We start from the raw sequence: 130,638 nt of genomic DNA, 5'->3' as shown, positions 1-130,638 counted from the left end.
CATTCAAACTGTTCCAGAAAAGGAAGTGTTTCTCCCAGAAAATTATTACAATTACATGTTTTGTTATAAACATGTTTATTTCCTGTGTATATGTAAACGCAAAAAAATAAAAAAACAGAAAAAAAATGGATATAATTTCACACAAAACTAAAAATAGTGCCAGACAAAATTGTTGGTACCTTTCCAAAATTGTGGGTAAACTACTTTGTTTCAGGCATGTGATGCTCGTTCAAGCTCACTTGTGGCAAGTAACAGGTGTTTGGAAATATGAAAATCACACATGGAATCAGATAAAAAAAGGGAGAAGTTAACTCATGTGCATTGTGTGTCTGTGTGTGCTCCACTAACCAAGGAGAATAGAAAGAGGAAAAGAGAACTGTCTGAGGACTTGAGAACCAAAATTGTTCAACAATATCAACAATCTCAAGGTTACAAGTCCATCTCCTTGATGTTCCTTTATCCACAGTGTGCAAAATAATCAAGAAGGTTACAACCCATGGCACTGTAGCTAATCTCTCTGGACGTGGACGGCAGAGAAAAATTGATGAAAGGTTGCAATGCAGGATAGTCTGGATGGTGGATAGTAATCCCCAATCAAATTCCAAAGAAATTCAAGCTGTTATGCAGGCTCAAGCCCATCAGTATCAGAGCGAACTATCCATCCACATATGAATTAAATAAAACACTCATGGCAGGAGACCCCGGAGGACCCCACTGCTGACACAGATACATAAAAAAGGTAGATTGCAGTTGTCCAAAATGTACATGAGTAAACCAAAATCCTTTTGGGAAAGCACCTTGTGGACAGATGAGACCAAGATAGAGCTTTTTATTAAAACACATCAATTTAATGTTAATGAACACGAAATGAGGCCTACAAAGAAAAGAACATACTACCTACAGTCAAATATGATAGAGGTTCAAAGATGTTTTGTAGTTGTTTTGCTGCCTCTGACACTGGGTGGCATGACTGTGTGCAAGGCATCTTGAAATCTGAAGATTACCGAAGGATAATGTAATGCCCAGTGTCAGAAAGCTAGGTTTGCGTCCTAGGTCATGGGTCTTCCAGCAGGATAATGAATCCAAACATACTTTGAGAAGCTCCCAGAAATGAATAGAAACACAGCGCTGGAGAGTTCTGAAGTTCCCAGCAATGAGTCCGGATCTAAATCCCATTGAACACGTGTGGAGAGATCTTAAAATTGCTGTTGGGAGAAGGCGCCTTCAAATATGAAAGAACTGGAGCAGGTGTAAGAAGCTTGTGGTTATAAGAAGTGATGGATTGCAGCTATTTATTCCAAAGGGTATGCAACCAAGTATTAAGTTGACGGTGCCAACAATTTTGTCCGGCCCATTTTTGTGGTTTTGTGTTAAATTATGTCCAATTTGCCTTTTTTCCTCTGTTCCAATGCATACAAAGGAAATAAACGTGTATAGCAATCCATGTGTAGTTGCAATAATTTTGAGAGAAATATTTTATTTTCTAGAACAATTTCAACTATTTTCGACTATGACTGTATTCCATAGTAGATGACATCAATGTCCAAAAATATTTATTCAGGCAGATATATGTAAACCAGCATTACCTAAATAACAATAGGAAAGGAAATAAGAGAATTATAATGAAGTTGTATAAAATAAAACAATAATTAAAACTAGAAGTAAAAACAAAACGGTACAGAAGAAGACACCAAGTGCACTGTAATCACTGATTGACTTTTCAAACAATTTTAACCTTGCAGACCTGTGTCTTCATAAAAATACTAGGCTAGTCCTCTGATATCTGCAACTCCCCTGTGCAAGGCTGCCACTAGGAATTTTGGGGCCCCATACTGGCAAAATGTTTGGGGCCCCCTTGAGACTCCCCCAGGCTCCACCCCTCAAACTGTCCACAGTCCCACCGCTCTCTCTTTTAAAAACTCCACTTCTCACCAATCACACATTAACAGTTGCCATCACCAGATCACACACAGCTTTTGTTTTGGCCAAAAGATTTTTTAAGCCGCCATCACAACCCTGTAGACACTTTTGGCCGAGCTCTACTCTACGCTAACCTATCAAATATTTGTGAAAATATGCAATACAATTAAGGTATATTTTTATTTATTTTTCAGTTTTTAAAATGACCAATAATATCACTTACAAGAGACAAATACCACCTCACCATGACCAGACACAATATTACCACCACATAGTGACCTATAATACCACATACAAGGAACAAATACCGCCACACCATGATCAGACCACATATTACTACTACAGTGACCGAATAATATCACATACAAGGAACAAACACAACCGCACCATGACCAGACCACATATTACCACCACAAAGTGACCAAATAATAGCACATACAAGGGACAAATACCGCAACACCATGTCCAGACCACATATTACCACCACATAGTGACTGAATACTACAATACTGATCAGTAATAAAAAAAAAACCCACAATACTATAACCATAAGTGCCATTATACACAGGGGATCTGTACTTAGTATGCAGTGTCTGTGTACAGCTAATACAGTGATCAATGACATTATACACAGGAGCTCTGTATATAATGTACAGATATTACAGTGATCACTGGTGTCATTATTATTATTATTATTATTATTTATTTATATAGCACCATTGATTCCATGGTGCTGTACATGAGAAGGTGTTACATACAAATTACAGATATTACTTACAGTAAACAAACTAACAATGACAGACTGATACAGAGGGGAGAGAAGACCCTGCCCTTTCGGGCTTACATGCTACAGGATGGTGGGGAAGGAGACAGTAGGTTGGTGGGTTGCAGCAGTTTTGGTGTTGGTTGAGGTGAGATCACTGGTAGTGGTGAGAGAGAAGGAGGTAGCGGGGTCATTGCAGGCTGTAGGCTTTCTTGAAGAGGTGGGTTTTCAGATTCCGTCTGAAGGATCCAAATATGGTTGATAGTTGGACTTGTTGAGGCAAAGAATTCCAGAGAATAGGGGCTATTCGGGAGAAGTCTTGGAGGCGGTTGGGTGAGGAGCGAATAAGTGTGGAGGAGAGAAGGAGGTCTTGGAAGGACCGGAGATTACGTGAGGGAAGGTATCGGGAGATTAGTTCAGAGACATATGGGGGAGACAGGTTATAGATGGCCTTGTTGGTCAGCATTAGTATATTGAACTGGATATGCTGAGGGAATGGGAGCCAGTGAAGGGATTTGCAGAGGGGAGAAGCGGAGGAGTAGCGAGGAAAGAGATGAATTAGTCGGGCGGCAGAGTTAAGGATGGACTGGAGAGGTGCGAGGGTGTTAGCAGGGAGACCACAGAAAAGGATGTTGCAGTAGTTGAGGCGGGAGATGATGAGGGCATGCACAAGCATTTTAGTAGACTGAGGGTTGAGGAAAGGACGGATTCTGGAAATATTTTTGAGCTGGAGGCGACAGGAGGTAGAAAGAGCTTGGATGTGCGGTTTGAAGGACAGGGCAGAGTCAAAGGTTACTCCGAGGCAGCGGACTTCCGGTACTGGGGAAAGTGTGATGTCATTAATTTTTATAGCTAGGTCAGGTAAGGAAGATCTGAGAGATCGAGGAAAGATGATGAGTTCAGATTTGTCCACATTGAGCTTGAGGAAGCGAGAGGAGGATATGGCTGATAGACACTCTGGGATTCTGGACAGCAGAGAGGTGACGTCTGGGCCAGAGAGGTAGATCTGGGTGTCATCAGCATAAAGGTGGTAGTGGAATCCGTGGGACTTTATGAGTTGCCCCTGACCAAGTGTATAGATTTAGAAGAGTAGGGGTCCTAAAACAGAGCCTTGGGGGACTCCAACAGAGAGAGGATGGGATGAGGAGGTGGTGTGGGAGTGGGAGACGCTGAATGTGCGATTGGAAAAGTATGAGGAGATCCAGGATAGGGAAAGGCCTTTGATGCCAAAGGAGGAGAGGATCTGTAGTAGGAGGCAGTGGTCAACTGTGTCGAATGCAGAGGACAGGTCTAGAAGCAGGAGTATAGAGTATTGTCCATTTGATTTGGCTGTAAGTAGGTCGTTAGTAATTTTGGTCAGGGTTGTCTCAGTGGAGTGATGGGGGCGGAAACCAGATTGTAGATTCTCAAAGAGCAAGTTAGATGATAGGTGGGAGGAAAGTTCAGCATGGACGTGCTGTTCCAGAAGTTTGGAAGCGAATGGGAGCAATGATATTGGGCGATAGCTGGACATAGTGTTGGGTCGAGGGTTGGCTTTTTAAGGATAGGCGTGATTGTGGCATGTTTGAAAGCAGAAGGGAAGGTACCGGACGTTAGTGATAGGTTGAAGAGGTGGGTTAGGGATGGGATAAGTGTGGTGGTGAGGTTGGAGAGGAGGTGGGATGGGATGGGGTCGAGTGCACAGGTTGTGAGGTGCGATTTGGAGAAGAAACGACTAAGCTCCCCTTCAGTGATGTTGGAGAGTGAGGTTATGGGGTTTGGGCATTGGTCTGGTATACAAAGGGGTTGTGGTGGTTGAGTGATGAAGACTTGCCTTGTTTCGTCAATCTTGTTTTTGAAGTGTGTGGCAAAGTCCTCGGCAGAGATGAGGGAGGTTGGAGGAGGTAGTGGTGGGCGGAGGAGGGAGTTAAAAATTTTGAATAGCTGTTTGGGGTTGTAAGATAGGGAAGATACGAGGGTTGTGAAGTAGGCCTGTTATGCAGAGGTGAGGGCAGATTTGAAATCGAGTGTTGCCTGTTTGAATGTGGTGAAGTCATCTTGCGAATTTGTTTTCTTCCAGCGCCGCTCTGCAATCCTGGACACTTGCCGGAGCTTTTTAGTGGTGTTGTTGTGCCAGGGTTGTCTGTTGATACGTTGCATTCTGCCATGAACGAGAGGGGCAACCGCGTCAATAGCTGATGCGAGAGTGGCATTGTAGAAAGCAGTGGTGTCATGTCCGCCATGTTTGTCATGTCTGCCATGTCTGTTTTGTCTCAAGAACTCCTGGAGCGATGTGCATGTGCATATCTTGTCTGCTGTCCTGCATGTTCACTAGAGCAGTGTGCACACTCACCTCATTTCTGAGCTGCAGGATGCCTGCGTTTCTGCTCTGCCTTCTGTGATCATCTCGTCATGTCTAGGATTCCTGATCATGTGTTCCTGCCTGGATCCTGCACTGTCTGGTTCTGCAATCATCTCGTCATGTCTGAAACGTTGATCATGTGACCTTTCCTAGGATCCTGCACTGTCTGGTTCAGCAATCATCTCGCCATGTCTAGAACTCTGATCATGTGACCTGTCTAGGTTTCAGCACTGGATCTGCAGTCGTCTCGACATGTCTGGAACTCTGATCATGTGACTGTGCTCTGTTATCCTGTGGATCTGAACCCGGAAGTGGTCCCCTGGTCCTGACCTGGAGGAGGAGGTGCTATGCCCTATATCAGGCCGCCCCTTCCTATGCTCTGGGCCTGAGTATTGTGTTGTGTCTCTGCATGGCTGCTTGGTCTGTGGCGCGCTTCCTCTATTCTGTGCCCTTGCATTCTGCTCTGTTGTGCATCTCTGCACACGCTCGGTGCTCGTACTCCGTCTCTTGTCTTGTGCCATGTCTTGTGTTGTCCTTTGTGCCATGTTCTGTCCCTGCTCTGCTTTGCCTTGTAGTCCTTGTCTGCTTCTGTTCCGTGTCTCTGTCCCTGGCGTGCCTCTCTGCACGCGCAGGACTCTGCCTCTGTCTGTCCCTGGCTTGCCTCTCTGCACGCGCAGGACTCTGCCTCGCCTGTCCCTGGCGTGCCTCTCTGCACGTGCAGGACTCTGCCTTGCCTGTCCCTGGCGTGCCTCTCTGCACGTGCAGGACTCTGCCTCGCCTGTCCCTGGCGTGCCTCTCTGCACATGCAGGACTCTGCCTCGCCTGTCCCTCGCGTGCCTCTCTGCACATGCAGGACTCTGCCTCGCCTGTCCCTCGCGTGCCTCTCTGCACGCGCAGGACTCTGCCTCGTCTGCCCCTGGCGTGCCTCTCTGCACGCGCAGGACTCTGCCTCGCCTGTCCCTGGCGTGCCTCTCTGCACGCGCAGGACTCTGCCTCGCATGTCCCTGGCGTGCCTCTCTGCACGCGCAGGACTCTGCCTCGCCTGTCCCTGGCGTGCCTCTCTGCACGCGCAGGACTCTGCCTCACCTGTGTACCTTGTCTAGTCCCAAGGTCCTTCCTTGGCCCGGCTCTGGGCTTCAGCCTACGCTCCGCTGCTAGACTGTCCCTGTCCCCGGCATGCTCTTTGCATGCGCAGGTCTCTGCCTTGTTCTTTGTATTGTCCCTGACGTTTCGTGCGCCCTTGCACTTTTCGCACTAGGCTTTGCCGTACTGTCTGTACCTGTCTCTGTCCTGTGTCTTTGCCTAGCCCTGCCTTGTGGCTCCGTGCCTCCTTGCACGTGCCTGGTCGTCTGTGCCTGCCTGGTGTGCCTCAGCCGTGCCGCCTCTAGCCGTGCTCGCCTGTGTGCCTCAGCCGTGCCCCGTCCAGTGCTATAGTGGTCTGGCTGCGTGGCCCTGTGGCGGTGCCGCCTCTAGTCGTGCCCGCCTGCAACTGCCATCGTCAGTACCACCTGCCGGCGCTCCCAGACGTGGTCTCCGTGCTCCCTTGCACTCACGCTGGTTCTCGCACTGTGCCTTTTCGTGCTACTCTTGCACAACTCTTTGTTAACTTTGCTCTGCTCTGATTCCTGTCTTGCCTGGTCCTTGAACCCTGTTCCTGGCGTGCCTCTCTGCACGCGCAGGACTCTGCCTCGCCTGACCCTGGCGTGCCCTTTGCACGCTCAGGACTCTGTCTCGTACCTTGTGCCTTGGCGTGTGTCTACACTCGCACCCTGTCTCGTCTGTGAACCCTGGCGTGTCCCCTACACGCGCACCTAGCCTTGAACCCTGGCGTGGCCCCTACACACGCACCTTGCCTTGCACCTAGCTTTGAACCCTGGCGTGTCCCCTACACACGCACCTAGCCTTGGACCTCGGCGTGTTCCCTATCACGCACCATGCCCGGATATCTGTCGTGCCTCCTTGCCTGGAACCTGGTTTGCCTGCCGGATGCCCGGAACCTGCCGATCGCTGCCAGAGATCATGAGCTGGATGACTGCGGCCTGACGTCCGGAGCTGATGTCCGCAGCCTGATGCCTTGATGATGTCGATCGTTGCCAGCAGTCCGGAGTCCGATGCCATCGTGCCGTTACCTGTACCTAAGCGTGCCACCTGGCACGTACCATGCTATGGACCTTGGCGTGCCCACGCGCGCACCTTGCACGTTTTGCTTGTTTGCACTGTATGTGATCCTGAGTTATCCTAATGAAGTTACCTTGCACCTACGTCTTGTTTTGCTTCCTGCTCGTCCTTGTCGTCAGACACTCGTCTAGTGTCCCGTGAGCCGGCCGTCTGGTCCCAGCAGTCGTGGTGGCTCACCCCCTTGGTCTTGCCCCTGACACTCCCTGTATAGGGGGTGGATTCTCACAAGGTAAGCTCGCCCTCGGTGGGTGGGTGCCATGACCCAGAGGGTCCACTCAAAAAATGGGCTCAGCAGGAGCTGAGTCCGTCACAAGTGGCACTGTCTGTGTCATGGAGTGAGGATATGGATGCCAGTGGTAGAATAGAGTCAGAGAGCGCGTGGGTGTCTAGGTGCTCAAGGTTTCTACGGGGGTGCTCATGTTGCTGGACCTGGGTGCCTGGTGAGGAGGACAGGGATGAGAAACTGAGTAGATGGTGGTCAGATAGCGGGAGAGGGGAGGTGGTGAAGTTAGAAATAGGGCAGAGACTGTTGAAGACCAGATCTAATGTGTGTCCGTCTGTGTGGGTGGCTGAGGAGGACCACTGAGTAAGTCCAAAGGATGAAGTAAGGGACAGGAGTTTGGAGGCTGCTGACGAAGGCTATCAGTGGGGATGTTGAAGTCACCCATGATGATAGTGGGGGTGTCAGTTGAAAGAAAATGAAGAAGCCAGGTAGAGAATTGGTCAATGAAGGCAGTGGTTGGGCCTGGAGGTCGGTATATGACAGCCACTTGGAGGTTGGAGGGAGAGTAGATGCGGACAGAGTGGACTTCAAAAGAGGGGAGGATTAGGGAGGGAAGAGGTGGGATTGGGTTGAAGGTGCAGTTGGAAGAAAGGAGAAGACCCACTCCTCCACCGTGTCTGTTGCCAGGGCGAGGAGTGTGTGTGAAGTGGAGGCTGCCGTAACACAGCGCAGCAGGGGAGGCGGTGTCAGAGGATGTCAGCCATGTTTCTGTGAGGCCGAGGAAGGCAAGATTGCAAGAGAGAAAGAAGTCATGAATCACATGGAGCTTATTGCAGATGGAGCGGGCACAGGACCTCTGTATATAGTATACAGTTTATAGTGTCAGTGTATAGGTAACACACTAACTCACCAGTGACGTCTCTAGGTGAAGTCCTTCATCCTTGCTTTTCATCTTTCATCCAGCACAGATCGCCATCACTTCTTCCAGGCAGGGCTCGTCTCTGCAGAAAATAACAAGTTATCTAGAGCTCCGCTTGCAGAACACTACTACTATTACTTATTTTTTTCACAACTTCTACATTACATCACATGAGGAAAAAAAGGCAACATAGTATCACTCTACACAGTAACAGGACCGCCCCCCCCAATTAAAACAGTATACTAAAAAAAAATACATCACTGCAGTAAGAATATCCCTTATTTAGCCTTTATAGTAATAATATTCCCCATCCTGACCCCCGTGTGTCTCATTCCTGGCTTCAGCCATATGTTCTCCCATCCTGCCCTCATGAGTATCCATTGTGCCTCATATGATCTCCACATCTGTCTAAATCATATCCATCCTGCCCCATGATCCTGCCCCATCTGTCTCCAATCCTGCCCCATCTGTCTCCAATCATGCCCCCTATGTCTGCAATCCTGCCCCCATGTCTTTCATCCTGCCCCCTGTGTCTCCAATCATGCCCCCATGTCTTTCATTCTACCCCCTGTGTCTCAAATCATGCCCCCAGTGTCTACAATCCTGCCCCCAGTGTCTACAATCCTACCCCCAGTGTCTACAATCCTACCCCGTGTCTTCAATCATGCCCCCTGTGTCTCCAATCATGCCCCCTGTGTCTCCATTCTCTCCCTAGTGCCTCCAATCCTGCCCACAGTGTCTTTCATCCTGCCACCTATGTCTCCAATCCTGCCCTCGTGTCTCCAATCCTGCCCCGTGTCTCCAATCCTGTCCCCGTGTCTCCAATCCTGCCCGCTTACCTTGCAGCGGCTCCAGCCTGAACGCACGCACTCGCTGGCGACTGACAATGACGTCAGACATCGGCAACGTGCGCGCTGATGTCAGCTACCAGCCTCCGATTGGCTGGCAGCTTTAACTATTGCCATGCGGGTCCGCACGGCAATAGAGTAACTGAACCTGCGCTCTGAACGCAGGCTCAGTTACTTGACCGGCAGAATCCTGCCGCTGGGGACGGGGCAGTGGGGCCCGATGGGTAGAGGTGACGGGGCCTGATGTGGGCCCCCTCTGCTGATCGGGCCCCATACGCCAGTCAGGGCAGTAATGCCCTGATGGCGGCAATGCCCCTTTGTGAGGTTAAAAGAAAACGCGTGGGAAAATGGCCTAGTGTTTTTTGGTTTTTTTTCCACATCATGATTTTCATCAAAAATTAAAATAAAAAAATCTTCCCATTTTCACACTGGCCACTTCCTTCAGGAAGCACACATTTACATTTATAGCAATAGATGACTCCGACCCTATCTTTTGTATTGAAGCATCCACTGAGCATGTACAAGGGTCATTGAGAAGAAGCAGCTGTGAAATCGCCTATTGTGATTGGTGGATCCTGTGTTACCTGTCATTGTCATTCTGCCTCTGCTGTAAATGTTTTCGGAAAGGAAAATGGGTAATTTTCTGATGATACTTTCCTTTTAAAAGCAAACAAGTGAGGGTACACTGTCTGTAGCCATGTCAGTAATTATTAATGAAGCTCGATTGACTTCAGGCCATAAATGAACTGCAAAGTTGGGATTCTGGGGGATACTGTTGAAAGAGAGGCATGTGGATTATATTAATTACATCATGCAATGAACTAAAAATAATGTACTTGGCACTGTTAAGCAACATCCGCGTCCTACTTCCTGCTCCATTTTGCTGCTACTCTCAGCAATCAACTAATAGCTCATCAAATTTGCTAACCACCAAACCTTATGCCGCTATCGGTGGGAAAATTATTAGTGCCAGACAGAGGAGGAAGTATGAATCACCATCATTGCTTTACCTACTAGTTTCCAATTGGTTTATTTCTTCCTTCATCAAGCAGTTTTATAATCTACAATACTGATACACTGCTCAGAAAATTTAGGCAACTCTTGCACATCACAGTATAAATTACTATGGCAACGTTTTAGGAAGGTGTGGAAAAAATGCTGCAAAGTAAGCTGCATTCAAAAGTAGAAGTGTCAACAGTTTACGATCATCGATTAACAAAATGCAAAGTGAGTGAAAAAAAGAAAATTCTAAGTCACATCAATATTTGGTGTGAACACCAGATGACAGTCGCCGATGGTGCGACCAGACTCTGGGAAGAAGAAGGCCCGCAGACACCTTTTTCAACAGGAAGTGCATCCTCATGAGTGTCCTAAAAGGCCGGCAGCTAACGTCGGCGTGCCAGTCACAGGCAGAGCCTACCTTCATTTGCCACTTTGCCCTACTACGCCAGCTATGAAGGGCGAAAAATCTGCTGCACATCGTGAAAACGGTGACAGGTGACAGGAATTGTTTATTTTTTAGTGTGGTAGAGGATGGGTGACATTATTAAACAAAGGGGCTAGGATGGGGGAATTATTAATGTAAGGCACCAGAATGTAGAACATTATTAAAGGGTGGGGGATGTTATTAAAAGTAGAGACCAGGTTGAGGAACAGATGGGGGACATTATTACAGGATTGTGAGGCAAGACGGGAGACATTAATAAACGGATAGGAGCCAAGACGGGAGACGTTATTACAAGATGGGGCACATTATTAAATAAAGAAGCAAGGAAGGGGACATTATTAAAGAAAGGGGCCAGAATAGGGGACATTTTAAAGAAAGGGACCAGGATGGGGGCCATTATTAAAGGAAAGGGATCAAGACAGGGTGTTTATCACAGAATGAGGTCTAGTATAAGGGACATTATTAAAGACGGGGCATGAAGGACACAATAACATGATAGGAAACATCATTAAAAGGAACAGAATGAAGAACAAACATTATTAGTTTATGGTAACAAGTGGGGGAGATTATTGCTGTATGGGAGCCAGATTAGGGGACACTATTAATCCACAATGGAGATGTTAATATTTCCTATTGTGGCCTTGTGGCCAGGACAGGAGACATTATTACAGGATGGGGGCCAGAGCAGGGAACATTATTAAAGGGGCAAGAATGAAGGACACTATATGAAGATGGAAAACATTATTAAAGGATTGCAGCCAGGAAGGGGGACATTACAGGATGAGGGCTAGAATGAGGAAAAAACATTATTAGTTTATGGTAGAAAGTGGGGACATTATTATTGTATGGGGATCTACCTTATTACCTTATTTTGCGGACTATAAGATGCTCTTTGTCCCCCAAAATGGGTTTGCGTCTTATAGTCCAAATGTAGCTTGGTGGGCTCCAGGACAATGGCTGCCTGAGGAGGTGCATGAACAGATTTAGATCTCGACTCAATAGTGAGGGGCAAACATGGTATACGTTACTACTGTATTATTGGCACAGGCAGATACTTATCCATCGTGCAGTTCTATCAAGAAGGCATCTGATGGACTCCAAATATATATTTAGCAGCAGGACAACGACCCCAAACAAACAGCCAATGCAATCGAGAACATCAGCATTGTAGTCATAGTATGCTCTTCTAAATTGGACAAGATCTTTATCATGGAACAAAGAAATCCAAATATCGCCTGCAAGGAAATTCTACTGCTAAAGCCTGGAACCTTTGCTCAGCCTTATTCATGGGCAGATCCAAATCTCTAAGGCCTGTTTCACACTTCCGTTTTTTCAAATCCGTCAAAATCCGTTGGTTTCCGTTAAAAAACGGATACGCCATTTTTTTTGCAGGATCCGTTTTTGTCCCATAGCGGTTACCGCGGATCCGTCAAAAAAACGGATCCGGGTTTTAAAAACGGATCCGTTTGCATCCGTTTCCGTCAAAAAAACGGAAACGGATCCGTTTGGCGGACACAAAAACGGAAGTGTGAAACAGGCCTTACAAGATCGTTCAGTTCATTTTCTGTTATAAGGTGTAGTTCAGTTGAGGTTACTGACAGAAAGTCTGGGTCATGAGAGGAAAATGCTTCATGACACCAAGCGCCCTCTTCTTCACTTGACTAGACTGAAAATGTTTCTGTTGCTTTTGGAATCTGCAGCTCTTCTATATGGTCAGCACGGTGGCTCAGTGGTTAGCATTGCAGCGCTGGGGTCCTGGGTTCGTATCCCACCAAAGACAACATCTGCAAGGAGTTTGTATGTTCTCCCCGTGTTTGCATGGGTTTCCTCCGGGTACTCCGGTTTCCTCCCACATTCCAAAGACATACTGATAGGGAATTTAGATTGTGAGCCCCATCGGGGACAGTGATGAAAATGTGTGCAAACTGCAAAGCGCTGTGGAATATGTTAGCGCTATTTAAAAATAAAGATTATTATTATGTGGTACACAACATATTGCAAATGGAATGTTTGGTTACTGTAAAGTCCACTTCTTCCTTGAAACTCCATTCCTAATGGAGCCCAACTCTTGTCCTGATCTCCTGTTCTGCAGCCAAAATACAGGTTGTAGGTTTCCCTTATCATGGTAGTCAAGTTTCACCTATGTGACGCAAAAGTGACTTCTCCGCATGTGTAGCACAAACTATCCGCTTTGTTAATGCAAGAACGAGGTATATCTATAAAAAGCATATAGAAACATGTCTATATGCTAAGAAACTGAGCTAAGAAATCCTAAAACTGTATACCTTACACGGAGAGCATTTATATAAGTAGGTGATGTAACTGTAATTAGCTGTGACGCTAGTCATAAACCAAGGTCAGGCTGTGAGTCAGTGAAGTCAGGTAATACAGATGGTTAGCACTCGGCCAGAGGGTTCGAGTTCGCGGTGCCAGTGAGAAGGAACGGATAGTCCCAGAATCGCATAAACAATGTATAGTCACTGCACACGCTGATTGTACTTAATGTGAAGTAAATTTATTGCTTGACAGTGAGGAAGCGACATCAAACGACGTTTCGGCCACATCGGCCTTTATCACAAAGTCGCCTTTTCAATTGAATGTAGGGTCTGTTTTCACCAAATCGATAGTGTCACTGCTAGGCATAAATGAGTTGATAGCATATTCAAAGTTGCCGCTAAATCCTGTTCCTTGAAGAGGTGGTGGACTGGTAAATATGCCACTGTATTATTGGTGGCTCAGTGGAGTGTGAAGTCTGCACAATGGTGCCAGAGCAGTGAGTCACTCACTGCTCTGGCACCATTGTGCAAACTTCACACTCCACTGAGCCACCAATAATACAGTGGCATATTTACCAGTCCACCACCTCTTCAAGGAACAGGATTTAGCGGCAACTTTGAATATGCTATCAACTCATTTATGCCTAGCAGTGACACTATCGATTTGGTGAAAACAGACCCTACATTCAATTGAAAAGGCGACTTTGTGATAAAGGCCGATGTGGCCGAAACGTCGTTTGATGTCGCTTCCTCACTGTCAAGCAATAAATTTACTTCACATTAAGTACAATCAGCGTGTGCAGTGACTATACATTGTTTAGTCAGTGAAGTCAGACGTTCCGGGGTCAATACCAAAAGAGCACGTAGTAAACCAAGGGAAATTACGAAGTCGTAAATCAGGTCACATACAAGGGTCAGAATACCAGAGAAATAGCGGATAAGCAAAGGGGCAATAACAAGCGGGTAGTCAGAACATGGTTTAAAGGTCAACAGCAGAAGATCAAGAATATCAGATCCAAAGGGGAAATCACAAATAGGTAGTCTGAACACGGTCCAAAGGTTAGCAGCAGCAGATCAGAACTTACAGCACAGGAAAAAGGAGAACACACACACCAGGGAGCACAAGCTTAGAACAAGCTTTTGACTGGCAGTGATCTGGGCCAGACAGCTCACCTAAATAGCAGGGCAATGACCAAGAACAGGGAGCACCAGTGGAAATCTCTGCACGTTGTAGTCTCAGGTCAGCAGAGCTGTCAATCAAAGCCTCAACAGCTCAGCACGCCCCAGCACAGGATAGGATGACAGAGCTGTCCATCACTGAGTGCCAGACACGCTGAGCAGAGGAATTGTGACATTGGATTAAGTCATTGGAGCCAAGTCTTTTGGTTGGTCACCCTAAGATGATAGAATATTGAAGACTCAGTAGACTAAATAGATGATGTAATAGACTAGCTACTAACAATACAATAATGAGGAGGATGAAATAATAAAGATGAAATTTTCCTAAAAACCTGCATGAAAGGTGTCATAAGTAATTACAACCTCCTTTGGATCTTGAAAATTAGAGCCAATCAGCAAATTTTAGCATTATATAAGTTTTCAGCGAAAATTAGCTACGTTCAACATATCTATGAACCAATTTGGCTGTAGAACAGTGTTAATAAAGAGTTGCAGTAGTCCAGATGAGAATGAATAAGATCAACAGTAAGAGTGTTTGCACAGTCAATGGTAAGACAAGGTCGAATTCTAGAGATATTTTTGAGATGTAGGTGACATGAGCGAACAAGTGATCGGATACGGGGAGTTAAGGAAACATCAACATTGGGTTTGGGAAGGTTAATAGAGGAAGGAAACGCGATGAGTTCAGTTTTTGAGAGACTCAGTTTTATATAGAGGGTGGACATGATGTTAGAGACAGCACAAAGACAACCACTGGTATTTTGTAGTAATCCAAGAGTGATGTCAAGATCCTATGTGTATTGGATGTCATCAGCAAATAGATGGTACTGAAAACCGAATTTACTGATGATTTGTCCAATAGGGACAGTATATAGAGAGAAGAGGAGGGGACCTAGAATTGAACCCTGAGCAATGAAGAAGGGTGAAATCTGTGGTCAAACCCATGACTAAATTTAGCTGCGGATTTGAAGTCTACAGCCAAACATAACCTTAAAATAATATATGACAGCATGATGAAACATTATTACACTGGTTATATAAATCCAAAAGCTATGTCAAAGCACAAAGAAAAGTGGGTTGCACCAATATCTAAAAAGAAATTAGTTAGAAATTTAAGTGAATTTGAAAGTTACAACATCATTCTCTCACTATTTCACCATTTCAGAAATCCAGCTTAATCAAGGAAGGCGGTGCAATTGTTTGGACACTTTACAGTAATCAGTGTGATTCTATGAGGCTGCAGTGACTTGTAGCCCACACTTATGTACTTGTCACAATGTCATTTTCACATCCCTTGTAAATAAGCAACCAATTCACAAAAGGTGATAGAGTAATAAATTCCTAAGTTATGGTACATTACAGAAAATATCCCAGTGACCAGTACAATAAGATGATAAAGGGATTTCAAGTGGCCCCAGCACGTCACAGAGGACATTCCAGCAGTTGGTATACGAAACCACTTTGTGTGCTACTGCTTAGAGAATACTAATGACCTTGGAGTTATACAGAGGGCATCCTAAAGACCAGATCAGCATTGCATGGACCATTATACTTCACAAAGAAAAAATGTAAAGCTCCAGATGTGATGTAAGTACTAAGGCATTACACAGAAGACATCCTAGTAATTAGTCTTCATTAGTTTGTGAGCAGTGGAAGTCATAATGTTAATTTATGAGCATCTGGTAGCCTTTACGTATTCATAATGCTAATTGGCATCAGCCTGATTATATTAAACTTTTTGTGACTCCAATGAAGTTTTAGTTCTATTATTGATTTTTGGACCTTTTGAGAGCATTACATTTATGTGGGAAAGCATATACTATTTATCTGACCACTGTAATCTCTATCAATCCTATGTGGGGCAGTATGTGCTATTTATTCTGTAATCTTTTTATCAGGACCCTGTGTACATGAGCAGATAATTCATTGTCTTGATCTATTTGTTCTATAATTTATTTGGATGCAGCACCGTATTTACCTGGATAATCTAGGCATCATTCTCTGTATTTACAGCAGCTATACTGTTACTATATTTTACTACAGTAAATACTAAAACAACTGCTTGCTTTTAGACACCATATAAAACTTTATTTCATGGTTTTGGTGAACCTATGGCCATTGTGAGGTAGCGCTGTTATTCAGTTAGGGGATCCTCGCTAGGCAACGAACAAAACACATCCGGCACCAGGTTTTCCACAAAACCAAAACAGTCAATGCGGTTTATTCAGCAGCATAAACCGATAGAAGCAACATAAAGTTCTTATAACAGCATAGCGTCCATGACAGAGTTCAGCTCTGTAATCCCTGTGGTCACACAGGTTAAACATACACAGGCTTTCTAGCCTCAGTTATCTCACCCACTTCAGGGTCACTCATGGTTCCTTTAGCACACTGCAGACGTCCATTCCCTCCAGGGAACTCCCAGGCATGTGCAGCCATTAACACAGCGTTCACTTGCTGTCAGAAGGCAGCCCCATCTCACTCAGATGAGACCTTCCACAGTGGACCAACCAGGTCCCAGCATTCACCCCCTATGACCTACCCTGGCCACGCCCGCCGGGTCACATGACTCTGACGTCATCACAGGTCCTTCAAGCATTTACACATTCTTTCCAACAGTGCTTTAGACACACCCCCTGGGTTGGTTTGTAGGTAACCAGGTCCGCCCATCTCTCTAGTTACCTGGAGACTTCTCCCTTACACATTGAAACAACACCTCAGCAATATCCTTGCTGAACAACACATAAGTCTCCATCCCAAAGCCACCCACTTTGGGATACTTTCCGGCCATTCCATATTCTGCCATTCATCCTTTCTCCTGGGACATGCACACAGCGCTCCCTAGCGGACTCAGTGGTTACTACACCATATCGTTTATGTCCTTTTCTGTTGCCCCCGGGAAGATTTTTGGGAACCGAAGTTCTTGGGCCAGTCGTGGGCCCTTTAATTTATACTGAGACTCTGAGCACACGTACACAGCGTTCAGTAGAGAACCCGGTAGCACGTGCACTGAAGACGCTGACATACCTTGGAGTAAGGTCATTCTGCGCTACAGTCCCACCAACAACAACGGCAACAACAGCCCTTCTTGTGATGTCTATATGTCCCCAGCCCCTTCTGTGCTGCATATACAGTCATATGTAAAAGTTTGGGCACCCCTACTAATGTTAACCTTTTTTCTTTATAACAATTTTGTTTTTTGCAACAGCTATTTCAGTTTCATATATCTAATAACTGATGGACTCAGTTATATTTCTGGATTCAAATGAGGTTTATTGTACTAACAGAAAATGTGCAATCTGCATTTAAACAAAATTTGACCGGTGCAAAAGTATGGGCACCTCAACATAAAAGTGACATTAATATTTCGTAGATCCTCCTTTTGCAACAATAACAGCCTCTAGTCGCTTCCTGTAGCTACTAGTGAATTCCTGGATCCTGGATGAAGGTATTTGTGACCATTCCTGTTTACAAAACAATTCCAGTTCAGTTAAGTTTGATGGTCGCCGAGCATGGACAGCCCGCTTCAAATCATCCCACAGATGTTCAATGATATTCAGGTCTGGGGACTGGGATGGCCATTCCAGAACATTGAAATTGTTCCTCTGCATGAATGCCTGAGTAGATTTGGAGCGGTGTTTTGGATCATTGTCTTGCTGAAATATCCATCCCCGGCGTAACTTCAACTTCGTCACTGATTCTTGCACATTATTGTCAAGAATCTGCTGATACTGAGTTGAATCCATGCGACCCTCAACTTTAACAAGATTCCCGGTGCCGGCATTGGCCACACAGCCCCAAAGCATGATGGAACCTCCACCAAATTTTACTGTGGGTAGCAAGTGATTTTCTTGGAATGCTGTGCTTTTTAGCCTCCATGCATAACGCCTTTTTGTATGACCAAACAACTCAATCTTTGTTTCATCAGTCCACAGGTCCTTCTTCCAAAATGTAACTGGCTTGTCCAAATGTGCTTTTGCATACCTCAGGCGACTCTGTTTGTGGCGTGCTTGCGGAAACGGCTTCTTTTGCATCACACTCCCATACAGCTTCTCCTTGTGCAATGTGCGCTGTATTGTTGACCTATGTACAGTGACACCATCTGCAGCAAGATGATGCTGCAGGTCTTTGGAGGTGGTCTGTGGATTGTCCTTGACTGTTCTCACCATTCTTCTTCTCTGCCTTTCTGATATTTTTCTTGGCCTGTCACTTCTGGGCTTAACAAGAACTGTACCTGTGTTCTTCCATTTCCTTACTATGTTCCTCACAGTGGAAACTGTCAGGTTAAATCTCTGAGACAACTTTTTGGATCCTTCCCCTGAAAAGCTATGTTGAATAATCTTTGTTTTCAGATCTTTTGAGAGTTGTTTTGAGGAGCCCATGATGCCACTCTTCATAGGAGAATCAAATAGGAGAACTACTTGCAAGTGGCCACCTTAAATAACTTTTCTCATGATTTGATACACCTGGCTGTGAAGTTCAAAGCTCAATGAGGTTACAAAACCAATTTAGTGCTTCAGGAAGTCAGTAAAAAGTAGTTAGGAGTGTTCAAATCAAGAAAATGATAAGGGTGCCCCTACTTTTGCACCGGTCAAATTTTGTTTAAATGCAGATTGCACATTTTCTGTTAGTACAATAAACCTCATTTGAATCCAGAAATATAACTGAGTCCATCAGTTATTAGATATATGAAACTGAAATAGCTGTTGCAAAAACCAAAATTGTTATAAAGAAAAAAGGTTAACATTAATAGGGGTGCCCAAACTTTAACATATGACTGTATGACCCCTCTGGGATGTATATGCCCTCAGCATCTCCTGTGACGTTTAAGCCACCAGTCCCTCCTCTGATGCGTCTATGTCCCCCAACCTCTCCTGTGATGCGTATATGCCCCAACTTCTCCTGTGATGCGTATATGCCCCCGGCCTCTCCTGTGATGCGTATATGCCCCCAGCGTCTTCTGTGATGCGTATATGGCCCTAGCTTCTCCTCTGATGCGTATATGTCCCCCAGCATCTCCTGTGATTCGTATATGTCCCTCAGCTTTCCTGGAATGTGTATATGTCCCCCAGCCTCTCCTGTGATGTGTATATGTCCCCAGCCTCTCCTGTGATGCGCATATACCCCCAGCCTCTCCTGTGATCCGTATATGCCCCCAGCCTCTCCTGTGATGTGTATATGTCCCCAGCCTCTCCTGTGATGCGCATATACCCCCAGCCTCTCCTGTGATGCGTATATGTCCCCCAGCCTCTCCTGTGATGTGTATATGTCCCCCAGTCCCTCCTGTGATGAGTATATGTCCCCCAGCCTCTCCTGTGATGTGTATATGTCCCCAGTCTCTCCTGTGATGCGTATATGTCCCCCAGTCTTTCCTGTGATGCGTATATGTCCCCAGCCTCTCCTGTGATGTGTATATGTCCCCCAGCCTCTCCTGTGATGTGTATATGTCCCCCAGCCTCTCCTGTGATGCGTATGTCCCCAGCCTCTCCTGTGATGTGTATATGTCCCCCAGTATCTCCTGTGATGAGTATATGTTCCCCAGCCTCTCCTGTGATGTGTATATGTCCCCAGCCTCTCCTGTGATGTGTATATGTCCCCCAGCCTCTCCTTGATGCGTATGTCCCCAGCCTCTCCTGTGATGTGTATATGTCCCCCAGTATCTCCTGTGATGAGTATATGTTCCCCAGCCTCTCCTGTGATGTGTATATGTCCCCAGCATCTCCTGTGATGTGTATATGTCCCCCAGTCTCTCCTGTGAAGTGTATATGTCCCCCAGCCTCTCCTGTGATGTGTATATATCCCCAGCCTCTCCTGTGATGTGTATATATCCCCAGCCTCTCCTGTGATGTGTATATGTCCCCAGCCTCTCCTGTGATGAGTATATGTTCCCAGTCTCTCTTGTGATGCGTATATATCCCCCAGCCTCTCCTGTGATGTGTATATGTCCCCCAACCTCTCCTGTGATGCGTATATGTCCCCCAGCATCTCCTGTGGCGTATGTGTCTACCAGCCTCTCCTGTGATGCATATATGACCCCAGCATCTCCTGTGGCGTATGTCCCCCAGCCTCTCCTGTGGCATATATGCCCCCAGCCTTTCCTGTGATGCGTATATGCCCCCCAGCATCTCCTGTGGCATATATGCCCCCCAGCCACTCCTGTGATCCTGTTTCAAAGTGCTCCTCGGGGCTCCGCCGTGTACTCCTGTGTCCGCGGGAAAAGTAAGCTCCCAGCCAGGACAGCGTGGCAGACTCTCAAAATCGGGACTGTCCCGCTGGTTCCGGGAAGGTTGGGAGGTATGAATGCTCTCCACCATACACCTTGTACATGCACGGCTCCGCACACATACACACACGGCTCCACTCCATACACCTTGCACACGCACGGCTCAACTCAGTACACACATGGTTCCACTCCGTAAACCTCGTACACACACGGCTCTGCTCTGCTCCGTACACACACAGCTCAGCTCTGTAACACTTCGTGCACACATGGTTCTGCTTAGTACACCCCGTACACACACGGCTCCTCTCCGCACCCCCTATACACACACGGCACCGCTCCGTATACCTTTTACACACACGGATCCGCTCCGCACACCCCATACACACACGGTTCCGCCCCAGCACAACCCGTACACACACGGCTCCGCTCCGCACACCCCATACACGCGGCTCCGCTCCATACACCTTTTACACACATGGCTCCACTCCGCACACCCCATACACACAAGGCTCTGCTCTGTACACCTCGTACACAAACGGCTCCACTCACCCCATTCACACAGGGCTCCGCTCCGCACACCCCATACACACGCGGCTCCGCTCTGTACACCTCGTACACACATCTCTGCTCCGTACATCTTGTACACACATGGCTCCGCTCCGTACACCTTGTACACATACAGCTCTGCTCTGTACACCTCGTACACACACGGCTCTGCTCCGTACACCTTGTACAAAAAAGGCTCCGCTCCGAACACTTCGGACACATGCAGCTCCGCTCTGTATACCTCGTACACTCACAGCTCTGCTCCGTACACCTTGTAACACACGGCTCCGCTCTGTACACCTGGTACACACATCTCTGCTCCGTACATCTTGTACACACACGGCTCCGCTCTGTACACCTCGTACACACACGGCTCCGCTCTGTGGGAGCTCCGGCAGTGTGCACTCCCGGGAGCTCCGGCAGTGTGTACGGAGCAGTGTGTACTCCCGGGAGCTCCGGCAGTGTGTACCGAGCAGTGTATACCCCTGGGAGATCCAGCAGTGTGTACGGAGAAGTGTGTACGGAGCAGTGTTCACTCCCTGGGAGATCCAGCAGTGTGTACGGAGCAATGTGCACTCCCGGGAGCTCCGGCAGTGTGTACGGAGCAGTGTGTACTCCCGGGAGCCCCGGCAGTGTGTACGGAGCAGTGTGCACTCTCGGGAGCTCCAGCAGTGTGTACGGAGCAGTGTGCACTCTCGAGAGCTCCAGCTGTGTGTACAGAGCAGTGTGCACTCTCGGGAGCTCCGGCAGTGTGTACGGAGCAGTGTGTACCCCCGGGAGCTCCGGCAGTGTGTACGGAGCAGTGTGCACTCTCGGGAGCTCCAGCAGTGTGTACGGAGCAGTGTGCACTCTCAAGAGCTCCAGCAGTGTGTACAGAGCAGTGTGCACTCTCGGGAGCTCTGGCAGTGTGTACGGAGCAGTGTGCACTCTCGGGAGCTCCGGCAGTGTGTACGGAGCAGTGTGTACTCCCGGGAGCTCCGGCAGTGTGTACGGAGCAGTGTGCACTCTCGGGAGCTCCAGCAGTGTGTACGGAGCAGTGTGCGCTCTCGGGAGCTCCAGCAGTGTGTACGGAGCAGTGTGCACTCTCGGGAGCTTCAGCAGTGTGTACAGAGCAGTGTGCACTCTCGGGAGCTTCGGCAGTGTGTACGGAGCAGTGTGTACTCCTGGGAGCTCCGGCAGTGTGTACGGAGCAGTGTGCACTCTCGAGAGCTCCAGCAGTGTGTACAGAGCAGTGTGCACTCTCGGGAGCTCCGGCAGTGTGTACGGAGCAGTGTGCACTCTCGGGAGCTTCGGCAGTGTGTACGGAGCAGTGTGTACTCCTGGGAGCTCCGGCAGTGTGTACGGAGAAGTGTGCACTCTCGAGACCTCCAGCAGTGTGTACAGAGCAGTGTGCACTCTCGGGAGCTCCGGCAGTGTGTACGGAGCAGTGTGCACTCTCGGGAGCTTCGGCAGTGTGTACGGAGCAGTGTGTACTCCTGGGAGCTCCGGCAGTGTGTACGGAGCAGTGTGCACTCTCGAGAGCTCCAGCAGTGTGTACAGAGCAGTGTGCACTCTCGGGAGCTCCGGCAGTGTGTACGGAGCAGTGTGCACTCTCGGGAGCTTCAGCAGTGTGTACGGAGCAGTGTGCACTCTCGAGAGCTCCAGCAGTGTGTACGGAGCAGTGTGCACTCTCGGGAGCTTCGGCAGTGTGTACGGAGCAGTGTGTACTCCCGGGAGCTCCGGCAGTGTGTACGGAGCAGTGTGCACTCTCGAGAGCTCCAGCAGTGTGTACAGAGCAGTGTGCACTCTCGGGAGCTCCGGCAGTGTGTACGGAGCAGTGTGCACTCTCGGGAGCTTCGGCAGTGTGTACGGAGCAGTGTGTACTCCTGGGAGCTCCGGCAGTGTGTACGGAGAAGTGTGCACTCTCGAGACCTCCAGCAGTGTGTACAGAGCAGTGTGCACTCTCGGGAGCTCCGGCAGTGTGTACGGAGCAGTGTGCACTCTCGGGAGCTTCGGCAGTGTGTACGGAGCAGTGTGTACTCCTGGGAGCTCCGGCAGTGTGTACGGAGCAGTGTGCACTCTCGAGAGCTCCAGCAGTGTGTACAGAGCAGTGTGCACTCTCGGGAGCTCCGGCAGTGTGTACGGAGCAGTGTGCACTCTCGGGAGCTTCAGCAGTGTGTACGGAGCAGTGTGCACTCTCGAGAGCTCCAGCAGTGTGTACGGAGCAGTGTGCACTCTCGGGAGCTTCGGCAGTGTGTACGGAGCAGTGTGTACTCCCGGGAGCTCCGGCAGTGTGTACGGAGCAGTGTGCACTCTCGAGAGCTCCAGCAGTGTGTACAGAGCAGTGTGCACTCTCGGGAGCTCCGGCAGTGTGTACGGAGCAGTGTGCACTCTCGGGAGCTCCAGCAGTGTGTACGGAGCAGTGTGAATTCCCGGGAGCTCGGCATTGTGTATACTCGGCAGTGTGCACTCCCGTGAGCTCCGGCATTGTGTAGGAGCAATGAGTGTGCACTCTCGGGAGCTCCGGCAGTGTGTACGGAGCAGTGTGCACTCTCGGGAGCTTCAGCAGTGTGTACGGAGCAGTGTGCACTCTCGAGAGCTCCAGCAGTGTGTACAGAGCAGTGTGCACTCTCGGGAGCTCCGGCAGTGTGTACGGAGCAGTGTGCACTCTCGGGAGCTTCAGCAATGTGTACAGAGCAGTGTGCACTCTCGGGAGCTCCGGCAGTGTGTACGGAGCAGTGTGCACTCTCGGGAGCTTCAGCAGTGTGTACGGAGCAGTGTGCACTCTTGAGAGCTCCAGCAGTGTGTACAGAGCAGTGTGCACTCTCGGGAGCTCCAGCAGTGTGTACAGAGCAGTGTGCACTCTCGGGAGCTCCGGCAGTGTGTACGGAGCAGTGTGCACTCTCGGGAGCTCCAGCAGTGTGTACGGAGCAGTGTGCATTCCCGGGAGCTCCGGCAGTGTGTACTGAGCAGTGTGCACTCTCGGGAGCTCCAGCAGTGTGTACAGAGCAGTGTGCACTCTCGGGAGCTTCAGCAGTGTGTACGGAGCAGTGTGTACTCCCGGGAGCTCCGGCAGTGTGTACGGAGCAGTGTGCACTCTCGAGAGCTCCAGCAGTGTGTACAGAGCAGTGTGCACTCTCGGGAGCTCCGGCAGTGTGTACGGAGCAGTGTGCACTCTCGGGAGCTCCAGCAGTGTGTACGGAGCAGTGTGCATTCCCGGGAGCTCGGCATTGTGTATACTCGGCAGTGTGCACTCCCGTGAGCTCCGGCATTGTGTAGGAGCAATGAGTGTGCACTCCCGGGAGCTCCGTTAGTGTGTACGGAGCAGTGTATACCCCTGGGAGATCAAGCAATGTGTACGGAGCAGTGTGTACTCCCGGGAGCTGCGGCATTGTGTAGGAGCAATGAGTGTGCACTCCCGTGAGCTCCGGCAGTGTGTACGGAGCAGTGTATAACCCCGGCAATGTGTATGGAGGAGTGAGTGTGAACTCCCGGGAGCTCCGTTAGTGTGTACGGAGCAGTGTATTCCCCTGGGAGCTCCGGCAATGTGTACGGAGGAGTGTATACCCTCAGGAGACCCAGCAGTGTGTACGGAGCAGTGTATACCCCGGGAGCTCTGGCAGTGTGTAGGAGCAATGAGTGTACACTCCCAGGAGCTCCGTTAGTGTGTATAGAGCAGTGTGCACTCTCTGGAGCTCCGGCAGTGTGTACGGAGCAGTGTGCACTCTCGGGAGCTTCAGCAGTGTGTACGGAGCAGTGTGCACTCTCGGGAGCTCCAGCAGTGTGTACAGAGCAGCGTGCACTCTCGGGAGCTCCGGCAGTGTGTACGGAGCAGTGTGCACTCTCGGGAGCTTCAGCAGTGTGTACGGAGCAGTGTGCACTCTTGAGAGCTCCAGCAGTGTGTACAGAGCAGTGTGCACTCTCGGGAGCTCCAGCAGTGTGTACAGAGCAGTGTGCACTCTCGGGAGCTCCGGCAGTGTGTACGGAGCAGTGTGCACTCTCGGGAGCTCCAGCAGTGTGTACGGAGCAGTGTGCATGCCCGGGAGCTCCGGCAGTGTGTACTGAGCAGTGTGCACTCTCGGGAGCTCCAGCAGTGTGTACAGAGCAGTGTGCACTCTCGGGAGCTCCGGCAGTGTGTACGGAGCAGTGTGCACTCTCGGGAGCTCCAGCAGTGTGTACGGAGCAGTGTGCATTCCCGGGAGCTCGGCATTGTGTATACTCGGCATTGTGCACTCCCGTGAGCTCCGGCATTGTGTAGGAGCAATGAGTGTGAACTCCCGGGAGCTCCGTTAGTGTGTACGAAGCAGTGTATACCCCTGGGAGATCAAGCAGTGTGTACGGAGCAGTGTGTACTCCCGGGTGCTCCGGCATTGTGTAGGAGCAATGAGTGTGCACTCCCGTGAGCTCCGGCAGTGTGTACGGAGCAGTGTATAACCCCGGCAATGTGTATGGAGGAGTGAGTGTGAACTCCCGGGAGCTCCGTTAGTGTGTACGGAGCAGTGTATACCCCTGGAGCTACGGCAGTGTGTACGGTACGGAGCAGTGTGTACCCCCGGGAGCTCCGGCATTGTGTAGGAGCAATGAGTGTGCACTCCCAGGAGCTCCGTTAGTGTGTACAGAGCAGTGTATACCTCCGGGACTCCGGCATTGTGTACAGAGCAGTGTGCACTCCCGGGAGCTCCGTTAGTGTGTACGGAGTAATGTATACCCTCAGGAGACCCAGCATTGTGTACAGAGCAGTATGTACTCCCGGGAGCTCCGTTAGTGTGTACGGAGCAGTGTATACCCCCGGGAGCTCCGGCAGTGTGTACGGAGCAGTGTATACTCCCGGGAGCTTCGGCAGTGTGTACGGAGCAGTGTATACTCCCGGGAGCTCAGCATTGTGTACAGAGCAGTGTACACCCCCGGGAGCTCCGGCAGTGTGTACGGAGCAGTGTATACTCCCGGGAGCTCGGCATTGTGTACAGAGCAGTGTGCACCCCCGGGAGCTTCGGCACTGTGTTGGAGCAATGAGTGTGCACTCCCAGGAGCTCCGTTAGTGTGTACAGAGCAGTGTATACCTCCGGGGATCCGGAATTGTGTACAGAGCAGTGTGCACTCCCGGGAGATCCAGCAGTGTGTACTGAGCAGTGTGCATTCCCGGGAGCTCGGCATTGTGTATACTCGGCACTGTGCACTCCCGTGAGCTCCGGCATTGTGAAGGAGCAATGAGTGTGCACTCCCGGGAGCTCCGTTAGTGTGTACGAAGCAGTGTATACCCCTGGGAGATCAAGCAGTGTGTACGGAGCAGTGTGTACTCCCGGGAGCTCCGGCATTGTGTAGGAGCAATGAGTGTGCACTCCCGTGAGCTCCGGCAGTGTGTACGGAGCAGTGTATAACTCCGGCAATGTGTATGGAGGAGTGAGTGTGAACTCCCGGGAGCTCCGGCAGTGTGTACGGAGCAGTGTATACTCCCGGGAGCTTCGGCAGTGTGTACGGAGCAGTGTATACTCCCGGGAGCTCGGCATTGTGTACAGAGCAGTGTACACCCCCAGGAGCTCCGGCAGTGTGTACGGAGCAGTGTATACTCCCGGGAGCTCCGGCAGTGTGTACGCAGCAGTGTATACTCCCGGGAGCTCGGCATTGTGTACAGAGCAGTGTGCACCCCCGGGAGCTTCGGCACTGTGTTGGAGCAATGAGTGTGCACTCCCAGGAGCTCCGTTAGTGTGTACAGAGCAGTGTATACCTCCGGGACTCCGGCATTGTGTACAGAGCAGTGTGCACTCCCGGGAGCTCCAGCAGTGTGTACGGAGCAGTGTGCATTCCCGGGAGCTCGGCATTGTGTATACTCGGCACTGTGCACTCCCGTGAGCTCCGGCATTGTGTAGGAGCAATGAGTGTGCACTCCCGGGAGCTCCGTTAGTGTGTACGAAGCAGTGTATACCCCTGGGAGATCAAGCAGTGTGTACGGAGCAGTGTGTACTCCCGGGAGCTCCGGCATTGTGTAGGAGCAATGAGTGTGCACTCCCGTGAGCTCCGGCAGTGTGTACGGAGCAGTGTATAACCCCGGCAATGTGTATGGAGGAGTGAGTGTGAACTCCCGGGAGCTCCGTTAGTGTGTACGGAGCAGTGTATACCCCTGGAGCTACAGCAGTGTGTACGGTACGGAGCAGTGTGTACGGTACTGAGCAGTGTGTACCCCCGGGAGCTCCGGCATTGTGTAGGAGCAATGAGTGTGCACTCCCAGGAACTCCGTTAGTGTGTACAGAGCAGTGTATACCTCCGGGACTCCGGAATTGTGTACAGAGCAGTGTGCACTCCCGGGAGCTCCGTTAGTGTGTACGGAGGAGTGTGCACTCCCGGGAGCTCCGTTAGTGTGTACGGAGCAGTGTATACTCCCGGGAGCTCCGGCAGTGTGTACGGAGCAGTGTATACTCCCGGGAGCTCGGCATTGTGTACAGAGCAGTGTGCACTCCCGGGAGCTCCGGCATTGTGTACAGAGCAGTGTGTACTCTCGGGAGCTCCGGCAGTGTGTACGGAGCAGTGTGTACTCTCGGGAGCTCCAGCATTGTGTACAGAGCAGTGTATACCCCTGGAGCTCCGGCAGTGTGTACGGAGCAGTGTATACCCTCAGGAGACCCAGCAGTGTGTACGGAGCAGTGTATACTCCCGGGAGCTCCGGCAGTGTGTACGGAGCAGTGTATACTCCTGGGAGCTCGGCATTGTGTACAGAGCAGTGTGCACCCCCGGGAGCTCCGGCATTGTGTACAGAGCAGTGTATACTCCCGGGAGCTCCGGCACTGTGTAGGAGCAGTGTGCACTCCCGGGAGCTCCAGCACTGTGTAGGAGCAGTGTGCACTCCCGGGAGCTCCGGCACTGTGTAGGAGCAGTGTGCACCCCCGGGAGCTCCGGCACTGTGTAGGAGCAGTGTGCACCCCCGGGAGCTCCGGCACTGTGTAGGAGCAGTGTGCACTCCCGGGAGCTCCGGCACTGTGTAGGAGCAGTGTGCACCCCCGGGAGCTCCGGCACTGTGTAGGAGCAGTGTGCACCCCCGGGAGCTCCGGCACTGTGTAGGAGCAGTGTGCACTCCCGGGAGCTCCGGCACTGTGTAGGAGCAGTGTGCACTCCCGGGAGCTCCGGCATTGTGTACAGAGCAGTGTACACTCCCGGGAGCTCCGGCACTGTGTAGGAGCAGTGTGCACCCCCGGGAGCTCCGGCACTGTGTAGGAGCAGTGTGCACCCCCGGGAGCTCCGGCACTGTGTAGGAGCAGTGTGCACCCCCGGGAGCTCCGGCACTGTGTAGGAGCAGTGTGCACCCCGGGGAGCTCCGGCACTGTGTAGGAGCAGTGTGCACCCCCGGGAGCTCCGGCACTGTGTACAGAGCAGTGTGCACCCCCGGGAGCTCCGGCACTGTGTACAGAGCAGTGTATACTCCCGGGAGCTCCGGCACTGTGTAGGAGCAGTGTGCACCCCAGGGAGCTCCGGCACTGTGTAGGAGCAGTGTGCACCCCGGGGAGCTCCGGCACTGTGTAGGAGCAGTGTGCACCCGCGGGAGCTCCGGCACTGTGTAGGAGCAGTGTGCACCCCCGGGAGCTCCGGCACTGTGTAGGAGCAGTGTGCACCCCCGGGAGCTCCGGCACTGTGTACCCCCGGGAGCTCCGGCACTGTGTAGGAGCAGTGTGCACTCCCGGGAGCTCCGGCACTGTGTAGGAGCAGTGTGCACTCCCGGGAGCTCCGGCACTGTGTAGGAGCAGTGTGCACCCCCGGGAGCTCCGGCACTGTGTAGGAGCAGTGTGCACCCCCGGGAGCTCCGGCACTGTGTAGGAGCAGTGTGCACCCCCGGGAGCTCCGGCACTGTGTAGGAGCAGTGTGCACCCCCGGGAGCTCCGGCACTGTGTAGGAGCAGTGTGCACTCCTGGGAGCTCCGGCACTGTGTAGGAGCAGTGTGCACTCCCGGGAGCTCCGGCACTGTGTAGGAGCAGTGTGCACCCCCGGGAGCTCCGGCACTGTGTAGGAGCAGTGTGCACCCCGGGGAGCTCCGGCACTGTGTAGGAGCAGTGTGCACCCCCGGGAGCTCCGGCACTGTGTAGGAGCAGTGTGCACCCCCGGGAGCTCCGGCACTGTGTAGGAGCAGTGTGCACTCCCGGGAGCTCCGGCACTGTGTAGGAGCAGTGTGCACCCCCGGGAGCTCCGGCACTGTGTACCCCCGGGAGCTCCGGCACTGTGTAGGAGCAGTGTGCACTCCCGGGAGCTCCGGCACTGTGTAGGAGCAGTGTGCACTCCCGGGAGCTCCGGCACTGTGTAGGAGCAGTGTGCACCCCCGGGAGCTCCGGCACTGTGTAGGAGCAGTGTGCACCCCCGGGAGCTCCGGCACTGTGTAGGAGCAGTGTGCACTCCCGGGAGCTCCGGCACTGTGTAGGAGCAGTGTGCACTCCCGGGAGCTCCGGCACTGTGTAAGAGCAGTGTGCACTCCCGGGAGCTCCGGCACTGTGTAGGAGCAGTGTGCACCCCCGGGAGTTCCGGCACTGTGTACCCCCGGGAGCTCCGGCACTGTGTAGGAGCAGTGTGCACTCCCGGGAGCTCCGGCACTGTGTAGGAGCAGTGTGCACTCCCGGGAGCTCCGGCACTGTGTAGGAGCAGTGTGCACCCCCGGGAGCTCCGGCACTGTGTAGGAGCAGTGTGTACCCCCGGGAGCTCCGGCACTGTGTAGGAGCAGTGTGCACTCCCGGGAGCTCCGGCACTGTGTAGGAGCAGTGTGCACTCCCGGGAGCTCCGGCACTGTGTAGGAGCAGTGTGCACCCCCGGGAGCTCCAGCACTGTGTAGGAGCAGTGTGCACTCCCGGGAGCTCCGGCACTGTGTAGGAGCAGTGTGCACTCCCGGGAGCTCCGGCACTGTGTAGGAGCAGTGTGCACTCCCGGAAGCTCCGGCACTGTGTAGGAGCAGTGTGCACCCCCGGGAGCTCCGGCACTGTGTAGGAGCAGTGTGCACCCCCGGGAGCTCCGGCACTGTGTAGGAGCAGTGTGCACCCCCGGGAGCTCCGGCACTGTGTAGGAGCAGTGTGCACTCCCGGGAGCTCCGGCACTGTGTAGGAGCAGTGTGCACTCCCGGGAGCTCCGGCACTGTGTAGGAGCAGTGTGCACCCCCGGGAGCTCCGGCACTGTGTAGGAGCAGTGTGCACCCCCGGGAGCTCCGGCACTGTGTAGGAGCAGTGTGCACTCCCGGGAGCTCCGGCATTGTGTACAGAGCAGTGTGCAGCCACAGCGCACTCCCGGGGCACACTACCGCCGGTCTTCCTCTCCCTGTCTCCCTCCCTGACAGGGAGCGTGCACTCCGGCTGACACCGGGGGGAGGAGCCGCGCCGGGCCCCGCCCACACATACACAGGCACTGACACAATAGAGAGGCCGAGGATACTACGAGAGGAGTACGGAGACGGGCTCCGGAGCCGAGACGCCCTGAACACATCATATCACCGGAGGGTTGAGCCCAGTGACCGGAGCACGACAGCCACCTTGGCTGCAGGAGTCCGGGTAAGGGAGCACTGTGGAGCCCGGACACTAGCATGGGTGACCCGGAGCCAGGCATACAGTGACATTTGGTGGCACAGACACCTGGCGAGGACCGAGCAGCCGGGTCCTATGGCACAGAGCTAACCTGGATGAACGCCCCTAGGTGCCCCATACACTGGTCACTCCATACTGATTTTGCTGGACACAGACTGGTGATGCCAGAAGCCTCATGCTGAGTTTCTTTGGCAAAGTGTCCCCCAGGGGCCCAGGTCAGGATGTTGGAGCCAGCGGGGTTTGTCGAGGCATGGCGTGCACAGTTTCCGGACGCGGAACCGCCACGCATGGAGCTGCGCACAGTGCGGGACATGGAGCAGGAGCTGGAGCGATGCCGCGTGTCCGTACGTAGACTGGAGCGGGAGCTAAGCCGGGAGAGGTTCCGTATGATCTACCTGCAGACCCTCCTGGCCAAAGAAAGACGAGGGTATGATAGACAGCGCTGGGGATTCGAAGAAAGGGATCCACCTGGTGGTGGCGAGGAGAGACCTTTGGGTTCGGGGCGAGAAGAGAGGGCACTAGGTCCTGCACGGGAGCAGAAGAGCCCAGAAGAAAGAATTAGAGGACCAGGTCGCAGGGAGCCACCTGTCGGAGCCCCTGATCTGTCTCCAGGGGACGTGCCTAGGGGCCCCCGCAGGCTATCAAGTTTGACAGAAAGGGATGCCCCAGAACCTCGTTCAGAAAGACTTCGCAGGGCAGCGTCGCATCCAGAAGGGAATCCAAGGCCCCTACAGCCTATAGAACCTCGCCGTGGACGCTCGTCAGACAGCAGTTGTGGCTGGGATGGCGACTATGAGGATACCGAGTTGAATCCACGCTTCATTAGGGATAATGCACTACCTGGTCCTGGAGGTCATTGGGGGGGACCATGGCCTAGGCGCTCAGTTTCACCACAAAGCTTTGAGGATCTAGGGGGCGGATATACACCTGACTGCAGCTCCAATGAGAACTTGACATCCAGCGAAGAGGAGCTGTCTTCTGGACCCTCAGGAAGGGTTTCACCACGTGGTCCCTGGGGTCGGTCTCCTCCGTCTCCTGGCAGTGCCAGTCCTCCCACACCTCAGGCACCCGCTCGCCACTGTCAGCTGAGGGTATCTGAAGCCGCAATTGTTGGGGTGAGGCGTAGTGGACAGATCTGGCCAAGTTGTATTGACCCACCGGGAAGAGATGGAGGATACCAGGCAGATGGCGGTGAGAATATTCTATTTTATCCCTTTTTCCTTCCAGTGTTGCCGAAACGTTTCACCATCTTTCCACATTTTCATTCTGTGCCTTTTTTTTTTTTTTTTTTAACATCCATCCATCCACAATAGTAATTCAGTGTTAACTTTAATCTGTGAACTAAATAAGAGACCTGACAGAGGTGATAAAGCTTACCTTTAGCCACATTAAAGCTGGCAGTGCCATTGAGCCTGTACACGAGTGAAGTTTTTGTAAAAGGTGCCCCTACAGCGTTAATAGACCCACCCTATAATCCTTGGTTCGGGCTCGGGCTACATTCACACTTCCATGTGCTGTCCAGTTTTTTCTCTCGGACAGAACACTGACCCATACATACATCAATTCTACAAACTGATCTGCGTCTCTGGTCTGTGAACATATCCTGTTCTCGGATCAGTCTCCGCCATTAAAGTCGATGCGCAGCCGTATAATACGGAGGAAAAAAAGAGAGGACATGCTTTGTACTTCAGTTTTCCATCCGTGGTTCATCTGTTGTTCACGGTTCCATTGTTAAGAGATTAAGGATAAATAAAAGCTCAGGCGATCGACTTATTTCAGCGAGAGAAAATAAAAACGGATGTGAAAAAAAAAGTGATACCAAACTGAAGAGAAACAGTCAGGTTTACAAGATTGTAAAAACAGAAATGTGTGAATGCGGCCTTAGTGGGGAGAGGGTAGTAGAAGACATCAGATATCTCTGCAGCTGATGCGATGGGTCAGAATTATTATACTGAACTCAATAGGCTGATCCTCAAACCCCCGACATCATCCATCAGGGGAGAGGCTGGAAGCCCCCTGAACACAGTAGATAGTCAGGTGCCCTTAGAGTTACTGTCCAGTCCGTGGGATATGTCAGCGCTGTGTAAGTAACAGAAAAATAGACGTATTAGCATATTAACGACTCCTGAGTATTTCTGCACAATCCCTTCTGCCTTCCACCCCAATCTTTACCTTTCTCTTATAATTGTCTCCTCCCAACCTTTACTCACTGATAGGGAATGTAGATTGTGAGCCCCAATGGGGACAGCGATGATGTCAGTAAAGCGCTGGGGAATTAATGGCGCTATATAAATGAGTAAAAATAAATATTTACCCTTTCACAGCTGTGATCTCTGACCTGCGGCTCTTCAGCTGTTGGAAAACTACAACTCCCAGCATTCCTGGACGGCTGGAAGACCAGAGACTAACCTGAACCTTCACAACAGCTGGAGAGCCGCACTCTGCTGACCACTGACATCACTTCCTACATTGTTACATCTATACAGAGCTCATAAATTGGAAGGAAATTCTGAATAATATATAGGGACGCTTTCATGGCATTCTGGGAAGTGTATTTAGTGAATAATTAAGCTTTAAAAGTTTGATTATAAGCCCCTGAAGATTCAGTGTAATCTAAGGCTCTGTGCACACTGCATTCAAAGCATCAATTGCCCATTTAATTCAACTGTAAAAAATAAATACCTTATGTTCTTATGCAGTTGTCCAATGTTTAGGGAAGCTCAGCCTTCTGCACTTTTCTAAATATTTTTGCACTCTTCTGTACAGTAGAAAAAAGGGCTATACCCCTGCATAGCACCTCGATGGAGGCCAAAAGGATATTTTAGTGTTTTAGTGAGCCTTCCAATTGCTTTGTATTATAAAGTGTAGAGCATCTCCAGAGTGGAAAGACATCTGAAGAACGGTCAGGTCACTTCTTTTAACCGTCTTTGGAATCGTGAAACAGATAAAAGATGCTCGGAAGGCTGAACATACACACAGCAAGTCGTTTTTACATAGAAATGCTTATGTTCATTCTTTTAAGCATTTTCCGGGTGCACATACCTTAAGGCTTTTAAACATCAGGGTTTCATGGATTGAGTATGGACCGTGATGAACAGATCGGCCTCAGGTCTTCTGACCTGAATCATACATGCCTATGTGGGTCAGGGAATCCACGGTCGACTCGTTGCCCTCCACTATCGGAGCCAGCGGTCAATATTTTATGCAACTCAGGCCATAATATTTTTTGGTCCACTCGTTATATCTACCAGTGGTTCAACAACGATTCTGTATTTATAACATCCCCATATATGAAAAAATGGGAATCGGTTTTGAATTTTTCTGTTACTCCAGATGTTTGGGCACTGACCATGTCTCTAACCTATTCTGCTACCATGTCTATGGCTCTCCATGAGTCCTACTTTAAAATCATATCGAGATGGTATTACTCACCATCTCGTCTAGCTTTTATCAACCCTTCCACCTCCCCTCTCTGTTGGAAGAATTGCGGGCATCATGGTAGCCTTTCCCATTTATTTTGGTTTTGTCCACGTCTTCGGCATTTTTGGGACGACATCTCCTCTCTTATTTCTCATATTTTAAATCAATCAGATTTTTCACTGACTCCTCAGTTCGCCCTGCTCTCGTTGGATGCAAGTCGTTTGAATCCTTCTGTTAGGAAATTGGTTATTCATTTACTTTTGGTTTCTAAAAATGAAATTGCATTTTATTGGAAATCCACTCGAGTGGCCTCTTCACTCGATATTATTGTAAAGCTGACTTTACACAAGTCATATGAGCAAAAATTGGCGTTGCTGAATGGCTGTCTTCCTTGCTTTATAAAGAAATGGTCTCGCTGGCTGGAAATGTTTCCATGAGTTCCTGATTCTACTTTAAAAAAGTTTAAAAATGGCAAAAAGAATGAACACAGTGTACAAACAATTTGCTGTGCAGATGTTCAGTCTTTCTAGTTTCAGGTTTTGAAACCTGTGGGACAGAGAAAAGCATATACCTGACTGCCGAAAGACAACCAGAGGTGCCAAAGAAGACTCATCAGGAAAAACGCTGCTGATGTCTCCTTGTAGAGTATTCCGATTGAAACATTCAGCGGGTACGCCGGTGTCTAGAAGACACCATATGCACATACCCTTAGGCTACACTAACACACCCATTGGACACATCCATGTTTTGTTTTTTTTTTTGTTTTTTTAAAGTTGTCCGATTATGTGACGTGGAGAAGTGAGCAGCTCTTATTCTCCTTCCAATGGAAAGACCTCAGCCCCCGGATGTTGAGCCCCTGGCGGCAGCTGCTACATTGAGCTCCTTTAAATGTTAACATCTGGCCGCCACTGTTGGAGCTGCTTGTCGGACAATCCCCGATTGAAATTGATGACATCTTGAGGTGAAGATGGGTAATCAATATCATATGACAGGAGAACCCCTTTAAGTTATAGTGACCTAAAACCTCATCAAAGCCTCAGTGTGTGAATATCTTTGTGGCTTTACCTCATCCAGTAAGAGTCAGATATCTGCTAATCATATTAGTTAACTAGAGCAGCAAATTGTGATGATTGTGAGAGTCTCCGAGTATGTGTCCTACATTCGGTCCTCTATGTCTAAGTAGGGGGAAGAAGATGTAAGGCTTATACTGGCTAAATGTTACCAGGTTTAGCCGACGACCATTTAATGAGATTATTTGTAAACGTTAATTCTCTAAGACTCGTGATGAACTAATGAGTCAGGAGTCATCCATGAGAATACAGCTCTGATGTTCGGAAAGCATTTGTTTCATCATCTGAAGCATGAATACTACAGCAACACTGCTGACATCACTCTGTTCCCCAAAGCATTGCTTGTTCCATTTTACTAAATGCAGAGTTTCCACGTAGGAGATTTAGCTCATCCCTTCCACTGTCTTATCATACTAAATGGATCTAAGTAGATATTGATAGTTTCCATTTTATGGCTCTTTTTCTTCCTGGCTGAAGGAGTAGAAAGGATGTTAAGGGTGTAAAGGATCTGTTTTCATTCCTCGCACCCAGGGTGCATGTCATGTGTAGCATTCTTGCATGTCTTATAGGTGCACCATGTCTAGTCTACAGCTCCAGCTAACTGTCCTACTTGATAAAGCGGCAGAGGCTAGTGTAAGATTGTTCATGCTTGGGGTCCGTGTGCACGGAATGACCGGCGGCACAATTTTTTAAGTTTCTTTTAATAGCCTGTTTAAAATGGCAGACTATAATAAACAATGCAAACTGAGTAGACCGCTCCGTGGACAAAGGCTGCCATGGCATTCGGCAATGCGAGCCCTGTTTACTGGACAGTGAACCGCCGTGAATGGTGATATTTTTCAAAAACATTATTTCACCTGATGAACAAACACTTTGCTTTTTCAGTGGGTGATTAGCAGCTTTAGTTGTCAATGTAATCGTGAAAGAAATGTTTTTAAGAATGCTCGATGACTATTTTCTTAGGCCGGGATCACACATGCGAGAAGCTCGGACGAGTCTCGCATCTTAATACCCGGCACTGCCGCGAGCACTCGGAAGCGGAGCGTGTGGCTGCATATATTTTTATGGCCAACGCTGGGATAGTGAACAGGACAATAGTCAAGCAGTTTGGTGAGAAGGCAACAACTGTTGGCACAATTATTATTACAAAATGGAAGAAACACAAGATTGTCAACCTTCCTCGTTCTGGAGCCTCCATGCAAGATCTTGCCTTGTGGGGTAAGGATTATTCTGAGAAAGGTCAGGAATCAGCCTAGAACTTCACAGGACGATCTGGTCAATGACGTGAAGAGAGCTGGGACCACAGTCTCAAACATTACCCTTTGTAACACGCTAAGCCGTCATGGATTAAAATCCTGCAGGGCACGCAAGGTCCCCCTGCTCATGCTGGTACATGTCCAGGCCCATATAAAGTTCAACAAATGACTATCTGAATGATCTGGAGGAGGCATGGATGAAGGAGGAGTATAACCCAAAGAACACTATCCCAACCATGAAGTATAGTGGGGTAATTATAATACTTTAGGGGTGATTTTCTGCAAAGGGGACAGGATGACTGCATCGTATTGAAGGGAGGATGGATGGGGACACATATCGCAAGAGTTTGGACAACATTCTTTCTTCAGTAAGAGCATTGAAGATGGGTTATTTGCTTTGTCTTCCAGCATGACAATGACCCAAAGCACACAAACAGGGCAACTAAAGAGTGGTTCCGTAATAAGCATTTCAAGGTCCTAGAGTGGCCTATCCAGTCTCCAGACCTGAACCCAATAGAAAGTCTTTGTAGGCAGCTGAAATTCAGTGTTGCCCAGTGACAGCCCCGAAACCTGAAAGATCTGAAGAAGATCTGTATGGAGGAATGGGCCAAAATCCCTGCTGCTGTGTGTGCAAACTCAGTCAAGAACTACAGGAAAAGTCTGACCTCTGTAATGGCAAACAAAGGTTTTTGAACCAAATATTAAGTTCTGTTTTTCTATTGTATCAAATACTTCTTCTTTCATGCAAATTAATTATGTAAAAATCATACAATGTGATTTTCTGTCTTTTTACTTTTAGATTCTGTCTCTCACAATTGAAGTGTGCCTACAATAAAAATTACAGACCTCTCCATTCTTTGTAGGTGGGAAAACTTGCAAATTTGGCAGTGTATCAAATACTTATTTTCCCCACTGTACACACAGCAGCATATATTGCCCATAGACTTCAATGCTACAAAAACATACACCGTGATAAGCATGTTAGACTGATGGATTAGCATAGGAATTGTTCCCCAAAATAAGCCACCCTTGGGGCTTTTGTGTGTGTGTGTGTGTGTGTGTGTGTGTGTGTGTGTTTACACAATTATTTGTCCCAAGGTGTAAATAAATGGTGCATATCCATTTGTCAGGACAATTTTATTTTATTCCTTATTTCCTAGGCCCCGGGTAATGATCCACCACCAAATTAACATTAATTTATGCATATTATCTAGTTGCAAATTTCCTCTAATCTTCAAGCCATGGGAGAACTAGTTTGTTTTGTAATAATTCTTTGGATAAGCCACCATATATACATCTGAATACAGTTGTCCTTTTTGCAGTCCAGGCATGTACGTCTTGCAGAATGCATTGTGTAAATGTGAACCTAGTGTAAGAATCTTAGTGTTTTAGACACAATTTGAGCAATATGGTCAACCTATTTCCGCTGTTTAAGGAAAAACCTTATATGAATATTTTTTTTCCTTGGCGGGAAGGTAGTTAAACCGTGATTTTTCGGCAAATGGTCTGTTTACTATTTGGCTTTTACGTTTAGTCACTATGGGTCTGTTATGAACCAATGGGCACTCTGTATGCGACTGTATGATACCTCCATAAGGCATTTTTCACGATCCATTTTTGGATCTGTGTCAGTTTGGGCTGTTCAGATATAAACTTTTTTCCTTTCTGGCCATCGGGGGTTAATGTCAGGTTTTTTCCCCCCGGTGGCTGCTGGTGTTACTACATGTTTAGTTAGTCTGCTGGTATTGACCACTCCCACCTTCCTATATAAGGTCACCTTAAAGGTTATTAGGGAACTAGGGGGTCTGCAATACCAAGACAGGTTATTACACTTGGGGTTATTTAGTTTGGAGAATCGAAGGCTTAGGGGTGATCTTATTACAATGTATAAATATATGCGGGGACAATACAAAGACCTTTCTAATGATCTTTTTACTCTTAGACCTGTGACGGGGACAAGGGGGCATCCTCTACGTCTGGAGGAAAGAAGGTTTAAGCATACTCACAGACGCGGATTCTTTACTGTAAGAGCAGTGAGACTATGGAACTCTCTGCCATATGATGTTGTAATGAGTGATTCACTACTAAAATTTAAGAAGGGACTGGATGCCTTTCTTGAAAAGTATAATATTACAGGGTATATACACTAGTCTCCTTAATATTGCGTTGATCCAGGGAGCTAGTCTGATTGCCGTATGTGGAGTCGGGAAGGAATTTTTTTCCCCAATGTGAAGCTTACTGTTGCCACATGGGGTTTTTTTGCCTTCCTCTGGATCAACATGTTAGGATAGGATATGGGTTGAACTAGATGGACTTAAAGTCTCCCTTCAACCTTAATAACTATGTTACTATGTTACCTGGTGCATAAGCTGACTGGACAGATCCTTTTTGGATACCAACCGTGGTGAAGGCTGGAGCTACCTGGTGCAGTGGTGGTTCTGCTGAAGAGAGGAGCTTTCTGGAGCAGTGGTGATTCTGCTGAAAGTTGAGTTCAGGAGCCTTACTCTACTGCACGGTGCATTGGCAGCAGAGAAAGCTACGTGTTGTTTTGTTTAACCCTGTCTGTCGTATCTCCCCTTGGTGTTTTATTAGTGCAGCGGTGGGACCAGTGTCCGCACTTACCAATTCCCAAGTGAGGGACAAGGTATGCAGCTCGGCGACAGGTTGAAAGAACCTGTATAGGGAACGTTAGGGTAGTCCAGAACTCTGCCACAGCAGAGTGCAGGAGGTGTCCCTTACCCCATACCCTATAGCAGGGTCCACCGTTTTAATAGTTTCCCCTTGTTTGTCTTGTTGTTTGACTGACCGGTCGTCGGGTCGCGCCCCGTAGGGCCAGTCACATATCGTGACAGCATTGTGTTGTAACCTAGGGGTTATATTTAAAAAGACACTTTTTGGAATATGGCAAATACAATGGAGCAAAATCTCTCTATGTATAAAACTGTAAGCACAGAGGGATAATATGGGCCGATACCAGACATTGATCGAAAAATGTGCGAGCCCATAAACTATCAGACAAATTTTTTAGGTCTTGAAATTTATTTATTTAGCTGGTCGCACTTTCCACCACAAGGACACCAGTGAGATTGGAGCACGGTAAAGTTTGTAGTTCAACACTCTTCATAGTAAAAACAGATAAAATCCATCTTTACCGCATCAACGATCTTTAAAGCAGAATCCTCCCTCTATGTCACACTTCAAGTATTGGTGTAATCATTGAATGATGTTATCGTCAGTCCTGCTGAGACCAGTAGTTCCATAAGTGATCACCGCCATCAATACTCTAACAGGTTTCCCTTATGCCCATGATGGCATTGTTGGCGATGATCGCTGGTGGAACTACTATTCTCAGCAGGAAAGATGGCAACATCATGTGATGAATACATCGATGCTGCAATTGTGAGGAAAAGAGAGGAGTCCAAATGATGTGGATCATTGATGCAGTAAATTTGTATTTTGTGTTTTTTAGCATCTTCCTTTTAAGCATGGTCAATATTAAGGAATGGGGTGTCTGTGGTACACCCTCATCTGTTTAAGAAGCCTAGTCACCCAAATATGGAGTGCTCATGCTGAAAATCTGGGGTGCACAACCTTTTTTTGGTCCAAGGGCCACATTGTCATCTTGAATCGCTTACACTGAAACTTACAGGGGTATTCTCATCGGTAACAACTTCTGAATATCAAATTTTCATAAATGCCTGATGGATAGAAGTAGTCCATAAAGAAGAACCTTCATCTACGAGAATAGCTGGGTCCTCCTTACCTGTTTGCACTAAGGAAAGTGGGAAAGCTGTCTGTGACTGGGGAACCAGAGGTATATGAGTTTTAAAGGCGGCCACATTTTTCTGGAGGACCAAAGGAGGATCAAGGGACCCCATTCTTCTAAAACTGATGGGAGACACAAAGATGACTGTCTGCCAGCTGCTTTTCTTTGATAAGAAAGTTGCCTTCAGACAACCACACACAGGCAAGCGTTTGTGGCCAGATGATCATGTTTCCCGTGCACCTCTGTAGTAGATGATAGGCCAAGACATTAATCTGTCTAAGCTACTGCATTGTAGCATATAAGCCACAGTCCTAATGTGAACAGCGCCTTATCCAGTGCTGCTTTGATTTCCATTTAGAAAAGCAAATCCAGATGTGATTGAACTGTCAGTGGAGCAGAGCTACAGTACGTAACCTTTGGACAATTTTGGAGCTGTATTAAGAAAAAAGCAGGCGTGTTTCTCTACTAATCCTCCCATTTAACTAGATGATTTTGCAGCATTTTGTTGACAACCTCTTTTTAAAGTTGTCCATGCCCCATACAAGAGAACAAGGGAGTCTTCTCTCCAGACCGAATTCCCTCCTACCCCAGATTAGCTGAATGCTGCTCCCGTAATATTTGTGCCAGATTTCTATTCTATGAAAATGAATGCCGGTCCGTGACTGTTCTTGGTGTATACCAGGCTCCCTATGATAGTGGCCAACCTGACTTTTTATTTTTTCTGCACGGCTTATCAAAAAATCAGACAAACAATATTTTTTTACAGACACATTGGGAAACTGTAATGAATCATTCTTATGTGATGTCTACAGCCCATAATTCTGATAAGAATCACCTGAGGAAATCTTGAAAACATGATCTGTTGATGGGCCTGGAGGACTGGAGTTGAGGAACAACCCTGCTTTATAGAGTCTCCTTTTCCAGCATGATTCTTCCACCATGTTTCAATTTGAGATTGGTGTTCTTGGAATGATGAGCTGTGTTTTGGCACCAGACATAGTGTTTACTTTGGTAGCCAAAAAGTTCAGTTTTGGTCATCTCTCTCTTCTTTTCATACATTTGGGGAGTCTTTTGGAAAACTCAAAACAAGTCTTACAATTTTTGTGTGTAAGTCAAGGCTTTTTTCCATAAAGCCACCTCTATGAAGTGTATGGCGTATTGTGTTTGGCTTCATGGTGATGTTTGGTTAGTGGTACCTCTAGCTTAATTGTGTTGCAGCCTCTGTGGCTTTCCAGAAAAGGTGTGTGTGTATAGTGACAGGCCATGTGACACTTAGATTGCACACAGACTTCCTTTTCAATTAGCATGTGATTTATAAAGGTAATTGCTTGCAACAGAAATATTTTGGGGCTTCATAGCAAAATGGGTGAATACATATGCACATGCCAGTTTAGTTATTTGATATAAATGTAATTTATGCCAATATTTTTCTCACTTCACTAACTTAGACTAATTTGTGATGATGCATCGCACACAAATCGGATTACAAAAATATTTAAACAAGGGTTTTAATGTAGCAAAATAGGTAAAAAGCCAAGGGAGGTGAATACTTTAGCAAGCCACTATAGATGTTGTAAAAGGGGCATATTGGGGAAGGTGAAGCAGAATGCACTTTGGACTGACGTGTGTCATTATTTGCTTTCTGCAAATGACAGGAGAACCCATGCTTTGTGCTGAGTGCTGACACGGCGGCTGGTTTGGAGGACCATATAACTCTCGTTATCTCATATTCCTCCTGTGTACTGGCGTGACGGCTACATTGATTGTCCAGTCTGCTACTATCCATTCATTGCCTCTCCTGCGTGTGCATATTGAATTTTTATGGGCAGGATACATGGAGAAGGAAAAGATGGACAGATGTTAATCAGCAGCATCTTGTAGAGACCATCTGTCTCCGCACAGTGGGCCGGTTCTCTGTCCTAAGAACAATAGCCTTGTTGCATGGAGCACCTGCTAATCCTAAAGCACTCTGATCCCACCAGGGCAATCAGGGGGCACTCTTTTATTTCCCACGTGTTCTCTTGTCTCATTCATCTTGAAATACTGACATTGCTTCACTTTCGGGATCTCCCGGCGCTCTTGGGTCTGATTATCTAGGGCTTCTCTAAAAGGCTCACGCTTTTAATAACTCTGGGAAAAGGCAGTGGACACAGTTGGGGGGATACATGGCATGGAAGAGAGAAGAGGAGGAGGTCATGTGACATTCATGGAAAAAGGAGTCAGATAAAGCGAGGCCATGTGACATGGTGCTGCTCAGTGGCCAGATAGTTACAGCCTAATCCCATTGTGTCCACTCAACCTTATCAGGCTCTGAGCACCTCCAGCTCGGCTAATGGCCGGCCTTTGTATTTGTCTTTTATACCACATCTCCCTTCTCGCCTCCTTTTTGGGAAAATGGCCTCTGCCCCCCACAGTAGGGTTATTGCCTGAGTAAGCCCCACCATAAATATTTGACATGTTCTTCTAGCCATGCTGACGTTCTGCGGCTGTAGGAGGGATCCTTATTATGTAAGAGGTGATGGCACCAATGCACCGTCCGCGATGGCAGTGATCAGGATGGGAAACTGCGGCTGTATGTGAGCAGGGGAGAAATAAGCTGGCGAGCACTCCTCCGAAAATCCCCACCAAAATCTCTTTTATTTTAATAACATATTTCCTGTTCTTTATATAGTGCCAGCACATCCCGCAGCCGGTGAACATGAGTCATTACGTTTTGCTCCTCTGTCAGGTTGTTAAAGGGGTTTTCCTACCAGAATCATCTCGGACATACTGATAGGAAAGGCAGTACCGTTCTTGGTTGATGGATGTTCAAGCACCGGGTCGGAACCATACCGATTTAGGAGATCTGGTGACTTTGCAAGTGCAGTAAGGTGCACGCAAAGTGCAGACTTTAATAATCATATGAAAACAGGTCTGCACGGTGGCTCAGTGGTTAGCACTGCTGCTTTACTGCACTGGGGTCTTGGGTTAAAATCCAACCAAGGACAACATCTACCTTACAAGGAATTTGAATGTTCTCCCCATGTTTGTGGGTTTCCTCCCACATTCCAAAGACATACTGATAGGGAATTTAGGTTGTGAGCCCCAATGGGGACAGAGATGACAATGTCTGTAAAGTGCTGTGGAATTAATGGCACTATATAAGTGAGTAAAATAAATAAAAATAAAATGGCGCCGACTTGTGGAAAGTGCACATCCTCTGTGTTCATTGGCATCACAGCCGCTCAGTGTGTCCCTATCCCCTTTAATTATGGGAGATGGAAGCACGGGAGTGATTTCTGAAGACATGGGATCCGTATTGCTTGGATCAGTGCTGACCGCTCAGGTCCCAACCCAGACACACAACTTGTCTCTACTTTTCTCATGTGTTGCCACCATACGTGGTGCCATACTTTTTATGCCCACTGTAGCAGTCCTACAGTTCTGGGACTTATTTGTATCTTATGTTAATAAACGCTTTGTATCAGGTATACAGATGTCTTGTATGTGTTTTTAGCAGCTTATGCTATATTGGGTCACTGATATTTCCGTTGTTGTGTAACCCAATTATTGGGGCGTTACAGCAGCATGTATTGCCGCTCCTGAATGGGGCTACCCTTTTGGCTTACAGTAGCCTGTGAGCGGCATCTAGGTGACAGGTGCACTGTATCCAAAACGGGATTGTCAGGCCATGTGTGCGTTCCACCTGCTCTTGCTGCCTGTGCTCCCCATTGCCATTGGTGACTAATACAATGTGGTCCCTAGGGTGCGCACAGCACATTGCAGAGAGATGGCAGAACCGTACAGCTGCTCTGAAGCGGAGGGTACCGGGGACATTCATGGGGTAAGCTGAAGACTCCTGTAATTAATTACATTGACACAAAACTGGATTTGTCATGCACGTGGAGGAGAACCAAAATATATTTATACCTTGGCATTTGTGGCATGGAGCGCTGTAGTTGGGTGTTGCCTGGCATAGCAGCAGTATTAGTCAGGGTCGCGTTATGTGACTGTCTCACACTGCAATACGTGCAGCCATTACAGAATAGAAACGTTTCTTTCTTTCTTCCTTTTCTTGTTATTTTCTTGTTTCATGATTTTGGTTCCATAGACGTACATGGGTTTTCACTATATTGAAACTTTAGTTTTGCCTGATTAACCTTTTGTGCATATTGTGTAGCATTAGTCTCCTATATCTGAAACTATTAACCTTTAAAGGTTCCTGGAATTAGGTTTGCTGTGTTTTCCCCCTAGTGACTCCTATGCCAGTGATGTGTCACTTACTGGGCCTCTTGCTGTAAGTTTGGTAAAACTGTTGAACTGCTGCAGTTCTGCTAGTCTTCTCAACAATGAAATTTTGATATGTGGTCCTTGATATTTGAGGTCTCTATATGAATACCACTGTTTGACGTCTTTCTGCCTATGCACAGTGTAGATAAAAAGCTGTCAATGATGTTGGTTTAGGTTATACACAGCCCTTCATTCAGAGTACTGGTAGATCTGCAACCAATAAAAGTGTGGATTTATCAAAACTATAGCAAGAAGCCAGGTAAGTAATCCACTGCTCATATTGGGGTCTCTGCCCCTACATCATGCTGCTCTCAGACTAGAAAACGTATACCTGGTCACACATTTCTTCTAAAACAAGTCATTTGTCTTTTTTTAACTTGGCTATCTGTATATGTTTCCAAGATATCATCCTGAACAGTTTATTCCATAATTGTTGGTAAATAAGAGTATTTCTGAGAAGTATAATTGGAAAACAGATGCCGTTTGAGGAAATGGGTATAATATCTGCAGATATGTGACGCTGTCGAATCACAGCAAATTACAATAGAGAATGGCATGTGTTATGGCACCACACCAGCGTTTGATGGTTTTCAAAGTGGAGTGGTGCTTCCAATGTAAGGTCAATGACCGTAGTCTTATTCTTATCTGTCGCCGTCTTCACCTTTTCTCAGCACCACTCAAGTACTGTGGCGCCATCTTGTGACTGCAGCTTCTGACCGACTGGAGATGAAAGGGTATGTGTTACGCTCTCAGTGCAAGTCTATGAGAGCCACCGCAAGGCCAGAACGATGCTCTCATAGACTTGTATTGAAAAGTGACCTCCAGCAAACAGTGGAGCAATCCGGCAGGTCTCAATCTGCTGGAGAGTGACAGGAGCGGTGGCGATAGAAGGTGTAGATGGAGGGCAAGTATAAGAGTAGGGTCTGAGACCTTAGATTTGAATCACCACTCCAGCGCTGCAATCAAAAAACCTGCTGGAGTGGTGCTTTAAATGTTGGCGCCTGGCCTGTGTTTCCATGAGAAGTCCAGTTTCCTAGTCTGGTCATGCTTCCTGTGAGCACACCCTGAGAGCTGCCGTCACATAGATGGCTCACGTTTACTTGTCTGTTTGCATTCCTGGCCCTCATTACAGGAGTATGTGGCACATACATGTCACTTCTATTTAGCGTCCTGCGATCATCCGTGTTCACTCCCTCACCCAGTACATGTTTGTCTGTGAGATAACATCTCTGTGAAACTGGTTGTTTCCTAACTCGCTTGTTAAGCTGGAAAATCCGCTGTTTCAGATCCCGGTCTCCTCAGTGTAAGAGGGTGAGAAAGGGCAGGAACGAAGAGAAAAATGTGGAGGGACAGGTAAAAAAAAAAAAAAAAAAAAAAAATTGGAGCAGAAATGACATGAACATTAGAGGAATGTGTGTGGGAAGAAATCTATATTGCAGCTAGCCAAAATCATGTTTTCAGTCTATGTGCCTGATATTTAATACCTCGTTCTACAATGCCACCGTTATAGATGCTTGAGTTGAACACAGGTACTTGTGCCTGAAAAGATATTCTTCAACAATTGACAGCATTCTAACATCCGTTTTTCATCCAGATGTCCATAGAACACTTACCTATACTTTTTGTCTGGTGAAGTTCATGAAGTTCACGTCTGTGCTTTTTTTTTTTTTCCAGACTGGTCTCCCCCACATCTCACCCGAAAAAAAAAAAAAAAAAAAATGGGGGCATGCTACTTTGATCCAGCTCATGGATCAAATTTACACTTGCACGTCTATGGGATTTTGCGTTGGAAAGGGTGAAAAGTGCAGCAAATGGATACAGATAGTATGCATGTACAGTTAGAGAGTGACATGGTCAAGCAAAGATTGTGAAAAGGAGTGACCCATCCTAATAACAGGGAGAAATGCAAGATTCTACATCTAGACAAACAAAACGAATATTACTTCTACAGAATAGGAGGAATAGAACTAAGCAACAGCACATGTGAAAAAGACTTGGGTATACTAATAGATCACAGACTGCACATGAGTCAACAGTGTGATGCAGTAGCAAAAAAGGCAAACCTAGTTCTAGGATGCATTAAGAGAATCATAGAGTCTAGATTACGTGAAGTATTTATCCCCCTCTACTCCTCCCTGGTCAGACCTCATCTGGAATACTGTGTTCAGTTCTGGGCACCACATTTTAAAAAAGACATTGAAAAACTGGAGCAAGTTCAGAAAAGAGCTACCAGGATGGTGAGTGGACTGCAAAGTATGTCCTACAAGGAACAGTTAAGGGATCTGGGAATGTTTAGCTTGTTAAAAAAAAAAAAAAAAAAAAAAAGACTGAGAGGAGACTTAATGGCTGTCTACAAATATCTGAAGGAATGTCAGTGTAGAGGGCTCATCCTTATTCTCATTTGCACATAGAAGCACGAGAAGCAATGAAATGAAACTGAAAGCGAGAAGATGCCAAATACTGTATATACTTGTGTATAAGCCGACCCCCCCCCCCCCCCCATTTTGCCACAAAAAACTGGGAAAACTTATTGACTCGTGTATAAGCCTAGGGTGGAAAATGCAGCAGCTACTGGTAAATTTCAAAAATAATAATAGATACCCTTAAAAGTAAAATTGATACATCAGTAAGTTAAATGTTTTTTACTATCCATATTGAATCAGGAGCTCCATATAATGCTCCATACAGTTCATGATGGCCCCATAAGATGCATCATACAAAATACACCCCATATAATGCTGCACAAAGGTTAATAATGCCCCTATAAGATGCTACATAGCATAATATGCCCCATATAATGCTCCATAAAGGTTATGGCCCCATAACATGCTCCTCAGATTATGCCCCAATAAAATTCTCCCATGGATTATACCCACATAAAATGCTCCATAGATTATGCCCTCATATGCTGCTCCATGGATTATGCCCTCATATGCTGCTCCATAGATTATGTCCTCATATGCTGCTCCATAGATTATGCTGCTCCATAGATTATGCTGCTCCATAGATTATGCTGCTCCATAGATTATGCCCCCATATGCTGCTCCATAGAATATGCCTCCATAGACTATGCCCTCATATACTGCTCCATAGACTATGCCCCCATATGCTGTCCCATAGAATGTGCCCCCATATGCTGCCCCCAAAAGAAGCTCCATATATTATTCCCCCATATGCTTCTGCTGCTGCTGCAAAAAAAAAATGCCATACTCTCCTCTCCTGCTCAGGACCTGGCACCTGAGATATTCACCTGTCCGGGGTCCATCACTGCTCACTGCTGTCTGTTGCTTCCTTTGTCAGTGACTGTTCAGCCAGCAGAGGGCACAGTGCGCACTAACCACGTCACCGCGCCCCCTGCTGCCTAAACGTCACTGACACAGGATGTAGCAGACAGCTGTGAGCAGCGATGGTCCCCGGACAGGTGAATATCGCTATACTTGCCCCCTCCTGGCGCGGTCTCTGCAGCCCCGCTTCTCCACGGTCTCCCTTCCTGCCTTCAGCAGTTATGTGATACTGCTCATTACACTAATGAATATGCGCATATTCATGAGTTTAATGAGCGGTACCACGTGACCGCTGATGCAGGAAGGGAGACCATGCAGAAGCAGGGGGGCTGCAGAGACCACGCCGGGGGGTTAAGTATGATCTCTGACACCCCCTCTCCCCCGCTGACCCCCAGGTACATGACTCGTGTATAAGCCGAGAGGGGGACTTTCATCCCCAAAAAATATACACGAGTATATACGGTAGATATTAGAAAAAAATTTTGGTCAGTGAGGGTTATCAATGTGTGGAACAGGCTGCCACGAGAGGTGGTGAGTTCTCATTAAATGGAAGTCTTCAAACAGAGGCTGGACAGACATCTGTCTGAGATGGTTTAATGAATCCGGCATTGAGCAGGGGGTTGGACACTGACTCTGGAGGTCCCTTCCAATTCTAACATTCTATGATTCTATCTATCAGCTAAGTCAGAGCCATCTGCGTATTTACATATATGTATGTCTAATGTGGATATGCCGTAAATGTACGAGATGGGAATATACCTTTACGTTTTCACTTCATTGGGTTTCCATATTTAATATTTGTTGCAGATTTTCAGTTTAAGAACTGTAAAGTGTAATGTGATTTTAATAAAAAAAAATAAATCTACCGTATTTAATTACCGAGTAAAAGATTCCCAGTCAATTTTACACTTGTAAAAGTTCAGATATGTGCCATCCTTATTGTTGTGGATTTGGGTGGCAGAGTTGGAGTCGGTATAAAATGGTCAGACTTCTAAAATATATACGGTAATAGGGTCCAGTAGTACCATGCAGGATGTGCTGTAAATGTTTTCATAAGAATTTGGGAAAATTATGTAATGTCCTATAAATGTTCTGTTCCTGCTCTAAGGATCTCGGCTTTTAGTTGAGCTGAATCTGTGCTGCACTTTATGCACATGCTCATTAGTGAGGCAGTGCTGGGGAATCGCAGTCAGGGAAATTGAGGAGTCGGAGTCGGTGGTTTAGCTTACTGACTCCACAGCCCTGCGGAAACTGTAGTTATATCTAAAATTGTTGCAGATTTCTCAAAAGCCTGATAACGATGCGTGTGTAAGCCCAGCCATATAATGTAATATGGGCAGGTATACAAATGTAAATCTGCCTAATGGAAATAGGAAACGCATATACCTTATATCACTTTCTTTTTTTTTTTTTTTTTTTTTTTTTTTTAGGCTACGTTCCCGCGTCAAGCTTTTTTGTGTTTTTGACACTGTACATTTTTGCAGTCTTAGGCTAGTTTCACACTAGCATTTGGAGATGCAGCGGATGGTCGCCGTGAAGCTCCGCCCCCTGCCGCGCTTCCTCCGGTCAGCTCCGCCTATGGGCGCATGACTCTGCATGCGACCTGCGTACCCTATCTTTAGCATTGGGTACGCAGGCCGTGCGCAGGTTTGCTTTTGCCGCCGCATGCGTTCTCTTGACGGTGCGGCGGCCGCACCAAAATGCAACACATGCTAAAGATGGGGTACGCAGGTCGCATGCAGCGTCATGCGCCCATAGGCAGAGCTGAGCTGACAGGAGGAGGCGCGGCAGGGGGCGTAGCTTCACGGCGACCGTCCGCTGCGCCTCCAAACGCTAGTGTGAAACTAGCCTTACAGGTCTACTTCCCCCCCCTCAGCGTAAACTGACCTGCAGTGAATGTTTCACATACACATCATGTCAATTTCTCTTGCGGGTATGAGTTTTCTGTGCAGATTTTCCCATAGACTTGATGTGGAAAATTCACAGGTGAAAAATGTCACATGCGGTTTTAGTGCATTTTCACAACGACAACTCATCCAAACTGCATGTAATTTGCACGTGACTATATGAATGAAGTTTTGTCAAAGCCAAATACCAAGAGGTATTAAAAATAAAGCAGGTTTATTACAAAAAAAAATACCAAAAAGAGACTAAAAACGCTGCATAAAAATTAATGTTAAGTAAACCACACCCAAAAATGCATGCAACCTAATTTAAATAGGTGCAGAAATTATGCAGCATCAGAAGCTCATCGTGGAAACGTAGCCTTACCGTACTGCAAAGTGAAAGCTACTCCTGTTTTCAGAAGAATAATGTATTTTTTCTATCATTTTACCTCCATGCCAATGCCCTAGTGACATGCTCTTTTTCATACTGGCTGTTTTTGTGGTTTCTCTCCATTTAGATGGGTCCCTTTGCAGGACACCCCCTGGCGGGACAGAAGAGCAGAGGACGCAGCATGAACTTATGCCATATATTGATGATTCCCCCAGCTCCTCTCCTCAGCTCAGTGCGAAGAGCCACAGCAGCAGAGACACCTTTTCCTCTGCGTCTTTGGATTCCAGTAAATCGGTGAGTAGTGTTGATAGGACCATGAATTTATGGGACAGAGATCTTGCCTGTATTATGTCTGTCTATGACACTTCTATTGCACATATGCACCATGCTGGACTGTGGTTTTAAGTAGCGTTCTACAAAACCACATGGCATTAACAATTAAATTCTAATAACGCAGCAAAAAGTTGCTGTAACATTTATGAAGTGGCTGTTTTCACCCACACTTTGGACTGTCACTGGCCGCCAGGCCTGTGGAGTCAGTAAGCCAAACCTCTGACTACAACTCCGACTCCACAATTTTCATGATACCGACCCCACCAAAAATGGGCTCCGACTCCACGGCCCTGCCAGGGCCGTGGAGTCGGTAAGCCAAACCTCCGACTCCTCAACTTCCATGACTCAGACTCCACCAAAATGGGCTCCTACTCCACGACTCCGACTCCACAGCCCTGCTGGCCGCATGACTACCACATAGTGGATCCATGGCTATATACCACATGTGGTCACCTGAGCTTTACTGGAGAAAAGCAGCTGGGCATTGGGGTTTTCTAGTTCCCGGCCAATGACTACCAGCTGATCACAGCTTGTCCTCATATAGAGTTGGGGTTGTTCAGACATAGAGACCTGCTCACATTGTCTAATTCTTGTATAGATAAGTAACCACAGATAATGCATTGTGGTTGCATCTTAGGGAACCACACAGGCTAACTGCGATTTTGGACATCCATAAAACGTTGGTTCATGGACTGTGGTGCACGGATTGGCTGCCGGTCTCCTGACCCGATCTTGACAGCCTCATAGGAATATACTAGGCTGCTGAGTTCAGGTCAAGAGACCCATGGTCAGTCCGTGCATCATGGTCCATACTTGGACCATGTTTCATGGATGTCTGAATTCATCCAGAGCTATGCCTATTGTAAAAACCTCAACACTTTAGTTAAATGACTGGATGAAGTGGCTGTTGGCCAAACACGATGAGACATTTCACTGCTGCTGAGACATCTCCTTAGTCTCTGACAGAGGGATGTTGGGGGCAGGGAGACGCCTTTAGAGGTATTAAGTGCTCCTGATCTCCAGAAGACTTTCATGGCTCCACATACACAGTTCCAACTCCCAGCCTATTATGACATCCTCACATTAGCCATGTTTAGCTGTGATGTTTTTTTTTTCTGCTTTATAGAATGAGTTGGATCTGGAGAAGGGCCTGGAGATGAGGAAATGGGTCCTGTCTGCAATTTTGGCTAGTGAAGAAACATACCTAAGTCATCTTGAAGCCTTGCTGTTGGTAAATGTATAGATATTACTGTGCTGTTCATTTAATCAACTAGTAATATGAGTATCCAAAGTTTTTTGCTTGTTTGTTTTTTTTTTCACCATTTTGTCTTGTAGCCAATGAAACCTCTTAAAGCAGCAGCAACTACTTCACAGCCTGTTTTGACCATCCAGCAGATCGAAATTATTTTCTTCAAAGTACCAGAGTTGTATGAGATCCACAAGGAATTTTATGATGCCTTGTTCCCTCGAGTCCAAAAATGGAGTCATCAGCAACGAGTTGGGGATCTTTTCCAAAAACTGGTCAGTGAAGGTTCTCGGACGTAACTTAGGGTTTACAAGTGCTTATGGTTGTCCTGAGAAGGAGTTATTTTTCAACAAATGCTTTTTGAAACATTTGTTTGAAAATATTCAGACCTAAAAAAAAAAAGGTCTTTGGTGCCGGACATGTGCCCTGTGAATCCCCATTGTTACAAAGAAAGGGTTGGTGATATTGCGGAGTGTATAGTTGTTGGAATCTCCCATCCTGTCATAGGACTGTTTACAGTGGCATGCAAAAGTATTCACCCCCTTGGCATTTTTCATGTTTTGCTATCTTAAAACCTGGAATTCCACTATTTTGAGGGTTTGCATCAGTTAAAATAGAGAACATTTGGCTTTCTTTTTTATGAAGCAAGCAACAAATAGGACAAATGACTGAAAATTTCAATATGCATAACTATTCAGACCCCTAAGTCAGTACTTTTGTAGAGCCTCCTTTTGCTGCAAACCACATTGGATAGGTCTCTGAGCTTTCCACATCTCGCTACTGGGATTTTTGCCCATTCCTCAAGGCAAAACTTTTCCAGCTCCTTCATGTTAGATGGTTTCCTCTGGTGAACAGCAGGTTTGGTATCCGGACGGACATACAGGCTTTGTGAGTCCCTGCTTCTATTGGTGTCAGTTCTCGGGTATATTACCTATCGTTTTTTGTGACCATGGTATCACCTCTGCTGACGATGTTCGGGCCACCATTTTAGGCCTTCTATTTCACATTTACCTTTTCTGTGGTGACCATTGTTTTTGCTTATGCCTGCTAGAATTATCTGACATGAAACCATTTGTTTCTTACTTCAGGGTTACCGCATATATTTTATCTTTGCTACATATGTCCTATTACAAATATTCTATTACTGTGGTATAACATGGCTCCTTGCGCTGCGTGTCCCATGCACATGCTTTGTATTTGGTTCGTGTGTGTTGTTTTTTCTGTGCCTGTCCTATTACCATTGCTTAATAAAGATTTGTTACTATTTTACTCCATATGAGACTTCTTGATGTTCTTTTTCTTTCCCCCTTGTGCTTCCCCAACTTAGACTATTTAGTGCTGATGCATCACACACAAATCGGATTACAAAAATATTTAAACACAGCTTGTAATGTAACAAAATAGGTAAAAAGCCAAGGGATGTGAACACTTTCACAAGCCACTATGTCTGCAGTCTCATTGATATGCTATACTAGATAAATCTATCCTTACTTAGCAAGAATTTAGAAGTTTTATGGTATTATACTCGTATGTGGTACATGAGGACAAATATACTTCGCCATGTATTTTGCAATTATTTAATTATTTACCTTTTGCTATTTTCACTCTACACCTTTTTTTATTTTTTTTTATTTTTCACCTTTTTAATTCTTTCCATGTACAGGCCAGCCAGCTGGGTGTGTATCGCGCCTTTGTTGACAACTATGAGGTTGCTATGGAAACGGCAGAGAAATGTTGTCAAGCTAACGCTCAGTTTGCTGAAATTTCCGAGGTGAGAAGAGCATTCATCCCTTCATGCTTAATATAAAAAGTGTGCAATATAAGAAAAGAATAATTTTTGTGAATTCACAATTCTTTGATAATGCAGAAAACTACTCTGTTACCATCTTCTATACAGTTTTAAAGGGGTTTTGCCATAATTGCCATTTATCACCTACTGACAGGATGACTACTGAAGTGATTGATGTCTGAACATTGTGGGGGCAACTACTGGAAGCACCACAGGGGTCCACAGCACTACCCGTCCACGTCATTGCACAATTGCAGAGGGAAGGAGTTTGAATGGGGCAGTTCTCCTAGAACCATAGAATGGTAGAGTTGGAAGGGACCTCCTGGGCCATCTGGTCCAACCCCCTGCTCAAAGCAGGATTCGCTAAATCATCCCAGTCAGATGTCTGTCCAGCTTCTGTTTGAAGACTTCCATTGAAGGAGAACTCACCACTTCTCGTGGCAGCCTGTTCCACTCATTGATCACTCTAACTGTCAAAAAGTTTTTTCTGATATCTAATCTGTGTCTCCTCCCATTCAGTTTCATCCCATTGCTTCTAGTCTTTCCTTGTACAAATGAGAATAAAGATGATCCTTCTACAGTGTGACAGCCATGTTCTCGAATTTCACTCTCTTCAAACTCCTCCTTATTGTGAAATAAGGGGGAATTGAGGGACTCTGAAATCCGCCCCTGCTCCATTTTATTGCTCGCTCAGGATCCCATTGGTGAGGACGCCAGCATTGTTATTTCGATCAATAATAGTGTAGATATATCATAAATGTCCATTGTCAGAAAACTCTTTTAAGGTAACAGCACCACATCTTAATATGAAGTTGACCATCTTGAATGAAATTCATTTTTCGCTCTTCACAAGAATAGTATTCACTCGTCACCATCCTTTGATATTATTGGCTTTTCTTATAAATCAACTGCTTTATGTAGGAGTCTTTTTGGGCCGCAGAATGCCTACTGGACTTCCATTTCACTACTTATGGTTAGTCTGGACTACTTATAGACTACATATGGTTATGTGTGCAATCAAGCATAGATAAACGTTAACCTTCCATGTTTTTTGGCTCACGTTTGTTCTTCATCCATATACAAAGACAGTCAGTAGTTATTGAATCTCCAAGATGGAACTTGACTGAAATGAAAATATCATGAATATCCTGGAATTTTTGCTTCTAGAATTTAAGAGCCAGAAGCACCCGTGAGTCCAAGGAGCAGCCGGCTAAAACCTCCCTGGAGGGTGAGTGACTGTAAGGGGTTAGGGATGGGCTGGTTGGCATTATTGGGGCAGGACATTTTGTGATCTTCAGAAATTAGTGTTGCCTGGAATGCTGGCATATTGGCTAGTCCTGGGTGTGTCATCCTGTTTTATGCTGTAATGGTAAAATGTGCCACCCTGTCTGTTCTTTGTCTGTAGCTCTGCTCTATAAGCCGGTGGATCGTGTGACTCGCAGTACACTTGTTCTACATGTGAGTGATTTTATATTATATGTGACTATATTTTATATAGTCGAACTCCAGTCGTTATACAATTTTACAGTGATGTGCCCCCAGTATTACAGCTGTGGCTTTTGATTTAAAAAGGACCTTTCTCCAAACATTTCATGTTGAACTGGATACAGAATATAATAATGGCTGCAGAGTAGAATAAAACGTTGCTGTTGTGTGGTTTTTTGTTTTTTTTTTTTAAACCTCTCCGTTACGGAGATACTAGTAACCAAAGTATTTGGTCCCCAATAAGTTAAATGTCCATAAAAGGGAATCTGTCAGCAGGTTTTTTTACTATGTATTCTGAAATCAGCATGATATAGGGGCTGTATCATTTCCCGGACTGCTTAGTGTAGTAATGATAAAATCTGTGTTCTCAGCTGTAGCAGTGCTCAAATGCGGAGCTGTGTATAACTCCACCCACATCCCTGACTGGCAGCTTCATGTGTACAGTGTACATTGTCAGCAAGCTGGCCAATCACTGGTGGGTGCAAGACTACGCACGACTAGCTGGACTGCCTGGCCACACCAAGTCTGTCAGTGATAATCTTCTGCTGGTAAAACACTGCTTGTAATGCTGAGAAAGTGACACATTGCTGTAATCAGAATATCAACAAAAAGTTAATTTATTTCACTACTTCAATAGAAAAAGTGAAACTCATACATTATATAGAGACATTACAAACAGAGTGATCTATTTCAAGTGTTTATTTCTGTTAATGTTGATGATTATGGCTTACAGCCAATGAAATCCCAAAAGTCATCATCTCACTAAATTCGAATAATTTACAAAAACACCTGCAAAAGCTTCCTAAGAATTTAAAAAGGTCCCTTAGTGTGTTTCAGTAGCTCCACAATCATGGGGAAGACTGCTGAATTGACAGATGTCCAGGAGGCAGTCACTGACACACTCCACAAGGAGGGTAAGCCACAAAAGGGCATTGCTAAAGAAGTTGGCTGTTCGCAGAGTGCTGTATCCAAGAATATTAATGGAAAGTTGAGTGGAAGGAAAAAGTGTGGAAGAAAAAGGTGCACAAGCAACCGGGATAACCGCAGCCTTGAAAGGATTGTTAAGAAAAGGCCATTCAAAAATTTGAGGGAGATTCACAAGGAGTGGACTGCTGCTGGAGTCATCGCTTCAAGAGCCACCACACACAGACGTATCCAGGACATGGGCTACAAGTGTCGCCTTCCTTGTGTCAAGCCACTCATGAACAATAGACAACACCAGAAGTGTCGTACCTGGGCTAAGGAGATAAAGAACTGGACTGTTGCTCAGTGGTCCAAAGTGTTGTTTTCAGATGAAAGTAAATTTTTCATTTCATTTGGAAATCAAGGTCCCAGAGTCTGGAGGAAGCGTGGAGAGGCACACAATCCAAGCTGCTTGAGGTCTAGTGTAAAGTTTCCACAATCAATGATGGTTTGGGGAGCCATGTCATCTGCTGGAGTAGGTCCACTGTATTTTATCAAGACCAAAGTCAGCACAGCCGTCTATCAGGAAGTTTTAGATCGCTTCATTCTTCCTTCTGCCGACTAGCTTTTTGGAAATGGAAATTTAATTCTCCATCAGGACTTGGCACCTGTCCACACTGCCAAAAGTACCAATACCTGGTTTAAAAACAACAGTATCACTGTTCTTGATTGGCCAACAAACTTGTCTAACCTTAACCCCATAGAGAATCTATGGGGTATTGTCAAGAGGAAGATGAGACTCCAGACCCAACAATGCAGACGAGCTGAAGGCTGCTAACAAAGCAACTTAGGCTTCCGTAACATCTCAGCAGTGCCACAGGCTGATCGCCTCCATGCCACGCCGCATTGATGCAATAATTGATGCAGAAGGATGTCCGACCAACTATTGAGTGCATTTACCGAACATACGTTTCAGTAGGCCAACATTTCGGATTTTAAAATAATTTTTCAAGCTGGTGTTATAAAGTATTCTGATTTACTGAGATAATGACTTTTGGGTTTTCATTGGCTGTAAGCCATAATAATCAACATTAACAGAAATAATCACTTGAAATAGATCACTCTGTAATGACTCTATATAACATGAGTTTCACTTTTTGTATTGAAGAACTGAAATTAACTTTTTGATATTCTAATTTTGTGAGAAGCACCTGTATGTCTGCTGTTCGCTAGGCATCTTCTAGTCCCTCTGCAGTGAGATCAGAGCAGGGTGTCATTATACCTCATACAGGAGTAGTACAGAAAAGACAGGTTACTTCTTTGTGAGACATATAATGACACCCTACTATATCACTGCTGAGTGATTACAACTTGCCTTGTGCACAGCAGTCATAAGTTTGATTAGCAACACATCTTTGGACAGACAGTGTGGAGGAGGGGCATTTCAGTAGAGCAGGCTGTGTTGTGAGAATAGACAAGCTGATTGGAGGGTTTGTAATGTAACATAGCTAAACTCGGCTGTGCTACCTCTTTCCCCTACACTGATTCATGCAGGAGGTTAGACAAAGATCAGGCTGTCTGACATTCTACATCTCGCACACTGTGAAACCTATTATGGTTGAGACGTGTTCTTTTTATCCCATGAGTGTTGCTGCCTGTCTAAGATTGGTCAGCATCATATAGGGGAAATAAATACACTCCCCAGTGAAAACTGTCTGATAACACCCAGTTAAACTAAAATTAACTTATTAGATGCAAAGTTCTTTGATTTCTAATAACTCCGCCAACAGGAAAGTGAAATAAATGAAAAAAAAAAAGTATTCTACTCTGCAGCAACTATTACTGTATTTTTCAGACTATAAGACGCATCGTACCATAAGACTCACCTAGGCTTTAGCGGAGCAAAATAGAAAAAAAATAATGTGGTCATGACACACTGTTATGGGGGGGATCTACTGCTGACACTGTTATAGGGGTAATGTCCCCCAATTCTGTGCTAATGATCCCCATCCTAGTATACATGGCCTCCTATCGTGGTATACATGGCTCCCCATCCTGGTATACATGGCTCCCCATCCTGGTATACATGGCTGTTATGAATGGGTCACCGAGGAGGATAGCAGGCCCAGGCTAAGCCACAGAAAACCAGAGAGGTTGGTAACTAAGTGGATGCAGACCCCTGATCCTGTCCACACAACTAGCAGTAGCCGTGGAGCGTACCTACGATGATCCTAGACGCCACGGCACAGCCAGAGAGCTAACTAAGCCTAAAGCAAGAAAGGGGAAATCTAAACTGCCCCTGAGCAGACCCCAAAGGAATAGATAGCCCGCAAACATATATTGTCGGTGAGACAAGATAAAAACACAAATGCAGGCAGAAAAATAGACTGAGCAAACGATGGGGCCCACACTGACTAGACAGGACAGGAAAGGAAAGACACTGTCTGTAATCACGCAAAAAACCCTGCAAAAGTCCAACACGTCTGATGCAAAAAACACTGAAGTCACACGACTTCGTCCCCCACTATATCAGCACTCTGGTATATTCTGAAAGCAAAGCAAAAAGAGACCAATATAAAAGGGGACAAAACTATTGGCACATGCAGTAACATATGGGCGGTGATTCAGCACAGCCCCAGCCGGAGCTAGCTGACTTGCACAAAGCAGAGATAAACAAAACCAGATCAAATGCAAACAGAATAGCAAATGAACCACTTAGCTGAACATGCAGGGAAAGAACAGGAGACATCAGACCTCAGGCGGTATAGGAAAAAAATCACCAGCAGGGATAGAGGGAGTCAGCTGTCTTAAATCCCAATCAGAAACCCCAGATCTCCAATCGTCTACCTCACTATCAGGTGGCAAGCCTCTATCAATCAGATCACCTCCAGTAACCACCAGAGGGAGCCCAGAAAGAACTCTCAATCTGACTAGCTCCACTATCTTCAGTAATCACCAGAGGGAAGCCAGAGAGAGAATTCACAACACATGGCTCTCCATCCAGGTATACATGGCCTCCATCATGCTGCACACATAAAAAATAAACAAATCTACTCACCTTCCCTCTGCTCCCTCCCAGCTCGGTGTCCTGTTCAGGTGCGGGCTGCTGACTTAGGCGTGTAAGAAGTGTGATGACACTGCCATGCGCCTCGTATGCCGATGTCAGCTGCCGGAATATTAATTGCTTCACACGCCCGGGACTATGGGAGTGGGGAGCAGTGATATTTGTTTTACTTAATAGCGGACACACGTGATCGCCCAGTCGCTGAAGGAGCCCGGGGCTGTAGCTAACGCATGTGCCCGCTATTAAAGAGCATGATTTTTCAGTTCTCCACAATCCCATAGTCTCTCCCACCTCTCAACACAGGCATCAGTACTTTGAGGTGGGAGGGATTATGGACGTGGGGAGCAGTGAATATTCATTTTCTTTAATAACGGGCGCACATGTTATCCGTAAAAGCTGGCTCCTGCCTCCTGTGACCTGCTCCTTCACTGCCCCCCTTACCTCCTCCCCCCTCTCCACAGCCAGACTAGAAGGTACATCTGGACTATAAGATGCACCTCCCACTTTCCTCCAAAAAAGTGTCTTATAGTCCCCAAAATACAGTACATCCTGTTTCCAGTTTAACATGAAAGAATGTATAAATCCCTGATATTTTTATTTATTCACATAAATTGCAGTCTACAATGTATAGTTAGGTGACACAAATAAATACTTTGATTTCTGAACCATTTTAATGCTTGTAGGACTTGCTGAAGCATACTCCCATTGGGCATCCAGACTACCCCCTACTTCAAGATGCACTTCGAATTTCCCAAAACTTCTTATCTAGCATCAATGAGGAGATCACACCACGTCGGCAGTCAATGACTGTTCAAAAAGGAGAAGTAAGTGGTCACTGTAGAGGACTGAGTATTAAGATTTGGAAATTACTTTCTCCACACATTTCTATAACTTTCATATATTGGCTTTTATCCCCTTTGGGACCATCTCATTTTTGCGCTTTCATTTTCTCCTTTCTTTCCAACAGCCATAACTTTTTATATTCTTCCGTCACTATAGCTGAGCTGTATCAGGGCTGTTCTTTATGGGGCGGGTAGAAGTTTTGAATTACAGTATTAATTTTAATGTATCATGTCCTTAAAATTGGGAATAATGTTCCAAGAGGGATGATATTGTGGGAAAAAAAACTTGTAAAGTTTATTTTATATCTTAGTAGTGAAAAAAATTCTGAAATTCGGAAGAAAAAAAAATTAAAAATTTTTTGTTTATCAGCATTTTCTGAAATTCGTAAAAAAAATTTTTGTCTTGGTGAAACTGTAAAAGGTCTTGTTTTTTGTGTGCCAACCTCTAGTTTTCATTGATAACATTTTTGGGTACGCATGACATATTGATCATTTTTTGTTGCATTTTTTGCGAGGAACTACGGTGACTGAAAAAGCGCAAACCTGGAGTTTTGATTTCTACTTTTGTTTACAACATTAATTTTTATGTTTTAAATAGTTTTATATTTTGATACACTGGACTTATTTAAAAACTAAGAAATGGAGTTTAATTTTACTTACCGAACTTAGGTGTATTGATAAGTCATATCTTTAATGTGGCACCGCAGCTGCAGTGATCAGGTGCCTGCTCAGTCTTAGCAGGGCGCCTAGAGTCGTCATCTGAGGGGTGCCGATGCCGCCCCCACCCACAACTATGATTGCTGTGATTCGCAGTTTAATTCTGAACAGCCAATCAGTGTTTTATTAAATGAATGCTGTAAGAGCACCGATCATAGGCTGGAGCCTAGCAACCATGGAGTAACCAGAGCCAGCTCTGATTGATGCGATTGGATGATGACTTGTGTTGCACCAATCAAAGTGAACAGAAGTGATGTGACCCCAGCGTGAATACCCTGTACTTTCTCATTCTAACTGCGGAAGTGTACAGGGTGGTTACTGTGTCGTTCTGTCTGGGCCTTGTAGTGCCACAGACTTTTTGAAGCCTATGCCTCACTTCTGCTGAAGAAGAAATAAGACGTTCTTGATCTTTCCCTGATCTGTTCCTGATCCCTGACCTTTCCTAATACACCCCAATCCCCCTTACCCTCATTCCCCCCACCTTTTGTGGCCGATTGCTGATCAGTACTTGCTCGCTCGATTTTTGGCAGATTTTTTTTTCTTTTCCGTGTGTCCTGCAGCTGAAGAGCTGGATCAGTGACGCAAATCTCGCTGTTTTCATGCACTTTTTTTGTCCCTGTCACTGATTAGCATCCTTGCTTGCTTTTGGCAAGGACTTTCTCTTTTTTTTTTCCTTTTAGCCTTTATTGATTGATTTATTTATTTAGCCCCTCTCTGTGCCTGCATATTACAGCCGTCACACGCTGATCACTGAGGTACATCCGTGATCGACCTCAGGATGTTGTGTTTTTTTTTGTTTTTTTTTTAAATTTGGTGTGAAGAAAGAATACATTTTTATTTTTTTTATTTTTTTTAGATCAGTTGATAAGACTAAATTAAGTACAGTAAAAATATGCCGTAGTAATTGGCGGCTACTACAGTATTTTTAACTGAAGTTGGTTAGGCTGTGTCAGTTGCGGTACACACACTCAGGCACCGCATTCGTGAAAAAATGTCCTAATCATTGTGTTCAGCTGAGGAGTCATATGCTATATGTTATTGAGAGGTAGAGGGTTCCACCTTCCTTTTATTTTTCCTCCTCCTTCTCTTTATCAAGTGTTACTGAACCATCACGGAGTGAGCCAGGACAGAAAATGAAGCAGCACCCACCATTACTGACCCTATATGGATCTCACCCCCCAAAGATTATGAGCAACTGATTCTTGATTTTGTGGCGCAATCAGGAATCAAATTTGACACTGGCCTCACAGAAATTGACTTTTTCAAAGTAATTTTTTCTGAGGATTTTGTTAAACATCATGGTGGTCCAGACTGATTTGGAAGCCCAGCAATGTTCACCCATAAACGATTTGAAGCAAGTCAAAAATGTTTGCATTACAACGATAATGCATAATGTCCTCCCGAAGATGATCCAATTTTTGACAGACTTTTCAAAGTTCAGCTGGACATTGATCACTTCAGCAACAAGTTCGCTGAGATGTACGTTCCCCAGAGACCTCAGCGTGGATAAGTCCCTAATACATTTCAAGGAGAGGCTAAAATTCCAACAGTACCTGTCCAGTAAGAGGACCAGGTGCGGAATTAAACTCTATAAGCTGTGTTAGAGTACCTCAGGGTACACCCACAGGTTTAGAGTTTATGAACGGAAAGACACCCAGATTGAACCCTCTGAATGTTCCCCTGTTCTGGAAATGAGTTGGGAAAATTGTGTGGGATTTGGTGCACCCACTGCTAGATCAAGGTTATCACCTCTACGTGGTGTGGTGTAGTGACCACTGTGTCCGATAGGGGGCGCTGTGTGGGTGTCCCAGGAGAGAGGATGAGTGGCAGGGTGCTGAATGATCGTTATGTATCCCAAGGTAGGTGGCTTTGGGATGGAAGCTTGAATATGTGTGTTGATCAGCAGAGGTACTGCTGAGCTTTCTGTTAGCGTGGGTAGTCTGGAGCGGAAACTCCAGGAGTGGACCCTCTGGACTGTGGCACCGAGGGGCCCCGGGCGAGCTGCCAGGTGGAACCAACCCCACGGTACCAGATACCGAGAGGGGCGGCTCAGGATGGACCGGATTAGGTTTTGGAACTGAAGTATAGATGACAGAACAGAGCTGGAACCAGGAGGCAGGAATGGAGTAAGACAGTAGACTGGGACGAGGAGGGATGACAGGAGTAGGAACACAGGAGAAAGGATTAGAGGAGGACGGAAGGACTGAAACTGGATGGAACTGGAACACCGGAGGCAGGACTGGAGTAGGACGGAAGGACTGAAGCTGGATGGAACTGGAACACCGGAGGCAGGACTGGAGTAGGACGGAAGGACTGAAGCTGGATGGAACTGGAACACCGGAGGCAGGACTGGAGTAGGACGGCAGGACTGGAGTAGGATGGAACAGGAACACTGGAAGCAGGACTGGAGTAGGACGGCAGGACTGGAGTAGGATGGAACAGGAACACTGAAGGCAGGACTGGAGTAGGACGGCAGGACTGGAGTAGGATGGAACAGGAACACTGGAGGCAGGACTGGAGTAGGATGGAACAGGAACACTGGAGGCAGGACTGGAGTAGGACGGCAGGACTGGAGTAGGATGGAACAGGAACACTGGAGGCAGGACTGGAGTAGGACGGCAGGACTGGAGTAGGATGGAACAGGAACACTGGAGGCAGGACTGGAGTAGGACGGCAGGACTGGAGTAGGATGGAACAGGAACACTGGAGGCAGGACTGGAGTAGGACGGCAGGACTGGAGTAGGATGGAACAGGAACACTGGAGGCAGGACTGGAGTAGGACGGCAGGACTGGAGTAGGATGGAACAGGAACACTGGAGGCAGGACTGGAGTAGGACGGCAGGACTGGAGTAGGATGGAACAGGAACACTGGAGGCAGGACTGGAGTAGGACGGCAGGACTGGAGTAGGATGGAACAGGAACACTGGAGGCAGGACTGGAGTAGGACGGCAGGACTGGAGTAGGATGGAACAGGAACACTGGAGGCAGGACTGGAGTAGGACGGCAGGACTGGAGTAGGATGGAACAGGAACACTGGAGGCAGGACTGGAGTAGGATGGCAGGACTGGAGTAGGATGGAACAGGAACACTGGAGGCAGGACTGGAGTAGGATGGCAGGACTGGAGTAGGATGGAACAGGAACACTGGAGGCAGGACTGGAGTAGGACGGCAGGACTGGAGTAGGATGGAACAGGAACACTGGAGGCAGGACTGGAGTAGGACGGCAGGACTGGAGTAGGATGGAACAGGAACACTGGAGGCAGGACTGGAGTAGGACGGCAGGACTGGAGTAGGATGGAACAGGAACACTGGAGGCAGGACTGGAGTAGGACGGCAGGACTGGAGTAGGATGGAACAGGAACACTGGAGGCAGGACTGGAGTAGGACGGCAGGACTGGAGTAGGATGGAACAGGAACACTGGAGGCAGGACTGGAGTAGGATGGAACAGGAACACTGGAGGCAGTCTGGAGTAGGACAGCAGGACTGGAGTAGGATGGAACAGGAACACTGGAGGCAGGACTGGAGTAGGATGGAACAGGAACACTGGAGGCAGGACTGGAGTAGGACGGCAGGACTGGATTAGGATGGAACAGGAACACTGGAGGCAGGACTAGAGTAGGACGGCAGGACTGGAGTAGGATGGAACAGGAACACTGGAGGCAGGACTGGAGTAGGATGGAACAGGAACACTGGAGGCAGTCTGGAGTAGGATGGCAGGACTGGAGTAGGATGGAACAGGAACACTGGAGGCAGACTGGAGTAGGATGGAACAGGAACACTGGAGGCAGGACTGGAGTAGGACGGCAGGACTGGAGCAGGATGGAACAGGAACACTGGAGGCAGGACTGGAGTAGGATGGAACAGGAACACCGGAGGCAGGACTGAAGTAGGACGGCAGGACTGGAGTAGGCTGCTGCGGGGTGCAGACGAGAACGGAACTGCAGGAGCAGAGAGCACAGTGTTCTAGGAAACACAACAATCGGGCACCTCCATCAGGGGGAAGCGGCCTGATATGCTCCTGTCTGGTCTGCCATTGGTCAGGGAGGTGCTTCCGGGTCAGGGCATAGCCAGAGCACAAGGAGCATGAGGGAGGCGCGGCCTATGTGCATGCAGGGAGGCCGCCGGCAGCGCACCTGCCAGAGGCGACCTCCTTGGATGTCGGGCGGCGGGAGGCTGCGGCGTGGGAGCGATGGTCGGGTGAGTACGCAGAGACGGCGTAACACTTTCGTTACACTGTGTCAGGGAGAGCTTTCCAGGTAGCTGGTGAGACGGGCAAGGCCATCTACCTACAAACCCACCTAGGGGCGGGTATCTAGGATGCCATAGTAACGTATAAGTGTGTGAATGATTGAAGGACCTGTGATGAGGTCATAGCCATGTGATCCGGTGGGCGTGGCTATGGACCATATAAGGTGGCCAGGGTAAGTCACATGAGTGAATCATTGGACCCGGTTGGTCCGTTTGGAAGGTCTCGCTGGAAGATATGTCTGCCTTCCTGAAGTGCCTGTGTGTAATGGCTGCACGTGTCTGAGAGTTCCAAGAGGAGGGAAGGGACATCTGCAGTGTGGTGAAGCAACCATGAGGTAACCCGGCCATGGGATGAGGTAACTGGTGAGGCTAGAGAGCCTGCGTATTGGACATTGCATAACCTGTGTGACTACAGGGTTAACAGAGTGGAGCTCTGTCATGGAGGCTATGCTGTTGTATATGAACTTTCTGTTGCTGTTCATGGTTTATGATGCTTAATAAACCGCATGGACTGTTGGAGTTATATGAGAAACCCATGCCGGACCTGGTTATTTGGCTGCCTAGCGAATGTCCCCTACCTGAATAACAAGCGCTACCTTACAATGGAAAACTTTTATACCAGCATCCGACTCTTTAAGTCATTCTCTGCACGAGCTACCGCAGCCTGTGGTACTGTCTGCAAACATCAGAGGCCTCCCTAAGATGCTAATTAGGCAGATGCTCAGAAAGGGTGAAATCAGAGCCTATTGTAGCAACAGCATGCTGGTGATCAAGTGCAAGGACAAGAGGGATGTCCTTTTCTTGACCACCATACATAGTGATAGTAGCACCCCCTCCTCTGTGCAAGATACCTTTTACACCGGACACAAAACCATACTGTGTACTGAGATACAACAAGAACATGGGGGGAGTTGATCTCTCTGATCAAGTACTCCAGCCGTAAAGTGCCATGAGAAAGGCCAAGTGTGGTACAATAAGCTGGCCGTGCACATCGTAAAGATGGCAATGTACAACGCTTACTTGCTATCACGATGTGCAGGCCCGACTGGTACATTGCACCTTCAGTTCCAGGAGGTAGTGATCCAAGGCCCTAATCTTTGAAGGTCAGGAAGGCGCGGACCCCAGTACTTCCGGAACTGAAGGTGCTCGTATCGTACCAGGCCAACATTTCCCCTTAGAGGTCCCTCAAACCACAAAGAAAGGAAGGTCGCAAAAGAGGTGCCGATTGTGTTGCATAAGGGGGATATGCAAGGACATCACTTATTAATGCGACACTTGGCCTGTGTATAAAAGAATGCTTCAAACTGTACCATGCATCCATGGACTACTAAATTCATTTCTGACTTGCACAAGTCATGTATGTCAGTATGGCATACACTACACCACTCACATATGCCAACCTGATGCACTACATAACTTACGTGTGCCACTACATTATAAAATTTACATAGCAGGAAGCACTAAATCAGTTCCAAAATGGGGGTCACTTGTGGGGGGATTCTACTGTTTAGGCACATAAGGGGCTCTCGAAATGCGACATGACGTTCACTTTCAGTTCCATCCAATTTTGTGTTAAAAATGTCAAACTGTGCTCCTTCTCTTCTGAGAACTGCTGTGCACACAAACAGTGGTTTTCTCCCACATATAGGGTATCGGCATGCTCAGGAGAAACTGAACAACAAATTTTGGCGTCCATTTGCTCCTGTTATCTTTGTGAAAATAAAAAAATGGGTCTAAAGTAAACTTTCTGTGAAGTTACCGTATTTTGCGGTTTATAAGACGCATCGGATTATAAGACTCACACCAAATTTTGAGGAGAACAATAGGAAAATAACTGTTTTTAATAAAATGGTGTTGCTTCTTTTAAGCATATGAACTTGGTACACACAAGTGGATTCCAATGCAAAAAGATGTTTTTAATGAAGTACAGTACATTAAGACGTTTCGGTCAGTATGACCTTCATCAATGTACCCCGTGTTGTACTGTGAGATCGTGGAATTTGAATATAAATCAGGCCAGTGATAAATGAGGAGGCACCTGCAGCCGTCTCTCATAAGATTGAGCGTCCTGAATGTCAGCTGGGACGCGGTATCCTGTGCGCCTATCCCGCGTCCCAGCTGACATTCAGGACGCTCACATCTTAATGTATGTACTGTACTTCATTAAAAACACCTTTTTGCATTGGAATCCACTTGTGTGTGCCAAGTTCATATGCTGAAGTTCACGGAGTGGGATCCTACTTGTGCACCACTTCTTAGGGTTGTGCCATTGGTTCTATCTACCATTTGCTTCTTATAAGGTCCCAGGGTCGCTGCTGGCAGAGGCAGGAGTGGGGTGATGTTGCGGACCCCAGACTGGGAGAAAGGGGTGTTCGGATGTGCGACGCTGCGGGTGTTCTGTGGTTTGGGGGCTCCGCTGACATTTTGTGAAAGCCCGGAGCCCCCACAATTCTATGGTTTACTATGTGGTGGACTCCTGGAAAATGGCTGCCGGGGGCAGCACATGCACAGATTGAGATCTTGGCATTGAGATCTCATCTCCCGAGATCTTGGTGCTAAGATATCCATCTGCACATGCACCGCCCCCGGCAGCCATTTTCCCAGAGTCCACCGCATAGTAAACCATGGAAGTGCGGGGGCTCCGGGCTTTCACAAAATGTCGACTGAGCCCCCGCACCACCGAACACCTGCAGCGTTCACATCCGAACACCCCCTCATCCCAGCCTGTGGCCTGCAGCAACGCTCCACTCTTGCCTCCTCCAGCAGTGACCCTGGGACCCTGCTCCACCGTGACCGGTAAGGTATATTCGCATTATTAAAGGCACCCCAACTTTGCCCCCAAATTTGGGGGGGAAAAAAAAGTGAGTCTTATAATCCGAAAAATATGGTAAATGTTCTTTTTTTTCCTTCCACATTGCTTCAGTTCCTATGAAGCACCTAAAAGGTTAATAAACTTCTTTAATTTGGTTTTGAGCTCCTTGAGGGTCGCAGTTTTAAGAATAGTGTCACTTTTGGTTATTTTCTGTCATATAGCCAAAATGGTTTTGTAAATTTTGTTGTAAAAAGGAGAAATCGCTGGTCAACTTTTAACCCTTATAACTTCCATACAAAATGTTATGTTTCAAAAATTGTGCTGATGTACAGTAGACATGTGGGAAATGTTATTTACTAACTTTTTGTGTGACATTTCTCTGATTTAAGGGCATAAAAATTAACAGTTTGAAAATTGCAACATTTTCCAAATTTTTGCCAAATTTCCATTTTTTTCACAAACGCAAGTCATATTGGTCAAATTATAGTGCAATATGTCACGGGAAAAACAGTCTCCGAATCAGTGGGATCTCTTGAAGCGTTCCAGAGTTATTACACCATAAAGTGACACTGGTCAGAATTGTAAAATTTGCCCTGGTCATGAAAGTGAAACCAGGCTTGGTGGAAGGGTAAAGGGGTTACCCTGAAATTGTTTCATCAGTTATGCTATATACTGCAGTACCACAGTAAAGATGGTGATAACCCATTGGTCCCCTACGATCTCACAGGTGGCCGATAGGCACCAGTGAGCAAGCACATCATAGATCATATTATTTAAGCGCCTCTGTCAGTGATTGACAGTGACATTTAAATAGTTTAGCAGTGATTGTGGCTAATGCTGTCCGCTGCTGTTGTGTGTAGATGTCTAGATGTCGGCTATGAATTACATGCACACCCTGGCCATGACTAACAAGTACGGCAGAGTGCACGAGGAAGTTAATTTATACTTCTTTAATTTTTTTTTTTTTTTTTTTAATAAAAACAGTATATGGGATACTAAGCTGTGAAATGTGTGATATTTGAAAATCTCAATAATATATAATTTTTAAGTTTGTTACAATCTCTGTGTACCTACTTCGCTTCAGTTTTTTACTTTTTGCTCCAGACCAATAAAGTTTCCATTATATACGCTAGTTGCCTAGAGATTTTGTGTGCTAGTTGACATTAAAAGTATCGAGGAGTAAACTTGACTATAGACACAAATAAGTAGAAAGCTATTTCCTGACACGGCTGATGATAATCTTGACCCATGTCATAATACTGGGCCTATTGCTTGATGTTGGCATCATATAGGATAAACATACATTCTGGAGCAATTTATTGTTTATTATGGACTTGGATGGCAGATAAATTAATGTTTGTTTTTTCTAGTAAAGTTTTTTCCTATTTTCTTCTTCCGTAGCATCGACAGCTTTTGAAGGACAGTTTCATGGTAGAGCTGGTGGAAGGTGCTCGAAAGCTGCGTCATGTCTTTCTTTTCACTGATCTTCTGCTTTGTGCAAAGTTAAAGAAGCAGTTAGGAGGGTAGGAATCTATTATTGGTCAAAATATGCTCTTTTCCGAAAATTAACCACGTCTAATCATTTTAATATTTCTAAATTCTCAGGAAAAGCCAACAGTATGACTGTAAGTGGTACATTCCTCTTGCGGATCTGTCATTCCAACCTTTGGATGAATCAGAAACTGCAATCAACATTCCTCTTATACAAGACGATGAGCTGGAAACTATCAAAGTTAAAATTTCACAGCTGAAAAGCGATATCCAAAGGGAAAGGGTATGTCTTATTTACCTGTATCTTATACAAGGGGGCGCATAATTGGATTAGAGAATACATTTATAACAAGTCTCTAGTCTGTAATTGTAATTGAATGTATTTTCACTGTATTAGGTGACACACTGCAGTTGGCACTGTAATATCACACCTCCGCTGTATCCTTCCTTCAAAGATCCAGTTCATATTAGACAGTGAATTAAATGCAGCTCCTTCTTCAGATTGTTTCTACATGTCATCTAAGCAGTATTGAAATGAACACACTATGATAAAAATTGTCATGAAACCGAAATGTTTGACATTGGATCTGGCAATATGTCATTGAATGGCGACTTTGGCCGCGAGAGCAATTCACTTGGTGCCTCTTCTCCATCGCAGCGCATGGGGATGCGTTTCAACTCCTACGCTAACATGACAAGTCGTACAAAAAAAATCAGATTCTGTTTTTTGTGACGTTTTGGTGCAGTAGTGTAGCTGTCGCAATGCAACCCCTTCTCTTCTATAGCGGTGCGATTTAGCAGTGGCACCGAATGAACTTGGTCTCGTGATGGCTGACACGACCAAAGCCTTATACTAAACATGTTGAGTATAATATCTACAATGGCAAACTGAAATACATCTACTTTGTTTTAGAAGGCAAACAAGGGAGGAAAAGGTCAGGAGCGTCTACGCAAGAAACTTTCAGAACAGGAGTCAATGTTGCTGCTATTGTCCCCAAGTATGGCCTTCCGAGTGCACAATCGCAATGGCAAGGTGACTTTCCCTGAAATCTTCTGTATTTACACCATAGTTAGCACATTTCTAATACCTGTCATGACAGCCTGGTTACTGTCTTACCTCTAACTGACATTTTTATAGGGTTACACATTCCTAACGTGGTCTGATTATGAGCGGGCAGAATGGGGAGAACACATACGAGAGCAGCAGAAGAAATGTAAGTGAAGTGTACATCTGATTACTATAGCTGTACTTCATTTCTTTTATTGTGTTTCATAGAAATGTCCAGTATTATTTTGTGTTTCTTAGTGTCTTCCTTTTCATTTAGGTATGAAAAGCTTCTCTCTTACCTCCTTGGAGATTCAAATGTTAACAAATTCCTGTGTGAAATTACAGACAGTACACCGGGTTCCTCTGACCATTGGGAAAGAAGGTGAAAACACTTGGTGGCTATATGTGAAAACAGTATCACATGTGCCAGTCTTTGATTTTTAATGTCTTGTGATGACATGAATATTTTTTCCTACAGATGATGAGTCTTCTGGCCTCTACGGGTTCCTGAATGTTATTGTCCATTCTGCTTCTGGATTCCAACAAAGCTCAAGTATGTGACATTGTCACCTGTTCGACCATCACACAGTAGAATACAGTTTTCACGTTATGTATAAAAGTGAATAATTTATGACACTGGCATCCTTGTTGGTCCCAACAGATCTGTTCTGCTCTCTTGAAGTGGATTCCTTTGGCTATTTTGTTAACAAAGCAAAGACAAGAGTTTACCGGAACACTACTGAACCCAGCTGGAACGAGGTATGGATTCTGTGCGCTATTCCCTATCCAGACCTCTGGGATGGAGTCCCAGGTTGCTAACGTTCCAGTTTGCTTGTTTTTCCAACACATTTGCAAAAACAATTTAAAAATTAGCACGTATTATCTTGTTAAGATAAATCAATCTGCATCACAAATATTGTCTCCTATTTTAGTATCAAGAAGGGAGCAAAACATCCCGTACTTCATTTTGATTAAAAAGGCAGCGTTATGAACACTCGACTGTGTCGTTTTTCAGCTCTGCCTACTAGTCTCCAAAGTCTCATGTCTCAGAACCGTCTCCTCCAGTGAGCTCCATTAGAATAAACCTTGTACTGTGCCCATTACTGCATTATTGGGACCACACTTGACATAGTCCCAAGTTCCCACCTTCTGACCTTGTGCAGCTAGAGAAATATGTGAAATTCATTATATGATTAGGGTAAACATTTTCCCTAAGCAATGACTGCAACAATTCTTCCATACTATGTAACTTTCATTTAACGGTAATGTGACAGTGCAGTACGCAAATATTAGATTTTATAACCACCAGCGGACTTGCACAAATAGTAGTCCAAAGAACCGAACCATATATATATTAAAATATACAACTTCATTTAGTAAAAATAAGTACAGAGACAAAAGTGCCCAGTAGGGGGAGCCCTCACATCAGTACATGCGATATCATGGAGGCCTAAGGTTCAATAACAATAATTGACATATGTAAGTTGAGGTAAATAAAACCTTCTAAATCTCATGCCCCCCGGAAGAAGTAAGGGCGAAATGTACATTGGGGAGGGGGAACACTCCATTGGTCCTGTCACCTGGGCCCAGCCTCTCAGTGCTCCTCCAGTGTTACTCTTCATGCAGGTATTGTCTCCCTATTCATTATCTTTAAGACTGTATGTACTCCTTACTGGGCCTTTTTTGAGGTATTTGGATATATAATGGTCCTTTTACTGAGCCTGATTTAGAACCTACAATCCTTTGATTTCAATTGCTTATTGGACTAGGCTCTTGGGCACTTGAGCTCTAGGATTTTTATAGGAGTTTATTCCCCAGGTTATACATATTTTAGAAGGTTTTATTTACCTCAAATTATGTAAGCCTCTATGTTTTTACCAACACTATAGTGTTCATTTGTTATCACATGTACCGATGTGAGGGCTCCCCCTACTGGGCACTTTTGTCTCCTTACTTATTTTTACTTCTTTTTAAACATCTAAATAAAGTTGTATATTCTATATATGGTTCGCTTCTTTGGACTACTATTGATGCAAGTCCGCTGGTGGTTATATAATTGTTTGATTTGCTAAACCTTTTTTCTGTATGGATATGTTTATATAAACTAAATACTAGATTTTGTACAGAAACCTATCGTATATACTCGTGTATAAGCCGAGTTTTTCAGCACATTTTTTTTGTGCTGAAAACGCCCCACTTGACTTACCGTATAAATGAGTCCGTTGTCCCAGAAAGACAGCAGGGGAGGGGGAGCGGTGGAGCAGCGGGTCACAGGAGGCAGGAGCCGGCGGCTGCGGCTGTAACTGCCTGCTGTTTAAAGAGAAATGAATATTCATTTTCTTATAGCTCACACAGTGACAGCCGCAGCTGCCGGCTTTCAGAAGACATCCTACTCGCCTTCCTGCGCGCCCTCACTGCATCTCGTTGGTTCTGGCGCCAGCAGCATTTTGGCCGAGCAATCACTTGGCCCGGTCATTGAGATAATGAATATTCACGCCTCTCCACTCCCATAGGCGTGGAGTGACTATTGATTACTCGACAGGAAGAGCTGCTGACGTCGGAACGAGATGCATCAGGGCGCACAGGAAGGTGAGTAGGATGTGTTTTTTTTTTTTTTTTTAATAGGAAACATGTATACAAGAATAGGGGATAAGGAGCCATGCATACAAGGACAGGAGGGGCGAGCCATGCATACAAGGACAGGAGGGGCGAGCCATGCATACAAGGACAGGAGGGGCGAGCCATGCATACAAGGACAGCGAGGGGCGAGCCATGCATACAAGGGCGAGCCATGCATACAAGGACAGGAGGGGCGAGCCATGCATACAAGGGCGAGCCATGCATACAAGGACAGGAGGGGCGAGCCATGCATACAAGGACAGCGAGGGGCGAGCCATGCATACAAGGACAGCGAGGGGCGAGCCATGCATACAAGGACAGCGAGGGGCGAGCCATGCATACAAGGACAGCGAGGGGCGAGCCATGCATACAAGGACAGCGAGGGGCGAGCCATGCATACAAGGACAGCGAGGGGCGAGCCATGCATACAAGGACAGCGAGGGGCGAGCCATGCATACAAGGACAGCGAGGGGCGAGCCATGCATACAAGGACAGCGAGGGGCGAGCCATGCATACAAGGACAGCGAGGGGCGAGCCATGCATACAAGGACAGCGAGGGGCGAGCCATGCATACAAGGACAGCGAGGGGCGAGCCATGCATACAAGGACAGCGAGGGGCGAGCCATGCATACAAGGACAGCGAGGGGCGAGCCATGCATACAAGGACAGCGAGGGGCGAGCCATGCATACAAGGACAGCGAGGGGCGAGCCATGCATACAAGGACAGCGAGGGGCGAGCCATGCATACAAGGACAGCGAGGGGCGAGCCATGCATACAAGGACAGCGAGGGGCGAGCCATGCATACAAGGACAGCGAGGGGCGAGCCATGCATACAAGGACAGCGAGGGGCGAGCCATGCATACAAGGACAGCGAGGGGCGAGCCATGCATACAAGGACAGCGAGGGGCGAGCCATGCATACAAGGACAGCGAGGGGCGAGCCATGCATACAAGGACAGCGAGGGGCGAGCCATGCATACAAGGACAGCGAGGGGCGAGCCATGCATACAAGGACAGCGAGGGGCGAGCCATGCATACAAGGACAGCGAGGGGCGAGCCATGCATACAAGGACAGCGAGGGGCGAGCCATGCATACAAGGACAGCGAGGGGCGAGCCATGCATACAAGGACAGCGAGGGGCGAGCCATGCATACAAGGACAGCGAGGGGCGAGCCATGCATACAAGGACAGCGAGGGGCGAGCCATGCATACAAGGACAGCGAGGGGCGAGCCATGCATACAAGGACAGCGAGGGGCGAGCCATGCATACAAGGACAGCGAGGGGCGAGCCATGCATACAAGGACAGCGAGGGGCGAGCCATGCATACAAGGACAGCGAGGGGCGAGCCATGCATACAAGGACAGCGAGGGGCGAGCCATGCATACAAGGACAGCGAGGGGCGAGCCATGCATACAAGGACAGCGAGGGGCGAGCCATGCATACAAGGACAGCGAGGGGCGAGCCATGCATACAAGGACAGCGAGGGGCGAGCCATGCATACAAGGACAGCGAGGGGCGAGCCATGCATACAAGGATAGGGGATGAGTTGACAATGCATGCAAGGATAGGGGATAAGGAGCCATGCATACAAGGATAGGGGATAAGGAGCCATGGATACAAGGATAGGGATGGGGGAGCCATGCATACAGGGATGGGGGCAGCCTTGCATACCAGGACAGTGATGGGGGAGCCACACATACCAGGACAGGGACGAGGGGACAATACTTGTGTCAATAAGCTTACCCAGTTTTTCGTGGCAAAATTAGGTGCCTCGGCTTATACTCGAGTATACACTGTACTCCTTTTTGCATATATATATAATATAGTTTTTTCACCGCTTTGATATTGAAGACCTTACGATAGGTTATCAATATCAGGTCTGTGGGGTTCCTACACCCACAAGAGTGTATAAAGCAGAGCACTTCCAGGGGTTGGACCCCCATTGATCTGATATTGCTTGGAGGGAGGAAGGGTGGGGTGGATTTCTAACTTAGGAGTACCCATCTATTACTTCCAAATGGAGCATGTGGGAAGAAATTGCAAAAGCAAACTGCCAATTTAATTGGTTGATGATGCATAACTGATACAAATAGTTTCCTTGTGTTTCAGCTGTTTACACCATCATTGGTTTCTTTATGTACAGGAATTTGAGATTGAGCTTGAGGGCTCCCAGACTTTACGCATCCTGTGCTATGAAAAGTTTTATAATAAAAACAGACCTGTGAGGGAGGAAGTCGGTGAGAGCAGTGAGCGCTTGGTGGCCAAAGGACAGGTGCAGGTAATGGCAAATGTTAGCAGGATGCTTGTCAGTTCAATATTACAGCATTAAGATACTGTTTATCATCATACTCACTGTTTTCTGCTTTTTGCTACAGTTGGACCCTCAGCTTGTCATAGGAAAGGATTGGCAGCGGTCAGTGGTCTCCATGAATGGGGTAAGCCCTTACTAGTAGTAATGATTTGAATGCTGCGGAGGTGCATTGTGCCTTCTGTGCAGTTCTAAAACCGTACCTGACCTCTCCTTACCCTCCATCACTGCCTTACATTCATCTTATCCCACTTGCCACCCCCTATAATATTTTGGCCTTCATATCAATCCCTAGAATCCTGATCCATTTCTTTATAGATAGAGGTGAAACTGTCGATGAAGTTCATAAGCCGAGAGTTTAGTCTGAAGCGTCTCCCATCTCGAAAACAAACAGGAGTTTTTGGAGTAAAAATTGGCGTGGTTACTAAGTAAGTGTCTTGTATTTGATTTTAAGTACCAAAATGTCCGGAAGGTGTTTTTTTATGCTGAGACAATGGGAAAGGTGCAGCTTTGCATCCTAAATGTTGACTTTTGCTTTCAGTAAGTGTAATTATATTTGTTTTGACAGGCGAGCACGTTCCAAGGTGCCATATATAGTACGGCAATGTGTGGAGGAAATTGAGAGACGTGGTATGGAAGAAGTTGGCATCTACAGAGTTTCTGGTGTAGCCACAGATATTCAAGCACTGAAAAATGCATTTGATTCAAGTAAGTATTATGATCTAAGGCAGGGATGGGCAATTCATTTTCCTGAGGGGTAACATATTAATAGTTTATATTAATATTCATTGTATCACTTAATATTGAGCAGAATTAAGTATGCTGAAATTCCCCTGTATACAGTATGAGCTCGCACACAGCCCTTGGATACAGTATGAGCCTCTACATAGCCTACTACATTCAGTATTATCCCTGACATAGCCTCCTACATTCAGTATGAACCCTCACATAGCCTCCTATATACAGTGTGAGCCCTCATATAGCCTCACTATATATAGCGTGAGCCCCACCTAGCCTCCTATATTTAGTATGAGCCGTTGCATAGCCTCCTACATTCAGTATTAGCCCCTATAGCCTCACTATATATTAGCCCATATAGCTTCACTATATATAGCGTGAGCCCCACATAGCCTCTTCTATAGAGCATATGCCCCACATAGCCGCACTATATACAGTATGAGGTCCCTACATATACTCCAATATAGATGGCCTCCATATACACAGTGATTTCTACATAGCCTCTATATATACAGTGTGAGCCCTCTACATAGCCACCCTATATGCAGTGTGAGCCCCCCAAATAGCCTCCTGGATGTGGCCTGTGGGCCACAGTTTTCCCAGGTCTGCTCAAAGGGGTAACATTTCTCCTTGTTGAGATTGACAAGCCAAGCCTGACATGTCAGAGTGAGGAGACTAATAAGCCATGCATACTCCTTTGGGAAATTTAAATATGCAAAGTGTATCTTCAGCAAGGGAAATGGCTAGAACTCTAGTACCACCTATTGGAAGCAGTGATTCTAAAAATATCAACTCTTTAACGAGCCTTGCCATATGACTTCGGATAAAAGCCAAACCAGAATCACCGTGTCTGCAAATTGAGATTATGGTTTGGCTATTATCCTAAGTAATATTGCAAGGCGTGTTAAAGAGTCAATATTGATTCTTAAGATTACTGTTTCCAATAGGTGGTACTAGAGTTCTAGTTCTCTTCCTCTCTGAAGAGACAATTTGCATATTTAAGTTTTCTGAAATTGTAATACAAGGCAGTGGGTAATGTCATGGTAGTCGGTTTCATATATTAGTAGTTGGCTTATTTATTTAAGGAGCTTATGTAATGTCTGTAAGAAAAATTGTTATTTAGAAATGGAAACAACTGAAGGACCAAGGCATTTTTAACTGTAGCCAAACAGCTCCTGTCAAGGATCTTGTCGTGTACGTTTGCAGTAAGGATCGTCCATCCTTTTTATGTTTTGGCAAAAAATACTAGATACTGAAATAACACTGTTTTATTCTTTTCTTTAAGATAACAAGGATGTGGCCATCATGATGAGCGATATGGATGTTAATGCCATAGCCGGAACCCTCAAACTATATTTTCGGGAACTACCAGCACCTCTGTTTACTGATGAATTGTATCCCAACTTTGCAGAAGGAATTGGTGAGATTTTTGTATTCTTCTCAAGAATTGCAGAGCTCATTGTGAATGTATAAATGTGATCAGCTGTTAATATTACATGGATCTTCAATTCTCAGCCCTTTCAGACCCTGTTGCCAAAGAGAGCTGCATGCTGAATTTACTGCTGTCCCTGCCAGAGCCCAACCTGCTAACTTTCCTATATCTCCTTGACCATCTCAAAAGGTATATTTATTTTCTTTTTTGAAGAAATGGCAAAGTGTTTGCAACTGTTTCCATTCCAACATGTGCTGTGATCTCAATCAGACATCAGTTTTTCTCTTACGAGTGCGATCATGGTTTTCACGGCAGACAGTCATGGGGGTGGCTCTCCGCTGCACTTTTTCCCCGCCCTTCTTGGCTTGTTGTAAAGGTCTCCCCCTCTCCATGACTGTTCTCGCCATTTCCAACTTATCATTCTCTTTTTCTAAAACACTGCAGAGTTTCAGATCAAAACATACAGTAACTGTTTTGTGGTGAAGGAGACTGTTCCTTTTTCATGCTGCCTGTGGTTTGAGCAGCATGCAACTTCTTGCATGTTATCTTTATTGCAATGATGAAATAAATGATTATGAGACTGAAAAAGAAAAAAAAACTCAGATCAAGAGAGCAGGAAACCCTTTGGAGTGGCTAAATAAACAATTTTGTCCTATGAGCCTTGTAAGACCATGGAAGACAAGTAAAGCGCACAATCGCAGAATTCCTTGGTAAACAAAAACTCTTTCTCAATATCTAGCCAAAACAAGAACACTCATGAGGTTGGCATATAATTATCAAAGATTACAATCAAGAGGCCTTCGTGTATGAATCACTGGTACCACTCAAGAACAGAAAGCTCAGATCCCACTTTGCTAGAAGACATCTAAATATACCTGCCCAACCTGGACCTAGTTGTCATGAGCAGATGAAGCAAAAATAATGACAAAAAACTTACCGTTACTGATAGAGCATGTTTTTCACTTCTTGTAGTAGGAAGACCCACAGAGGAGCAGCAACGTAATAGTGTTTCCTTAAAAGGTCTAGCAAACTATCTTAAGGGAGGAACCTATTGCAATAAAAAAGGGTTTTCCAAGTAAGGATTAGGTTATTGGCTACACTTAAGTGATGGCAACCAATACAAGGAAGAGACAGGAATTTTTACTGCTTTTTCCTCTCCTTGTCTTGTCGCTTTGATTGGATTTTATCCTCAGTCCCTACTTTATACTGGAGCTAGTATTTTGGTTCACGCAACATTTTGTAATAAACTTGCATGAGCTCGCTACCTTCATTTGGTATCTTTCTCGTACTATACAGCTCAAAAATTTGGACACTCCTGTTCATACAATGGTTTTCCTTGTTCTTACTTGAATGTAGACCTATATTGAGACTGAAGGCAATAAAACCACAAAGGAGATCCTATGTAAACAAGGAGTAAATAGACACCTGTGACAAAAACGAGAATGTGTTAAACCGTGGAGTTCACAAAGCACCCCCTTTCAATGATAACCGCTTTATACCACTTGGCCTTCTCTCAAGCAGCTTCATCAGATGGAATGGCTTCCGACAAATATGTATGCCTCTTCAAGAGCCCACTTGTGGAGTCACTGGCCTTATTAATTATTAATTAATTAAGCCTATCATATTCCGCAGTGCTTATATACATAATAACCTTCTCAAAAGATGAATAAACCAAGAAAGAGTCCAGATTAAGACTCAAATAAATTTATTAATTTACACAAACAAGGGAATAACAGAACAAATGGACATGATAAATTACCATAAGATAATATCACAAGGAGATAGATGCATAATAGACACATTGGCCATAATAGCAAGAGTAATCATATGAATGTAATAGCAATAATAGAGTGCATAATGTGAACAGGCTGAAAAAAACAATCATAAAAGTGCATAAGAATAACTAAATCATAGATACCCGTAATAAATGGCTCAGTGCGTCTAGGGCTCCCTCCAACGTACGTTTCCCCTACCGTGGCTTTTTCAAGACTCCTTGAAAAAGCCACATCATCCTGTCAGCCAGAGCCACCGGACAACTACCACTAGTATCCCACATCATCCCGTCAGAGCCGCCGGACTACTAACTGTTATGAATGGGTCACCGAGGAGGAAAACTAAACAAGCTAAGTCACAGAAAACCAGAGAGATTGGTAACTATGCAGAATGCAGACCCCTGATCCTAACCACACAACTAGCAGCAGCCGTGGAGCGTACCTACGATGAATCTAGACTCCTCGTCACAGCCGGAGGACTAAATAAGCCTAAGGCTGTGTGCACACGCTGCGGAATCCGCTGCGGATTAATCCGCACGGATTTTGCAAAAACCGCAGATAATCCGCAGGTCCAAAGACCTGCGGATTATCTGCGGTTTTGCCTGCGGTTTGGTCCTGCGGATTCACTATCTCCACAATGGTGGAGATAGGAACCCGCAGCGGTTTCCGCAGAAAGAATTGACATGCAATTCTTTCTGCGGATTCAAAACCGCAGCAAATCCGCGCGTTTTTTTCCGCAGCGTCGGCACAGCGTTTTTTTTTTTTTTTCCCATTCAAATGAATGGTACTGTACACCGCAGCTAAAACTGCTGCGTGTCCGCAGCGGGCAAAACCGCTGCGGAAACGCAGCGGAATCCGCAGCGTGTGCACACAGCCTAAAGCAAGAAAAGGGGAAAACTAACTGCCCCAGAGCAGACCCCAAAGGAATAGACAGCCCCCACACATGTATTGACGGTGAAACAAGATGAAAACACAAACACAGGCAGGAAAATAGGCTGAGCAAACGATGGGGCCCAAACTAACTAGAAAGGAAAGACACTGTCTGCAATCTGCCCAAAAAACCCTACAAAAATAATGTCTAACACTTCTGATAACAAAATTAACCCTGAAGTCACTAGACTTCTCCCACTATATCAGCACTCTTAAATATTCTGAGACAGAGCAAAAAAGAGGCCAATCTAATAAGGGACAAAAAGCAAATTGGCAAATACAGATAAATAAGAGTGGAAATTCAGCACAGCCCCAGCCGGGGCTGGCTGACCACGCAAAAAACTGAATAGACCAACAAAATCACGTGTGAGCATTAGCAGAAACACTTAGCTTGAGATGACTGGAACAGAGCTAAAAACCAAGACCTGAAAAGCCAGAAGGAATCACCAGCACCAGAATAGGGCGTCGGCTGTCTTAAATCCAGTCTGAGATTCCAGAGATCCAATCGTTATCCTCATCATCAGGTGGCAGATCTCTACTAATTAAATCAACCTCACTACCTCCTGTTACCACCAGAGGGAGCCCGGAAGGAGAACTCACAACTGGTAGACCAGAAAATGAGTTCACAACAACTACCCCTAATATCCCACATCATTCCTGTCAAAGCCACAGGACTACTACCCCTAATATCCCATATCATCCCATCAGCCAGAGCCACCGGACTACTACCCCTAATATCCCACATCATCCCATCAGCCTGGGGTCAGAATCCGAGCGCTGAGTGGAACGTTCCTAACTTCCATACCGGGGATCCCTTTAAGAAAGCCTGGGATCAGAACCAGAGCGCTGAGTGGATTTGCCCTGACTTGCATACCAATGATCCCTTTAATAGAACCCTGGGGTCAGAATCAGAGCGTTGAGGGATTTGCCCTAACTTCGGTACAGGAGTTCCCTTTAAGAGATCCTGGGGTCAGTACCAGAGCATTTGAAGGCATTTGCCCTGACTTCCATACTGGGGATTCCTTTAAGAGAGCACTGGGGTCAGCACCAAAGTGCAGATTGGATTTGCCCTCACTTCCATACCGAGGATCCCTTTAAGAGGGGCCTTGGGTCAGAGCGCTGAGTGGATTTGCCCTAACTTCCATACCGGGGATCCATTAAGAAAGCCTGGGATCAGAACCAGAGCGCTGGATGGCTTTGCCCTAACTTGCATACCAATGATCCCTTTAATAGAACCCTGGGGTCAGAATCAGAGCGCTGAGGGATTTGCCCTAACTTCCGTACAGGAGATCCCTTTGAGAGCCTGGGGTCAGTACCAGAGCATTTGAAGGCAATTGCCCTGACTTCCATACCGGGGATCCCTTTAAGAGAGGCATGGTGTCAGAACCAAAGCACTGGATGGATTTGCCTTGCCTTCCATACCGGAGTTCCCTTTATTCCAAAGGGTGGTTTGCATGTTAATGCCCGGGCCAATTTTTACAATTCTGACCACTGTCCCTTTGAGGTAATAACTCTGGAACGCTTCCATGGATCCCGGTGATTCTGACATTGTTTTCTCGTGACATATTGTACTTCATGTTAGTGGTAAAATTTCATTCATATAACTTGCGTTTATTTGTGAAAAAAACGGAAATTTGGCGAAAATTTTGAACATTTTGCAATTTTCCAACTTTGAATTTTTTTGCCCTTAAATAAGAGATATGGCACACAAAAAACTTAAGTAACATTTCCCACATGTTTACTTTATATCAGCATAATTTGGGAACCAAAATTTTTTTTTTTGTTAGGAAGTTATAAGGGTTAAAAGTTGACCAGCGATTTCTCATTTTTACAACACCATTTTATTTTTACGGACCACATCACATTTGAAGTCATTTTGAGGGGTCTATATGATAGAAAATACCCAAAAGTGACACCATTGTAAAAACTGCACCCCTCAAGGCGCTCAAAACCAGATTCAAGAAGTTTATTAACCCTTCAGGTGCTTCACAGGAGTTTTTTGAATGTTTAAAAAAAATGAACATTTAACTTTTTTAGTTTTTTCACAAAAAAAATTACTTCAGGTTCAATTTTTTTATTTTACCAAGGGTAACAGGAGAAATTGGACTGGGAAAGTTATTGTGCAATTTGTCCTGAGTACGCCGATACCTGATATGTGGGGGGGGAACCACTGTTTGGGTGCATGGCAGAGCTCGGAAGGGAAGGAGCGCCGTTTGACTTTTTCAGTGCAAAATTGGCTGAAATTCAGATCGGATGCCATGTCAAGTTTGGAGAGCTCCTGATGTGCCTAAACAGTAGAAACCCCCCACAAGTGACCCCATTTTAGAAACTAGACCCCCCCCAAGGAACTTATCTAGATATGTGGTGAGCACTTTGAACCCCCAAGTGCTTCACAGAAGTTTATAATGTACAGCCGTACAATTGAAAAATCATATTTTTTTCCACAAAAATGATCTTTTCACCCCCAATTGTTATTTTCCCAAGAGTAACAGGACCCCAAAAGTTATTGTGCAATTTGTCCTGAGTAGGCTGATACCCCATATGTAGGGGTAAACCACTATTTGGGCGCATGGCAGAGCTCGGAAGGGAAGCAGCGCCATGTGACTTTTTTGGCCGGAATTGAGATCGGACGCCATGTCGCGTTTGGAAAGCCCCTGATGTGCCAAAACAGTGGAAACCCCCCAATTCTAACTCCAACCCTAACCCCTAACCCTAAACCTAGCCCTAATGGGAAAATGGAAATAAATACATTTTTATTTTATTATTTTTCCCTAACTAAGGTGGTGATAATGGCGGGTTTGATTTTACTATTTATGGCAGGTTTTTATTTTTGGCAGCTGTCGCCCGCTAAAAGACTTTTTATTGTAAAAATAGTTTATGCATCACCACACTTTGAGAGCTATAATTTTTCCATATTTTGACCCACCGAGTCATGTGAGGTTTTATTGTTTGCAGGACGAGTTGACGTTTTTATTGGTACCATTTTCGGGCACGTGACATTTTTTGATCGCTTTTTATTCCGATTTTAGGGACGCAGAATGAACAAAAACCAGCATTTCATGAATTTCTTTTGGGGGGTGCGTTTACACCGTTCTGCGTGTGGTAAAATTGATAAAGCGGTTTTATTCCTCGGGTCAATACGGTTACAGCGATACCTCATTTATGTCGCTTTTTTATGTTTTGTTGCTTTTATGCAATGAAAACAATTTTATATAAAAATAATTATTTTTGCATTGCTTTATTCTGCGAGCTATAACTTTTTTTATTTTTTCGCTGATGAAGCTGTGTGGCGGCTCGTTTTTTGCGGGACAAGATGACGTTTTCAGTGGTACTATGGTTATTTCTATCCGTCTTTTTGATTGCGCGTTATTGCACTTTTTGTTCGGCGGCATGATGATAAAACTTTATTTTTTGCTTTGTTGTTTTATTTTTTAACCGGTTCAATAAAGGGGTTAACTAATGGGACCGTTTTATAGGGAGGGTCGTTACGGACGCGGCGATACCAAATATGTGTACTTCTATTGTTTTTTTTATTTTCAAAAAATGAATTTATTGGGGAATATTTTTTTTTTTTTTAAATTTAGCTATTTTTTTTCTAAATTATTTTTACACTTTTTTTTTTTTTTTTTTAACTTTATTACATTGTCCCAGGGGGACAGTGATTTGTTAGTTTGCACATCCAAAAAAGTAATTTATTCAAGACAATGTTGCAAAAATGAGCACATCTCAATGCAACTCTTAGGCCTGTTTCACACTTCTGTTTTTGACCATCAGTCAAAATCCGCCGGTTTTGCCAAAAAACGGATCCGCCATTTTTTTTCCAATTGATTTGCATTACCAGCGGATCTTGACGGATGGCCATCCGTTGGATCTGTTTTTTTGCGGGTCCGTTAATTTTTTTTGCGTCCACCGAGATGCCTGGACGGACCATGCAACGTTTTTTTGTGCTGCAGGATCCGCGTTTTTATAGTGCGCATGCCCGGAGGAAGTCAGGCTGAAATTTAACCCTGAAATCATTTCTGGCGGACAGAAAAAATTCTTTCTTTCTTTCTTTTTCTTTCTTTTTCTTTCTTTTTCTTTCTTTTTCTTTCTTTTTCTTTCTTTTTCTTTCTTTCTTTTTCTTTTTTTCTTTCTTTTTCTTTCTTTTTCTTTCTTTTTCTTTCTTTTTCTTTCTTTCTCTCTTTTTCTTTCTTTCTCTTTTTCTTTCTTTCTCTCTCTTTTTCTCTCTTTCTTTCTCTTTCTTTCTTTTTCTCTCTTTTTTTCTCTCTTTCTCTTTCTCTCTCTTTTTTCTCTTTTCTTTTTTTTCTCTCTTTTTTTTTTCTCTTTTTTTTTCTCTTTTTTTTTTCTCTTTTTTTTTTCTCTTTTTTTTTTCTCTTTTTTTTTTCTCTTTTTTTTTTCTCTTTTTTTTTTCTCTTTTTTTTTTCTCTTTTTTTTTCTCTTTTTTTTTTCTCTTTTTTTTTTCTCTTTTTTTTTTCTCTTTTTTTTTTCTCTTTTTTTTTTCTCTCTCTTTTTTCTCTCTCTTTTTCTCTCTCTTTTTCTCTCCCCCCTCCCTCCCTCTTCTCCCGGGCAGCGTTCTTCATTCGGCGGACCCGACAAAAAACCGTCCGGTGGCATCCATTCTCATCAGTTACCAACGGATCCGCTTTCCGTCATTTTGGCGGATTTTAACTGACACAAAAAAACTGATGTGTGAAACAGGCCTTAGGAGCAAAGCTAAAGTTTAGACTACAGAATTCTAGTTAACAAGAATTGAACCTCTGGTAAGACTAATTATTGATTTAAACTGGTGTCCGGTTCTCTATGGGGTAGCTCCCAACAGCCGTATATTTCTCGTCCGTATTCTACGGTCCGTGCCAATCGCAGCATGCTGCGATTGTCAGCGTACTACGCCCGTTGTATGCCAATGAAAGTCTATGGGTGCGCTAAAAATACGCATTACACACGGACCACACGTGTGACTTGCGAGAAATACGGACCCGGTGTCTTTTAGAGTAGGCGGCAATTCAGTGCGCTATACAGTAAACTCACACTGACAGGTTTAATAAAGAAACGAAAGAATAGATATATACACATAGAATATATATATATTTATATATTTCACAGAGTTCTTCATAGCAGAATAGCAGCTAATTCAATTGCCGGCGTCTGTCAAATCATTCCCCAACCCGACATGAAATGACACATGGTTTACATACAGTAAACCACTTCATTTCATGTTTTTTTATATGTCCCTGACTAATAATTAGATGAGGGTTTGTGTGCAAAATTTGGGAGGTGTAGGTGTTATTTTAAGGGGTTAATTTGTTGTAAAAAAATGCGTGGGCTTCCGCTGTAATTTGTCAACCAGAGAGGTTAAGCAGGTGAGTGAGGGCAGATTTTAATACCCATGAGAGGGACCATTGTTTTTGGGCCCCCCCGGCTACAAAAATCTGCCCCCCAGACACCCCAGAAATGGCGCATCTATAAGATGTGCCAATTCTGGCACTTATCCTCTCTATTCCCATTGCCCTGTAGCAGTGGCGAATGGGTTAATATAACAAAGGGTTAATGTCACCATTCGATTGTAAGGTGACATTAAGCCGATTAATAATGGAGAGGTGTCAATAAGACACCGATCCATTATTAACCCTATATTAAGAAAGGGTTAAAAACCACACACAGACATTAATTAAAAAGTCATTTAATGAAATAAATACACCAAGTTTTTGACAAATTTTTATTAGTCTGGTAATCCCAAAAAAACCATGACCTGCAAAAAAAAAAAAAATAGCATAAAAAATCACCAATATCCTTACCTCTCCGCCGTTCAGTCATGTCCCACGCTGCAATACATCAGAAGGGGTTAAATAGTTCACAATGAGGACCGGTGCTAATGCAACCAGCCTCACTGTAATCTACTACAAAATGAATTGATTCAGCTCTGCGCAGCCTTAATGGCTGCCTGTAGATGATCTAATTACCGTGGGAAAGTTTCTGACTTTTTTCCCACGGTCAGGGACATATAAAAAAATATGAAATGAAATGGTTTACTGTATGTAAACCATGTGTCATTTCATGTCGGGTTGGGGAATGATTTGACAGAAGCCGGCAACTGAATTAGCGGCAATTCTGCTATGAAGAACTCTATGAAATATAAATATATATATATATGTTTGTCTCAATGACGTGTGTGTGTGTATATATATATATATATATATATATATATATATATATATATATATATATATATATATATAATTATGCATTCTATGTGTCTATATCTATTCTTTCATTTCTGTTAGAAACCCTGTCATAGGGCTCCATTATATGTCCATTTTGCAAGCTGGCGAGAAAATCTCGGCATACGGATGCTGACATGCGCAAAATACGTGACCACACCTTGCTTACGGATAACATACGGAGCACTATTTAGGGGTCAGTCATCCGTATTACGCATGTAAAATACTGACCGTATTTTGCGTCGGTTAGTGTGACCCCGGCCTTAGAGTCAAATATTCAATAGAGGATCTAAATTCCAGTCAATAAAACCAAGTTTTTTGGAAGCGGTCATAGGAATTATTGATCATAGAGGTGAGTTCCTCCATAAGCATCACTTAATTCATCTTTGCAAACCAGAGGGAAATTGTTGTGGTGGTGTCTTTTTTCCATAGTAGAGAAATACATGCTCAGAGGATTTGTGCTAATGTAAGAATACGCTGCCACGGATCCCTTGACAGAGTGTGACTTGGGTAATTCTGCCATTGGGTCTGAACACGGGTGTTAAGTTGTTCCGGGAGTTCGATCAGCAGAAAGTATGAGAAGGACAATGTATGTTGCAAGGGACCTGTGTCCGAGCAAGCTGTTTTCAGTGCTGTTTTGTTATTGTTGATCAACTTAAAAGGGAGAAAGTGGGAAAGCCGACCAACTCTCCAGATTCCTAATGGCTGCATCTTCTAGACTACTTAATAAGCTGAAGCTGATATTTTAATATTTGCATTGATATCTTATGTCAATCTAATGTTAATTTTCACTATGATTTACTGTAAGCAAAAAGTTTATAATGTGAAGAAATGGAACCCCACCGAAACGTTCCTCTCATGAATTCTCCAGATTTTGACACAGAATCAAAGGAACTAAATTCTTTATGGTATTATGATTTTTATTTTTTTTTTCAATCTTTTATTTTTCTTGTCAGGGTGGCTGACAAAGAAAGTCAGAATAAGATGTCCCTTCATAACATTGCCACAGTCTTTGGCCCAACTTTACTCCGCCCTTCAGAAAAGGATAGCAAGATCCCTACCAATCCCACTCAGCCGATCAGTATGGCAGACAGCTGGAGTTTGGAAGTGATGTCACAGGTAATGTGGAAGAATACTTTGAGAATAAAATAACTTTAGTTTTAAGGTAATGTATAGTTACAGAATGACCTTTTTTTTTTTTTTTTAATCCAAGGTTTTATCCAAAAAAAATTTTTATTTTATTTTTTTTCTCCATGTTGCTTTTTATATTGAAAAAAAAACCCGAAACAAACTGCAGTTTTCATTGGCCACTGATCTTCTTTGTTTACATTAGGGTGTGCGCACACGCTGCGGAATGCTCTGCGGATCTTTCCGCGTGGATTTAGTACAATCCGCAGGTAAATCCGCAGGTCAGAAGACCTCCGGTTTAGCCTGCGGTTTTGCCCTGCGGTTTATCATCTCTACAATGGAGCAGATGGCAAACCGCAGCGGAATCCGCAGAAAGAATTGACATGTCAATTCTTTCTGCGGATTTGAAACCGCAGCAAATCCGTGCGGAAAATTCCGCACCGTCTGCGCTGCGGTTTTCATTTTGCATAGAAAATAAAGGTACTGTACAACGCAGCAGAAACTGCTGCGGATCCGCAGGGCCAAATCCGCTGCGGATCCGCAGCATAATCCGCAGCGTGTGCACACACCCTTACTCTTCCGCTTCACTAATTTAATTAAACTGTACTAATCCCAACTGTCATCTCAGGTGACCAAGACAAGATGGTAAACCTGGGAAAACTTCTTAGGCTATGTGCACACGCTGCAGATTTTTTATCTGCGGAACCGCATGTAAAATGACCTGCGGTTTATCATCTCTACAGTGGAGGAGATGGTAAACCGCAGCAGAATCCACAGAAAAGAATTGACATGTAATTTCTTTCTGCGGATTCAAAACCGCAGCTTTTCCGCAGTTAAAAATCCGCAGCATGTGCACAGCAGATTGTAAATCCCATAGGATAACATGCTACTGTACACTGTCTGCAGAACTGCTGCAGTCAAAACCGCAGCGGAACCGCAGCAAAAACCGCAGCATGTGCACATAGCCTTATACTGCTGTACTTGTTTTTTTCATTACCCGTTGCTTTCAGTGGGTGAAAAAAAGATGAAAGAAGTGACATGCTTAATGTCCAAATAAAATGCAAAGAACAAGATACTGATGACAAAAAACCCAAAGTGTGCGCATGAGATTTCTGAAATTTCATAGGCTTTGCTTGGTACAGTAAAATGCAGCTGACAATTAGCATAAAAAACACCTAGTGTGAACTTAGCCTAAAGGCAACTGTTTCTTTTTAACGCTTCATAAACTGACCTGTGGTTCATCTTTCAAATCCTCAGCATGTCAATTTCTCTTGAGGGTACACACAGTTTTCTGTGCGCTATTTTCTCGTAGATTTGCATTAGGTGAAGAACTTCCGCAGGTAAAAAATGCACGTGTTTTTAGTTCGTTTCTGCAGTGAAAGCCCATCAAAAACTCAGGTAATCTGCACCTAAATATGTCAAAGTTTTTGTCAAAACAAAGTATCAAAAAAGCAGCTTTATTTAAAGCATGACACAACAAACAGACAAAAAATGTGATTAAAAAAAAAAAAAACGGAATTTGCCAACTGGATACATATTTAGCTCCCGAGTAATTTAGATGATTTGAGTTAAATAAGTTAAATTATTATTTTTTACTGATGGGCTATAATCCCCCCCCTTTCTTCCTTCCCTTACCCTATATCCCCATACCTATTTTTTCCTTACTCTTACTTCTATGTCTTCTCCCTCATGTCTTTCTCTTCTTTTCTCTTCTTCCATACTTAAATAATGTTTAATTACTCAGATAATGGTAGTATATGGTCTATTGTATTGTACCCTTTCTTTGTTATAAAAAAAAAAAGAACTTTAATAAATATTTTCTGAAAAAAAAAAAAAAACGCAAGTAATCAAATTTAAATAGTAGGTGAAGAAATTCTGCAACATCAAAAATGCACCAAAAACTCATCGTGGGAACATAGACTAACCAAGAAAGGAGTCAGTAGGTGCATAACCCGAATATCAGCAACATGTTTTTTTCTGTGTGGAATAAAACGCAGCCTTTTACAGTAACAATAAAATGAATGCAATGTTTAAAATCCCATTCACTTTTATTGTTATTATTTATATAGCACCAGTGATTCCATGGTGCTGTACATGAGAAGGGGTTACATACAAATTACAGATATCACTTACAGTAAACAAACTAACACTCACAGACTGATACAGAGGGAAGAGAGGACCCTGCCCTAGCGGGCTTACATTCTACAGGATGGTGGGGAAGGAGACAGTAGGTTGGGGGGTTACAGCTCCGGTGTTGGTGAGGAGGCAGCGGGGTCATTGCAGGCTGTAAGCTTTCCTGAAGAGATGGGTTTTCAGGTTCCGTCTGAAGGATCCGAATGTGGTTGATAGTTGGACGTGTTGGGGCAAAGAATTCCAGAGGATGGGGGATATTCGGGAGAAGTCTTGGAGGCGGTTGGGTGAGGAGTGAATAAGTGTGGAGGAGAGAAGGAGTTCTTGGGAGGACCAGAGTTTACATGAGGGAAGGTATCGGGAGATTAGTTCAGAGATATATGGGGGAGACAGGTTATAGATGGCCTTGTAGGTCAGTATTAGTAATTTGGACTGGATACGCTGAGGGAATGGGAGCCAGTGAGAGATTTGCAGAGGAGAGAAGCAGAGGAGTAGCGAGGAGAGAGATGAATTATTCGGGCAGCAGAGTTAAGGATGGACTGGAGAGGTGCAAGGGTGTTAGCAGGGAGGCCACAGAAAAGGATGTTGCAGTAGTCGAGGCGGGAGATGATGAGGTCATGCACAAGCATTTTAGTAGATTGAGGATTGTGGAAAGGATGGATTCTGGAAATATTTAGCGTGTTTTTTTTTTTTTATTTTCTTGCCTTTTAATCCGTGGTGCATTTTTTTTTTTAAAAGACAGTTCGTCAATTATTTCAGTGTTTTTACTGCAGTTTTTCCCCAAAAGGCTTAGTACTAAAAAACACAGAAAAAGCAAAAAGGCTTTTAAAAAACAAAACACCAAAATACATATAATTTACACTGCAGTTTTCTGGCCTTGGTCTGTGTTTATCAAGCAGAAAAAAATCCATTAAAAACACTACCTGTGAAGACACCCTTGAACAATCGTATCTAACGATTTTATGCATAATTCTAAATGGCTTTAAATGGCATTACATATCTAATAAATTCAGAAAGAAATAGTAATTGTGTACAAAAGCTTTTTATTCTGTGGCACAACCTACCTTAGGAACACCTATTGGCTGCAATATTGCTAGTTTTTGACACATGAGACTGTCAATATTATCGCTCTATTTTTTTATTTTTTTTTATGTATTTGCTAATATTGGATCTACACCACCTGAATTCTTCTGTGGTCGGACTCAATAAAATAGATCAAAAAAGAAAATGTGTATACGATATACTGTATCTGAAATCAAGAAATGCACTGGACAGGAAACATTTTAGATTTGCATTGTTTTATGTTGTAATTTATTTGGAGCCTGAATTTGCTTGACCTTTATGTTTCTTTGATTATCTTTCAGGTGCAGGTTCTGCTGTATTTTCTACAACTAGACACAATTCCCACCCCGGACAGCAAACGTCAGAGCATACTTTTCTCCACTGAAGTGTAATCCAGTACTCGCCACGGAGACACACACCACTGCAGGAGAGCAAGTGTGTGGCCTCTGTGGACTTTTTTTTTTATCAGCCTTTTATCGTCTCCCAGGAGAGGGCGCTGTATGAATGAGGGACAGGGATTTTTCTTCAGTCCATATGAGGCTTTCACTAGAATACTATATTTCTAATTTATTTATTTATTAGCTGATAGATAAACTGTAATTCATCCATGGACCTGTGGCTTCCGTTCCTACGAGACAGAATTTTGTAGCAGACATCCATTTCTCTTCAAGAAACAAACGATCCTAAGGTTTTTCTGTAGATTTCTTCACCATAATTGAAAATCCAGTGTGTCCTTTCCTTTCCTTTATACGAACGATTGCTTTGTATGTCTGATGAACCCAAAATGTCTTGTTCTTCAGTTACAATTTAGATCTAGAAGTTGAGCTCATACTTGTCAATGCACAGTGTTATCATGATCTATAAATGCAATAGCTAATAATATATCTAGGACTCTTTCTAATAAGTTTCCGATCATGATAGCCTATCCTGACACCTAGCGTCCAAGCTAAGACTGACCTGCTGCTGAATTTACCTTTTCAATGCTGAATATATTGGAGGTCCACCTTTTTAGCACTGGGGATGTCCTTTGCAGGACGTCCTCGTGCCTGTTGTTTCAGGTGTATTTGTAGTAGTTTTTAGAACCTTTTTTTGTATGTTGTATTTGCAGCATGTTTTAGCTGACTCTTTCTTCTGACTGGCCTTTTAGGAAATGTAGCCAAAAAAATGTCAGGATCCAGTTTTATGCAGGAACTGTAAAGTGTATCTTGTCATAAGCAATTCATTTTCAGCCCGTTGGTATAGACACGCGTATGTTTTACACTCCAGGTGTACATCACTGTGCAGCTCCCCTTACATTTACAAGATATGATTGTTGGAATATGATCTCATGGCTTTGGCTTATTTCTTTAATTTGTGCAGCATCAACCAGCGGATGCATATACCATGTCATCAGATAAATTGTCTACACTGGGATCTAAAGCCATAAAGTGAGTTACTGACATTATCTCAAGTATTTCCTCCACTCAACGGCTGACGAAATAATGTCTTGGACAATGTTATAATCTGAAAGCGGAGCTGGTCTCAGCCTTCAGGTGCGTCATATTCTGGACCACCGGAATTCACTGCCCGAAATGTGGACACATTTTCTCCACTTCCTTCACTACCCTGATGTACACAAGGACTACAAAGTCATGTGATGTGCTATGAAGTAGGCTGCCTTGTTTTTTGTGGGGAGTTATTACAGGGCGGTTATTGAGCACATACGGCAATTTTGTGTGCGATGTCTTGCAATGTGGAACCAGAATCCTCCTATGGTTATATTCGCAAGCAGCAAAAAAAAATGGTGTCTTGGCAGTAAAAACGCTGCATTCAGGTTTTGCTGCACTTTCGTGATGTGATTTGCAGCTTTTTTTTTTTTAGCCGCAGACGATGTGGTTTGTCCAGAGTACATATTTAATGAAGTTAAAACGCAGAAAAACCTGTTTGCAGAGGTTATTGCAGTGTGTTTGCACTGTCTCATTCTTTCTATGGGTGAAAAACACTGCAATAACGGTGAAAGAATTTTCATATTGCAGATTTAAAAAACCGCTGCTGTTGTCAGGAAAAAAATAAACGTGTTTCGGAATTTCTGTCATCTCATAGCTTTTGCCGGAACTGTAAATGCATCTTCTTGTTTGCATAAAAGAAAATGCGTCGCATATGAACATACCCTAAATGATTTAGTGGAGGGAAAAATATAATTGGCCAAATATTGGAGAATCCTTATTTGGGGCTGAAATAAATGACTTAAATGTGAGACTTCCTCATGTTGTCTTCGATAATCAGATTCAAGTTCTTAGAACTCTGTCAATCAGTGGACTATTGAGAAATAATTTATCTACATTGAATGTGTTACGAACCAGTAATGTAAAATCTAGAATCATTCAAAACTGTGATCTGGCTTGTTTATAGCACCTAAACAGAATATGACACACGAAAAAAAGAAAAAAAACTAATAGAGCAATGGTACAACTTTCAAAGGGATTTCCCTTAAATATCTGGTAAATCTGGGGGTCAGGAGGGTCCACATTGGTCAGGAACGCTACAGATATGCCAATTGGATTCATGGACGAAAAAAACAAAGCAAAATGGATAATACTTTAACCAATTTTAACATGTCGCAGTATTTTTTTGTTTAAAAATCTACATTGCAGGTAATTTTCTAAAGTGACATCATGTTTGACTTTAATGGGGAAATCATCATCTGCAATCAAATCCTTTTGTTTCGGATTACCTACAGAAATATGCAGAAGTGTAAACTTTTCTGAGAACAAAAACGGTACACTCAACTTAGTTTTCTGCCGTACCCATGGGAAGTCTGTCTTCCCTTCTCCCCCTTCCGGTCTCGGTTTCCTGGTCCCTTTGTGTTGTGTTGACACTTAGCACATGTGACCACAGAAGTTTTTAACACTTACTGTACTAGAAAGTACAGGGAATCGGGGGTCACAAGAGGAGGTTAGGCACAGAAATGGCATAAGGAAAGTGATCTGAAGTTTTTATTTATTTTATTTTTTTCAGGTCAATTGTAGGAATAGAAAAAATCTGCAAAATTTCATGTGGATTTTTTGCCCAGATTCCCTGCATATCTTGGATCATATTTGTTACAAAATCTTCAGCAAATCATTTGGACATAGCCTGATTTTTTTTATTTTTTTTTTTATATACTTTTGAAGTCTGGACCACCCCTAAAAAGGACACTGCCTAAGTTTTATAAAATTGTATATTCACTGGTCCAAAGCCAGTGTCAATTTATTAAACATTTGATAATTTTTAGCTTTACCAGTTCTCTACTAAAAAAAAAAGTAATTTGAAATGTGAATTTATACTTAAAACTTTTTTTTAATGTGTATGGAAATATTAACACCCATTCTATAGTAAGTCACCAAAATGACACGTAGCAACACTTTCAATTACCATGGCATCTACTCATGGTGATATAGGAGAAATGAGTATTAGTGCACACTCGGCTTGTATCTTTAACTTTGTGCTCTTCCCTCCTATGTAGTTGTGTCTTTATGGCTCCATATAAAGAGCTTTATTTGTAAGTGTTGTTCTGATGCATTGGTTTCTCTACTAGTCCTCCAATGGCTTGCTGATATAAAGAAGCAAATTCTGATTTACCACAAACCTTTATGGGCAACTTTTTATATGAAAGTGTTTTACACTTGTTCTATTTTACTCTGTTCTGTGTACGAAGTCATCATTTATTACAATTAGGAGGATTCTGAAAGCCACTACTGTTAGAATGTTTTCGCTGAGGTAAGCTTGGTATTTTCACCCCAGTTTTAGGGGTAAAAACAAGAACTCTAAATACATTAATGTTTTTTTTTCTAAATTAGATAAATAATATTTAAAAAGGGAATTATATTGTATTTGTGTAAAAATCCAAATGCATTTTTAGCCTGTTTGTACACAAGCTATTCAATAAAACTAAAGCTGGAACTATATTTTGGCTAGTAAATGTATTTATTGCAACTTCTTAATCTGGAAAGGACATTGGTGAGGAAATAAAATATATATATATCTTGTAGAACTTAAATATTACCTCGCTTTCAAGGGCTAGTTATAACCGCTAGAGCAAAGGAAAATTATTCTTAAACTGGGAAAACCAGAGAAGATGAGGATCAAAAAGGTTGAAGTCAAACACCTAACATCTTTATATATGTACAATAAGCTCTGGCAGCATCTTCATTCTTTTTTCCAATTTAAGAGCTCATGCAGATATCTGGGAATCTCAGCCCGTAACACATGGACTGGCTGAAGTTCTCCTGATCCGAGTGTCACAGGTTCATATATTTTTATTATCATTCTCTGGTCAGGAGAGCTGCTGCCAGGAACAGGAAACCTACTGTAATCATCCTCTTGATTACATTCCAGAGGTTTTCAATGAGGTTCAGGTCTGGAGAATGGGCAGGGTTTTGATGTCGTGGTCTCTTAATTTTTGCCAGAGTTGTATAGCTCAGCATTGAGACCACCATCGATCCTGGTCAAGTATCCAATGCCAACAACCCCATATCATCAGGTTTCCTACTCCGAACTTGAAATTTCCTTCAATTTCTCAATCCGTCAGCCCCTTTTTCCCTTTTCTTTCAGACCCATTTGCACCTATCAGAGCCTAGTTTATTGACTTTTGTGGCTTTGCTCCAAATCACCTGTTTCAAATCATTAAATGTCCACTTTCGCACATGTTTGCAAACTCGAACCGAAGCTTCTTATGACAATATTGAAGTTGAGGCTTCACCTTTTTTCGAGCCACCATTCCAGACTTGTGTAATGTGCATTACACAGTGCTTGCATCAATAATGTGTGAGACCTCACTGTTTTGAAGCATATGAGCCACCTCCACTGCCGTGTTTGTTGCACCAGAACTGATATACCTTGGGATGAGCCAACTTGTGACTCCCGAGATTTTGCCTGGATGTCCACCTTTTGGCTTCTAAATGGATAGACGGACTTAGTTTTGTATTCTTCCAACTGTCATGGCACTCACATGATGCAAATGTCACGCTTTGACGGTCTTAAGGAAGAGGAGCCTCAAACTGTCCCTGGAGCTGGGATCCTAACTATCCCTGTTCTGGGGGTACTCTTAAAGGTAGAGAGGCCCGACTCTCTGACCTTATTTCTGTAAAAACCCAAATCTGTCCCCTCTTCCACCCCCGTGAGACATGGGACAGAAATGAAAGGTAAAACAGACACATAGACAAAACGGGGATAATAGAAAACCTGTATCATACAAAAGCACTAACTAACAATAGGGAAAAGGATTGGGACAGGGAGGAATAAGCTAAATGGGAAAAGGGAACAGGAGATAAATAAATGTACTTCAGCAACCTACAGAACACTCCAACTCAAAACTCCAACTACTTAGCTTTAGCAGAGAGCACAAGAAGATGAATCTCCAATGGCAACAACAACCTCCTATTCAGCACAGCATCTTCTAAGATCAAGGAAGCAAAGCTGTCACCAGCAGGACAGAGAGGGTCTGGCCAGGTTTTTTAGGAAGAGTTAGCAACCAGGTCAGAAGCGGCTTCTTTTACATTTCCCGTGTTTTTGTGGCCGATATTTTACGGGCTGTATTGCCGTGATTTTTGCGGTCTCCTGCAAAAACGGTCCACAAAAAACCTCGGATCGCCGTTTTTCCCTGTTTTAACAAATTGGTGGGAAAAATACGGCAATCCGCAAATATGGTGTACCGCAAAAACAAGCTACCGTTGTTTTTGCGGCACTATTGATATCTATTGCGGCCGTGTCCGTAAGCCGTGAAAAATATTTTTTCACGGCCGTGTATACGGCGCTCTGATGAATTTTTGCGAGCCGTTTTTGCCTGCAAAAACACGGCAAGTGTAAAAGAACCTTAAATGGAGCTGCATGTTTCTGACCAGCATAGAAAGGGTCATTAACCTCTTCAGCACCAAAGGAAACCAAATTTATTTAATATGGGATCCAAATACACAGGATAAATGGAAGATCTGTGATTCACAATACGCAGGGATCTTCTACCCCCAAATCTCCCAGGTAGGCGTGGCACACGAATGACAGCAGGTTGGCGTTTCTCTTTGCCAAGAGACTGCTATTGATGAGCTAGATGATGCGGTTTCTCTTTTCTTTGGAAATCCTCTTCATGGCTGCCCCTCGATTCGAACCAATGACCTTTCACTTGGGAATCAACCCAACAACACACTGAGCTGTATAGTGAATGTGAGAACAGGTTGTATTTTGTAGTATTCAGGAAGAAAAATATTTTTCCACCACCGGGAGCAAAACTGTAACAATGCAGTGACATAAGAATCTGTATAATTATATACTAAATAATTAAAGTCAAATTTATGTATGAGATAGCCAACATGACTGTCTATAAAATGATGTCAGTCTCACAATCAAAGCTGTAGTGGATGGTGAAATATGGAGCACGAAAGTCAAAACTTTAAAACATTGTTACCTTTTTGCTCTTCACTGTATGTCCAAATAAGCCGGTTACCTCTTATACTGTGTAAACACAATCGGGCAAATAAAGAGTTACTGTCCCTTTTTATTTCGGTAGGTTTCCTGTTCCTGGGGGCGGATCCTCTCTCGGTGCGGTGCTGTCATGGTTCTAGAAAATCAAATTACCAGTTAGTAATTATCATCTTTCCTATGAGCACAGAATGATTAGTATAAGATAAAACTGCCATTGTTCTCAGCAACACGTATCATGCATACACACGAAGATGTGCTTAAAATTAATTTCATCTGACAAACAAGCATGTTACTTGCTGATTAGGTGATCGGCAGCCAGTTTACACTGCCCGATTATTGGGAAACAAGCATTACAAGGAACACTCATTCACTTCACTCTATACCCAATGTCTGCACCCACAAGTGTGCTGGATCTGTTTTTGGTTTTGCATGGTAGGCACAGCAAATTAGTATCTGCTTAGATATTTCACTTTGATAGAAACTGTTAAAGCTGAATTCACATGAATGAGTGAAATTTTGACATGTGATTGTGGACCTAAGTGTCTGTGTACAGCTCTGCTCGCTCATCTATATCACATATGAACCCACGTGCAAAGTGCCAATCAGTCTGCACAAACTGAAATCGCGCTTGTCTGAACTAACAGCAATATAAATTAGGTGCCGTAATCCACAATTTCAGAAGGATCAACAGTCTAATGCGTTTCAAATGTTTATCCCATGCCAGGAAATGATAGTTCAACGTGCCTGATCTGGCAGTGAGCTTACTCTTCTTCTCATTCGGAACACATGTATGCTCAACCGAGTTGAGAATGCATGTCTGTAGAAAGTTTTGGAGTTTTCAGCTGAGAGCCGTTGAGTATATGATCAGGTTTACTTTTTATCTCACAAGAAACCGCACAGGCTGCAAATATAGCTTAGCCTATCACCACTTATCCTCCCCTTGAGTGCATTTTTAGAGATGTGCTCTACCCTTTTATTGTACTAGTATTAATATATGAGCATTATTATTTCTTGGGTGCTGTAAAAGTGGAGGGTTTAGATCTATATATTCAAAAGCAGGTAGAATATACATGATCTATCAGTGCAGACATGGGCAGAGGGCGAGGATTTACAATCTACTAATCTGTACATATTTTAGGAGCAAAGATTTATTTTGTGCGCTTTGCTAAGCAATTGACAACATTTCATATTATTGATCCATGCTTGGAAAAAGCTAAAGCTTACCCTCCTTTCCCAGAGGGAAACACAAATAGGGATGGGTTCCTGTAGTTTCCTGATTTTTCAGGTGATGTGAGGAGTTACCGTAAATCTGAATGTAACTTCTAGGCTTATGGCTTGAAGAGATTTCAGACACTGCACATCATATTATTGCAACATCGGTGGATTGGAGAGCAGTATTTCTGCAATATTAAATTTTTGTAGTGACAAAATATTTTGGCTTCACATTTCTTGAACATAATGAAATGTAAGAAACTATGCATTGCTGGATGTTTTATTACTTTCCTGTTTGCAGGATCCTTGTTCAGAAACCTCAGTCATCCAAAATTAACACAGTAATATAGGGGGTACGGCAGCAGCTGCTACTCTGGGCATGTAGGGGGCTGTAAAAATGCCAAATTAGGCTAAGAATACCATGTGTCTGTGCATATAAGGCTATGTGCACATGACGTCTTATAAACTCTGGCCAACTCGCTGAGTCTTTCAATCATATGATGTCTCAGAAAATTCAGTCTTTTTTTCTAGAAGCGTATTTTTTTTTTGTTTCCTAAGTGTTTTTGGTCACCAGTGGCTTTTTGAAGGGTTTTCCCATGATTTTTGTGATTGTAATTTTACTGTCGTTTTCTGATACTGTTTTTCACTCCATTGAATAACGAAGAAGGTGCTCACATTTTTTTTTTTTTTTTCCAGCAAAAACAGTGGCAAAACGCTTCAAAAGAAGTCCAGGTGTCTTTTGAGCTTTCCATTGACTTGTATTATAAGGTACAGAGCATATTCTGAGTGGAAAACGGCAGAAGAAATGGTCATGTCACTTCTTTTCGCCGTTTGTTGTTTTTAGAAACCTGAAATGTTTCAAAGCCTGAACATCTGCACAGCAAGTCATTTCTACATAGAAATGTATCTATTCATTCTTTTTTGATCATTTTCTGCTTGGCTTTATAGATGGTTTCAACCTGAAATACAAGCTCTTCTTCCCCGGCGGCCTTCCATGTAGTACTAATGCGGCACATGGACAGCATCCGTGTGCGGTACGTGTTTAGACGGACCCATTGACTTGTATGGGTCCGTGTGATCCGTGCAGCTGCACAAAAACGGACATGTCGACGTGTGGGTCACTCTGACACACGGTCCGTGAGAAAACACATGTGCATAGACCCATTCCTTTGAATTATCCACGTGTGTCAGTGTCTCTGGTACGTGTGAAAACTGTCACCACACGTACTGGAGACACTGACGTGTGAATCCGGCCTAAAACTGTTTTGAGACAGAAAAAAAATTACTGGGGGGACATAGATGGGGTGAAAATAGATAAAATCCGACATGCTTGCCTGCTGCCACCCCGTGGCTGCAGCACAGGGCACTCCCAATGGCCTGTACCAGAAATTAAACTGAAGACTTCAAGATTCTGTCATGGTACCACTGAGGCTTGTGATTGGCTGCAGCAGAAAGGAGAATAGAATGGCTTGTCATCGAATGTTTCTCTGATAGCGCATTGCTCCTCCAATCACCTGACTGCTGCAGCTAATCATGAACCTCCGAGGCAATGTGACAGGAGGGTTAGAAAATTGGTCCCAGTGCACAGCCCCAGAGAAACCTGTGCTGGATCATTGTAGGTTACAGTAGGTAAGTTTGTCTTATTTTGTTATTTTAATACGCATCATCCTCGGTAATTTTGTTCAGGTCATACAACTCTTTTGAGCAAACATATTCCATAGGAAAGTTTTGGGCATATATATTTTTTAACATTCCAATAGGCCCCCAATCACCACGTGGAGGCTAATGGTGTGTCCCTTTTGCCTCAGTCTGGCCAATTTACACCTTCTATGCAGTTTAATTCCATTGTGGAAAGTGCTTTGCAGCACTGGGATCCTGGGTTCAAATATCAGCAAGGACAATATCTGCAAGGAGTTTGTATGATCTCCCTAAGTTTGCATGGGTTTTCTTCCAGGTACTTTAGTTTCCTCCCATACTCCAGACATACTGATAGGGAATTTAGATTGTGAGCCCCAATGGGGACAGTGATGATGATAATGTCTGTAAAGCACTGCGGAATACGATAGTGTTATATCTGGAAAGCATACAGTGCCTTGCGAAAGTATTCGGCTCCCTTGAACTTTTCAGCCTTTTCCCACATATCATGCTTCAAACATAAAGATGCCAAATGTAAATTTCAAGTAGGACACAATTGTGAAGCTGAATGAAATTTATTGGTTATTTTAAATTTTTGTGGAAATTCAAAAACTGAAAAGTGGGGCGTTCAATATTATTCGGCCCCTTTAACGTAATACTTTGTTGCGCCACCTTTTGCTGCGATTACAGCTGCAAGTCGCTTGGGATATGTCTCTATCAGTTTTGTACATCGAGAGACTGAAATTCTTGCCCATCCTTCCTTGGGAAACAGCTCGAGCTCAGTGAGGTTTGATGGAGATCGTTTGTGAACAGCAGTTTTCAGCTTTTTCCACAGATTCTCGATTGGATTCAGGTCTGGACTTTGACTTGGCCATTCTAACACCTGGATATGTTTATTAGTGAACCATTCCATTGTAGATTTTGCTTTATGTTTGGGATCATTGTGTTGTTGGAAAACAAATCTCCGTCCCAGTCTCAGGTCTTTTTTGCAGACTCCCAACAAGTTTTCTTCAAGAATGGTCCTGTATTTGGCTCCATCCATCTTCCCATCAATTTTAACCATCTTCCCTGTCCCTGCTGAAAAAAAGCAGGCCCAAACCATGATGCTTGCCACCACCATGTTCGACAGTGAGGATGGTGTGTTGAGGGTGATGAGCTGAGTTGCCTTTACGCCAAACATATCGTTTGGCATTGTTGCCAAAAAGTTCGATTTTGGTTTCATCTGACCAGAGCACCTTCTTCCACATGTTTGGTGTGTCTCCCAGGTGGCTTGTTGCAAACTTTAAATGACGCTTTTTATGGATATCTTTGAGAAATGGCTTTCTTCTTGCCACTATTCCATAAAGGCCAGATTTGTGCAGTGTACGACTTATTGTTGTCCTATGGACAGACTGTCCCACCTCAGCTGTAGATCTCTGCAGTTAATCCAGAGTGATCATGGGCCTCTTGGCTGCATCTCTGATCAGTCTTCTCCTTGTTTGAGATGAAAGTTTAGAGGGACGGCCGGGTCTTGGTAGATTTGTAGTAGTATGATACTCCTTCCATTTCAATATGATATGATGCACAGTGCTCCTTAGGCTGTTTAAAGTTTTGGAAATCATTTTGTATCCAAATCCGGCTTTAAACTTCTCCACAACAGCATCACGGACCTGCCTGTTGTGTTCCTTGGTCTTCATGATGCTCTCTGTGCTTCAAACAGAACCCTGAGACTATCACAGAGCAGGTGCATTTATACAGAGACTTGATTACACACAGGTGGATTATATTTATCATCATTTGTCTACAAATATCTAAAGGGCTGTCACATTGTAGAAGGATCAACTTTATTCTCATTTGCACAAGGAAAGACTAGAAGCAATGGGATGAAACTGAATGGGAGGAGACACAGATTAGATATTAGAAAAAACTTTTTGACAGTTAGAGTGATCAATGAGTGGAACAGGCTGCCAAGAGAAGTGGTGAGTTCTCCTTCAATGGAAGGCTTCAAACAGAGGCTGGACAGACATCTGACTGGGATGATTTAGCGAATCCTGCTTTGAGCAGGGGGTTGGACCAGATGGCCCAGGAGGTCCCTTCCAACTCTACGATACTACTACTATGATTAGTCATTTAGGACATCATTGGATTTTTCAGAGATCCACAATGAACTTCTGGAGTGAGTTTGCTGGACTGAAAGTAAAGGGGCTGAATAATATTGCACGCCCCACTTCTCAGTTTTTGAATTTCCACAAAAATTTTAAATAACCAATAAATTTCATTCAACTTCACAATTGTGTTCCACTTGTTGATTCTTCACCAAAAATTTACATTTGGTATCTTTGTTTGAAGCATGATATGTGGGAAAAGGTTGAAAAGTTCCAAAGAGCCGAATACTTTTGCAATGTACTGTAATAAATAAATAATGTGCAGCAGACTACATGGGAAAGCCACTGAGCTCGCTGACTACCACGATGCAAAGGTGATCTTAGCACAGCACTCAATGCCAGGTACAGTAGCTGTTCTGTCCTCACTAAATGAAGCAGAATTCATGTAGCTATACAGGCAGCTAAACCGCTATACCGGGGTCCAAGAAGGAGACTGTAGTTCAATCTGTGCTTTATTAAACATGATGGTATATTGGCGCAGTGAAACTACAAGCAAAACATATATATACACTCAGTCAATACAGGGTACATCTGGAATCATATATACATAAGATTATAAATCAACATCTGCACTAATAGCTAACCAGGGGAAGAACTAATTAACCAGGCTAATATGAGACAGGAATTAGATACAGGAAGCATAAATACATACCAGCGATGCTATCACAAGGGGAGAAAAGAAATTAGATGTTTCCTGAATGCAGGCAGAAGGAAAATGGAGAACTGGAGGGAAATCATCACCATCAGAAACTGGCACACGCTCTCGGAAAGGTGCTTTCACACTGCATTTCGGCACGTTGGTCCCTTGTCCCATCGGGGCTTACATCTGAACCCCCTTCCCGAGTGATTTGGGGGCGCATGTGCCAATGGGTCCATAGACTATAATGGTGCCGACAAAATGATTCTTTCACAATTGGTGCAGAATCCAACCAGAGGAGCAGCACTTTTAGACCTAATACTATCTAATAGACCTGACAGAATAATAAATCTGCAGGTCATCGGGCATCTAGGAAATAGCAACCTCAATTTTGTACAGTTTCGCCTGTCTTTCGCTAGGGGGACTTATCAGGGAGTCACAAAAACAATGAACTTTAGGAGAGCAAGGTTTGACAAGCCTAGAGATGCCCTTAATCTTGTTGACGGGGGCAATGTCCTCAGAAATAAGAATACAGATAATAGAATCATAGAATTGTAGAGTTGGAAGGGACCTCCATCTTGTCCAACCCCCTGCTCAAAGCAGGATTCGTTAAATCAGCCCAGTCAGATGTCTGTCCAGCCTCTGTTTGAAGACTTCTATTGAAGGAGAATTCACCACCTCTCGTGGCAGCCTGTTCCACTCATTGATCACTCTGTCTAAAAGTTTTTTCTAATATCTAATGTGTCTCCTCCAATTCAGTTTCATCCCATTGCTTCTAGTCTTTCCTTGTGCAAATGAGAATAAAGATGATCCTTCTACAATGTGACAGCCCTTTAGATATTTGTAGACCGCTATTAAGTCTCCTCTCAGTCTTCTCTTTTGCAAACTAAACAATCCCAAATCCTGCAACCTTTCCTCATAAGACAGGGTTTGCAGACCGGTCACCATTCTGGTTGCTCTTTTCTGAACTTGCTCCAGTTTGTTGATGTCTTTTTTAAAATGTGGTGCCCAAAACTGGACACAATATTCCAGATGAGGTCTGACCAAAGAGGAGTAGAGGGAAATAATGACTTCACGTGACCTAGACTGTATGCTTCTGTTAATACATCCTAGAATTGCATTTGCCTTTTTTGCTGCTGCATCACACTGTTGACTCATTCAGTCTGTGATCTATTAGTATAACCAAGTCTTTTTCACATGTGCTGTTGCTTAGCCCTATTCCTCCCATTCTGTATATGCTTTTTTCATTTTTATTGCCCAGATGTAGTACTTTGCATTTTTCCCTGTTAAAAACCATTCTGTTAGTTGCTGCCCACTGTTCCAGTTTATTTATATCTTTTTGAATCCTCTTTCTCTCTCTCCTCTAGTATTAGCTATCCCTCCTAGCTTAGTGTCATCAGCAAATTTAATCAGTTTACCCTCAATTCCTTCATCTAAATCGTTGCTAAAGATGTTGAACAATACAGGGCCCAGGACAGAGCCCTGTGGTACCCCACTTGAGACATTCTTCCAACTGGATGTGCAGCCATTTACGACCACTCTTTGGGTCCGATCACTAAGCCAGTTATGAATCCACCTAACAGTTGCCTTGTCCATTCCATACTTAGTCATTTTTTCAATAAGGATTGTATGAGATACTTTGTCAAATGCTTTGCTGAAGTCAAGATATACTATATCTACAGCATTTCCTTGATCCACCCAATCAGTGATTCCGTCATAGAAGGAAATTAAGTTAGTCTGGCATGACTACTTAGTTACAAACCCATGCTGACTCTGTTTAATCACTTCATTCTTATCCATTAATAAATGGGAAATGTTTTTAAGAACATCCTAAATAGGCACTGTAAGTGGTTTATACCTTGTGGGAATAAAAGGACAAGACATAGGAAAAATCCAGTTTGGCTAAACTAACAGTAAAAACAGAGCATTTAAACTATTAAAGCAGGATGGCACCGCTGAAACTCTAAAAATAATATAGGGAGAAAAATACTTAATTTAAAAAACTAATTAAAAAGGAAACCGAGAAGCACATTGCTAAGGAGAGTAAAACTAATCCCAAACAGTTCTTCAACTTTATCCATAGTAAAAGAATCAAAAGTGAATGTGTAGGCCCCTTAAAAAATTGTGAGGAAAGAATGGTTGTAGATGATGAGGAAAAAGCTAATATATTAAACACCTTCTTCTCCACGGTATTCACGGTGGAAAATGAAATGCTAGGTGAAATGTTGAGAGACAAAGAAAACCCTATATTAAGGGTCACCAATCTAACCCAAGAAGAGGTGCGAAACCAGCTAAATAAGATTAAAATAGATAAATCTCTGGGTCCGGATGGCATACACCAACCAGTACTAAGAGAACTCAGTAATGTATTAGACAAACCATTACCGTATATACTCATGTATAAGCCAAGTTTTTCAGCACATTTTGTTATGCTGAAAATGCTCCCCTCGGCATATACACAAGTCATTGTCCAGAAAGCCGGAGGGGGAGCAGCGGCAGGAGCCGACGATTGTGGTTGTAACTGTGCCGCTGCTAAGGAGAAATTAATATTAATTTCTCTTATAACAGTGACAGCTGCAGCCGCCGACTTCCAGAAGACCTCATAATCACTCTCCTTGCGCCATCACTGCATTTCCGTTGTTCCCGGAGCCGGCAGTCATCCTGTGCTGAGCGATCACATGGCACTGCTCATTAAGGTAATGAATATGCATGTGTCTCCACTCGCATAGGCATGGAGCGCATATTCATTACCTTAACGAGCGGTGCCACGCAATCACTCAGCACAGGAAGCCGGAACAAGTTGCTGCACCTACGATAGCACTCTGGAGGAGGGTGAGTAGGATTTTTTTTTTTTTTTTTTGAATCATGCATACCAGGAAAGAAGGGGGTGAGCCATGCATACAACGACGGGACCAGGGGAGCCATAAATACGACAGGACGGGGGGAGCCACGCATAGCAGGACAGCGACGGGGGAAGCCACGCATGCCAAGACAGGGATGAGGGGACAATGCATAACCGCCTTATACTCGAGTCAATAAGCTTACCCAGTTTTCCGTGGCAAAATTTAGGTGCCTCGGCTTATACTCGAGTATATACGGTATTTCTTATATTTAGGGACTCTATAGTGACGGGGTCTGTTCTACAGGACTGGCACATAGCAAAAGTGGTACCAATATTCAAAAAGGGCTCTAAAAGTGAACCTGGAAATTATAGGCCAGTAAGCCTAACCTCTATTGTTGGTAAAATATTTGAAGGGTTTCTGAGGGATGTTATTCTGGATTATCTCAATGAGAATCACTGTTTAACTCCATATCAGCATGGGTTTATGAAGAATCGCTCCTGTCAAACCAATCTAATCAGTTTTTATGAAGAGGTAAGCTATAGACTGGACCAAGGTGAGTCATTGGATGTGGTATATCTCGATTTTTACAAAGCGTTTGATACCGTGCCACACAAGAAGTTGGTACACAAAATGAGAATGCTGGGTCTGGGGGAAAATGTGTGTAAATGGGTAAGTAACTAGCTTAGTGATAGAAAGCAGAGGGTGGTTATAAATGGTATATTCTCTAACTGGGTCACTGTGATCTGTGAGGTACCGCAGGGGTCGATGTTGGGATCTATTAACGATCTGGTAGAAGGTTTACACAGTAAAATATTGATATTTGCAGATGATACAAAACTATATAAAGCAGTCAATACAAGAGAAGGTAGTATTCTGCTATAGATGGATCTGGATAAGTTGGAAACTTGGGCCAAAAGGTGGCAAATGCGGTTTAACAATGATAAATGTAAGGCCATACTCATGGGATGAAGGAATCAATATCACCGTTACACACTGAACTGGAAACCACTGGGTAAATCTGACATGGAGAAGGACTTGGGGATTCTAGTTAAAGGGAATCTGTCACCTGGTTTTGGTGGGCGATGAAAGCGAGGTTGGTCCGGTCCGATGGGCGGTGTTCCCAATGTGTGCTGCCTCCCCATCCTTGGCCGCCGTCCGTTGTTTGAGGAATAGGAGTAGGTCTCCGCCACTTGTTGCGCATGCGCTGAGCATTCTTGGCTAGCGCACGCGCAGAGTGCTTTACCCACCTGCGGGCAAAGCCGAAAAGCCTGACTGCGCATGCGCCGGTTAACAAAGCCCCGGAACACAGCAAAATACTTCCGGGGCTTAGTTAACCGGCGCATGTGCAGTCAGGCTTTTCGGCTTTGCCCGCAGTTGGGCAAAGCATACTGCGCGTGCGCTAGCCAAGAATGCTTAGCGCACGCGCAACAAATGGTGGAGACCTACTCCTATTCCTTAAACAACGGACGGCGGCCATGGATGGGGAGGCGGCACACATCGGGAACACCGGCCAACGGACCGGCCTGACCTTGTTTTCATAGCCCGCCAAAAGTAGGTGACAGATTCCCTTTAATGATAAACTTACCTGGAGCAGCCAATGCCAGGCAGCTGCTGCCAAGGCAAACAGGATCATGGGGTGCATTAAAAGAGGTCTGGATACACATGATGAGAGCATTATACTGCCTCTGTACAAATCCCTGGTTAGACCACACATGGAGCACTGTGTACAGTTTTGGGCACCGGTGCTCAGGAAGGATATAATAAAACTAGAGTGAGTACAAAGGAGGGAAACAAAATTAAAGGGGATGGGGAAATACAATACCCAGAGAGCTTGGCAAAATTAGGATTATTTAGTCTAGAAAAAAGATGACTGAGGGGCGATATGTTAACCGTATATAAGGGGATAATACAAATATCTCTCTGATGATATGTTTATACCAAGGAATGTGACGATCACAAGGGGGCATTCTCTGCGTCTGGAAGAGAGAAGGTTTTTCCACCGACATTGAAGAGGATTCTTTACTGTTAGCGCAGTGAGAATCTGGAACTCCTTGCCTGAGGATGTGGTGATGGTGAACTCAGTTGAGGGGTTCAAGAGAAGCCTGGATGTCTTCCTGGAGCGTAACAATATTGTTTCTTACAGTTACTAGGTTCTTTAGAAGGACGTAGATCTGGGGATTCATTCTGACGGAATATAGGCTGAACTGTATGGACAAATTTCTTTTTCCAACCTTGCTAACTATGTTACTATGAAATGGAGAAACTGCAGATTGGATATTAGAAAAAACTTTTTTGACAGTGAGGGTGATCAATGAGTGGACCAGGATGCCATGAGAGGTGGTGGTGAGCTCTCCTTCACTGGGAAAGCAGAGGCTGGACAGAAATCTGTCTGAGATGGTTTAGTGCAGGGGTCCCCAACCGCCGGTCCGCAGCCCAGCACCGGGCCGTTGCAGTGCCCTTGCCGGTCCGCGGACACAAGGGGAGCCGGGGGGCAGTGCAGCAGCTGATACTCACCCTGCATCCCGCGGCGGCTTCATCCAGCGGCGGCTTCATCCAGCGCTGAGCGGTCACGTGCTACCGCTCATTTAAGGTCATGATTATGGACGCCACTCATCTCCCATAGGCGTGGCGTCCATATTCATGGACCTTAATGAGCGGTAGCACGTGACCGCTCCGCACAGGAAGAAGCTGAAGCGCCGCGAGATGCAGGGACGTGCAGCGACGGGAAGGAAGTTCAGCGACGTGAGGGTAAGTATGATGGGGAGGATGGGGGAGCCAAGCGGAGCCAAAAATATAAGGTAGAGAGAGTGGGAGCGGAGCTATATACACAGGGGAGGGAGAATGGGAGCGGAGCCATATATACTAGGGAGGGAGAATGGGAGCGGAGCCATATATACTAGGGAGGGAGAATGGGAGCGGAGCCATATACACAGGGGAGGGAGAATGGGAGCGGAGCCATACACACGCGAGGGAGAATGGGAGCGGAGCCATGTATACTAGGGAGGGAGAATGGGAGCGGAGCCATATATACTAGGGAGGGAGAATGGGAGCGGAGCCATATATATAAGGGAGGGAGAATGGGAGCGGAGCCATGTATACTAGGGAGGGAGAATGGGAGCGGAGCCATATATACTAGGGAGGGAGAATGGGAGCGGAGCCATATATATAAGGGAGGGAGAATGGGAGCGGAGCCTTATATACTAGGGAGGGAGAGTGGGAGTGGAGCCATATATATAAGGGAGGGAGAATGGGAGCGGAGCCATATATACTAGGGAGGGAGAATGGGAGCGGAGCCTTATATACTAGGGAGGGAGAGTGGGAGCGGAGCCATATATATAAGGGAGGGAGAATGGGAGCGGAGCCATATATACTAGGGAGGGAGAATGGGAGCGGAGCCATATACACAGGGGAGGGAGAATGGGAGCGGAGCCATACACACGGGAGGGAGAATGGGAGCGGAGCCATGTATACTAGGGAGGGAGAATGGGAGCGGAGCCATATATACTAGGGAGGGAGAATGGGAGCGGAGCCTTATATACTAGGGAGGGAGAGTGGGAGCGGAGCCATATATATAAGGGAGGGAGAATGGGAGCGGAGCCATATATACTAGGGAGGGAGAATGGGAGCAGAGCCATATACACAGGGGAGGGAGAATGGGAGCGGAGCCATACACACGGGAGGGAGAATGGGAGCGGAGCCATGTATACTAGGGAGGGAGAATGGGAGCGGAGCCATATATACTAGGGAGGGAGAATGGGAGCGGAGCCATATATACTAGGGAGGGAGAATGGGAGCGGAGCCATATATATAAGGGAGGGAGAATGGGAGCGGAGCCTTATATACTAGGGAGGGAGAGTGGGAGCGGAGCCATATATATAAGGGAGGGAGAATGGGAGCGGAGCCTTATATACTAGGGAGGGAGAGTGGGAGCGGAGCCATATATATAAGGGAGGGAGAATGGGAGCGGAGCCATATATATAAGGGAGGGAGAATGGGAGCGGAGCCATATATACAGGGGAGGCCGGGAGACTGGGAGCGGAGCCATATATACAGGGGAGGGAGAATGGGAGCGGAGCCATGTATACTAGGGAGGGAGAATGGGAGTGGAGCCATATATACAAGGGAGGGAGAGTGGGAGCGGAGCCATATATACAAGGGAGGGAGAGTGGGAGCGGAGCCATATATACAAGGGAGGGAGAGTGGGAGCGGAGCCATATATACAGGGGAGGGAGAATGGGAGCGGAGCCATGTATACTAGGGAGGGAGAATGGGAGCGGAGCCATATATACAAGGGAGGGAGAGTGGCAGCGGAGCCATATATACAAGGGAGGGAGAATGGGAGCGGAGCCATATATACTAGGGAGGGAGAATGGGAGCGGAGCCATATATATAAGGGAGGGAGAATGGGAGCGGAGCCATATATATATAAGGGAGGGAGAATGGTAGCGGAGCCATATATATAAGGGAGGGAGAATGGGAGCGGAGCCATATACACAGGGGAGGGAGAATGGGAGCGGAGCCATATACACAGGGGAGGGAGAATGGGAGCGGAGCCTTATATACTAGGGAGGAAGAGTGGGAGCGGAGCCATATACACAGGGGAGGGAGAATGGGAGCGGAGCCATATATACAAGGGAGGGAGAGTGGAGCCATGTATACAGGATGGGAGAGTGGAAGCAGAGCCAGGTATACAAGGGTGGGAGCGGAGCCATGTATACAAGGGTGGGAGCAGAGCCATGCATACACCATGATTAAAAAATAATCAGCATGTATACAGTACTCCAGTACAATTTTTTTCTAAGTGCTCAATGCTCCATTTCCTTGTAGGTTCCAATCATTATTAGCAGTGACAGTCATCAGTAGAAGTATCCATCTTTCAGCGTTAGGGGCCCACTACGCCTCCAACTCTTGTAAAATAAGTAAAAAACAAACATTGCTAGAGAGCTTCTTTGAAAAGGGAGAAAGACCTAATGATGAGACAGATGAAGACTCCATGACTGCAAAAAAAAGAAAGCTGCATTTAAAAGAAAATACAATGAGTCCTACTTAAATTATGGGTTCATCGCAACAGGCGATTCAAACGCCCCAAGCCCACTCTGTGTGATATGTGGTGACCAGCTATCCAATGAGGCCATGAAGCCTTCAAAACTGGCTCGCCACTTACAGACCAAGCACCCTGCATCAAAAGACAAGCCTTTGGAGTTTTTTGAAAGAAAAAAGCGTGAACATGAAGGACAGAAGAAATTATTGAAGGCCACCACATCAACAAATGTGTCTGCACTGAGAGCATCATTTTTGGTGGCTAACTGCATTGCTAAGGCTAAGAAGCCCTTCACTATTGGTGAAGAGTTGATCCTGCCTGCTGCTAAGGACATTTGCCACGAACTTTTTGGAGAGGCTGCAGTTAAAAATGTGGCACAGGTTCCTCTTTCAGCGACCACTGTCACTAGACGAATTAATGAAATAGCAGAAGACGTCGAGGGACAGTTGTTAGAGAGGATTAATACGTCACCATGGTATGCAATCCAGGTTGATGAGTCTACTGATGTTGACAACAAAGCAATGATGCTTGTTTATGTGCGATATATTTTCCAGGAGGATGTGCATGAGGATATGTTATGTGCATTATTGTTGGCAGCCAACACCACAGGTGCAGAACTATTCAAGTCTTTGGATGATTACATATCAGGAAAATTAAACTGGTCATTTTGTGTAGGTATATGCACGGACGGAGCAGCTGCCATGACTGGACGGTTTTCTGGTTTAACTACTAGGGTCAAACAGGTTGCATCTGAATGCGAGTCTACGCACTGTGTCATCCATAGAGAAATGCTGGCAAGCCGAAAAATGTCACCTGAACTTAACACCGTTTTGCAAGATGTGATTAAAGTTATTAATCACATCAAAGCATACGCCCTTAACTCACGTCTGTTTGAGCAGCTCTGTGAGGAGATGGATGCGGAGCACAAGCGTCTTCTCTTACACACTGAAGTCAGATGGCTTTCTAAAGGTAGAGCACTGGCCAGAGTTTTTGAATTACGAGAACCGCTTCATAGATTTCTTTTAGAAAAAGAATCACCACTTGCAGCACATTTCAGTAGTAAGGAATGGGTCACAAAACTTGCTTACTTATGTGACATATTCAACTTGTTGAACAAACTTAATCTGTCACTTCAGGGGAGAATGACAACTGCCTTCAAGTTGGCAGATAAAGTTGCTGCATTTAAAGCCAAACTAGAAGTGTGGGGACGGCGAGTGAGAACAGGAATATTTGATATGTTTCAATATTAGCAGGGATTTTGGAAGAGAGCGAGCCTGAACCTTCATTCTCCCAGCTAGTGCATGATCATCTATCTCAGCTTTCAGTACAGTTTGAGCATTACTTTCCAACCACAAAAGACCCACAAACTAGGAAGGAATGGATTCGCAACCCATTTGTGAACAAGCCAGGTGAATCGATCTTGTCCGTGCTTGAAGAAGACCAACTGCTTGAAATTGCAAATGATGGTAGCCTTAAAAGTATGTTTGAGATCTCAAATCTCCCAACGTTCTGGATTAAAGTCAAGGCAGAATATCCTGAGATCCCCACAAAAGCACTGAAAACTCTGCTTCCATTTCCAACATCCTATCTGTGTGAAACTGGATTTTCTGCAATGACAGCAGCAAAAACGAGATTACGGAGTAGACTGGACATAAGGAACACACTTCGGGTGTCGCTGTCTCCCATCACCCCTAGATGGGACCGTCTTGTTGGAGGAAAACAAGCCCAGTGCTCCCACTGATACATGGAAACAAGCCCAGTGCTCCCACTTCAAAACCTATGGTGAGTTGAGTCTCATTCACATTATAAATGTTATATTATGATAAGTATGCACTGACTACTAAACCTGTCCATAGCCCCGCCCCCTTATGACCAAAGCCCCACCCCTGACACGCCTCCATTCTCGCCCTGCCGGGCCATGGAAGAATGGTCTTGCTTGAAGCCGGTCCCTGGTGCAAAAAAGGTTGGGGACCCCTGGTTTAGTGAATCTTGCATTGAGTAGGGGGTTGGACACAATTGACCCTTGAGGTCCCTTCCAACTCTATTGTTCTATGATTCTATGAATGTGTACTCTGTCATGCATCAGTTTCGGTCATGTACAGTTTCTGGAGTAGTAGACTGCATTTGGGTGTACATACCTGAAAATGATGTGTGACAGCGTACATGTTCACTCTGTCGGCACCATTATAATCTGGAGTAGAGTAACAAAGTAACTACCAGGTTTTCACTAGAGCCTCCGATGGTGAACACAGGCTTGGCTGCTGGTAGTCATCAGGTACCACTCCAGGGCAGTCCCTGGGTTTGCAGCAGCTGACCGGAGGATCAGAGACACAGGTATGAGGTACAGGAGGATGAAGGCAAAGACGTGGTCAGACAATCCAACGTCTAGAGAAGCAGCACAGGATCAGAGTACAAAGTTGGGGTCAGGCGCGGAGAGGTCCGATAAGGACGGGCATACAAGCTGGGTTGATAAATAGGACACTAGCAGATGAACTAATTAGGAACCAACATTCAGGCATGGAGTGATAGGAGGTGTTGCCTTAAAAAGCCCCTTACGGGATAAGCTGGGGGAAGTTAAACCCTGCACGACACAGCAGTGTTAAGTTCCTGCAGGATCTGGTCGCACCTCCCTTTAGCAAGGTAGAGACAACAGGGATATGCAGCAGAGTTTGAAGCGCTGCAAGAGGATTCGGTGCGATAGTCTGACATGGGAAGGAGCAGCGCAACAAACACCATGAGCAGCACACCATGGCAGTCACGCCCCCTCGGTTACTTGGTCAGCCTGATGAAGAAAGAAACCTTTCCAAGATGACAGGGGCACAGTTGTTCTCCGCAGGCTCCCAGGATCTCTCCTCAGGTCCAAAACCCTTCCAGTCTACCAGGTTGAAACCCCTCCCCCAATTTTTTTTTTTTTTTTTTTTTTTTTAATATCCAGGACGTCCGTTACCTTGAAGACATCCAATAGACACTCAGGAACAAAGCCACTAATAGACGACCACAGATCCGATATAAAAAATATATATATATCTTTATTAGGACAAATAAACAGATTCTGGACAAAACAGTGCTCGGTAGTGCATTAAAATAACCCACGCACCATGGGAAACATAGACCTCCCTAGAGAACTTAGATAATAGTCCAAATGGACACTACAATCTCCCCACATGGATAGATGCACAGTAATATCACTATATCATCACATTACTCATTAACATACCATCCCTGATGACATATTATATAAATCTACATGGCCACTAGATATATGTAAATGAATATATATGTATATATAAGGCTACTTTCACACATCAGGTTTTCGGCGTCTTGCCGGAGCGCCGGATCCGGCAAATATTTCATAACACCGGATGTGACGGATCCGTTTTTCTGCCGGATCCGTCTTGTTCTTGACAGACAAAACCGGATCCGTCTCATCCGGTTCATCCTTTTTTCGATCCGTTTTTCGACGGATTACGCCGGATCCGATTTAAAAACACCCCTTGTGGCCTTCCGAATGGGATTGGCTACTGGAAAACTATATATAGCGTGTTCCTACAGCCCTTCTTTGACAGGTTGTAGAGGAGAAAGTGCAGGTTGGAGAGAAGAGCAAGTTACTGGCGAAGATGGATGTTGTCATTGGAAATATTTTGAAGAATTTGGCGGATTTTACAGCGGAGGCGAATCGTTTGAGGGTGATTGTTCTGGAGAAGGAGAGAGCGAGACAGCAGCGCATCAGGCATCGTAGACGACGTTTGTGGATCCACCCCATCACAGCCAAGAGAATGACGCGTGGGGTCTATTCTACACTCTGCATGGACCTTCGACGAAACCCGGATAAATTTTTTCGATATGTTCGGATGAAAATGGAGAATTTTGATTACTTGGTGGAGCGCATTGCACACCTCATAAGAAAAGCAGACACCTATTGCCGCTTCTCTGTTTCACCCACAGAGCGTCTGATGGTGACTTTAAGGTAAGCCACATTTATTGGATATGCTCGCATCAGAGCACACTTTCACTGCAATCTTGTTGGTGGTAGTTTGTATCTCCAAGTGTTATAGCTGAGTTTTGGTATGTAATGCTGTGATTTAAAACTAATTGATTGTTTTTTAATTCCCCACACATTTCTTGCAACTGGAGAATCCCTTTCGTCACTGCATTTCCAGTACAGACTCGGGATTTCCACCATATCTGGAATAGTGAAGTACACATGCCGTGCACTGTGGGACTCCTTAGCTGAAGAGTTTTTACCAGAGCCCACAACAGAGAGGTGGATTGAAATTCAGAAAAGTTTCAACAGATATGTCAGTTTCCCAACTGCTTGGGCGCTGTGGACGGGAAACATATCTGCATTGTAAAGCAAGCCGGATCGGGATCGGAATATTTCAATTACAAGAAATATTTTTCAATTGTCCTCATGGCCATCGCTGACGCGGAATACAAATTTATTGCTGTTGATATTGGGGCCTATGGCCGCTCCAATGACTCTCAAGTTTTCAAACTGTCTGCCATGGGGCGTAAACTGTATGGAAACGCCTTCAAGTTCCCACCCCCTAGACCGCTGCCGCAAACATCTGGTCCACCTATGCCATTTGTCTGTGTAGGGGATGAAGCCTTCCAGCTGTCAGAACACCTTTTGAAACCGTACGGTAGCAGAGGATTGTCAAGAACAAAACGCATTTTTAATTACCGCTTCACAAGAGCAAGAAGAATGGTTCAATGTACCTTTGGTATTCTGACAGCCAAATGGCGGGTCCTATTGACTGCGATCAACCTCAAGACAGAAACTGTGGACGAGGTGATCAAAGCTTGCGTGGTACTCCACAATTTTGTTATCTGCAAGGAACCCATTTCCATTGAGGACACCTCTGAAGAAACCACCTTGCAAGATTACCATGACATTACTATTATAGAAGTTCTGTGACGGTTTCAGTAATGAGGGACAATTTTGCACTATACTTTGTCACCTCAAGGCAGAGTACACTGGCAGGATGACAGAGTGTGAAAGTTTTGTGCCCTTAACCAAAATTGTGTACCTTCTGTACCAACAGTATATACCTTTGCCAACCAAAGTTGGCTATCTTGTCATGGTCTTACTATTTTTAGCTTTAGGCCACAGGTGTGTACCTGGTTGTGTTTTATGCAAAGTATTTCACCTTTTAACAAAAGTTGTGTACATTGTTAGGAAATCACCAACAATAAACACAACTTTTTAGGTGAAATACTTTGCTTCAAACACAACCAGGAACACAACTGTGGCAAAAAGCTAAAATTTACCCACAGTTATATACCTAGTTTTGAATACCATTTTACCTTTTAAATACCCTGTATTTAACCTTTTTGGCCGCAGAAAGAAATGACAGACAACCAGTGTAAAATAATTTAACTTTTATTGAAAAATGTTTTTTTTAGTAAACTGTTTTTAAATTTTAATAAACTTTTTTAATAAAGCTTTGAAACCATAAAACTGGTCATTTTTATTAAAATACACACATATTATAAATCTGTGTAGTGTGGGGTGGAAATACTGCTGGAGGGGCTGCGGGACACTTCGACACTGGGAGTGTGGAGAGAGGACTGGGATCGTGGTGGGGAAGGAACAGTTAGAGGTGAAGGTGTGGAAAAAGCTACAGAATGGGTGGACATGTGGGAGGCAGAAGAGGTGGTGGGCGGTGGAGTGGAGGGTTGGGCAGGGACTGTAGGAGCAGATGATGTTGATGGCAAGTTGTATGGGGAAGGAGTTTGGTATGGGGCAGGTTGCTGGAAGTGGGGAGGTTGCTGGTACTGGGGAGGTTGCTGGTACTGGGGAGGTGGATGGTATGTAATAGGAGGGGGAGTATGGAAAGTGGCTGGAGGGGGTGCAGGTGGAGGAACTACTGGGGTGGGAAGAGGAGGTTGGGAGGTAACGTGCTGGAGAGCACCGTGGCATGAATGCATTACATGCATCTGCTGGGTAGGAGATAGCGTTTCCATGCGCTCCACAACAGACCTGAAAAAGGTGTGGTTTGGTGAAGATCTTGCTTCTGAATGCATGGTTTGCAGAAGTGTCTTCACCTCCAGAATGCTGGAGTTGATCTGCTGATAGCCTGCGGAGATTTGCTCTGACAAGACTTTTAGACAGTTCTGGAAAGATGCATTCAGATGCAAGAACTCTGGCGCATAAGTCTTTTCCTGACCCCTCTGCCGCTGCCGCCCAGTACCCGCAGGTGTACTAGAGGTGGCAGGGGCAGAAGGGTGGGGTAAAGGGAAAGCGATCTCCTCACCAGCAGCTTCATGTAATGTAGGCGGCCACGATGCTCCTGTGCTGGTGGATGGGACAGAGGGGTCGAATGTGTGGGAAGGCTGTGAAGGTGCAGATGTACTGGGGCGGTCGAAGTGTCCCTCGGTGCCGGTCTCCTCAGGGATCGCCTCAGAAGGGTCCAACCGTGCAGGCTCCCGAGTGCTGCTCACCGTGCTGTGGAATAAAGAGAAAAAAAACAATTAAAAAAGTGACATGGCATGGCCCTGGCTGAAAAAAAATTGTTACATCTAAACATTTTTTTTTCACATGTGGTGTGTAATATTTACCTTCTGGTGACCATTGTATCCCAGAGGAACGACAGGGCTTGTGCGTACTTGTACTTGCTCCTGCGTCCTCCAGATCCACTCGGGGCCCGCATCTCTTTATTGAACTCCTTCTTGAAACGATCCCTCACAGACCGCCACCGCTTCACAATTCTGTCCCCTGAAACGAGAAAGGACAAAGTGGTTAGTATACAACATCAGTGTTTCCCAAACTCCAGTCCTCATGGTCCCCAGGGGTCATGTTTTCAGGATTTCCATAGTAAATAGAAATCCTGAACACATGATCCGTGGGGACCACGAGGACTGTTGTTCGGGAAACACTGGTTTACATCAAGCAACCGGTACTGTATATACTTACGCTCTTTAATCTGGGCCCGAGCATCGAGGTCCTCCCAGCGGTCCACAAGGAGCGAACAGATTTCCTCCCAGAGTCGTCGGGTAACGATCAGGTCAGCGTGGCGGCGGTCAGCCATATTCCAGAGCGGCTCCCTTTCTCTGACGAGATCGATGAGGTGGTCCACATCGATTCCTCCATCCTCATCGTCAGAGTCGGGAGCACGCTGTGAAGGCTGTTAAAGAAAAAGACAAAAATAACATAATTAGCCTCCACAAAAGAAATGAAATAAAAAGTGCAAAAAAACAAAGCAAAATTATTTATACTTACACGCTGGTGACCGCCGCGTTGCTGTCGCCGACGACCCTGGGAGGCACTGCGAGGACCTCTTGGCCGAGCACCAGATTGGGAAGACTAGAGAAGAAAACAAAAAATGTTTTGTCTTTGGATGTAGGCATTTGTTTGCTGTGTGTGGTCTGCAGAACATTGTTTTCTATGTGTTGTGTGTAGTGTGATGTTGTGTTTCTGTGTTTGATGCCAAAAATTTACCAATTGTGAGCCCACTCCAGGTGTCTGTCCACCCCTTCCTTCTTCTTCTGGGAGCTCCTCTTCATCTTGTGATTCCTGTTTTGAAATAAAAGGCAATGAATAGACATATATTACAGAGATGATGGATTTTGGAAATAAAAACTTACCGTCAAATGCTGACGATGCGAGGGAGGTCTCCCAGAAGAAGATGTGCTGTCCTCTTGCTGGCCAGACTCCATGGCTGTGGGTGGTGTTACAGATGCTGCCAGTGCTGCTGCTGCTGCATCTCTTGGGCGGCTGTTGAATAAAGAGAAACAAAGGGCCAATGAATATCTTGATATTCCATGGCCCTAGTTTGGAGGAATGGTGGATTTGATAATTACCGTCTCTCATCTGCTGCTGGACTCCCCTCCTCAGCATGTTCCATTTGCTGCTCCATTTGGCGTGGTGGTGGTGCTGATGGTGCTGCAGTGGTCTCCTGCCTTCTCCTGCGCCTGGTTGCTGTCTTGGGTGGCATGTTGGGTGTGGCTGAGGGTCCCACTGTCTTGCTTTTATATATGTGTCTTGTGGGCAGAGCTACTGAGCATGCTCAGACCAAAAAAACCGGATCCGGGTCTGCGCGTGTACCCCCTGGGACTCCTCACCACTGCCCTTTGCTGGTAACAATTACCGCTCCTCTCGCTGTATGTGTCTTTTTGGACTAGAGAGCAGCAACCACTGAATAGTGGCTACATACGATAGAGGCTTTGAGATCTTTTCTATCTTTTCTTATTTTGCCTCGCATAGTGAGACGTTAGTTGTATGATCTGTTGTCACTTCATTTCCTCTTTGGGCCAGATAAGGCCCTCTATATAGAAATAATAGTTATAATGAGGTATTTGTATAACCTTTTTGGTGGTGTATTTTTACAGCAACACTTTCTGTCTACCGTTATAGCATCTCTCTGATAATAACCACTAGACATATATGTTCAGGTTACACTATATTTTCAGACAGTGTCTTATATGTAAATGAATATATATGTATATCTAGTGGCCATGTAGATTTACATAATATGTCATCAGGGCTGGTATGTTAATGAGTAATGTGATGATATAGTGATAATACTGTGCATCTATCCATGTGAGGAGATTGTAGTGTCCATTTGGACTATTATCTAAGTTCTCTAGGGAGGTCTGCTATGTTTCCCATGGTGCGTGGGTTATTTTAATGCACTACCGAGCACTGTTTTGTCCAGAATCTGTTTATTTGTCCTAATAAAGATATATATTTTTTTATATCGGATCTGTGGTCGTCTATTAGTGGTTTTCCACTCCCCCTTTTCCATAGTTGTCTTTAGCGACTGATCTATATTTAGGTCTTACACAACAGAGGAGGCATCTAGGTGTAATTTATTATGCCAGGAATATGTCCTCCTGGTCTGATTGTGTTAATGAGTACTTTGTTTTACTCAGGAACAAAGGTAGAGGAAGTAGCATGGGACTCCGAGAAGCGATTCCAGACCAACAGCTTCAGGAGTGAAACATGAAAGGAGTTAGAGATCTGTATATTTGCATGGAGTTGAAGATGGTAGATCACCGGATTAAGTTGCCTGAGGATTTCAAACAGACCAAGGTACCGGTAGGTGAACTTTTTACGAGGGCTCCTTCAGGCAAATATTGCAGCATGACAATTAGAATTTATCTCCAGAGTGATACTGATGCAGCAAACCTCTCTTCTTGTCCACATGAGTCTTCATCTGAGACAGGGCCTTAACGAAGGAGGCCTATGTTTGCCATCAGATCTGGAGAAAGTCACTGTAGAGGAATCAGCTGCTGGTACCCCGGAGGAAGCAAACATAGGCGAGGGCACTTGAGGATGCTGGGAGTATATAATGAAGAATGGAGATGCTCCGGAAGACTCCTCAAAGTCATTGTTGTAGGTAAAACTGCAAAAATTAGCTGTACCCAGTCATCCTGTCAGGCAGAGATAAAATAGTGAAGGTAGGTTTTGAGTATCTGATTAACCCGTTCCACTTGCCAATTGGCCTGCAGATTACGAATTTAGAAGAAGTCCAACTGGATATTCTACAACTTGGAAAGAGTTTTCCAGAATATAGAGGTGAACTGGACCCCCACGATCTGACAGTTTGGTGAGGAAGACCATGGGGACAAAACACATGGTGAAAGAACTGTGTAGCGAGTTTGGGAGCGGACGGAAGGTCGACTAGAGAAATAACGAGCCATTTTGGGAAATTGATCTACCATGACCCAGCTGGTGTTGCAACCTTTAGGCTGTATGCACAAGTATGTATCAAAACAATGTTAACCTATGGAAAAAATTTGCTGTGCACATGCTACGGAAAAAAACATGCGGATTTGCAGCGTTTTATTTTCTGCAGCATGTCAATTCTTTTTGCGGATCTGCAGCGTTTCTGCACCCATTGACTTTCATTGAGTCAGGCAAATCCGCAGCAGAACTGCAGATGTAAAAAAAGATCTGCGGTTTTGCCGCGGACGAAACGCTGCAGATTGGGAGGAGGAAAGTATGTGGGCGGAGTGTGAGTGGTGACTGTGCGTGTCTGTGTGCAGGCGGGGTCTGCGGTGCTGTGTATCTGCAGGCCTGTGTGTATGTGTGTTTCTGTGTGTGTGCGTGTGTTCCTGTCTGTGTAAGCATCCATTGTCTGATGGTACTATTGCTCCCATTTGGCAATGAATGCTCATAATGACAGCATTGCCGCTGATGGGAATGTAGTCCCATCAGACAATGACTGATGGCTGTATTCAGTAGTAAAAAAAAAACAAAACATACAGCATATAACATACAGTACATACACATAACATACAACACATAACAGAGTACATACTCACCAATCACCTAGTCCCCGACGCCCTCGTCTCATTTAATAAAAATAAAATTAAAAAAACAACCTATAGATTACCTTTCTGCCGTAGTCCAATTATTACCGAATGTCCCATGATGATCTGCCATGTAGAACACTGACATCGGGTGATGTCCGTGCTCTACAGTGGCTCCACGATGCATTGACAGCGGAGGTAATCCTCTGCGGTGTATCCCTCCGCCGCTGCCAGGGGAGACAGATCACTTAAGTTCATTCTCTCACTGGCAATGCTGTGTGATAAAATTCCCACACAGCATTGCCGTAAAGTGAGAGAATTAACTCAGTTTACCTCTTCAGTGATGCACTGCAGGAGCCATTTTCTCCTGTCAGTGCATCGTGGGAGGCCCTATAGAGCAGTGACATCACCTGATGTCACTGTTCTATAGTGGAAATTGTCAAGGACACTCGTTATTAATTGAACTGCGTTGGACAGGGACTATACTATTGGTTTATTATTTTACTTTTTATTACAGGAGAACGAGGGCATCGCATGGATTAGGCATGCAATAAAAATATGAAAAGTGTGTAGTGTTTCATTTCATTAAAATACTTTATTTTTATGCGTGTGTGTTTTTTAATCCCTTCATACCATAAGATTAATAGTAGATAGGTGTCTTATTGACGCCTCTCCATTATTAACCGGGCTTAATGTCACCTTACAATACAAAGGTGACATTAACCCCTTATTACCCCATATGCCACCGCTACACAGCAGTGGGAAGAGAGGGGCTAAGTGCCGGAATTGGCGCATCTTAGAGATGCGGCATTTCTTGGGCGGCTGCGGACTCATGTTTGTAGCCAGGGGACAACATCCATGGCCCCTTTCTAGGCTATAAATATCAGCCCGCAGCTGTCTGCATAGCCTTTCTGACTACTAATTATAGGGGGACTCCATATCATTTTTTGGGGGCCCCCTATTTTCATAGTAAAGGATATGCAGACAGCTGCAGGCTGATATACATAGCCTGGGAAAGAGCCATGGGTATTACCCCCTTCCAAGGCTATAACCATCGGCCCCCAGTTGCTGGCTTACCCTCTCTCGGGAGACAACGCAATTTTTTTTTTCCATTTTTTTTTTAAAACAGATATTGCGTTTAAGGCTGGGGTCACACTTTACAAGAAACTCACACGAGTCTCGCACCTCAAAACCCGGCACTGCCACCGGCACTCGGGACCGGAGTGTGGGGCTGCATGTATTTCTATGCAGCTGAACACTTTGGTCCGTGTGCCGGCGGCAGTGTCGGGTATTGAGGTGCAAGACTTGTGCGAGTTTCTCGCAAGTGTGACCCCGGCCTAACGTAGATTTTTTCTATCTATAGATCTATCGATCTATAGATAGATAGATCTATAGATAAATATGGGATAGAAATGGGATAGATCTAGATATCTACCTATCCCATATCTATCTGTCTGTCTATCTGTGTGTGTAATGGAGTATGGGTTGGACAAATGTAAAAGAGGAGGTTGGACAAGAAATTACATCACAAGTCTTTTTTTTGTTAACATATATTTAGGTTACAAAAATGCATAAAATCCGCATGAAAAAAATGCATGAAAATCCGCATCAAAAATGCATAAAAAACGCTCGGATTTTTATCTGTGTTTTCTGCCAAGAGGTGCAGATTCTCTGCAGAAAATTCCACAGACCAATCTGCAACGTGTGCACATACTACAGAGAGGCAGGTCTGTGATGAATTGAAATCAATGGCTATGTGTAGCCCGGGAGTGGAAGGAACCAGCGGAGGCTGAAGGAGACGAGCAGGCTTATCCTTGGAGGACTTGTTCCTGATGCACTGTGGACAAGCATTTACAAAGTCCCAAACATTCTTGACCAGCCAAGGCCACCAGAAGTGATGAGCAATCAGGAGAAATATGCTTCCAGGAATAACTGCTTGTTAGGATTGGGGTGGTGCAACACCAGAGCTGTCACCAAGGCCTCTTTCAAGTATTGGAAGGTTGACACGACTGAATGCAAAAATGTTAAAAACATCCTTTATTGTAAAACAAAATACATAACACTTGGTTTGTGTTTCAAACGTAACCGTGATAACACTCTAAAAGCGTAGGCATAGTGTTATGTATTATTTCTGTTTTTATTGCATTTAATAAATAATGTTTTTAACATTTTTTGCATACACATTTACACTTTTTCTTTTATGTGGTAATTTTTTTTTTCATTTTGTACTCATTCTTACCTGAAACCGGTGCCAGGATCTTCCCATGCGCTGTACACTTCGTGGATCATCTTGCACTAGTGAACTGATGTGAATTTTTTTATATTTCTACAGCTGACTCAGACCATAACTTGACATTAGCTCCCTTTTTTGGATAAGTTGGAAATGGGTGCCATAACGGACGGGAAATGTGGAATAAATTGCCTCTAGAAGTTGGCAAAACCCTTGAAGCACTAGATGGCATGCAAACCTTGAGGATAAGGCCACGAGAGAATGGCTGATACCTTCTCTGGATCTATATCGAGAGTCGAGACCCTGGTTGGAGGCAATGTAACTGAGGAAGGGCAGGGATGTTTTTTCAAAGACACATTTGGACAACTTGTTAAACAAATTTTTCTCTGCAAAACTTGATGGACGTGTCTTCCGTGGGTAGATCAGGGGAGAATATCAGGATATCGTCCAGATAGACATCCACAGAAACAGAGGAGATGCCGCAAAATGTCATTAATGATCTCCTGAAATACAGTGTGTGCATTACACAAACTAAAGGGCAGGGCGAGATACTTGTAGTGACTGTCATGGGCATTAAAGTCCATCTTCCATTTGTTGTCCTTGCGGATCTGAATCAAGCTATAAACCACTCTTAAATCCAATTTAGTGAAAATCTTTGACCCACAGATTCCGTCAAATAGTTCATGTTCAATGTTCTTGATGGTGATTTTGTTAAGACCTAATAGTGAATGCCGGGACATAGTGAGCTATCCTGCCGGCACCGGCAGCAGAAGAGAACTTAAGGATGAATGCCTTAGCTAGGTTTTCTTGGATGTATCTTAAGGTCTATCGCAGGGGTGGGGAACGTCCGGCCCATGGGGCGTATATCACCTGGTGCGGCCCGCAGCCACTTTGCCTGTTTTTTGGCTGCCCTTTAATTCTGCAGAGGTTGCAGACGGCCACTATGTGGCCCAACGCCGCACCCATCGCTCATTCAGCTTATCGTCATCATAGACACCGATACAGTTGAAAGCAGTGATGGAGAGAGTATCATGTGATCAGGGTCGGCATTTGGACCAGGCAGATGCCTGGGGCCCCCACCTACAAAGGAACAGGATTCACAGCCACATACAGCAGCGATCAGCATCAGCTCTGACCAGTCACTAATCACTGCTTGTAATGTGACAGGGAGACCTCCTGTCACTACTGTCTGGATGACACAAGACAGGGATATTGTCTGCTGAATCAGGGGATTAATGACATAGAAATAAACGAATTCCTATGTGAAATAATAAGGGCAAACCATACATATATATAGTACAGGTGTGCATAGGAATCAGCGTTTTTGGTGCATTTTTTTTTTTTTGCTGCCAAAGCCTGCTCTCTTGGCAGTAAAAACACTGCTTTCAAAACACCCATTTTATTTTTAGGGTATGTGCAGACGATCCGGAAATGGCAGCACTTTGGACGCAGCGGACATGTGCTCCGTCTAAAGTGCTGCCATTTTTTGAACGCAGGTGATTCCACATGTGTTCATTGAACCGTGCGGAATCACCGCGTCCAATACATTGTACGGGTGAGATTTCTCTTGCGGAGACTCGCATCTATGCAAGATAAAATGTCGTGCTGCATGTCTGTCTCTGCGGGTGAGGTGCGGGCGTATGTGCACACATAATGGACAGGGGGTTTCTAGAAATCCCCTCCACTATGCTGTAACATCTGGCCGCTGATGTACACAGCATCCAGAGTTTACTGATTGTGGACACATACCCCTAGAGCTTTTGCTGTTTTTTTTTTGTATAGTATTCATTTTGTCTACAGTACAAGTTTAATAAAGTTAGTTTTATTTACCAAAAACACAGTGAAAAACAGTGTTGCAACATTTGCAGCTTTTCTAAAACTTTTTCATTGCTTTCTACGGGTGAAAAAAATTGCTGAAAGAAGTGACATGCTGCGGATTTAAAAAACGCTGCAGTTGTGAAATTCAGTCAGGAGAAAATAAAAGGGTGTGCCGGAGATCTCTGAAAATCTCAGTCTTTACTTGTGCTGTAAAATGCTGTAAACTTCTTATTTGCAGAAGAAAAAGCTGCAGAAATTCTGCATATGAACGAGGCCAAAAGCTGCTTTTTAAAGTGCCAGCAAAACATATGAGATTTCCGACATCTCCTGCATGCGCTTGTTTTTTTTTTTGTTTGAATTTCTGAACTGTAGCGTTTTTTAAATCTTCAGCGTGTCACTTCTTTCAGTGAGTTTTCACCAGTAGAAAGCAATGAAAGAATATAAGAAACAGTGGCGGATTAAGTGGACTATGGGCCCGGGGCTGTTCATAAAACCTGGGCCCCTGTACCCCCCTTCCCACCTGAGCGCTGCGGTCCCCGTGCGGGAATTGACAGCCGTACGGACCGCAGCACTTGGTTTGCTGCGGGTCCATACGGAAAACCCGCCACCATTCCACCACGTGTGGACATGGCCTAAAAAGACGTTGCACATAAGCTGTAGGCCTACGGCCAATACGCACAAAATCACGCTCCATCACCCCATCATTGCCTGCTCCATCACCCCATCACTGCCTGCTCCATCACCCCCATCATTTTCTGCTCCATCACCCCATAATTGCCTGCTCCATCACCCCCATCACTCCCATCATTGCCTGCTCCATCACCCCATCACTGCCTGCTCCATCACCCCCATCATTGCCTGCTCCATCACCCCATCATTGTCTGCTCCATCACCCCCATCATTGCCTGCTCCATCACCCCATCACTCCCATAATTGTCTGCTCCATCACTCCCATAATTGTCTGCTCCATCACCCCATCATTGCCTGCTCCATCACCCCTATCACTCCCCTCATTGCCTGCTCCATCACCGCCTGCTCCATCACCCCATCACTCCCATCATTGTCTGCTCCATCACCCCATCATTGTCTGCTCCATCACCCCATCATTGCCTGCTCCATCACCCCTATCACTCCCCTCATTGCCTGCTCCATCACCGCCTGCTCCATCACCCCATCACTCCCATCATTGTCTGCTCCATCACCCCATAATTGCCTGCTCCATCACCCCATCATTGCCTGCTCCATCACCCCATCACTCCCCTCATTGCCTGCTCCATCACCGCCTGCTCCATCACCCCATCACTCCCATCATTGTCTGCTCCATCACCCCATCACTGCCTGCTCCATCACCCCCATCATTGCCTGCTCCATCACCCCATCATTGTCTGCTCCATCACCCCATCATTGCCTGCTCCATCACCCCCATCACTCCCCTCATTGCCTGCTCCATCACCGCCTGCTCCATCACCCCATCACTCCCATCATTGTCTGCTCCATCACCCCATAATTGCCTGCTCCATCACCCCATCACTCCCCTCATTGCCTGCTCCATCACCCCATCACTCCCCTCATTGCCTGCTCCATCACCCCATCACTGCCTGCTCCATCACCCCCATCATTGCCTGCTCCATCACCCCATCATTGTCTGCTCCTTCACCCCATCACTGCCTTCTAGACCATCACTCCCATCATTGCCTGCTCCATCATACACACAGACATACACACACACACACACACACACACACACACACACACACACACACACACACAGACATACATACATACATACATACATACATACACACAAGACACCACCTCTCTCCTCTCACCTGTCCGCAGCATCGCCCGAGCTTCCTCCCTCACACAGCAGCGGCCGCTGAATGATGACGTCATTCAGCGGCGCTCCTCTGTGTGAAACAGGAAGCGCGGCCTCCGGGCAGGAAGCAGGACGGACCCTTGCCGCTCCGCTCCTGCTATTCACTCTTGCAGGCAGCGGAGCTGCCGTGATTGCATCGCTCCCTGCCCGCCGCTGCACTGCACTGCAGGGTGGAATTGCTGCTGCCGCGCCGCCCCCACACACATGCCGCCTGGGGCGGACCGCCCCCCCCACCACGCTACGCCAGTGCCCTGGGCCCCCAAAAAACCTTGGGCCCGGGGCGACCACCCCATCCGCCCCTATTAAGATCCGCCATTGATAAGAAAGAAAGCTGCAGATATTGCATCGGCATTTTTCATTGTAAATTTTTAAGTGGTTTTGGTGAATTAAACTATTAAGTCTCATTCACACGTTCAGTATTTGGTTAGTATTTCACATCAGTATTTGTAATGCAGCAACAGCAGTGGAACAATCAGAGGAAAAGTATACTAGAAACATGTCACCACTTCTGGATTTCTCACCCTCCTGGTTTTGACTTGCACATACTGATGGGAAATACTGACCGAATACTCAACGTGTGAACGTGGCCTTAAACATACTGTAGACAAAGCAAACATCCTCACTTTAAAAAAAGCTGAAAAAAGTGTAAAGAACACCAGTAAAAAGCTGAAAAACAGGTGTTTTGAAGGTAACATTTTTACTGCCAATAGAATAGGTTTTGGCTACCGAAAAAAATGCATGTGAACATAGCCATTGCGTTTCAGAGTAAGACTATCTGTGGTGTTACATAGGACTGCAGGTGACATCTACTACATTATCTGTTCTCAGAGAGTTATTACTGCTCTCTCTTGTGTTAAGGGCCTGTCACACTAAGCGATATCGCTAGCAAAATATAGCGTCACTGGTTTTTGTGACGTTATAGCGTTATCGCTATGTCTGATACTTACCTCCGACCGGCTCCCCCGCTGGTTATCGCTGATCGCGTGAGAACGTCCTGGGCCGTTTCTCGTCGTCAGCTTCCTGCTGGGCTTCCTGTGGCGCCGACGAGCGACTCGTGGACGCGGGTGGGAGGACGTCAGGATCGCCTCGTCTGACAGGTAAGTAGCGACCCCCGACCCCTGCTATGTCACTGGTGATATCTGCCTGTGTGGCAGCTCACTAGCGACCACTTAGCGATGCACCAGCGATCCTGATCGTGTCATATCACTGGTGCATCACTAAGTGTGACAGTACCTTTACATAGGATGAGGTCACAGTCATGTGACTGGTCACGTGAGCCGGGGAGGGCTTCTGTTCTGGAATGTGCTGTGCATAGAGGGAACTGTATGGCGATCAGTACACAGCACCTTCTGAAATGACAGGTGGGTGTGGCGGCTGATTTGCAGTGCGGAGAAAACTACAACCCCGCAGGTGGGAGTGTCAAAATTTGGACTGTCCGGCTGGATCCAGGACAGTTGGGAGCCCTGCTGTGTTATCTACAGTGTTAAAAAAAAAAATTAAGAGGGGGTTGGGGGGACAACTCTTTGTCTCGGGGCTTGGGCCCCCCAATCTTTTCTGACCCTAGCAATGCTCCTGTGTAATGCTAATAGTGGCAGACCCATTGGCTGATATAAGGCCCCTGAATATGGGGGCCACAGTGCCAGCACAGGCCCCTCTGCCACCTGTATCCGCATCCTGCTCATGTAATGTAACCTAAATGTGTGATTTTACAATGTTAGCATTTGGGGCCCCACTTTAAACTTTTGCCTAGGGCCCCACTTTGTCTAAAACCGGCCCTGCATGTGATGCTCCCTCTCTCATCACGCACCCCTCTGCTGGTGACTCATTAGGCGTGCATTGACGTCACTTCGTGTGCCACACTGTACCAGCAGTGGAGCCGATGAGACCGGAGCAGAGCCTGGAGCAGCGCGGGGAGGAGGAGACGTGACTATTGTGTGAGGTGTGTTGCACAATACTGTGTGTGTGTTTGTGTCTGCACTATACTGTGTATTGGGGGAGCTGTGCCTGCACTATACTGTGTGTTGGTGGGGAGCTGCACTATACTGGGTGTTGGTGGGAGCTGCACTATACTGTGTGTTGGGGCAGCTGCACCTGCACTATACTCTGTGTTGGGGGGAGCTGCACCTGCACTATACTATGTGTTGAGGGGAGCTGCACTATAATTTTTATTGGGGGAGCTGCAACTGCACTATACTGTGTATTGGGGAGCTGCACCTGCACTATACTGTGTTGGGGGAGCTGTATCTGCACTATACTGTGTGTTGGGGGAGCTGCACCTGCACTATATTGTGTGTGGGGGGGAAGCTACGAGTTAATTATATATTTGAATATAGTTGGCTATTGTTTAAGTTAGTAATTTTATACGGCCCCTGAAATCTATTATAAAATTCCAAATGACCCTTGGCAGAAAAAAGGTTCCCCACATCTGGTCTATCGGGTGGCAAGACCTCTGCCTTCTCACAAAAGACGTGTGCAAAGGCACAATAATGGATGGGCAGTAAAACAAGGTTCGAAATCACAGAGGGCGGAGTTTTGGGGATGACCTTGGCAAGGCAGTGGGAAGCACAATATGGTTGCCAGTGAAGCTGCATGTGGATGTAGCCATAATAAAACAAAAAAAAACAAACAGAAAAACAGAATTCATGGATTTGGGTAGGACGTAGAATTTTTTTCAGAATGTAGGAGTCTAATCTGCAGTGCGATGGGCATAGTGATGAATTGAATAGGTTCTGTCAGAAGTTGTCCATCAATGAAGGCAATAGTCAGGGGACGATCCAGCTGTTATGTAGGTAGCTGAAGTCGTGGGACCACATCCTGATGGATAAAGTTTCCTGCCGAGCCGGAAACCAGATGTGCAGCTGTGCTCTCCTTCAAGGCCAGGGTAACTTCGGTTAATAATAATAATACATTTTATTTCTATAGCGCCGAAATATTCCACAGCACTTTACATTTCAGAGGGGATTTGTACAGACGATAGATATTACAGCATAACAATAATCACATAGATTATAACAAATACCAAGAGGAATGAGGGCCCTGCTCACAAGCTTACAATCAATCAGGAAAAAAGGGAGACACGAAAGGTGGGTGGTAACAATTGCCCTGATTGTATGGACCAGCCATAATGTTAAGTGTGTAACAGAACAGACACAGAGGGCTAATGGATGCATGAAGCATGTGGGAACATGATGCAGGGAACCTGGTTATGGTAAAACTTTTGGCTGTGCCGCACAGGGATAAATTAGGTTAATATGTTGAGGCGATAGGCCAATCTGAATAAATGCGTTTTCAGGGCACGCTTAAAATTTTGGGGATTGGGGACTAATCGTATTGACCTGGGAAGTGCATTCCAAAGAATTGGCACAGCACGTGTAAAGTCTTGGAGACGGGAGTGGGAGGTTCTGATTATTGAGGATGCTAACCTCAGGTCATCAGCAAAATGGAGGGCGTGGGTAGGGTGGTATACTGAATCAAGGGAGGAGATGTAGGGTGGTGCTGAGCCATGGAGGGCTTTGTGGGTGAGGGCAATAAGTTTGTACTGGATTCTGGAGTGGAGGGGTAACCAGTGTAATGATTGGCACAAGGTAGAGGCATCGGTGTAACGATTGGTGAGGAATATGATCCTGGCTGCAGCATTCAAGACAGATTGGAGAGGGGAGAGTTTGGTAAGAGGGAGACCGATTAGAAGAGAGTTACAATAGTCGAGACGAGAATGAATAAGAGAAGCAGTAAGATTTTTTGCAGAGTCAAAAGTAAGAAAAGGTCGAATTCTAGAAATATTTTTGAGGTGCAGATGACAAGAGCGAACCAGTGATCGAATGTGGGGAGCAAAGGAAAGCTCGGAGTCAAGTATGACCCCAAGATAGCGGGCATGTTGCTGGGGAGTAATAGTGGAACCACACACAGAAATGGCAATGTCGGGTATAGGTACATTAGTAGAGGGAGGAAACACAAGGAGTTCAGTCTTTGACAGGTTCAGTTTCAGATATAGTGAGGACATGATGTTAGACACAGAGTTTAGGCAATCGCCAGTGTTTTCTAGAAAGGCTGGCGTGATGTCAGGAGAAGAAGCGTATAATTGGGTGTCATCAGCATAGAGACGGTACTGGAAACAAAATCTACTGATTGTTTGACCAATAGGGGCAGTGTACAAGGAGAAGAGGAGGAGGCCTAGAACCGATCCTTGAGGAACCCTAACAGTAAGGGGAAGGTGAGAGGAGGAGGAATCGGCAAAAGATACAGTAAAGGAGCGGTCAGAGAGATAGGAGAACCAGGAGAGACCGGTGTCCTTGAGGCCAATGGACCGGAGCATAGTGAGGAGGAGCTGATGATCCACAGTGTCGAATGCTGCAGAGAAATCCAAGAGAATTAGCATGGAGTAATGACCATTTGATTTAGCTGTTAGATCATTAGAGACTTTAGTGAGGGCAGTTTCAGTAGAGTATAAAGAGCGGAAACCGGATTGGA

General features: G+C 45.3%; 2 protein-coding genes across 3 annotated transcripts; both read left to right on the top strand.

Annotated features, from left to right (window-relative positions):
* The first annotated feature begins 30,150 nt into the window (after nt 1-30,150).
* Nucleotides 30,151-93,969, top strand: LOC141076348 (breakpoint cluster region protein-like). 2 transcript variants are annotated; one of them, XM_073563772.1, is made up of 23 exons: nt 30,151-31,575; nt 49,854-50,020; nt 51,186-51,290; nt 51,395-51,580; nt 52,969-53,076; nt 54,262-54,322; nt 54,500-54,552; nt 59,230-59,370; nt 68,568-68,689; nt 68,772-68,940; nt 69,571-69,690; nt 69,796-69,871; nt 69,983-70,087; nt 70,184-70,258; nt 70,367-70,464; nt 74,469-74,603; nt 74,701-74,760; nt 74,952-75,061; nt 75,202-75,341; nt 76,657-76,791; nt 76,887-76,992; nt 86,680-86,842; nt 90,346-93,969. In XM_073563772.1, exons 1-23 carry the CDS (start codon nt 30,606-30,608, stop codon nt 90,433-90,435), a joined length of 3,495 nt encoding a protein of 1,164 aa, XP_073419873.1. In that variant the 5' UTR covers nt 30,151-30,605; the 3' UTR covers nt 90,436-93,969. The 2 variants fall into 2 exon arrangements, with proteins under 2 accessions (XP_073419873.1, XP_073419874.1); XM_073563773.1 differs by having other exon boundaries at nt 30,162-30,351.
* A 16,113-nt stretch (nt 93,970-110,082) lies between these two features.
* Nucleotides 110,083-111,240, top strand: LOC141076341 (SCAN domain-containing protein 3-like). The gene has a single exon (XM_073563757.1). It carries the CDS (start codon nt 110,083-110,085, stop codon nt 111,238-111,240), a length of 1,158 nt encoding a protein of 385 aa, XP_073419858.1.
* Nucleotides 111,241-130,638: the final 19,398 nt, after the last annotated feature.

This window comes from Dendrobates tinctorius, unplaced genomic scaffold (genome assembly GCF_039654945.1).
Source record: "Dendrobates tinctorius isolate UK_male_01 unplaced genomic scaffold, ASM3965494v1 ptg000397l, whole genome shotgun sequence".
In the NCBI taxonomy this organism is placed as follows: domain Eukaryota; kingdom Metazoa; phylum Chordata; class Amphibia; order Anura; family Dendrobatidae; genus Dendrobates; species Dendrobates tinctorius.
This window is presented reverse-complemented; position numbering and strand designations above follow the sequence as displayed.

Excerpts from the sequence above, each read along its gene's own strand:
- LOC141076348 (XM_073563772.1), top strand. The coding sequence starts at position 30,606 with ATGTTGGAGCCAGCGGGGTTTGTCGAGGCATGGCGTGCACAGTTTCCG. Across the intron at positions 51,291-51,394 it reads ATCTTGAAGCCTTGCTGTTG|CCAATGAAACCTCTTAAAGC; the intron begins GTAAATGTATAG and ends TTTGTCTTGTAG. Across the intron at positions 54,553-59,229 it reads GCAGTACACTTGTTCTACAT|GACTTGCTGAAGCATACTCC; the intron begins GTGAGTGATTTT and ends TAATGCTTGTAG.
- LOC141076341 (XM_073563757.1), top strand. The coding sequence starts at position 110,083 with ATGAAGCCTTCAAAACTGGCTCGCCACTTACAGACCAAGCACCCTGCA.